Source organism: Notolabrus celidotus, chromosome 23 (assembly GCF_009762535.1).
Source record: "Notolabrus celidotus isolate fNotCel1 chromosome 23, fNotCel1.pri, whole genome shotgun sequence".
Taxonomy (NCBI): domain Eukaryota; kingdom Metazoa; phylum Chordata; class Actinopteri; order Labriformes; family Labridae; genus Notolabrus; species Notolabrus celidotus.
Window position 1 is genome coordinate 8,706,563 of NC_048294.1, and position 103,435 is coordinate 8,809,997.

General features: G+C 41.0%; 5 protein-coding genes and 1 non-coding gene across 8 annotated transcripts; 3 read left to right on the forward strand and 3 right to left on the reverse strand.

Annotated features, from left to right (window-relative positions):
- The first annotated feature begins 261 nt into the window (after positions 1 to 261).
- Positions 262 to 14,842, forward strand: efs (embryonal Fyn-associated substrate). Of its 2 annotated transcripts, none has more exons than XM_034676312.1 (8): positions 262 to 532; positions 997 to 1,176; positions 1,881 to 3,143; positions 3,297 to 3,416; positions 4,760 to 5,692; positions 7,548 to 7,613; positions 10,484 to 10,741; positions 12,669 to 14,842. In XM_034676312.1, the coding sequence occupies exons 2-8, from the start codon at positions 1,165 to 1,167 to the stop codon at positions 12,852 to 12,854; spliced, it is 2,838 nt and encodes a 945-aa protein (XP_034532203.1). In that variant the 5' UTR covers positions 262 to 532; positions 997 to 1,164; the 3' UTR covers positions 12,855 to 14,842. The 2 variants fall into 2 exon arrangements, with proteins under 2 accessions (XP_034532203.1, XP_034532205.1); XM_034676314.1 differs by lacking the exon at positions 262 to 532 and adding an exon at positions 623 to 879.
- Positions 14,843 to 17,175: 2,333 nt separating this feature from the next.
- Positions 17,176 to 44,712, forward strand: acin1b (apoptotic chromatin condensation inducer 1b). Of its 2 annotated transcripts, XM_034676512.1 has the most exons (18): positions 17,176 to 17,347; positions 19,443 to 19,508; positions 19,664 to 19,775; positions 19,995 to 20,065; positions 20,213 to 20,791; positions 20,882 to 21,652; positions 21,797 to 21,879; positions 32,346 to 32,466; positions 39,037 to 39,082; positions 40,174 to 40,319; positions 40,531 to 40,677; positions 40,890 to 41,061; positions 41,186 to 41,331; positions 41,927 to 42,034; positions 42,491 to 42,598; positions 43,024 to 43,432; positions 43,551 to 43,648; positions 43,738 to 44,712. In XM_034676512.1, the coding sequence occupies exons 1-18, from the start codon at positions 17,213 to 17,215 to the stop codon at positions 44,083 to 44,085; spliced, it is 3,666 nt and encodes a 1,221-aa protein (XP_034532403.1). In that variant the 5' UTR covers positions 17,176 to 17,212; the 3' UTR covers positions 44,086 to 44,712. The 2 variants fall into 2 exon arrangements, with proteins under 2 accessions (XP_034532403.1, XP_034532402.1); XM_034676511.1 differs by having other exon boundaries at positions 20,213 to 21,652.
- A 463-nt stretch (positions 44,713 to 45,175) lies between these two features.
- Positions 45,176 to 59,125, reverse strand: ajuba (ajuba LIM protein). The gene is made up of 8 exons (XM_034676513.1): positions 56,483 to 59,125; positions 52,491 to 52,592; positions 50,196 to 50,263; positions 49,930 to 49,992; positions 47,562 to 47,692; positions 47,401 to 47,452; positions 45,855 to 45,923; positions 45,176 to 45,742 (listed from the first exon to the last, which is right to left on the reverse strand). Exons 1-8 carry the CDS (start codon positions 58,047 to 58,049, stop codon positions 45,608 to 45,610), a joined length of 2,187 nt encoding a protein of 728 aa, XP_034532404.1. The 5' UTR covers positions 58,050 to 59,125; the 3' UTR covers positions 45,176 to 45,607.
- Positions 54,635 to 54,753, reverse strand: LOC117807893. Its single transcript, XR_004630057.1, has one exon. It is a non-coding gene; the product is annotated as a small nucleolar RNA SNORA26 (small nucleolar RNA).
- Positions 59,126 to 66,778: 7,653 nt separating the features above from the next.
- mrpl52 (mitochondrial ribosomal protein L52) lies at positions 66,779 to 69,643 on the forward strand. The gene is made up of 5 exons (XM_034676661.1): positions 66,779 to 66,904; positions 67,296 to 67,365; positions 69,095 to 69,162; positions 69,254 to 69,318; positions 69,400 to 69,643. Exons 1-5 carry the CDS (start codon positions 66,871 to 66,873, stop codon positions 69,550 to 69,552), a joined length of 390 nt encoding a protein of 129 aa, XP_034532552.1. The 5' UTR covers positions 66,779 to 66,870; the 3' UTR covers positions 69,553 to 69,643.
- Positions 69,644 to 78,761: 9,118 nt separating this feature from the next.
- On the reverse strand, positions 78,762 to 102,096 carry mmp14a (matrix metallopeptidase 14a (membrane-inserted)). The gene is made up of 10 exons (XM_034676886.1): positions 101,662 to 102,096; positions 89,669 to 89,817; positions 89,420 to 89,542; positions 88,755 to 89,062; positions 88,507 to 88,668; positions 86,646 to 86,785; positions 85,536 to 85,674; positions 85,211 to 85,361; positions 82,739 to 82,854; positions 78,762 to 81,638 (listed from the first exon to the last, which is right to left on the reverse strand). The coding sequence occupies exons 1-10, from the start codon at positions 101,743 to 101,745 to the stop codon at positions 81,319 to 81,321; spliced, it is 1,692 nt and encodes a 563-aa protein (XP_034532777.1). The 5' UTR covers positions 101,746 to 102,096; the 3' UTR covers positions 78,762 to 81,318.
- Positions 102,097 to 103,435: the final 1,339 nt, after the last annotated feature.

A 103,435-nucleotide genomic window follows, 5' to 3' on the forward strand; every position in this document is an offset into this window, starting at 1 on the left:
GCAGGATTGCTACTCTTGGATGCTGTCTCTGATGTATTTATTCACCAAAATTGCTTTCGTTGTAACTTTCTATTTTTTGATGTGTTTTTTTGATATATATTTTTTTATATATATATATATATATATATATATATATATATATATATATATATATATATATGTGTGTGTATATATATATATATATATATATATATATATATATATATATATATATATATGATGTTTCTACGTATCTGTGTGCGCGGATCTTTACAGATTGCCACATTCAACATGGCGGCGACATTGACGTACGACCAGCCAGTCAATGCGGCGTCTACCTTTAAATGCCTATGGCTGTAGCCATGCTGTCAGGCGCCACCTACGCTTACAGATCAGCGTATTGCGCGCGCACACAAGGAGGCGGAGATGATTTTGTTGTCATCGTCGAAGACGATTGAACGGCCATGGCGTCAGATTTTCACGCCTGAAAAGAAGTGATTTTACGTCTCAGAGCCCGTGTTACCCCGACGTGAAGTTTATCTGTGAGAATAAGGTAAGAGAGGACATACTTTTTAAAATGTGGACTTTAGGTCTACTGGCATCTAAATGAGCTGTAACGGTTTATAACCGGCGGTGCCATTGTTGTTTACTGAACTTAAAGCACAAGGCGATGAAGATGACCAGGAGAGCTAGCTTGTATGTAGGCCGCTACGACCCAGCTAATGCGGCTTTAGCTGGGTGTAGCTTGACTGAATCATTACTCGGTGTGTTTAATGGTTAAAGTCTGAACTATTGACGAAAAAAGACACACTTATTTATCTACTGTGCTAAGCTAACGTTAGCCTTTGCTGTACGGGTCGCATTCAACGTAACGTCGCTGGGCGTGGAAAAGACAGACAGGTGTTCCACTCTGCTCAGCTTTCATTTCACATGTGTCCCAGTAAGGCAAGAGTACAGGTCGACTGGTCGTCTGTGTCGTAACAAGAGTCTTTAAAGGCGGGTTTCGATTGATTTCAGGACCCTTATGAACGGACTTTGAGATGTGGACTACCCAAACCCAGCTGTGCTCCTGGACCGAGTCTATCAGGCGACCCCACACATCCACGAGAACCAGAGCTGATTTAGATGGATGAACCAGACTGATGAGGACGCTTGACTTGTAGTTTCTCTGTTACATTAGCAGCAATGTCTGTCTCCGTGAGTACAGTAATTATCTTTGTTTGCATGCTTTTGCTTTCCAACATCATCCCCCTATATCGTTTCATGCAACTGTATTTTATGGGGATTCTCATTTCCTCCATTACTGTCCTAAGAGGGTCCCACATGGCTCAATGGAGCCTCGGCGTCCCCAGGGGGTGGGTTTAGAAAATGAAAGGGGGCCTGACTCCTTGGCTTTGGGTTGGCAATTAAATCCTAAACGGCAAGGGACAGATGTGCCTCTCATCCCCTCCCCCCCTCCCTCTCATCCCGCTCATTACCATTAAGCCTCTGTGTCCATTTGATCATTGATCCTCCCTGACTGTGCCTCTCTTTCTCTCCGCTTCACCATTACTAACACAGCTGTGAATTTTGAGCACATCATGATGCTTTTACATTTTAAATTTATTTTGTGTGTTCCCTTCTTCCTGTTCCTCTGTCTTCCACATGGATGTTTTACGAGATCTTCCCTATTCACTCCTATTCACTCTCCATTCAAAAGCTCCAAACAATCAACCTTTTTGTACCCCTGACTGGACATCCCGATGTCAGTGTTCTTATTTGTTTGTGTCTCACAGACACACGTCTCTATCTTGTGTGACTTAAAGCTTTGAATTAAAACCTACTTATATATAGTGTGTGTGAATCACTGAATTGGAGGGTGTGTTTTAGTGATTTCTCTTCTTGTTTGTCCTCTCTCTCAGACGGTTTTGGCGAAGGCGCTCTTTGACAACACGGCAGAGAGCCCGGAGGAGCTGGCTTTCCGGAAGGGAGACATCCTGATGGTTCTTGAACAGGAGCAGGGCGGCGGGCCGGGCTGGTGGCTCTGCTCCCTTCACGGCAGACAGGGCATCGCCCCTGCCAACCGCCTCAAACTCCTCCAGACCGCCCCTCCGCCTTCTGAGGACTCCGTCTATCTTACCCCCGGACTGGCTCGCACTGCTCTTGGCGGCAGTGCAGAGGACATAGACGGAGTGTATCGCTCCCCGCCTGGCGCGGGTGAGGGACGAGGTCCTGGAGCCGCTTCAAGACCTGCAGAGCTTCTTCGCAGAGTGGAGGGTGGGCGTCCACGCTCGCACTCCAGCTCTGGCACACGGCCCAGACCTGACTGGGATATTGGGGTGGCGGGGAGGCCACGCTCACCCTCTCTGAGAGGACGAGGAACAGACATTACAGGAACACTTTACCAGTCTCCTGTTGGTCCCATGCCACCGAGGCAACCAGGATCTCTTGCAGCTTCAGAATCAGTATACCTTGCCCCCACTGGAGTACCTAGGGCAGCCGACGAGCCAGAAGACACTACATATCTAGTCCCGAGAGAAACAGAACAATCCGATGACTGTTACTTGGTGCCCAAAGGGACACCGCTTGCAGATGAAGAGGTTTATCAATCCCCTACAGGAGGCATCATCTGCTCTAACGGTCCGTCGGTGGTCAACGGATCCCCTGGTACTCTGCAGCCTAAAGTGAGCCAAGACTCACCCGGGATGTACCAAACACCCACCGCTGTCGGAGCAAACCTTCACAGGACTCCAGCCACAGTTTTAGCCCACCAGCACCCATCTTCACTAACCCCCACACAAGCATCTCCCAGACCTCTGCAGAAAGGAGTCGCCCCCAACCCCGTTGCCAGGAGCAAACCCGGCCTGGCTTGTCACCGAGGATCCCCTTTGCTGGTGAGAGCCGGGCAGGTTAGGGTTCCCGGATCGCCGAATTTCGCCCGCAAACCCCCTCCGCCTGCGCCCCCGGTGAGAGGTGTCACCAGGAAAGATGCACAAGTTGCGTCAGCGGATCCAAAGCCCGCTGCTCAGGTCTCGTCTGTGAGCGTGCAGCAGCAAGATGCTGACAAACGGAAAGGAACGCCTCAGAGTAAAGAGGAAAAGACGAACAATGGCGTGGAGAAAAGCAGCAGCGTGCCGAACAAAAGAGGAGAGAGTCAGGATTATTCAGATGCTGGTGACGACCAGGTATGTGCCGGTACACGAGTTGTCAACAACTTAACCAGGATATTTGTAGGTCACGTGTATTTACATGTCTGAGGTTTGCCGAATGTTCTGAAAGAAATGCAAATTCTACTCGACCAGGGCACGCAGTGAGATTTGTTTTTGTGTCTCTGCTAGGTATATGATACTCCTCCCAGTGGCAGGTGGCAGCGTCCGGTCCAGACTTCCCTTGGGGACGATGATGGCATCTATGACACCCCTCGATATGTCCCATCACAAGCCGACTCTGAGAACGAGGTAAAGATAACACTGAGCCACTATCATCTCTCTCTCTCTTCATCTCCCTCTATCCCTCTCTCCAACACGGTCTCATCAGATGTGTGTCTAACATGAGTCTGGACCTGCTGGAGGTTTCTGCCTGTAAAAGGAAGTTTGTCCTTGCTGCTGTAGCTTGCTAAATGCTGCAAAGTGCTCTGCTCATGGTGGATTAAGATGAGATCAGACTGAGTCCTGTCTGTAAGATGGGACTGGATCTGATCCTGTCTTGGTTAATGATATAACATAGAGTACGGACTAGGCCTGCTCTGTTTGTAAAGCGTCTTGAGACAACATTTGTTGTGATTTGCCGCTGTATAAATAAAGACTGGTTGATGGACTGAGCCATGGAAACACTCCTCCTGTCAGCAGCAGGAACTTCATGACTTTTATTCCCCCTGAAGTTTTTTTTTCTTTCTTTAATTTACATTTTTCAAGTTTATAACATACAGTTAGTCACCCGAAGAAAAAAAAAAGAGAAAAAAAAATTCCCAAAACAAGACAGATGGATAAAGTAATATACAACAACTAATGAAAAGGATAATAATAACATTAAATAAAAGTAAAATAATAATAATCAATTTTCAATAAGATTGCAAATTACATTGAAATCAGAATTACATTGAATTTTGTAATTTTGAAATTCTTCCTACACTTGTAAAATATGGGAATTTATTACCATTATGAGTGTGAGTGACATCCAAGGGATCTTAATTTATATAGTTAATTCAGCAAGTTGATACAAAAATAAATAGAGCTTGAAGTTGTTTTTTAGTACCTTTTGATTCAGCTCAAAGTCACAATGTGGAGTTTCCTGACACTGATTGTGATTTATTGAGCAATCCCTGGGAACTGTGGTAAACTGCCGTGTCCACTTCATGTCTGAACAAGCCGAAGAGTTTCCGCAAAAAATGAAGACGATCAAAACGCAGTGTCACCCTTTCTTCCCACATTCTGCCTTCCGTCTGCCCCCCTCCTCCTCCTCCTCCAAGGCGAGGCCACACCTGTCTCTCTCTCTGCTGTGGGAGCCTGTCTATCCAGTCCAAATGCTGCTGCTATTTTCTCTCCGTCACACCCATCTGTCAGGGCCATGCCAAGGCCATACCACCAAACGGCAACCCCCCTCCCCTCCTCCTCACCCAGTGGTCTCCCCTTCTGTGTAACTTGGAAATGCCGGCCAGCTGTTGGATTATTGTTCCCTGTTCAGTTGCTGTTCCTGTTTGTGAGCTCATTGCTTATACACTTGGATGTGTTGGAGGATAAATCCACCTTGAAACAGTTGAATCTTCCAGTTTTAAAGTCTTCCTCTCTATCTCTTTCATCAGGTCTACGATGTCCCCACCATCTCCCTGAACATGTCCACATCTGATGTCCAGCCTGATGAAGTGGATGATGAAGTGTACAGTGTCCCTACGCTTCCCGGTCTGCCCCTGGGACCCGGGGAGTCCATCATCAGCATCTCCGGAGAGGAGGTCTCCCAGGTTGTAAAGCTCTACAGTGTCCCTGGACCCGACAAACGAGCCAGCGGAGGAAGTCATAAAAGAGACTCCTCTGACGCCGACTGTGGAATCTATGATATGCCTGCTTTGACTTCTGAAGTCCTCCCTCACTCTCTGTCGTCCTCCTCCACATCCACCCGCAGACTTTCTGTTTCAAGTAACGGCTCCGGTGATGTGCAGTGGCGGGCGTCCCTTTCCAGCCTTGTCCACGCCGTTCTGAGCGCAGCCTCCTCTCTGTCGTCTCGCGACCTGGCCACCTCGCTGGCTGAAATCCTGTCCACCTGGAAAGCCAGCCATTCGGACGATCCTCCGCCGCCTCTCCAGCAGGCGTGGGCTCGCCTGTCGGACCTCCTGCCGGCGTTATCCGCTGTCGGCAACGCTCTGCCATCCGAAGGGCTGTTTTTGCTCGTCCAGCGCTCCCTCGAGGAGAGCGCCCTCCTCTTGCAGGCTCAGGGACGCCCTCGTCTGCCTTCCCAAGATTCTCTCTCACGCAGGCCACTTCCTGCGCTCCCTGTGCCTGATGGGAAGTCTTCAGGAGGTGGAATGGGCTCCCGTAAAGGCAGCTGGATCCAGGAGAGGCCCTTGCCTCCGACCCCTCAGCCTGCCTTCCCCTTGCCTCCCACTCCATGCACTGTGACACTGACAGTGGGCCCAGTGGATGGAGAAGATGACCCCAGTAATGAGTATGCAGGGATTGGCCTGACCCCCATCCCTGCACCAGTTCCTACAGGAGACAGTGTTGGATATGTGAAGCTGCAGGTCAGTTTTGAGTCTGGAATTTATGGTTTATCATAAAGGATCCAACAATCTGACTTTAAAGGCGCACAAACTGGTGCTTTGCTTCCAAGAACGTATAATCAGAGTGTGTGATTAATAAGATGCAGATCTCACTCTGTGGGGGAGACTGGGATCAATTCTTTATTTGTACGGCAACAGCTAGCTTGATTTAATCATCACAGTCCTATACCTTGTGAATCAATGTCTTCTAACACTCATTACAATTTCCCAGAGGTCGAAGTGACACCTTAAAATTGCTTATTTTATTAAAACTAAAGCTCTTCATTAATGAAACAAGATGGCTGCTGCTCTGAAGTAGCATTGAAATGTGATGTGGCTCCTTTTGTGCAGGGGCGTAGCCATCCTTCCTTTAGACATAACGTTACAGAGGCACACGATAAATATAGAACTGAATGGACAGAAACAGTATCGGTCCCATCATCGCTGATTCAGCTCTTTTAGTCGACTGTTATCTGTATCTGACTGATATCGGTGTGCTCACTGACTTCGGCAGAGTGTTTGTGCTTCTATGCATTTGCTAGTTACTCTTCATACATACAGGATAGCATCACAGTCGCAATCAAATGTTGCATTGTCGGTTAATTTGTTTATTAACATGCTAACTTGCAGCTTTTTTAGTCGGTATCAGGCTAATATCTGCAGTGGTATCAGTACTTGTATCCGTACATCCTTATGGAAATAGTGTTTTTGTGAGGGGTGAAACGATTCTTTTTAACAACGATTCAATTCGTATCACGACTCGTGGTTGCCGATACGATTAAAGAACGATATTGGTTCATTTACAACGATATGTTCCGAAACGATTCAGTGACTTGAAATCGCTTGCCGGCTTCTCCTCTGCCATCTGCCATGCTATGTTTTGTTGTCTGCTGTCGCGTTGTGATGACGTCACAGACAAGCAGCCTGAATTGAGTAACGTTTAACGTCTTTATCATTATAAGTGCAAAAAAAACACATCCATTTAAAGTCTGCCATGCTTAAATCCAATGCGTTATTTCCTATTATTGCTACAATCCATTTATTACCTTTTAAACTATGTTAGATCGATATATGTCGTCCGGAAGGCCAACTTGCCGAGCACGGATCGATGTAGTCGGATCATACGAATATAAATCGGTACTTTGATGTAATAGATGAATCGTTACACCCTTAATTTTTGTAATTCAATGCATTTGCAAAATATGTAACTCCTTACAATTAAGCATTTGCAGTTTGTGTCTTTTAACATGCTAACTTACAGCTTTTTTTAATCCTGTATCGGACTGATATCGGTATCGTTCCAAGTATCGGTATCTGTATCTGTACATCCTTATCCAATACAGTGTTTTTGTACTTCAATGCAATTGCGAGTTACCCTTCATACATATTATATAGCAGTGTGATAGCAAAACAATCAAGCATTGGCAGTTGGTTTGTTTGTTAGCATTTTAACGCACAGCTTTTATATTCGGCATCAGACTGATATCAGTATCAGCATTGGTACATCGCTAAGAACCTACAGTGTTTTTGTGTGTGATGCATTTGCTGCACTCTTTATACATACCACATGATTTTATAGTAACAACACAATCACACATGGGCAGTGAGTGTTGACATGCTAACTTGCAGCTTTAGGCAGCAAAAGACTGATATCGGTATAAATATCAGTTTTTGTACCGATAAATCCTGATGGTGCTTTTCCTTGTTTTTTTGTGCTTCAGTGCATTTGTCATTAACTCTAGATATTTGTCATGTTATTTTATGCTGAGAGTAAATGCAAAAAAAGACTGTGAATGTATCTGCTAGCATGCTAACACTCTAAATGTTTCCACACCAGGGTAAACCCGAACCTCCTCACGATGTCTTGACTGAGAACGGACAAACTATCACTACAGAATCAAGGGTGAGTCTTTTTCCTGCTATGTCCTGTATCCTCAGCTCCTGCAGTCCAAACACTGAAGGTTTTTTTTAGCTGTACAGAAACACACATGGAGGGTCCCCACAGATAAGTCATTGATTCTCTGTGTTGGCTGTGTATTCTGTTTACTAATGAGCGCTGTGACTCATTAATCCAGCTCGCAGCAGCTCTTCCACTCCTGATGCACCACACGTATCATGTTTACCCTACACCACCTGACTTAATCTGACATCAACCCCTGTTGATTTCTGTCTCATTGATCTGCACAGTCACTCATCATGCCTGGAGCTTTCTTTTTATTTAACAGTCTTGGGTTTCTTCCTCAGACATGTCTACAGTCAGGACAAAACATGATTACTTATTGCTTGTGCTTGCTTTTTCAAATCTCTGAGTTATCTCTTAAGTCATTTTTGCCTGCTGGTGCTTCAGATTGAGGTCATGTATTCTTATCACTCAGTCTGCATTTTCTCTGCCCCTTACAAGACTCCTTGGTTACGCCATGGACGGCCAACAAGAGGTCACTTGTAGATCTGAACAATCTTCTCTCACATAGAACGGAGGCTGCAGGACAATAAGAGACAGAAAGCTCAGTCAGTCTTTCAACAGTGCTCTCGCTGACGTACTGTATACATGTGTGTGTCTGACTTTTAAGTTAAATGTCCGACTCCTATGTCTGGATAATCTTCCTTAGACTGTCTTCTTAGGTTTTCAATTTTATTGCTGCAACATGTGAAAAATAAATCCATCTCTTTGATTACTGCGTCTTTAAAGCTGCTGTTGGTAGTCACAGAGTAAACATCTGTTTAAAGAGAAGGACTTTGAATGTCAACACTATCCCTCCCAACCAGATTTCCTCTTAGCCCCCCAACACAGATCGGCGTGTGCAGTCATGATAGTGCCAAACTCATAACCAATCGGGGGACGTAGTAGGGGCCGCCCCTTAACCAATCAGGGCAGAGGATTGGAGATTAGCTATGATTGGTCCGTCATAACGGGAACAAGGGGAATAATAACATTGCTTGATACAGAGGCATTGGAAAAAGCAGAGATTTCGCCATAGTCCCAAATTACTTCACTTACTGATGAGTACCGATGGGTATTATGACCTTTTCTACAAACCCAGCAGAAAAACAACGTTTTTACATCATTCCTACCAACAGCAGATTTAAGTATCGAGTCTTGCTTTGCAAAATAGTAAGAAAATGTCAAAAACAAAGAATTTGTATGTTGCAACTAAAAATGGTTCATGGCAGGAAACAATTGCATTGAAAATATTATTGTAATTCAAAATGAAGTGTCAAACCATCAATGATAATTTTAATATTACTGTATTGTTACTTATTATTAGTGCTGTTAAAGATAATTTTTTAAAACTCATGTTTAATCAGATTTTAATTGCATTTTTGGATCTCCATTATTTCGCATTTCTAAAGTTTTTAAGTCCAAATTAAGAATGTAGAGCAATTATTTCCAGTTTCTTGAATTGGGAATCAAAAGAGTGCAATTACATTTTTATTATGAGAATTGTCTTTCAAATAAAGTGTCATCTGAAACTAGGGATGCACCGAAATGAAAATTCTTGGACGAAACGGAAAACCGAAAAAGAGTAATCACCGAAATAAATGATTATGCCAGTTATTAGTAGGGAGACCGGGAACAGTTTTAACACTTGCACTTGCTCCAATCAGGAACAAGTTAGGAATCACCTGACTCACTCTGCACATGCTCAGTTTAGTTGCAGCTAGTTTGTATAGCAGTTTGAACACACTGGGTTAAAAGAGCTCAAAGTTATAGACAGAAATGTCAAAAATGTTACAACTGTCCCCGGTCTCCCCTACCATTGCATTTATGACTGTGTACTAACCTCTCTAAAATCAAGGATCTCATTGAACATGTCAGACAACAAGGGTGCATGCCCCTCATCTGGTTCAGAGAGACGAGTCCTTTTTTTCTGGAACTAACTCCAGAACAGCTCTCTGCCAGCTTTTGTGATGTGTTTGCCGGTTGACATTAGTCTGATTAGCTGCGCCTGTATGCTTAGCTCTTGGTTGGTTGCTCAAACTCAAAAGCACTCCCTTAGTATTTTAATTCCATTTAACACAAAGTGAATATTACTTTTCACCTGTCAACTGAGCCAAATAGGAGATTTTTAAAAAGTGGAATGTGACATTCAAAAGAGCAGGGGTGTCTTTAATTTCCATCACAGCAGCAGCGGGAAGCAGGAAGACACTGCGGCTGCTTAGCAAAGGTGTACCGGAAGGGACAAAATAGCATGCCATATAAAAAAGTGCAAATTTTTTAGACCTTAATTTGAATACTGTAATAACGCTGACACCCCTACTAATTATATGAAGAGACTGATGTTCTTCTCATTAACATTAAAACAATCTTAAGTAACCCCTTGTAGTTTTCCAAACTACCTACAGGGAACCTTAACCTCAAACCAAATCTTAGTGATCAACTTAAACATTTCAATTATTCACAACCTTAAAAAGACCTTCTTCTATCTGAAGGTTCAAAGGTAAAGTAGCTAACTTATCAATCAGTGACTAAATCAAAGTGACTTACCAATCAATCAGAGGGATCCATAGGTCTCTTGGTGTGTTTACTCAAGGAAGCTCTGTTATTTAGGAGTCAGGAGCTAGATAAGTGGCTGCTGCAACAAGGTTACATGAGTTATCGTTGCAGCTCCACTACAAGAGTGATTCAATGCAATACAGTTACTGATGTGATATGCTTGCAAAGAGCAGTTAACTGCATGAACAAAAATTGTATCAGAGAGGGTTTTCTTTTTATCTTTTTGCATGACTGTCGCTTCAAAAAATATTAAAAATTCATCCTTCTGTTTGACACAGTTGAGCCCATCCCCCGCTCTCCCCATGTCCCTCTCCCTGGAGGACTCGGAGCTGCTCTCCTTCTACTCTTCCCAGAGCCTCGCTCACCTCTCCTGCCTGGCCGACGCCATTGATGTACTCTTCAGCAGCGTGCAGGGGAACCAGCCTCCACGCATATTCGTCGCCAGAGGAAAGAGCCTCATCGTGACAGCACACAAGCTGGTGTTTATCGGGGACACACTGTCCCGTCTTCTGACCTCTGCAGACCTCAGAGCCAAGGTAGAGAAAATCGTCGGGATGGCTGTTTCACGACTTTATATGTGTGAAATCACAAGATGTGCGTGATGAGGAAAACATGCAGAAGATGTAGCCACTCTGCACAAATGTGCTTTTGTTTTAACCCTCAACAGTGTTTTAGTTTCACAACATGTTTAAGGATGTTTCCACAACACAAAAAAGGTAGAAAGGAAATGTATATCACAGACGAGCAGCGAGAGTATAAGGCAGAGGAACTTTGTTTAACGTAAACAACATCACCACTCTGCACACCCGCTTCCAATGAGTGTCCTAGACTGGTACTACTGCATTCACACATCGGGTCACCTCGAGTTTGCAGTGACATTTTAAAACTCAGGGACTGGGAAAAAGTTTGCGTCTACTCCTGCTGAACCGATTCAGTCATTTGTTTTCACACATGCACCTGTCCTAGGACAAGTTTGGACATTTTCAGCGGTGCAGTGCATGTGTGAAAAGGGCCCCATTCTTTCACTTGATGATCCAGACTTTAGAGATAGGACAAATGTCTCAATCTTGAAACCACAAATAGGAGTTTCAAGAAACAAAAAAAGCATGGTCTTTGGACAATTTTATTTATTTTTTAAATAATGTTTTGGGGCATTTTTGCCTTTTAATGATAGGACAGTTGAAGAAAGACAGGAAATGTGGGGAGCTGAGAGTGGGGGTAGACAAGCAGCACATGGTCGACTGGCCGGGAGTTGAACCGGCGACTCGTCTTTGGACATTTATGTTAGAAAAAAACAGCGAATTTTATGTGAAAAAGAGGTAAAATGATCAGTTGTACCTATCAGGGCTACATAACCTGCACAGTTTTAACCGCAATCATGATTTTGGCCATCACATGCTCAAAGAAGCGTGATTCTAAAGTTATATTTTTGGGGCTTTTACACTTTATTTTTAGAGGCGAGGACAGTGGATAGTGTAGGAAACTCGGAGAGAGTAGGGGGAATGACAAGCAGGAGGGAGGGAGGCTGCAGGCTGGATTCGAAACTGGGCCTCCCGCAATATGTGCTCCAAACTTAACCATTACACAGGACTTCCACCAGATCCGTGTCCAGTCTGTCTCTGGTCCGCTGCGGTCCGGCTCTGTGCGCTCTCGTCCATCAACACCCACCTGTTGTGTTCTCAGAACGCAGCACGGAGCAGGACCGCCGGACAGCTAGAGTCATGTGACCGAGGTTTTCCCGCGGCAATCTCTGAGTCAAGGATTCTCCTCCTCCTCTCCTCATCCATTCTGTCTTTATCAGCCTCTGAAAACCTCTGACCTGTTGACTCCAGGCCTGGCTCCGCTCTCAATGACATTTTTTTGTCATAGTTGAGTTAAAAACGATGTACCGATAACACAGAGTTTTATTCTGAAGATTAACCAGGTTTTTTTTGGTTTTGGTTTTGGTGCCTGACTTCCTGTCCCGATCCATCTGATCTGTGCTGAATTGATGTGTTATGCTCCGGCATCCGGCAAAAATAGAAGTCTTCTGTATCTGATCCGTTTCGTTCCGACCTGCTGGATCAGAGATGCAGCTGGAACGCAACGGAGCGGATCCAGTGGGGGTTAACATTGACTAGAATATAAACCTATCAGATCCGGTGCCGTGACGGATCGGAGACAGACCTGGTGGAATTTGGCCTTTAGGCTATGTCCACGCCCCCAGAGAAGCATGATTGATGGAGCTCACTGACATTTAAAAACGATCCAAAACTTAAAAGTGCAGAATAACTCCTGCAGCAAAGCAGGCTGTGAGTAGTGGATCAGGTGTGTGTTAGTAAAGCAGAGGAACAAAGTGAGCAAAGTGAAAGAAGCTGCGACATTCACATGCATTAACGAGCTGAGTATTACCAGTCTTGACATCCAGTGATCTACGTGGACATCTTATTATTTAAAAAGTTAAACTGTCTTCTCTCCCCGCAGATCACGACCTCTGGAGGACGACTCTGCCAGGCTTTGAAGTCAGTCGTTGTTGCAACAAAGGGCGCTGCTCAAAACTATCCATCGGTCTCTGCGACCCAGGAGATGGTAGACCGAGTGGCCGAGCTCTCCCAGCAGGCGGCCGGCTTCTCCACACTGCTGCAGCGCCTGGCGGAAATATCCTCATGATATTTCATATCACTCAACATTAAAAAAAAAAAGAAAGGAACAAACTCTGTTTACACTACACATACTTTCTCTTCTCTTTGAAATGCCTTATTTGTTGTACGACTCTTTCATCACTTTTGGTTGGAGTGGGATTGGAGCGAGTGTTGCTGTTGCGGGGATTTGACTCTTCTGTTCTTAAAGTGTGTGTTGGTTTGCCTTTTGTTTATATACTGACCTCCGTGCTTTAACGCCAAGCACACTTCTCCTTTTGAGTGTTAACTTATTGAACCTTTGAAGCTCCGCCGTGGCTTTCAGTGTCCGCATGGGCTGTTTATATTGGGAGCTTTGCTTTATTATGTTTGCCATATTTTCCTCTCCTCACATGATAGCCATTCTGTCCTTCCTTCCTTCCTTTATTTATTCAGCCATCCCCCCCATGTCCAAAAATAGCACAGACGGAGGAGGCCTTGCATCCTGGTTCTGGCCTACTTTTTTTTCTCGCTGCGATACCTGAAAGGCCTTTTGTTGTTGTCATTCTGAAACTGCTGAAGCAGCATATGAGGAGGTATTTCGGGGCTCAAAATGGAACGAGGTGGAAAAAGAAGTTTGCCTCGACTTCCACTCTTAATCTGTGTAAGTATGTGTCGTGTTGTACGCCATTCCCACTGGAGAGCAACATCATCCCAATCAGAATCTCTCCCTACATTTTCAGTCCTTCCCCGACCTGTGAAGATGAATACACACCCTGACCCCCAGAGGATGCGATTGTGAGAGATTAATGATAGCTGGGTGACAAACTGCCTCAGTCCCCGTTCTTTCCCACAGTCACACGGTGTCTCTCCGATGGATAACAAACCAGTCGGCCGAGCTCACCTGTCTGCACACGTCTTGTTGTGATGTGCATGCTTACATTTCTTTGCTTCTCATCTTCTTCTTTTTTTCCCATGAGATTCTCACTGACGTCAAAAGTGCTTTTACACGTCTGCTTTGATATGTTCACGTTTGTGCTGTGAGGACGCCGCGTACAGTAAAACCCAAAGCTGGGTGAAAACAGAAAACACTAAACGTAAGAGAGCAGTAGAACTAACTGGATTGAACATCTCCTTGACTATGTTACATGGTTTTACACTTTTGCGTCAGGGTACATGTATAAATATTTGATGTTCCCGTGTGCCCAGCCCTAGTTAAAACTGTGAAATGAAGCAGAGCGCTCTTTTTTCCTTTTGAAATGGTTGAAGTTTGCATTTTAAATCCTACTAACTAACCGCCTCTTAAGCATCTCTAGCACTGTCTGATGCGTACCATCTCCCTTTATATCATAGGTCAACCACAGGTGCTCTAAAAAGTTGAATCCTAACACTTTCTGTATCATAAACTTCTTTTTCAGGTTTTTTATATACAAAATTTGTGTCATCAGGAAGTTGCATTCTTATCTTTTCAGTTTTGAGGCTGGGTTTGAATCAGTATGTCTTCTTGTTTTTTTTTACATTTTCTCTGCTGCAGTGCCACTTTGTGGAGATTTGAAGTATTACTTTTGGATCACCTGCCTGCCATAACGGGCCATTTGTTGTTTGTATGGAGAGAGCCTGATGGACGAATAACCTTAAGCGCTATATTTATTAATGTCACTTTTTTGAAGACGTTTGTTTTCCAGTTTGCATGGCTTTAATTTTCTTACATTTTATATATGCACATCCTTCATCAGGGGAGACTTTACTTGGTAACTTGCAATGAACAAAAAAGTTTTTTGTTTTTTTTCCTTTTGAAGAGTCTGTTACAGTTTAAAAAAACTGGCTGTATTTCTTTTGTACAAGAAAGTTTTTTTTACACCATGTGAACTCATTTGGGTTTGGATTTGCTGAGGCTCAGAGGTGAATCTTTGACTTTTCTCCTTCAGTAAGCAGACCGAAACTCCTTTACTTTTAACACTACATTTGATGTCTGTCTTGTATTCATGTTCAGAATGCACAAATACATCTTTTACAATTAAACAAACGTGTTTAGTGTGAGTTTTATGTTGCTGCTACACCAATTGTTGTGTACGGTGGCCCTGAAGGACAAAACTAATTTACAAAATATTAAACACTTACCAAGGCCAAAACAAATTTACATTTAAGAAAACAAATTTACAAAAGATGAAACTCTTTTACAAAGTTGGAGACAATTTTTACAAATGACAGAGCACTTTTACCATTTCTGAAACAAATTAACATTTCATTTTTATGGAAAGGGAATGTACCAAATACCAGAAGTGATCCGGAAGTTATCGAGTGAGGGGTCATTAAGGCTATGTTCACACTGCAGACAAAAGTGTCCCAAATCCAATTTTTGGGGGGTCAAGGGACCAGGTCAGATTTTTCAGAGGCAGTGTGAACACTCAAATCTGGCCCAAATCTGATTTTTTTCAAATCAGATTTAGACCACTTCCATATGTGGTCCTGAATCAGATACAGATCTGATTTTTTTCAATGCGACCTCAGTGTGAACGACCAAGGCGGATTTGATGCACATTTGATACTTTCAGGTCACTTTATAGCGACATCATTTGAATGTAACTGAAAGTTCCCCTCGACACCCAGAAGTTTTGAATAAACTCTGTCTCTGTGAAACGATTAACGTCACAGACCCCCAACTCCTGACTCCGTGTCCGCATCCACATAGACCTTTCAATCGTATTTGCGGCCACAGCTCGGCAAAAAGCCGAAACAAGCAATTTGGCTCTCTTTTTCTTTATACTTGAATTCCTCCGCACCTGGTCATTCATTCTCCGGCTCCCACTGCACAAAAACTTTGTAACAGAGGCAAAAATGCTGACTTCCTCCATGTTTACGTTTGTGAAACAGCTGCATGTGACGTCATTGTTACTGTTCTTTTGAGGAATTGAGCATTAAGCCTCGCAGTGTGAGCGTAGCCATAGTTTGTTTTGATGGAGAGAAACCAAACGGAGATGATGGACATGGTTTACGTATTAGGACATCCTAGGGTCTCAGAGTGAGGTGTCAGACCTCAGATGAAAAAGCATCATGTCTCCAGAAAAGCGCCGTCATTTCTACAATTCTACAATTTCATTTAGCAGACGCTTTTGTCCGAAGCGGTGTACAACACAAGCAAGAATTTAGACTGGAGGGAAAAACCTTAGTAAGTGCGGCAAAGTGCTTCAAGTTGATTGGCCACAGGTTCTGCCATCTAGTGCCAGGTTTTTTTTTAAAGATAATGTAGCCACAGCTCATCACAACAAATAATTCAAGTCAACAATATCATTCAACATTCAACAGCATTCAATATTCAGTCCAAAATATTCAATAAGAGCTGGGTTTTAGACCTTCTTATTCATTCTACCCGTGAGGAAAAAAGAGGAGAAGGGTCAGGTTAAGCGCCTATCTCCGCAAAATCTTCATCATGTGTCAGAATTCAGATAAAACGGCCTCACGCCACATAGCCTCAGACTAAACGGAGTCAGACTAATCGGAGTCAGACTAAAAGGAGTCAGACTAAAAGGAGTCAGACTAAAAGGAGTCAGACTTCAAGGTAAAAGTTTTCCATCGTTTTTAAAATTGTCTCCAACTTTGTAAAAGTGTTTCATCTTTTGTAAATCTGTTTCCTTAAATGTAAATTTGTTTTTGCCTTGGTAAAAAGTGTTTTGCTAATGTAATTTTGTTTTATAAAATATAAAAAAAAAATTCCAAAATATAATTTTGTTTTATAAAATGTAAAACTGTTTTCAATAATGTCAATTTGTCCTTCAGGGCCACCGTAGTTATGTATTTAAAGGACATTTTTTTTCCAGAGACCATCTGTAGATGAGTAAAAACAGAACAAAATGAGTTTAAAGTGAATAAATTGTAATATTTTACTTAATTATTTCTCCTAACTGGCCTGTGAATTGTGAAATCTATGGAAGAGGATTAGGGCCAGTGAAAAAATAAAATAAAATTAAGGTCAACATTTTTTTTTTTTAATTATTATTATGAGAAAAAAGTAAGAATTCTGAGATTAAAGTCAGAATTCTGAGAATAAAGTCAGAATTCTGAGAATAAAGTCAGAATTCTGAGATTAAAGTCAGAAGTCTGACTTTAATCTCAGAGTAATAATTAAAAAAAAAAATTTTGACCTTAATTATTATTTTTTAAATTATTCTGAGAATAAAGTCAAAATTCTGAATTTATTGTCAGAATAATAATTTAAACATTTTTTTTTACCTTAATTATTTTTTTTTCAGTGGCCCTAATCCTCTTCCGTAGAAACCACCACACGGCTGTTATACAAACTGTTTTACGACTCGGAGAAAAAAACGAGTGTTTCCGGAAACAGCCGAGCGGTGACGCCGAGCAGCAGCCGTAGCGACGCTTGTTGGAGTTTCGACAAGCGGAGGGAGCAAAATGGCGGACGAAGATATTACGCTTGATGGAAAACCTCTACAATCGCTCCGAGTTGCGGATTTGAAAGCCGCCTTGGAGCAAAGAAACCTCCCGAAGAGCGGGCAGAAGAACACCCTCATAAAGCGACTGAAAGGGGTAAGCTTTAGCTCGGGTTTGGGCCGCTTGTCGAGTCTGTCTAAGTTCAGCAGGAGGCTGGAGAACGGTTGGAGGGGGGTTCACATTAGAGGCCGTAACGGTGTGGAAGCGGGAATACATAAACCGTCATGCACGCGTTATTACACACAAACAGCAGGTTGTGTTTTCGGTTCTTTGTGACTGACAGTGTAGAGAAACTGTTTACCCACCGAGCTCCGACTTGATTCGGAACTACCCCCGGTGCACCGTGTTGCACACAGTTGAAGTGTGCACCTGTCAAGTCGAGGCCTAAGCGGAGTGGAAGCGAGCAGCCGCACATAGTGTACAGTTCCAGCGTGCACGCGCTCTGTGTGTTTGTATGGGGGGGGATACAGGGGGCGCGCATAGCCATGTAAACACTATTTAACGAGCTGAAACCACATTAATAACACAGTTATAACGTGAGTCTACAGTTAGAATCACTGCTATTCGTTCCCATAATATATTCTTTTTCAACATATGAACTATCACAGCTTTCAGGGCCGTTTAACTTAGACTTTTTAACGTGTTCATATAGAAGTTACATGTTCTTGTACAAAGGAAGAGCTGCTACTCAACATTAGAGATGGGATTTATGGCTCTTTGAAGGGAACCGGATATTGAGGAGCTGTTCAAAAGACTGGCTCTTTGGCTCATTGTTATATTTATTTATTTATTAGAAGTCAACTCGTTTTTATCAAGGGAACAATCACTGGTAGCAGTTATAAGATAAGATTTGGATCAGGATAATTCAAACTTACACATCCCACCAATATATATATAAACTCTACTGGTGGTAATTATTCTGAAATACTGATTATAATTTAATTTGGCATTGTAAACATTCCATAAGATGGTGTCATATCCCCATGCTTCGACAGTGAGATCACTATTTTGAATTTCCCTCACCTGAAAAACTTTGTGGCACTATAAAAACTAACTTCCATGTAAAACAACTTTACTGTAAAATGTTCCACACAAGAACATTTTAACAATACAGAAAACAATATAAAAAGAATAAATATATATGAATATAAAAAATATAAGTACAACTAGAATAAAAATTAGGACATTATAAAAATGTGAATGCAAAATTGTACTACCCCACCTGGTGTTTCTACGCCTGAACTACTTTACAAACAGGAGCTCAGCTCCTTGACTCGACTCCACATCAAAACAATGTAAACAATGTAAACAATGTAAACAATAACAAAGTGTAGACAATAAGTGTGAACAAAAGGCTCATGGTGACATGTGAAGGCAGCGTGGGCAATCTGCATATAAAACGGCTCGCAACTGCGAATCAGTTCTCATCGTTCACTTAAAAGAGCCGTTCAAAAGACCGACTCGTTTGCGAACGTCACATCTCTAATCAAATTATACAAACTAAATTATTCCATCAAATTTGTAGTTTAGCTAATTTCAGAAAAGCTGCATGCTTTACTTTCACAGGGACGTCGAGAAATCTGAAAAGCTATTTTATATAGACTTGATATAAAGACTGTAAATATATTATCTATTGATTGTGTCTATTATCTGCAACTACAGCGTGGAAGCAAGCCCATAAGTGCATGCATGTTTATACTACCATGAAGTCCTGTGAGAGTATGGACCAGTATCTGTGTAATTTGCATACATTCAAAGCATTTGCTTGTGTATTCTCTAGTCTGAACCACCATAGTGTGTGAATGAGGCGGCACTGGTGGAACTTTAAGGTAGTAGTTACATACAGGGTTAAGGATTTGACTCTTTGCACTTACATTTTGAGGGAAATGTTTGGTTAGATCTGTTCAAATTTATGTATATATCATTGCACATTCAGATTTTGAAATATCCTGTCTCTGAAGCCTTGTGCATGGTTTGAAATGCTTCACAACATTTGTACACTCATGTTGATGTTTGAAATATTAGAGATTGACACTGACCAGCTCAAAAGAACTTGCACTTTTACCCCATTGAGTGTCATTATAAATCCATTACACAGTTGTGCGTTGATCAAGGCAAAAACCAGGTCGCTAAATGACACAAAAACAAATGAATGCAGCAACTATAATTCCTCTTCCTTGTTCCCATGCAGGCACTGATGTTGGAGAATCTTCAGAAGTCATCGTCCTCTCACAGCGGGCTGCAGCCCAACTCACAGGTAAGAGGACGGTTCTAAAGAGGGGTTAGTTTCTTTGGTTTGGTTTTATTTCTGTTGTTTAGTTCTGCACGTCTGAGTCATCAAAAAACTACTGCTTTTTACCGTCGTCTTGTGGCGCATGTGTAACAATAATGTGCTGCTTTGTGTACTCCTAGATTGGTGAGGAGATGAGCCAGAACAGCTTCATAAAACAGTACCTGGCCAAGCAGCAGGAGCTCCTTCGACAGCGGCTGGAGAGAGAGGCCCAGCAGGACGAAGAGGCAGAAGGTAAAACATTCAGATAAACACTCTTAAATCAGTGCTTCCTCTGTCTTAAAGGATCCAGTCCTGTGAATGTGTCTGATCAGAATCATTCATGAATGTTTGTCATGGTGAAATTATCAACCTGATCCATTTAAGAGATGGCTTTCATCACAAACTTGTTGTGCTTTTTGAGCATTTATCCTCACATTGGTGCTGACCTTTGACCTGTACTCTGTTCGACAGAGAGTCCAGCAGTGCCTGAGGAAGATGACGACCACTCTGATGACAATGACAGCTCCTTTGTCCCAGACAAGGTCAGTAATCCCTGAACAGGACACACATATTTCTGTTATTATTACACTTTTATGAACAGTCCTGGTGTTTCATTCAGAGATGGCCGATTATTACACCTGTACATTATTTTTCTTGCTTGTGTAAAACAACATGTCTCCTCCCTGCAGCATCGCTCCATACCCTCCCAGCCCACAATGACCCGGGACGATAAAGGAGGAGGGAATGCAATGATGGGTCATGCAATGATGGCGTGTGCTGCCAACATGGACCCCTCTGCTACCCTCCACCCTCAGGAGTCCCTCGAGGCTCCGGGAGCCTGGATGCAGCGAGCCGCCTTTCTTCAGGGGCACAAGGAGCCACCGGCGCCTTCTCCTCCTCGCGCTGTAGCCTCCCTCTCAGTGCGCGTCCTGGGCCAGCCAGACCGCCAGGGGCTGCCCCCGCCTGTCCCCCGAGCCCAGGAGAAGGAGGGCACAGCACCGAGCGAACCGGGATCAGCTCACTCTGTCCTACACCTTAGCAGATCTGCCGGAGTTGCCGCAGGAAGTCGCGCCCATGTGGAGGATGACGACGATGACAGCGGCGATGATGAAAGCGAGGATGACGATGATTGGGGGCCTGGTCCCGGCGGAGTGAGACGGGGGAACAGAGCGCCTCCCCAGCCGCAGCAGATGCCCCCCAGTTTCCCGCCAGCGGCAGCAAGATCCAAACGCAAGCTGCAGCCTCCGCAGCACATCCCACCACCACAGGTACACCACACTCCAATGCAACTGCGTCACCCAACTCCTCCGCCCTCTCCACCTCCTGACCTGTTCCCCCTCCCTGACACTCCCAAGCAGAGCCCGCCAGACGCAGAGGACCAGGAGAGGGGAGGTCCTGATGCTGCACGTGGTCCAAGGGGAGGGTCATTTCCTCCTTCCACCCTGCAGAGGCAGGACTCTGACTCCAGCTCTCGTTCCAGCAGCCCAGAGCCCCTCATGAAGCGCAAGCCGGGCCCGCTCTCTCTGCTCGTTCACAAGATGGAGACAGAAGGAGCTTTCACCTCTGCTGCAGGTGTGTCCGGAGAATCGGCACATTCCACCGCGGGGCCCGCCTGTTCCAGCGAATCACCGCTGCAAAGACTGGACAGAAAGAGGCTTGAAGAGAGCAGGGAGAAGGAGGAAGAGAGACGACTGAAAGAGCAGAAGGAGAGGGAAAGGCAAGAGGAGCAGGACCGAGAAAGGAGGAAGATTCAAGAGCAAGAGAAGGAGAGGAAACGCCTGGAAGAGGAGAAAGAGAAGGAGAAGGAGAAGGAGAGGAAGCGGCTCGAGGAAGAAGAGAAGCAGCGTCAGAAAGAGGAGCAAGAAAAAGAGAGGAAACGCCAGGAGGAGGCGAAACAGCGTCAGAAGGAGGAGCGAGAAAAAGAGAGGAAACGACAGGAAGAGGAGAAAGAGAAAGAGAGGAAGCGCCAGGAAGAGGAGAAGAGAAAAGAGACAGTCCACAAAGGCAAGGTGGCTGTGACTGAAGCCCAGGATTCCTCATCAGATTCAGACTCCAAATCAGACTCCTCCTCTCGTTCATCACACTCCTCCTCTTCGGGGGAAGAAACTCGTCCTTCAAAGCAGCCGAAGGTAAGGGGATCAATCTGGAGTCATTTGATCATGTTGCTCATTTTAGATCTAATTTCACTGATTTTCCTTGATATTATTTTAACTTTTCATACATTTCAGTGCACAATCATCTCCTTAATTTTTGCCTTGTTTCTTATTTGACAGAAGGTAGACCAAGGACGAGCAGGAGAGGATGAGAAAAAGACTGTCCCGGGTACAGAGGCGGAGAAACGACACCTTCCCAAAAGGTCAGTAACTTTTACAACAAGAGGAATTAAATCCAGGATAAATGCTTTACTATTGTATAAATGTACTTGTCTGTTTTATAGAGCTCTGATTTATCATCTTGAATGCATTTATTGACTGAGGGCTTCGAAAAATCACACACGGAAACTTCTGGAACAAGGCAAATGGAAAAAAGAAAGAAACAGGGATTTAGTCATTAGAGTCTAGACAATGTTTATCAGGATATCCTCCTTGTTGTTGTTCCTTTGAGTTTTAGCTATATGGGTTATGTGTGTCATTTATTAGACATTATTTTCCCTCACAACAATCTGTATTCTGTTGCCACAATGATTATTTAATTCATGTTTTATTCTAAGTTAAGCAGCCATATTTTTGAGGCATCCAAACCATAGACTGTATAAAATACAGATGTAGTATCCGTGACATCACCCATCTGTTTCTGAAGCGCTGTTTTGAGGCCAATCGACGGCGGCGGCCATATTGCTGCTGTCGAGCGATTGTGACGTAAAGAGGCGGGCTTTGAGCCTCCTAGCCAACAGCTACAGTGTTCCCGCCTGTCAATCAAGTCAGCTGTGCCTCTCATTGGAAGACTCGTAATCTCAAAGTCTTGGAAATTGCTGCGTTGGAAAAAAATTCACCCTCCTCACAGTGAGAGCCGCTCGAGAAATGAGCTATCCAGACTACACTTGTCTTTTGAATCAGGCTGTAAACATGTTTATTTCTGCTGTAAAGATCGGCTTTTTTGAATTGGTGTGTATGTGGTTTCCGGTACTTACGGAGTCAGCCTCAAGCGGATCCTCGATGAACTGCAGTTTTTAGCACTTCCACATTGGATTCATATTTTTTAGACCGGAGGTTGCTGCTTGATCAAAACCTGATTTCTGACTATGCTGATGGTACTGTTATAAAACATAGTAAATAACAAGAAGCTAACAAGGACTTACTACAACAACAGAAGGGAGTATGTCTTAGCTGAAGTAAAGTGAGCTCTGTTATTGGGGGCACTCATTTTAGAAAATAAGAACTATGGCCCAATCTCTGTGTCCACACTTAAGCACTCACTGACTTTGAGGCATGTTCCCACTAAGGCCATGAGGGTTTAGGGCTGTCCCAATGTCAAATCACCAAGTGTGTGAGGGATCTCTCTCAGACTTTTTGAGCCCTTTTTGCCCCCTTTCTGTAAGTGGGCATTTTTGCAGACTTAGCGTAAGGGAATTACCCATAGTTCATAGCGTTGTGACGTGAAACCAAGCGGCAAACTCCGGTCTCAAACGATGAAGCCAATGCGGAAGTGATATAAACTGCAATACATCGAAAATCCGCTTGAGGCTGGCTGCAGAAACACCGGAAACCACATAGATATGAATGGGAAAAAGACGATCTTTGCAGCATTAATAAACATGTTTACAGCCTGGTTCAAAAAACGGCTTGGCCCTACAACGCTAATCTCTCTAATGGCATACACTGTACGGGGGGTGAATTTTTTTCTAACGTGACGGTTAAGAAGATATTAAGATTATGAGTTTTGCCCAAATAAGGACATGACTGACGTGACTCCCGGTCGGGAACACACAGCCATTGGCTAAGAGACTCACACTACGTCACACTACGTCACACTCTGCCTAGTTGAGTTCCGCATTACCAATATGGCTGCCGCCGTCGATTTGCTTCAAAACAGCTCTCAGGAACAGATGGGTGACGTCACGGATACTACGTCCATATTTTTTACAGTCTATGCGTGAAACATGGGATTCCCAGGGGAAGCCTGCGAGCATGGAAAGGTAAACAAATGCTGTAACATGGAAATAAAAAAAAGTGTGACAGTAAAAAAGAAGCATGAAAGTTGCAATGAAATTTACAGGTAAAAAAAGTTTGCCTGTAAGTATAAATATAGAAAACCGCCTTAATCTTTTTATCTTCACACATATGTGTATACAGTATAATTCATATATTTATAGTTATATAGCCTATTTATATATTCTAAATGTTTTGGCACTGGTTAAGCAGTCTGTACAGTAAGAGCCTGGATCACATGGCAGTCGGTCGTTCCTTAAGTGCCTTGAATTTGAGGAAAGTAAAAATTGTGCAATAAAAAAATCCTAATATCTCTAAGGTGAGCTGGTGACGTTATGCAGGTTACATCAATTATTATATTACATTAAATTACATCAAATTGCCTGTTAAAAGGAAGTTTTTCCTCACCACTGTAACTAGCTAAATACTGCGATGTGCAATGCTCATGATGGATTAAGGTGGGAGTCTTACCCTGTCTTGAAGTTGGGTCTCTGTTCATAATTTGACATAGAGTGGTCTAGACCTCCTATGTTTGTAAAAGCATCCTGAGATAACGTTTGTAGTGATTTGGCGCTATAGAAATAAAGATTGATTGATTGATCAATTAAGTCAAGAAGGACTCAGGGCTTAGGGAGGACATTGAGATTGGGCCTGTATCATGCTGTGTCTGAATTATCTGTTGGGGAATTTGCAAACAGCCTTTGCTCGAGCAAAAAGGAAAGGCCACATATAAGGTCAAATCAAATCAAATCAACTTTATTTATATAGCACTTAACACACAACACAGTTAATCCAAAGTGCTTTACAACAGAAAATGAGGAAAACAAAGAGAAAATGAAATAAAAACACACAAATAGAGGAAGAGAGTAATGACAAGAAATACAATTAACAGTGCAGTGAGTATCTGAGCCAGTGTGGTTAGGAGCAGTTAAAATCTAATGAATAAAAGTGCGTTTTGAGACGACTTTTAAAAGTCTCGACAGAGGAAGGAGAACCGGATGGTGGGGGGAAGAGACTTCCACAGTTTTGGGGCACAGATGGAGATGGCCCTGTCCCCATATCTCTTTGTCCTTGATGTTCGGACAGACAGGAAGTTTTGGGTGTGATGATCTGAGAGCTCTGACTGAGTAATACGGAGACAGGAGAGTGCTTTATATAGGAACAGAAGGATTTTGGAATAAATTCTGTAGCTGACCGGAAGCCAGTGTAGGGAAGCAAGAATTGGTGTTATGTGGTTTCTCTTTTTTGACCTTGTCAGGATCCTGGCTGCTGCATTTTGAACTATTTGAAGGCGGGATAATGAGGATTTAGTGATGTCAAAGTACAAGGAGTTACAGTAATCGGTGCATGATGATATGAAGGTGTGGATGACTTTTTCCAGGTCTGAGGTGCTTAATATTGAGTTGAGTTTGGAGCTGCATGAAACTTATTTTTACTACATGATTTATCTGTTTGTTAAATGGTGTATAAGGTGTATAATGAAGTATTTCATCATATCATATTTAAGCTTAGAAACGCCTGCACAGTGAAAAACATTGACCTGGGAGCTGAAAGCGTCTGTTTTAGGTCTCTAAATCATCCTTGAGCACACCCCACTCCTTTCTCTCTGTCGTTTCTAATTATAGCAGCATGCATTTCTTGTCAGGCATTCATTGCGGCAGCCTCAAAAAAACTGCGTGGCTGCTGCTTTTCTCTGGAGAAAAAAAAAGGAGGGTCCTTTCTCCGCGTTACACCGGCTGTCATTTTCGTGTAATTCCTCCTCACCGTGGGAAGAAGAAACCGTGTATTCAGTCGTTATATTGCCCCGACTGTTAGTTACTGATTAAACGTCGAGTTTCTGTAATTTTTGAGCCTTTTATTTTGGAAGTCTCAGACCGGAACAGAGCTTTTTTTCACACTTGAATGGGCTTGACACTGGTCTCGTTATCCAACATGGCCGCCATGCAGGCATTGCATCCCTGATACCGACGCAGTGAACGAACCCCAAGCCTGTGGAGGAAACCGTTAACGACACCGGGACTACATTTTAACGGTTTTAACCACCGTGTAACCGGGATACACGAACACGGCGGAGTGATATCTGTCATCCCCGGGGGTTCCCTCTTCAAGGCCGGTTTTAGAATGCTCTCCGAAGGCAACAAAAACGGGTAAGAGTGAACCAGAGGGCGACTCAAGGCTTCAGGTGGCCGGTTCTCCATCTGCAGAGAGGGAGAAGCATTAACCCGTGTCGGCCTTTTCGTGCCCTGCCATGTTAATGTAGTTTCAGTACGATGCTGCTCGTCTGGCTGCTCCTTCCCTGTCTGTTGAATATCATCAGATCACATTGGCCTGGTTCAGAGCGTGTTACATGTCCGCCCATGTGAGGGAGACCCGGGGCTGGTACGGTCTTTTGTTGAGTAATGGCTTACAGAAGATTTTCAGGAAGAAGGGGAAAGGTAGGGAGGGGTGGTGGTGGGGTCTCCTTTCTTTTGATCAGTGCTTAAAATAGCTTCACATTGAAGCAGCATTAATAAATAATGTCCTCATGCTAAGATTTCTCCCCTCCCTATGTCTTTCCCCTTGACCTCAACATTTCCTACCATGCCAGGTGGCAAGGTAATACAGCTAATTCATAATTTATATTCTCCATCCTCCTTTATATCACACTGTACATGCAGCATGTTGTCTAGCCCAGGGGTTCTCAAACTTTTTTGGCTTGTGTGCCCCCTTTCAAAAACAATTTCAGCCAAGCACCCCCTAGTATGGCTGAGAAAAAATATCAGGATATGGGAAAATGACAGGAATAAATGTATGCATGTGGTTTTACAGTGTCATAATAACATTTAAATGAAAGATGACACATTCTATGCTTTTGTAGTGCAATATTTTCCAGGAATAATTAAAGATTGAGGCAGCTAGCACCTTTGATGGCCCAAGGAGCACACCGATTTATTTCTGTCAGACAAGAAGCATTTCAACCACCTGTCCATTGTTATCCTCCTTGCCGCGCTTTTATCATAGACTGTATAAAACATGGACGTAGTGTCTGTGACATCACCCATCTGTTCCTGAGCGCTGTTTAGAAGCCAATCGGCGGCGGCAGCGATATTGGAAATGCGGAACTCAACCAGGCAGAGTGTGACGTTAAGAGGCGGAGTTTGAGCCTTCTAGCCAACAGCTATGTGTTCCCGTCCGGGAGTCATGTCATTCATGTCCTTATTTGGGCAAAAACTCGTAATCTTATTATCTTCTGAACCGTTGCGTTAGAAAAAAATTCTCCCCCCCCCCCCGTACAGTGTGTGCCGAAAGAGAGATTAGCTTCGTAGGGCCAAGCCGTTTTTTGAACCAGGCTGTAAACATGTTTATTAATGCTGCAAAGATCGTCTTTTTTGAATTGGTCTGATGTGGTTTCCGATGTTTCTGCAGCCAGCCTCAAGTGGATTCTCGATGAATTGCCGTTCATAACACTTCCGCATGGGCTTCATATTTTGAGACCGGAGGTTGCCGCTTTGCTTTTTGACTTTTTATTTGCAAGCAAATGTACGTGATCGCTCGCTGAACATTGACGTCAACCGATGGAGGCCATCTGGTCCAAGCGGTTTTGCAAATAATATATATTATGAATGAATACGCTCAATTTGGAAATTGTGCCAATCAGTTTTTAATCAGATTTTGATGCAACTTTTATTTTTGGGACATTTGTCACGTACCCCTTGCAGTACTCCCACGTACCCCTAGGAGTACACGTACCCCCATTTGAGAATCACTAGTCTAGCCCACAGAAGGCTATATTTGTATTTTTAGATTTGTGTGGATGTTGCTGTTCATGATCTCAGTGTTGTCAAGGGAGATCATTAAAGCAGACATCTGTTAGCTGTACAGTCAGTGTGAATGGGCCCTTATGGTGTGATATAATTCTCCCAGCTGGCTCCGGCTCTCACACTCTCCTCTCCTGGGAGCTGACTACATGTCTGCATTGATCAGTGACAGTTTTTTTTTGCTGTGTTTTATCAGACCAGTTAGTTGATTAGCACTGCATTTTGATGTATTCTGAACCATGAATGATAATGAGTGCCTGATTATTGTTTAGCTTTGTTTAACCTTTAAAGACATGAAAAAATAAAACCAGTGTATACATGTCGTTGATGTTATACGTGAACAAGGACTGATTAATTTTATATGGTGCAGATTTGTTTGAAACATCTCACACTACTACCAAAAACCACAGGTAAAGGCTGGCACACATTACAGGATTCTTTAAACCTTCACACATTTAGAGACCACACACTTGATGATAACAAAAGACAGATCGCACAAGATCTCTCTCTTCTGATCTTATAGTGTGTGGTGTGCACTACGGAGCACACCACACACTAACCGATTCTTCAGCGGAGTATCAGGTTCTTCACGCTCAATATTCCAAATCTCGCGTAGTAAAACGTGACTTCGGTGTAAACAAACATGGCAGACGAACAACGTTATATAAACATTCATGCTGTTGCCACAAATCAACCAGTTGGTCTTCCATTTTGGAGGTCCAAGAGACTTTTGTTTTCACCGGCGCCATGTTTTTGTTTGTTTTTACTTCCTCTTCCGTCAGTCAGCTGAGTCAGCTTGCGTCTTGATTGGCTTTTGCTCCGGTACACATGACATGTGACACTGTGCGTGCTCGGCTCTTCTCGGAGCATCCCACACACAACAGGATTTCTAGTCGCAAATATTAAACATGTTCATTATTTACAATCTGTCCTTCTGAGGCCTTCCGAGCGGCTCAGAGCGGACAAAATCACTCTGAACACACCTCACACCACAGGAAAATCACACACCATGTCGTTTGCAAACATCAGACAACCGGACCTTTGCTGGCTTTGATCATAAGGGGGAGACCGGGACAAAAATCAGCCTGATTATCCTGTAGTGTGTACCCGCCTTAAGGCTGCTTTATTTAGTGTTTTTGAGTGGGAGTCCTCCTGTGGACATAAACACAAGCAATCCTGACTCAAAAACAAGTAGTCTACAAAGATTCTGATTGGTTGTTTTTTTTAAACGCTCATAATGCATCAGTTTTATGGTGCATTTTACAGATTGCAGCAAAAGATGTCTTTAAAGTCGTTCTATACAACCAAAATCTAAGGAGACTCACAGTTAATCACTCATTCTTTGTTCCAGTGATCATTACATCCACTCTGCCTGGCCCTTCCTCCTCCCTTTGATCCTCAGGGGGTTGTATTTCTAGCTGGCATCTGTCTCCCTTTATAGTCGGTGCAGGTGTGTCTCTGGCCTTGCCTAAAATCCACACACACACACACACACACACACACACACACTGGGGCATTGACATCCACACCTCTGCCGAATGAGAAGAATCAGTGTGGCGTGGAGGAGGGGAGAATGCTGCCCACACTCCTGCCAGGAACTAATCTCCAGAGAAGGAAGCTGAAAAGGCTCTCCCCCAGCAGCAGCACTGTGGGTAGATTTCATTTCCAAGATTAACATTAAAGAACCCTCCAGTGGTCATGTGACATATCAGGGTGAAAGGAAAAAGCAGAGGTTGGCCCTGTGATGCTTGGTGAGTAATTACAAGCAAAGTCAGATATTTTACAGCTCTTGTCATCAGTCTCAAGGAAGTACAGGTTTCCTTTTCTGTTCTAATCCTGAACAAACTGCAAACGCACTTTGTTTTTGTGACACAAGGGGCCACCTTCATCTTGGAAATCTCTTAGGTAATCGCTTGAACAAATGGTTGTTTAATATACAAGGCCATGAGTGGATTGTAAGAAATGACCGTATTGAAACCGTATTTTCACGGTGAAGTGAACTGTTTTGTTGCTTTACTTTGAACAGCAGACAATGTGTTGCAGATGTCTCCTTGTTTTATGGAACAGATCATCGATGAATATTTCCCTGCATCATGAGAGATGAAGGTGCAGTGCTGTAGAGAGAAGGATGCTTGGAGGATGTAATTCTCCCACCCACAAGTGCTGCCTGAGTGCCTGTGGAGGCAGCGGAGGAGACTTTCGAGGCGGGATACTATATATACACATGAAATGATGACATCTGCTTGATTTTGCTCGCTGCCTTACATAACTGAGCTCAAATATAACAATATGTGAAAAAAACAAAAAACGATTGGATGTGTGAGGTCTGACTCACGAAGACCGAGTGTGACTTAGTTAGAGCTTTGGCCCCAGCATGGATCAGATGAAGACCACACACATCACGTCAGCTGCGTTTGTGTGTCTCAGACTGTGAGTTACTTTGAGGTGTGTGTGTGTGTGTGTGTGTGTGTGTGTGTGTGTGTGTGTGTGTGTGTGTGTGTGTGTGTGTGTGTGTGTGTGTGTGTGTGTGTGTGTGTGTGTGTGTGTGTGTGTGTGTGTGTGACCCTGGATGTCTGCTGCCTGGTGAGTTATTTATAGAAGAGGTGACCCAGTTCGCTGCCCCCCCAGCACCAAACCTCAGTGTTTTGACTGTCTTGTCCCACACATCAGTTCGTCTTCATAGTCTTCAATGAGGGCTGAAACTTCTGATTTACCTCCTTACCCATCAATAAGTTTAGTGTTTCTATCACTCATTGTTCATCCTCAACAGATGACTGTACCGGACGGTTCAATATCATATTGAGAATTGTGGCATCCCCATATAGAGACATGATTTCCACATACTGTATAAAATATGGACGTAGGATCCGTGACGTCACCCATCTGTTTCTGAAGCGCTGTTTTGAGGCCAAATCATCGCCGGCGGCCATATTGCTGCTGTCGAGCAATTGTGACGTAAAGAGTCGGGCCTTGAGCCTCCTAGCCAACAGCTACAGTGTTCCCGCCTGTCAATCAAGTCAGCTGTGCCTCTCATTGGAAGACTCGTAATCTCAATATCTTTGAAATTGCCGTGTTAGAAAAAAATTCAACCACCTACAGTGTGTGCCGATCGAGAAATAAGCTATCCAGACTACACTCGTCTCTTGTATCAGGCTGTAAACATGTTTATTTCTGCTGTAAAGATCGGCTTTTTTGAATTGGTGTGCCAGCGGATCCTCGATGAACTGCAGTTTTTAGCACTTCGGCATTGGACTCATATTTTTAGACAAGAAGTTGCTGCTTGGCTTTCCAGTGGGCAGGCTGGCTTTTACGCCCTTATATATAAAGTCATGATATCATTTTGCACAACAGTATCCTCCCCTTTTTGAAAAAAACAGAAGTTTGCCTTTGTTCTTGATTTGGGCCGCTCAGTTCCTGCCATTTTTCTTTCTTTCTCACAGCAGACTCACTTTCTTCCCTGGCAGCTCAAACGTCCTGCACAATGGGGAGTGGGCTTGTACTGAAGTGGATGCTTATGTGCAAGGAAAACCCAGAATGTTGCTATTGCTGCCTGTATAATAGGCTGTTTTATCCTTATGTATCGAGTAAAAATCACCGTTTCCAATATCACTGCCTCATGAACTGGCCTGCCTGCTCACCCGATCTCAACCCGACTGAGAACTTGTGGTCAATAATAAAGAAGATAATTTACAGTAAAACAGCTCAAAGGAACATCTTTGGAAAGCCATACAAGGTACAGCTCACAGTCATCAGAAACTAAATCTGTTTACCAGTGACCTCTGACCCTTACTGAAAGAAAAGGAGGTTATGTTGGACATTTGAGAAACACTTTAGATTTAAAATGTTTCAAAGACTTTAACAGTTTTATTTTGTATACAAATGTAAAGAAAACTGTTGTTTTTGTTGAAGTTTGAATACAGTTGTAGTAAATATTATTATTTTCAATCAATAGAACGTTTAAAATGGTGCCTATTTTTTAATTTTCACAAGCTACTGTATATGCTCTTATCACCACTCATTTCTGCATATTCTGCATTTATTTAAAAATACAGACGAAAAGCATCATTTTAACCACACAGTTGAAGAAATATATTCACTATCTGACTTCCTAACAAATTTGAAAACGACTGTTAACATAGTTTTTAAAATATTCACAAAAATGCAACTTCATAATCATTTGGAACACGGTGCAGGGATGGGAAATGATTTTCAAATATTCATTCACATAGTAAAAACCGAAGAGTTTTGCGAATATTTTCTCATTTTAAAAGTAAGATTTTTCCTCTTTTTTACCAGTGCCTGGTTGTGATACAGTATTCCCACCAGACGGTGGATACAGAGCGTCTTACAGCTGTTTGCTAACTGCATTAAGTAACAGAAGAAGAAGAAACTGCATTAAATAGCAAAAGAAGAAGAAACAATAGCGACAGTTGCAGAGATTCTCTCCGTTTCTGATTCTCACACTACTACACCCGTATTTCCAGAGACTGAGCGTGGCTGTAAAATGTAAACATACACGCCACGCCGCATCACAGAAACACCGACATAAACATCAAGAAAGACGCTTTCAGTACCGCTACTAGCAGCACCTCGTCCTGCTGCTGGTTAACGTGACTACCACACAAACAGGCCGTTAACGGACAGATGTGGGTTCACGTTAACCCCTTTTGAGATTTTGACCCCAAATAAAGGCCTGGGCTCTGTAAACTCCCTGTAGGTAGTTTCATAAATGGATTCATCAAAAGTAACCAAAGCACAGGCAGCAATAACAAGCTTACTGAATCAGTGTCACTGACCAGTGTTGACTTTTAGACAGCCTTGACTGCCAAGCCTCTTTCCTTCCACCTTCTCACCTCCAGTCCTTCTCCTCTCTGCAGGGAGGTGTCGGAGCCCAGCGCAGCCGCTGTCACAGAGGTGGAGCCAGACTCGGAGAGCTCCATGGCCCAGCAGCCGCCCTCTGGGGCCGAGCCGGAAAACAGCGAGGGCCACCTGGAGGAGGTAAGGCCACTGAGAGGGTGGGGGGTGCCCGGATCTTTGCTACATCTCTCACTAACCCGCATCCGCATTCATTAAAAGCATGGGTAGTTGGCGGCACAGGTTTAGAGGGTCACCTAAATCTAACACAACCCCAATGTTTGGAACCTGTGGAGATTTTATCTATTTCATCCTGACTCGATGTGCTTTGTGATTCTTTTTGTTTTTATCTAAATCCTCAAGAAAGTAGTTCTTTTGTTTCTCTAAACTCTCTCAGGGAATAAACAGGGGTTGAGTTGGAGTTGGGTCCTCGGATACAGAACATTGAACTAATCCTTCCACCTGCATTTAACACGACTTACACTTCACGACTGTCTCATTCACATAGATGATCTCTCACACACACAGCTCTTGTCTGTCTGGTCCCTGCAGATGGATGTGTAGTGTCCATGTTTCTGGGATGTGACTAGTAATAATGAAATCATGTTAAACTGAAGTTCTATTGTGCATAAGGTGTCTCATTTTCATGTTTGTGTGTATCTGTGTGTGTTAGGGAGGGAGGGGGGAAGTAGGAAATTAACACACCATGGCAAAATCCCAATTCCCCCCTTAGCCTCACACCTAGTTTTGGAGTGTCCTTGCCATGTTGGGGGTTTGCCTCTCAGACACCCCTTTTCGACCAACACAAACCTGGTTCTCGCACTGGTTCGGAGCTGGTTTAACTTGCGAACCAACTCGGCACCAGTTTGTTCTTCCATTCGCCCAAGCCCATGGAAGAGCCATGTCATGACGTCACTTCTACGTGACCGCTTTTGGCGATGGCGGACAACGTAGCATGCTTACTGGTGTTGCTCCTGGCTTTCCATAATCACATGAGGCCCCGAAGAGAACTTATACTCTTCTCTTCTAATCCCTTAGCTTCGTTTTTGTTATATTTTTACTGGCGGAAACTTGATTGGTTTGTCTTTTTGGTCTCGCCCCTCAACCCTTACCCCCTGCCCCTCGCCTTTTGACATGACTGGTTCGCAGTTCTAGACCAGACCAGCAAAGAGTTGGTGCTGTTCGGGAATCTGTTTTCCTGGCCGGGAGCCGGTTCTCTCGCAGTTGAAAAACTGGTTCTCAATTGGAGCACCGGCTCCGAACCGGCCCTGAAACTGCCTCGGTGGAAAAGGGGTAAGAGTAGAGCTAAAAGAGGAAGGATTGATACACTGCATAATGTGACAACTTAAGCCATGTCATGTTTTTCTTCCTTTCATGGAGAAAATTGTAAACAAGTACTTGTTTACATAAATAAGAAGATATATGAGGAACGTGGTTTATACCGTATTTCCTCGTATAGCACCCCATTATACATTCCTTTGCATCTAACAACATCATAAGTAAGGGGGTAGCGTATTGTGAACTGGTGGTTATTCAGGTAAATTAGAACCCGGACAGGGTGAGCAGGACTCACAGATTGATTTGATATGGCACGTGCAATCAGGTTGTCCCTGTTGTCGCTTTTGAGAACTCATTGCAGTTGTTACGGGCTTTGAACCAATAGGAATCAAGCATCAAACATTGGGCTGGTCAATTCGTAAGAAATCTAACAGAATGGTTATCAATGATGAAGAATTGGATTTAAACGTTCGTGTTATCAACTTTTAGATCAGGGTTTCTTTCGTGACACTACCTCAGCTTGCAGAGAATTCTGGGATTTTGAGTCTTAGTCCAGAAACACTCCACGGCCAGGTGGGTAGGACTAAGTGTGAGGATTGGGATGCAGTCTTAACCCTTGAGCCCTGACTCACTAAGCGGAGTGTTACTCGCTGTTTAAGCACTTTTTGTGGACTAAAGTGTATCTGGGGACGGGGGCACCAATTACCTCTTACCTACTGAAGTTTAAACGACTTAGGATGAAGAAATAGCAGCTTAGGTGGTTGGTGAAAAGGAGCCAATTTCTAACCAACATTTTCTCAATGATTCTAAGCTCAGTGAGAGGTTCAGCGTTTGATGAGTCCTCCTTAGCCTGCTTAAATTAAAATCAACCACATAATGATTTGTCGTTGGAGCTTATTATGAAGCTTCAGAAAAATTGTGAGCATGTATGAAGCTGGCCGGCTGCTGTGTTATCGACGTTATCAGCATGTGCCTTGTTGTTTTTTTAACTGTGAGTGTGTGCGTGTGTGTGTGTGTTTGTCGGCCTTGTCTCCACCTTGGGTTTGCATGAGTAATGGACCCTAACAGTGTGTGTAGAGATGCATCAGGGCTCGTTTCTGCTGTTCCTTCCAGCCTGTGATCATTCTCTCTGCTCTCTGGCCTGCTCCTTTCACACTCTCTCTCTCTTTATTATTCACTCTCTTTCTCTCCCCCTCCCTGTTCCCTTTACTTTCCATCTTTTCGCCTCTGTATCCCATCATGAACGCTTCTCTCTCACTTTATATATTTATGGTGTGATTGCTGTTTAAAACCCCATTGATTGCTTTGTTATGAAGGTGCCCATGCCTCTTCCATTGCCCCTAATGGTACCTGCTGCGTACTACTACTACCACCACCACCAACACCAACACCTCCTCCACTCCTCCTCCTACTCCTCCTACAACTCCTGTCTCGCTACTATGCCCAAGTGCGTCGCTGGCACCTGAGTTAGGCCCAGAGTCTGCAACCGTACGGCACTGAGTAAAGCCCCGGAGCCTGAGCCCGTGAGGCCTCTCGCACTCCCATAGCCCTCGAAGCGGCAAGCTGAGCCAGCAAGAAGCGGCGCTCGCATCGCACAGTCACTGCAGCAGTGCACAGTTGCCATGGTAACCCCGCCTCGGGGGTTGGGAAGCCTGCTTGCTGATCTGAATCAGACTGGACTGTGTTACACTGGTGGTGATGAATGATGGAGTTAAGGAAGAGGAGGGTGTGTTAAAGCTCGATGTATCGCCTCCCCCCCTTCTCTCCTGTTTGCCATTTTCGAGGCGGTTCACAGTCACAAAGTGTTCCCCCTCCGATGTCGCCATCTCCTGCCTTTAAATGCAAGATGCAGCTTAAAGAAAAGACAAAACTCTGCAGCTCTTCTGCTTTATTTTTTACTCTACCTCCAACCCCACAGCGCCCCCTGCTGTCGGAGGGAATGTATGACTTTTGGACTGAGAAACAACCGCAATAAACCCAAGAGTGATCGAAGCTGGAGTGTCTGTTCGATCACTGTTTGGGGTTTTAAAGTGTTGAACACACACTTACTGAGCAACAGAATACAACTGGATATAGAAAGAGAGAGAGGGAGGCTTTTTTGTGGATAAAACCTGGCTACGGCATAAAAATGTGGACTATTACTCTCCTGGAAAAACCGCACCACTGCTGCTATTTCAGCTTGTTAAGCTGCCAGCATAATCTGTCCTGACAAGTTCGCCTTTTTGAAACTATCCCTGTCGTTCAGATGGATTTATAAAATCTACAAATGTGCTCCAAGTTGCTGTCTAAAGGAGAACACATCCCCAGGATTCTGCACAAGTAAAATACTTTTGTGACAAAGGACAAACCGCCAAGGATGAGGAATCCGACACACACCATGCACCAACTTGTGCCCTCTGACTTTGATCGTTCACCCTGAGAGCGGGATTTACTCAACAGACCATCGCCTCCTTTCCTCAGCAGTTGACTGTCACAGTGACTCAGCGGATGTTTGACCTTGAAGTCATGGTTTCCTGCTTCATTGTGGAACCTGCAGATGGACAAGTGCACTTGTTACTAAACTTCTAAGTCGATCTCTCTGCTGCCCAAAAAGTCAGACCCTGCTGGTCGGTGCAGCTGCATGATGTCGACCCTCACATTTTGACACCCTTTTTTTTTGGGATTATTATTTTGCAAACAACATTTCTTTTGGGATGCATCTCTCAATTTTTATCCCAGTGAAAAGAAGTACTGTTAATCTACAAAACGACCTCAAAGAGTTGCAAACCCTGAACTGCCAAAAACTGGATCTAAAATCATGGACATAAAATCTCCTCGGGACACCCTGTTGACATCCTTTGGGTATTTTTGACACGCCTCCACCTTCTTAAAGGCTTTTTGGACTATATTTGACAACATGGACTATTGAACGTTTCACACATGGATTTTTTTTGAACATCAGATGAACTTAACAGATCATGGACTCCCAACAAAACACACGTCAGCCCCCCTCCCCCTGTCCGAATCCATCACACGTCTATTTTTTCGAACTCTTAAAGACTGAGAAGTGACTCTGTGATCAGCAGTCAGCCAAGAAAAGTTCTCCTCAGACCCCAATGCAAGACAAAAAGTCCAATCCAGTGATCAGTTCTTCCCCGGTGGCTAATCTGCACACTCAAATCGAGCCCCGCCCACACTCCTCTGCCATCTCTGATTGGATCCTTGTTGCCTAGATACAGTGCACGCTGTGGTGCGGTTGGGCCATAGTCGAGCCAGTAAGGAATCAGGTGTCAAATGGTACCAGGAAATGACCTGTGATTATTCCTCTGTTTTAAAATGTTTACAATTCTGAAGGAGAAAATGTAGAAAAATCTCTTTCCTCTAGATCTTTTTATGAATAATAGAAATATACAAATTACCTTTTCCAAATTTTAACACATTTTTGGACTGTGAAGTGCATTGCAGTATACATTTAAATTTGTGCAAAAATATCGTAAATTAGACATTCGTAGTTGTGTTTTTTTACATTGTAAATCTTAAAGGTGAATATTAACTGCAGCATTTGCATTTAGTGATGCTGACAGATCTTTGAGTCTTCAACACTCTGTTCTCTACCTCTGCTCAAACTATAGACACCACCAACTCGAGACACTCTGGGCTTATTTGCTACTTATACCACAAAATGTTCAAGACAATAAGAACAGGATTGATAGTGCAAGCGTTCTGGCCTGTTGAAAACCAAAACCGCTGCTCACATTTTCAAGATTTAAAGCTTTTTATTCTCAAGTTCACCGTATACGCGAGGACATACAGGAAAACCGAGATGCTGTCTCTCTCTTCCAACTCTCAAATAGCAAAATTTAAATATAAAATACAGTTAAAAACAGCCTTACCGATACTTTTTTCCGCACACCTAATTGCAGAGATCATCAATTCTCTTCTGTATTGGAATTAGCGTACAGTATTGGCGATACTCTTATCACATTTGTTATGTAATATTCATTTCTTGTGCAAAATAAGAAAAATACTTAAAACTTAAAGCTGCATATTTATTTACGACAATTGCTTTCAAACAAAATTCATACAAAAAGATACATCCTACTGAAAACTTGGATGATGCCCTTCCTGAGACAATCATAACAAAACCCACAACCAGGGCAAATTTGGCCAATTTCACATTTGACACAGTAAGTAAACCTAACCTCTGTTCACAGGGAACATGTGAAAAAGTGTAACTGTACAGCAATTAAACCCAAATTAAATAAAATGGTTTACTCTTTGACAGTAAATGTGCCTCAATTAGTCACCTACATGTACCTTACAGACCGCTGCTTAAATTCCAATTTAACTTAAAACATGAGCCCAACATGTGTGCAGCAGCCCATTAGTATATTTGTTAATTGTAGCGGTGGATATCGGCGTGTTGGCCAATGTCCGATTGTTCATTTTTAAGCCAATATCAGCCGATACCGATAATGTGCCGATAACATCGTGCATCCTTACTATGTACACATTGCAGGTAGTGGTGTCGTGACAACTTAAAAATGGACACATGTAAATGGATGATAATGCAAATGATATTAAGGTGCAAACAGTATTGCAGATAAAGTAGATAGCTTAATGTGCAAAACAGCTGAGGTAGAGTCCTTATATGTAGTGGGTATGTCACAGTTTATCTTAATCTTCCCCCGTTAGAAATGTAACCAACTAGTTCTGGTTTGCCAAGTGAGGCTAGCACCACCACCTGTAATGTAAATCAGAGTTGTAAATGTCTTTTTTTCTGAATGGGACGTTGCTTTTACGATTATGAAGGGAATGTTTGATGCTGGTAGTTACAACACATGGAATAAGTTCAGATATTTTGAGGTAGACCAGTAAGAAATGAGGCTGTAATTTTGGTCGGGAGGAAAAAAATTCAAAGACGTATGCATTCCTGATAATTTAAAATCAACAGTTAGTGCAGGAAAAATTAAAAAAATCTCAATTCCTTTAGAGAAAACACATTTTATAAAGTCAAAAGATCAACTAAAAAACACTGACAGACACTAGACTGGACACATCACACACTAAGACCTAATCCGGTTCTCTCTCTACTCATGTTCTTATACACATCATGGACTTACATTGTGCTCAGACACAAAACAGAAACACACTAACTCATAAAGAAAGTGGATCCTCGTGATGATTTATCTCTTCGGTTTTGAGCAGAGGCGGAGAACTAATGTGTCCGGAGTCTCTCTGTATCGACCAAGCACCCTCTCTTCATAATGTGGTTCAATTGGAGCCTCCGGGCCTCTGTTACTTTAACCCCCTCGTCCCCCAACCCTCCCCCCTTCCACTTTTCCTGTTTCACCTCTTCTCTGTTGTTGCCTGTTTGGGTCTTGACTCGCGGTTCTCATCTCACCCCGCACCCCTGGGGTTTCTGTATGCTCTCTTCCTGTCTCTCTCCCTTTCCAGAGCACCACTCCTAAGGCTTTCGCTGCACGCAAGATCTCCCTGACGAGTGAGTATACCGGTTACATCCGTCATCCTACATGAGGAAACAAGAGTGGGACCATAATGACAAAGAGAAAACCTTCAGAAATGTCAAATCACTGCCCCCCCACCTTCACTAGGAACTATATGATGAGTTTTCAGTGCCCCCACCTTCACTAGGAACTATATGATGAGTTTTCAAATAGTGCCCCCCCTGTCACTGGGAACTATATGACGAGTACTAAGATAGTGGCCCCCCGTCACTGGGAACTATATGACGAGTACTGAAATAGTGGCCCCCCGTCACTGGGAACTATATGAAGAGTATTTAAATAGTGGCCCTTCACTAGGAACTATATGACGAGTATTTAGATAGTGCCCCCCTGTCACTGGGAACTAAATGACGAGTACTGAAATAGTGACCCCCTGTCACTGGGAACTATATGAAGAGTATTCAAATAGTGCCCCCCCTGTCACTGGGAACTATATGACAGGTACTCAAATAGTAGCCCCCCCTCTGCCGCTGGGTACTATATGACATGTACTCATATAGTGGCCTCCCTCTGTCACTGGGAACTATATGACAAGTACTGAAATAGTAGACCCCCTTCTGTCACTGGGAACTATACGACATGTACTCAAATAGTAGCCCCCCCTTCTGTCACTGGGAACTATATGACATGTACTCAAATAGTGGCCTCCCTCTGTCACTGGGAACTATATGACAAGTACTCAAATAGTGGCCCCTTGGTCACTGGGAACTATATGACAAGTACTCAAATAGTGGCCCCTCTGTCACTGGGAACTAAATGACATGTACTCAAATAGTGGCCCCCCCTCTGTCACTGGGAACTATACAACGTACTCAAATAGTGGCCTCCCCCCCATGCACACGTAGACATAAGAAGAAGAGAGAGAGAGACCCATGACTGTAGATATGCTAGCTAGATTTATGGCTATGTTTTGTGTGTCTTCAAGCGCCATCTTCTGGATAAAATACCGTAACACAATAGAGTATCCCTCCTGAAACTCTGTTCCCCACACAGCAACACATCCTCCTCATGGTGCGTTTTTTTCTCTCCTCAATGCTAAACTGCGTTCTCTGACCGTCCTCTGCAGGCACTAAGACGTCACCAGCCACCACAGATGGAGGAGCAGGAGAGTCTGACACTGGAGCTGCAGGAGGCAGGAAGAGGAGGTGGGGCTCCAGCACATCAGTGACTGCAAAGAAACCATCCATCAGCATCACCACAGACTCACTGAAGGTACTAAAGCAGCAGCGGGAACAACACTTATTAGATTGGCTGTGTTATGTTTAGATGATGTAATGCAGTGAAGTAGATAGAAGCTTCTTCGACGATGATGATGAGGATGATGATTGCAGTTTTAAAGATGACTTTGTTTTCAAGGTTATAAGTGAATAATTTAAATGTGTCCCCATGTCTTCTGTCCTCCTGTCTGCTCCTCCACTTTTAGTCTTTGATCCCAGACATCAAAATAAACCAGGAGGCGGTGGTGGAGCTCCACCCGGAGGAGCTGCAGCTGTCAGGGGATGAGGAGAGTCTGGACAACAGTCGGAGCGACCAGGACCAAGGCTTGAAGATCCGGCGCACCGTCACACAGGTCAGGAAAGAAAGTCCATAGTCTGAAAGAGAAAAGTGAAATCAAATAAAAAATGAATGAAAAAGAATGAAATAATGTATATATATATTTTTTTTTAATTAAATAAACAATTAAAAATAAATAGTTTTTCTTTTACAATAATAGAGAAATAATAGAAGTCGGTAGTTTTCAAGTGTTGCGTCACTATTTTTACACCTGTGTTTCTCCCCCAGGTTGTCCCAGATGACAATCAGGAAAATGGACAGACGAATGAAGAAGAGGAGGTGGAGAAAACAGAAAAAGAAATACAGCGCCGCACTTCCAGAGACAAGAGGAAGAACAGCGTTTCTGAGGAAGCCTCGGACTCACAGACGTCAGTGAAGATGGACGGAGAGGCACAGAAAGGTTAGCCTCTTCCTCATCATCCTTCTGGCTGCGCTCTGACTTAAGAGACTTTTTCCTTTTCCTTTTTTTTAAGATTTCTTATCCAACCAGCTCACTCTTCCCATTATCTCTCTCCCTCCCTCAGTCACCCCCAGCGACAGCCTGGTGCGTCGCTCAATCAGCCAGCAGAAGTCCGGCGTGTCGGTCACCATCGATGACCCGGTCCGCGCAAGCAGGCAGCCCTCACCTCCTCACGGCAAAGTCTCAAACATCATCCATGTCACCAACCTGGTGGGTTTTTCTTCCAAGTGTCCGTGACTTAATCAAAAATGATTCATCAAAACTTTATTAGTACAATAATAAAGAAAGGTTGCATACTCCTACAAGTAAATCATGACTGAAGCACATTGAGGTAATCCCAGTGGTAACAGCATCCCCATCATTCCCCTAATTACAGCCAGGAGCCCTTACATACCCAGGTATTATGGCTGCAGTCAAACATCACCCTAAATCAGAGGCGCACTGCATGACTAAACACCGTGTGACGCTGACAGGACTAGACATTACACATTTAATCACTGGCATTTGCAGATTCTTTCAAACTTTTGTCATAGTGGCAGAACTTAAAGTTAGACACGGAGAAAGGACGCAGATTTTTAGTTCCATCCAGCTTTATCTTTAAAAAACAGGATCTCTCAGACAAGAAATATGTGGAATCCAAACAATGACGCACAAGTCACAGGGAAATTAGTTCTACCCCAGAAAGAAACTGACGCATAAAGGGTCAAATTGTTGATTACAGAATGAAATGAGTGTGCTAAAAGAAGTGTCTCAATATAAACGAATGCAACCCTGAAGTCATCCATGCTTGTTGGTCACCCCACAGGTACGACCGTTCACCCTGGGCCAACTCAAAGAGCTGCTGAGCAGGACGGGCAGCGTGCTGGAGGAGGGCTTCTGGATCGACAAGATCAAGTCTCACTGCTTTGTCACCGTGAGTAACAACAACTCAACGTTCTCACTCCGTAATAACCACCAGGGACGGGGGTCAAAGCCCGGCTCCACATGTGTCGAAAAGAGGAATCTGTAACCTTAAACTCTTTGGTGATGTAATGTCACATCTTCAGCTGAGTCACGTGACATAAATCAAATCACTGCAGTACAAACTGATTATTGTCTGGTAAAGTTTCCTGGGAGTTTCTGGTGGTCACTTGCTCACAAAGATGGCTGAACATGAAGAGGCCGAAAGTTTGGCTACATTTTACCAAAAAAAAAAGATTAAGAGGAAGCACAATGCAACTTTTCTAGATCTGCTCTGTTTGTGCTGAGCTGGACCTGTGCTCTAAACACAGTGGAGGTTCCTGCAACAACTTAATTCTTGCAGCGTGTTTCCGCTGAGATGTGATCGCTTTTTAAATATTGTTTGTCTTCCTCTCTTCTGTCCTCGCAGTACGCCACCGCAGAGGAGGCGGTCGCCACCAGAGCCGCCCTGCACGGCGTGAAATGGCCTCAGAGCAATCCCAAAGTCCTGAACGTGGACTTCAGCGAGCAGGATGAGGTAAAGAAACACTTAATGAATTTGTTTTTTTTGTTTCTTTTGTTTTTTTTTAACATTTGTCTGGTTTTTCAAGGGTAGTCAACTTTCACAAAACACCCCGTTACATGCGAGCAGACAGCAACAAGCAGCGGGCGCCTCATAGAAACGACAGGACAGTTAAAGGCATGAGGGATGAAATATTAATGGGTTTATTTCTGGAACCTTTTCAGATGAGCAAACACAAACATAGTCCTCAGCGGTCGAAGTGTAATGTCTCTGTAATGCTTCAGGCTGCATCACATCATCCACCATCATCCACCATCATCCACCATGTTTCTTACAGTTAGACAATTTAATGCAGTAAAACCTGACGGCACAATAATACAGCATGTTTAATCTTCTAGTTCCAATCAGAGACGGTTTCATTCTTTGTCCTTTCCCTGCAGGTGGACTTCCACAAAGGAATCCTGAAACCAGAAAAGGAGTCGGACCACGTCCCCGAGCCTGGCGTCCCTCAGCCCCGCCTGCCTCCTCTGATGCCCGAGCGAGACCGAAACAGAGAGAGGGACCGCGACAGAGACCGGGAGAGGGATCGCGACCGTGAACGGGAGCGAGGCGGCGGCGTTGTCGGAGTAGGAGTAGGAGTAGGACCAGGAGGAGTCAGGGACCTGTGGGCAGAGCGGGAGAGGGAGATGGAGCGGCGGGAACGAGCCCGTGGCGAGAGGGAGTGGGACCGGGATAAGATCCGGGAATTTGCAAGGCCGGGAGAGGAGGGGAATCGATCTCGATCTAGAGAAAGGGAGAGGAGGAGGAGGGAGAGGAACAAGAGCAAAGAGAGGAAAACAGATAAGAAAGGTAACGGAGGACACTGTTGGGAAGGAAAATGGAGGAGAAAAAAACAGAAAGGATGCTCATGGAAAAGTTTTGCACGACTGTTTTAACATTTTTCTGTGTTTTGTTTTGTGAATGACAGAAAAGGGAGACGAGCCTCCGGCCAAACTGCTGGACGACTTGTTCCTGAAGACCAAAGCAGCTCCCTGTATCTACTGGCTCCCCCTCACTGAGGAGCAGGTTCGTCTCATTTCTCTCTCTCAATAACCAGTGGAACTTTATGTCGTCTCTGTATGTTGTGACTAAACTGTCCCGCGTGTGTCCACCAGGTGGCGCAGAGGCTTCTGGACCGCACAGAGCGCCAGAAGGAGCGCGAGCGCCGGCGCAAGGAGCTAGAGGAGGAGGACAAGAAGCGAGAGGAGGAGAAGAAGGAGAGGCTGAAGGTCCGGGAGAAGGACGGCAGCACAACAGCGAGCGGCACTGCAGCAGCAGCAGCAGGAACAGGAGGAGGAGGAGCCGGGCGAGCAGCTGACGGAGACAGAGAGAGGGAGCGTGCCCGAGACAGGGAGGGGGACAAGAAGAGGGACGGCGGCCACCGACCCAGACGGCCGTCGGCAGGCACCGGGAACGGACGACGCTCTCGTAGCCGTAGCAATCAGAGGGACAGACGCCGCTGAGGGGAAGATGAAGAAGTTGAAGAGAGAGAGGAGAGGAAGAGGGGGCCGTGGCTGAAGGGGAGAGGAAACTGCAGATGCATAAATCACATTTCTGGAGACTGAAAATCTCTGAGTCCAGGACTTGTCTGCTTTGTCCCATCGCGCTTTCTTACATCGTCCACTCTGACGCCGGCGTTGTCTTCCACACACTTCTGTCCAGTTCTCAACAGTTCATGTAGCGCCACTCTCTCCTGTCCTCTCTCTGTCTACCAGAAGCTAAAGATGGCCCTCCTCTTCCTCCGTAGTGCCGTTTGGTGTCCTCCGTGTGTCAGAAAAGAAGCAGAGAGCGTCTTCTGGTGGTTTCTTTCGACTCTCAGCGTTTTGTCCCTCCTGAGGTTTTTTGGGAAGCCCGCCTCTTTATTTTAGTTCTGCGGGTTGCAGTTCCTTCCTCCTCTGAGCCCTGTAATAAAAACCAGTTCAAAATAGATCCCTGAACCGTTCGGATATTTTCTAGGATCAGTTTTAGTGTTTAACTTTTTTCAGCACTGACTGTATTTTCTTCTTTCTTTTTTTTTAAACTTTCAGGCTGTGTTTGTCAAAGTGCGGAGAGTCGTTTTTGTTTTGAAGTTTTATAAATCATGAATCATGTTCGTTTGTTTCAGCCTTGGAGGAGTCGTTGTGTGATGTCCCACAAACTTACAACTCAAGTCTCAGCTTTGTAATGTAGAAAACAAAAAAAAAAGGTGCGATCGCCCGATCTTGATCATTTCAGAGAGGAAATGAAATTCTTGAACGGAAAATTATTCTGTAAAAATGTCAAGGAGCTAACCCCTGCACTGACCCTTCAATCAATATATTAAAGAGGGGGATACAAGTAGGACTTTACCTTTAATAGAGTAGTAGTTGCAATTTTAATATTTAATTTTAATAATTTTAGTTGGAAACTGTTATTTTTGCTGCTTTTTTTTCTCCTCCTGCAAGTGCTGAATGTACCGAGAATTTAAAAATGAATAAATCTAAATTGGTTAACAGATTGTCTGCTTCCTTTTCTTTGTTGCTTGGAGAGCTGAAGAAAACGCACCACCCGGAGTTTCACAAAACATTGTTCTGACACAATGAAAATATTTATTACAACATGCAGAAATTACAGTAATGTTTTTCCCCCTAATTGTACAGATTCATGTCACAAACTTCTTACAGTAAAGTCAAATTTAAGTGCAAAATGTTTGCTAGCGATCATATTTACAAAACGGTTTAGCAAAAAAAATCCCTTGTTCTTCTACAGCAAACAGTAGCCTCATGTGGGTCAAAAAAGCAGTAGTTTCTTTCCCCTTCCCTTATAACTATAGTACAGTAATCGTACAGGTCGTACAGCAGGCAGTACATGTGACACAAAGGAATGACCCGAGTCAATCAGTGAAATGTCTTAATTACAGCAGTTTCATCTTGGAACATAAAAACAAAGAGGTGGAGCTAAAGCACACACACGAGAGAGGAATGTCAGCAACCTTGAGACTAGCTTTCTGAAACATCCGCAGCTGCATCAGTGTGAGTTGTTGTGAGAGGGAATGTTGTGCGTGGTGCACACTCTGCTCATGTGACAGGAGTGGCAGAGGAGATGAGAGTCCAGAGGGAAGCACTGCGAGCCGGGCTTATCAGAGAGCTGCTTACCACACTCCTGGAAAAGAAGAAGATAAAGAGAGGAATGCAGTCAGGAAGTGAGGTCACAGCAGGGGGGGACTTCTCTTAAGGAACGTGAGATGGTAAGAGTGGAGGTAGAGATGACTCACCTCACAGTGGTAGCACTCAAAGTGATAATCCTTGTTCATGGACACGACTCTGAGGATCTCTTCACTGTCCTGAGACAAAAATCAGACAAATACACGGGTCAGCAGAGTTAGGCTAATGGATTTCTTTACACAAATATATGTACACCTATATACATACATATATTTATACATATATACACAAAAATATAAATATACAAACACATATACATACATATATACATATATATAAACATATACATACATACACATATACATATATATAAACATACATACATATATATAAACATATACATATATATATATATATAAACATACATGCATATATATACAAACATACATACATATCTATACATATGCAAACATATATACATACATATCTATACATACGCATATATATACATACATATACATACATATACATGCATATATACACATACATATACATACATATATACATTTTTTGTCTTTTCTCTAAATAACAAAACTCAGGCGCTTTTTTTCTTTCTTTAATTCATTTATTATTTCTATATCTTTTTTAAAGTTATATTTTGGGTTTTTACACCTTCATTTAGAGGGGAGAGGACCGTGGATAGAGCAGAAAACTGGGGTGAGAGAATGGGGGAATGACATGAGGGAAAGGGGCCCCAGGCTGGAACTGAAACCAGGCCAACCGCTATAAGGGCGCGCAACTCAACCATTAGGCTGCACCCAATTTATTCGTTTTTTATGTATTTATTTATGCCCTTATTTATCGTCACGGTTATGGGAATTAAGTGTATATAAATATCCTTTATTCTACTTCTTTGTCACAATACATTTATTTGTGTATCGTCAGTACCCCTGGTAACTCAAGTTTCACTCATCTCCCTTTACTTCCTTTAGTTATTCTTCTATAATATGATATGATATATAATAAAATATAATGATATAATATAATATAACATAATATGATATAGTATTATAATATAATATAAAGTTCATACTTTAAGCAGTAATTGATTCTTGGTTGTCTTGATGTTTAATCACTTTTGTAAAATCAAATTATGGTTCAACCCAAAATCTTAAATGAGACCTGAATATATCACTATAATGGATGGAACATAATTACTGACTGATTGAATGTCACCTTTAAGTGATAAAACATCATCATGATGAGACTAAACGTCAGGTTTAAAACATAAATAAGTCATATCTGTGAAATGAGTCAGTGTTATTATGGGATATGAGATAAAGAGTCATAATTATGAGGTAGAGGAACAGATATAATACTGTATGTAATTTTGATTTGAGTTATAAAGTCAAGTCTATTATTTTGTACCGTCATAATTATTAAGATAGATTTTTCTAATATATGAAAAAATCCTAACAGAGAGTCACAAGTGAAGGTTCAAAGTAAAATGTGATGTGTCATAAACAATGACTCCTGAGGTTGTTTTGGTGCATTTTTACTACTGTATCTCCCTAACCTTTTATAGTCTGCTTTTTAATACAAGAGAAAACAAGTTTGTGAGTTCATTGGATAGTTCCCTCAAACAGCTGTACTCACCTCAGCAGGTAGGATGGGTTGTAAACAGGCAGCACACTTTGGGGCAAAGGTCCTGCAGGGCGACAGCAGAAAGTAAAGTCACTGTTGGAGCACTTGGACAGAAACTTACATTCAAAACGCAACATTTCTGAAACGCTGAAAAATATGAGATTTCTACTCACTTGTTGTAGTCTGCCACGCAGTAGATGTTACCGTGATGGTCCACAGTGAAAGGAACTCCATCTAGAGCCTTCGAACACCGGATGCAGCGAAAACACCCGGGATGGTACGAGTTCCCCAGAGCCTGCAGGATCTGAGAAGAGAGCAGAAATAACCAAGTTATTCCATTTGTCTTTAAAAATGTGAGCTCTTTAAATATCTCCAAAGTTAACAGCATGTACTGGATTACGTACAGTTGAGGCCAAAATGATTAGCTCCCCAGGAATTCTGGAACATTTTCCTTAAATTCTGCCCAATGTTTGCATCATTGATAAAACTTGATATAATCAAACATTCATCTGTGCTATTTAGTAGCTTTGGTACATTTAGGAATGTAAAATACATTTTTAGGATAGCTTTATGTCAAATATAGGGAAATATTGGGTGGTCAAAAATATTAGCCCCAATGTGAATTTTTTCAAAACACACGTGTGCAGTCAGCTGGTGTCCTAACAACACCTGAGCAGCCAATCAGCATTGAGATTTACTTCAGGGACTCCAAACAGAGCACTTGAACACGTTATTGAGAGAGACTACTCATACTAACCATGCCAAAGATAAAGGGAATCAGTCTTGAGCTCAGACAGAAGATGATGGAGGATCATAATAAGGGGAGAAGGCTATACAGCCATGTCCAAACATTTTAAAGTGACTATAACAGCTGTACGTTGCATCATTGCAAAGTACAAGGAGTCAAATTCCATAAGAAATAAACCTAGGCGTGGTAGAGACCGCAAGATTTCAAGAACTTATAGTCGAAGATGTTAGCAAGAATCCCCGGACATCTGCCAAGGTTATTGTTGCTGACCTGACCTCTTCTTGAGTTGATGTTTGAAGGAACACAGTTGTGAGGGATCTTCATCATAGTGGTTACTCAAAGAGCGGCACATCAGAGCCAGACTGAGGTTTGCTCATGAACATTTGAAAGGTAAAGATGCATTTTGGAAGTCCATTCTTTGGTCTGATGGAACTGTTTGGGCACATGGATGTTGATTATGTTTGGCCACGAAAGGGAGAGTCCTTCAACCCTTAGAACACTGTTCTCACAGTGAAACATGGTGGAGGGAGCATTGTACTGTGGGGCTGTTTTGCAGCCTCAGGCACAGGGAGCCTTGTTTGGGTGCATGGCATCATGAAAAAAGAAAGTTATGTTGACATTTTGAGGGATAATGTGAAGAACTCTGCTCTTAGTCTAAGCTTAGGTCGGCGCTGGGTCTTCCAACAAGACAAGGACCCAAAGCATACTTTAAAATTGGGCCAACAGTTCTGAAAGGACACCAACACCAAGGTCCTGGAGTGGCCCATACAGAGCCCAGATCTAAATCCTGTGGAGAATCTGTGGCGGGTGCTCAAAGTGTATGTCCATGATCAGAAATCATGTACTTTGGAGCGGCTGGAATAGTTTGCATTGGAGGATTGGGCCAAACTCCCTCTAGAGACGTGCCAACCTAGTAAAGAACTATTTGAAGAGGTTGTTCTCAGTAGTGGCTCAGAAAGGGGGCACTATTGACTACTAATGGCCAGGGGGCTAATCATTTTGGCAGTGTCATTTTTACCTTTTCTTGTTTCTAATTAATTGCATCAATATAATATCCAAATCAAACATAGTAAACATTTTGACTTTGTTATTTTGGAAACAAATAAACTATAAACACTTGTTGTTTATGGTCATTTTCATAGAGAAATCGAGGGTGTTATCAGATTTCACAAGGGTGAATTATCATTTTGGCCTCAACTGTTTCTTTTTCATTCTTTACATTCTGATTTTAAATTTGTGATCACTTTTTTTGTACTATGAATTCCTTTTTTGCCTTGTTTTGGTATCTAAATCTGCTTTGTGTGATTTGTTTCTTGTTTTAGCTTTACTGATTCATGTAGCAATATCTGAAAGTGAGCTTAAAATTGCGATAAAAATGCAACTTGTCCTTAGCACCAACGATCTCAAGCTTCTGAAGTCCCAGAATTTGAATGTTCTGACGTCTTTTCAATCACGCACAGAAAGAAGCCTGTGTATCCCAGGCTCGCTGTGTTTTCTATTTATATTTTGGGTATTACACGGTTCAAATATGGTAAAAAGTTTTAAGCTAATCACTCCCAGCCTTTATTTTTTGTTGATGAAAAATCCCAGAGCAAACATTCCTCTGACGATCTGACGTGGGAAACAGAAGAGGAGCCAACAGAAGAGACGTCACTGAATTTTTTTAATCCTCGAGGGGTTCTCGGGGCATTCTGGGAAGTGGCTGCAAATTACACAAGCGAGGTTGAGAGTCGTTGACTTCACAGCAGGCGCACACACACACACACACACACACACACACACACACTCCTCACCTGTTCGAGTATAAGGTGGCCACACACACTACACTTCTCCGCAGCAGCCTGGAATCCTGAAAACTGTAATTAAAACAAGGAGATTATCATTAGAGGGAAATCAATCCTCTGACTCCGACATGTCTGAATGTGTGTGTGTGTGTGTGTGTGTGTGTGTGTGTGTGTGTGTGTGTGTGTGTGTGTGTGTGTGTGTGTGTGTGTGTGTGTGTGTGTGAGAGAGAGAGAGAGAGGTGGATGACAAAACACACCCTGACCCCAACTCTTACCATGTAATCCTCTTTACAGTACACAGAGCCGTTGACATTGTAGAAGTCCTTGTTTCTCAGGGTGCGTCCTACAGAGAGAGAGAGAGAGAGAGAGAGAGAGAGAGAGAGAGAGAGAGAGAGAGAGATGACTCAGCAGGATCAAAAACAGTGTAAATCACATTAATAAGAATAAAATAAAATCAAAGTTAGCCCTGGTAATAAAAATACCCAAATGTTAAGTCATGACTTTAGGACCTAGTGACATAAGAAACCAAAATTATGAGATAAAAAAAACTCAGAAGAAAAGAATGCTTTGTCATGATTATGAGAATAAACAAAAGTAAAAGTAAAACAAAAAGCAGTGAAAATAAAAGTCAGAGTTGTAACTTAAAGTCATAACTTTGAGACATACCCTTACATTAATTCAACAACAATGATAATTATAGAAAAGAGATCAAATATATGAAAAAATAATCTGAAATATTTGATAAAAAGTATCAATAAAGACACGCAACCTCATAATTATGACTTGTTCAGCTCCATTTTTAAAATGCATTCACATCACTGATTTATGTTTATGACTTTCTATCTCATGTCAGGTCAGATTTATGAGATTAACAACACAAAAATGACAGAATTTCATTATGTTGTGACAAAGTGTTGTGATAATGAGATAAAGAGACAGCTATGAGAAAAAAGGAGAATTGGAATGCAAACTAAGTACTAGGAAAAAAAACGTCAGTTCTGAGGAGAAAAAGGTCAGAATTATGAGAAAAAAGTGTAATGCTTACGAGGAAAATGTCATTGTTGTATGAGAATTATTTTTTTTAACTTATGAGAAAAGAAGTCGGTAATGAGGAAAAAATATTGTTATGACAAAAAATGTCAGTTCTGAGGAAAAAAAGTCAGAATTATGAGAAAAAAATTTGTTTTGAGAAAACTGTCATTGATTTAGGAGAAAATAAATTAACTGATGAGGAAAGAAAGTCATAGTTATGAGAAAAAAATGTGAGTTCTGGGGAAAAGAAAAGTCAGTTTTGAGAAAAAAAGGAATGGTTTTGAGAAAAATGCCATAGCAACGAGGAAAAGATGGCTATGAGAAAAGAAAGTCATAGTAATGAGGGAAAAAATGTAAAAATTATTAGAAAAAAATTTAGTTCTGAGAAAAAAAAGTAATGGTTTTGAGAAAAATGTCAGTTTTATGAGAATAAATGTCAGTAAGGAGGAAAAAATGTCATAGCTATGAGAAAAAAAATCTAATTTATGAGAAAATTGTCAGAGTTGTATGAGAATTTTTTTTTACTTATGAGAAAAAGTCCGTTATGAAAAAAAAGGGAATAATTATCAGAAAAAAATGTCATGTTAATTGTAGTTATGAGAATAAGACAGTCAAATTAAAGAGGTCAAAACTAAAAGAAATAGTGTTAGAGTGGGTTAAAAAGAGAATCAACACTTTGATATAAAAAGGCGTAACTTATTTTAAAAAAGTATTATTAAGGAAAAGTTGTAATTATAACACTTAAGCCAAAATCTCATGCAGATTAAATGTAAAATCCAAGTTTTGGCAAAGAGAATCGAAGTTTTGATATAGACGCATTCAAAGACCTGAGAAAGAGTCGCAGTGTTTAGATAGAAAGTCAGGTAATGAGAGTTAAAAGTTCACAATTATGACAGGAATTAAAAATTCTGAACCATAAAAAATCATTATTATGAGAAAGAAGGTTAAAGTTAGGAAATAGATAGAGATAGAATGTTATATTTATGAGATACATAAGTTACGGATATGAGATGAAAGTCTTAATTATGGCGTAAAATTACAATTAAATAAAAAAGTCACAAAAATGAAGTGAAGTCACAATTATAAAATTAGAGAAAGCCATAAATGTCAAATGAAAAAGTCACAATTTATAGATTAGTAGTTAAAATAATGATTAAATATCAACCATAAGAGACAGGAGGACATGACTGTGAACTGTAAACTGAGAGAACCAAACTGACATATTGTTAAAGTTATAATACTTATAATAATGACATGAAAAATGAAAACTTGGGGATAAAATGTCAGAAATATGCAGCTCAGGATGATAATTATAGGATTTTACGTCATAACGATGAGATGAAAGTTGTAATTATGATAGGTATGTTATAATTATGAGATAAAAGATCAGACTGATGATAGAGAACAACAAAAAAGGAAGGAACAGGACGTCATAGCTTTTGGTAAAAACACATTTTAAGTTGTTTGTCATTTAACAAAAAGGTGTGAGTGATTCTTTGATGAGTGTTGTGTCTGCAGAGCGGGGGCGGGACACTCACCACAGGACACACAGGTGAAGCACCGAGTGTGATAGAGGCTATCCAGAGCCTGGCAGGCATTATCCGCCCCGTACACACCTTTCCCACACTTCACACAGGCTCCTGCCAGACGACAGTGGGGGGTGAATAAAAAAAAAACACACACACAACAGACACAAACATGCATTTAGTGAGGAGTAATCGCTCAGCCGCTCTTAGCACTTCATTTACGACGCATTCCAAGAGGATGTGTCTGAAATCCAACTCCACACAAAGTGTCAACACTTGTAAATCCTCTCGTTCGCACCACCTAGGGGATTTTCACACAGTTAAAAACCCGGTTAGCCATGCCAGCCTGTTTGCTCATCCACACACAAGTGGTGCGCTCAGGCTCTGTTATTAAAAGGGAAACTCCACCGGATCTCAGTCTTTGGCAGTCACTCCTCCAAAAACAGACGACTCTTTCTTCTGGAGTTCTTTAACTTAAGACTTTCCTTTTAAATTTGACTTTAAACCCCACAATTTGAGCAATTTGGAGGTTAAAGAAGACAGTGCTGTTCCCTCTTGATGCTAACCACCTCAGGAAACAACAAAATAGGACAGAACTGCAACTTCTTTCTTTAAACATAATCAAAGTGCAAGAGATTTCCTCCACTCAGTCAATAAAACAAACATAAAGATGCACTATCCTTCCAAAAACAAACATTTTCGGCTACTTCTTCTGTTTCTTTACATGTTTGAGGACTCCACTAGTAAAGGTAAAGTCAACAAACACATCTAGGTAAAAATTAGCATGTCTTCTAGTTCTTCTGCTGCTGTCACTTGGAGTCGATCCACTGTTACAGACTACAGTTCAGAGTAAGTCAGGCCCTCTAAATGTAAGGTGGAAATTTTGGTGTGGTGGTCCGAGCTGCTGCCTTTTCTTTCCTGTGATCTATTTAAAGGGTCTGCCCGCTGCGTATTTTCCTTTCCAATGTGGCCGAGGGGTGTGTGTGCCACACAAATGGAGAATTCTTACACACTCTTGGATGGCTGCTTTCGATATTTAGGGACAGGCATCTCTGCCAAAAGCCAGAAAACCAGAGAGGGATAAACACGAGGCTTTAAATTTAATGTGTGGGAGCTGCTACATATGGGAACAAGTTGGAAAGAGCTCTCTGGGTGTTTTTTAAAAGTAAACTTAAGACTTACCTTTTAATCTAGCTTTTAATTTGTAGTAATTTATTTTTAGCCCTGGACTGCATTATCATTTCTATCATTTTAATTATTATTATTTGAATGTCTGTTCACTGATCTTACCATATCTCAGTTACTGTACTGAGGTTTGGGGAAACACCTATAAAAGCTCACTGTCAGTACTACAGAAAAGAGCCATCAGAATAGTTCACAATGTTGATTTGTTCCTCAAATCCAAAATATTAAAATGATTTGACCTTGTGGATTTTGAAACTGCACAAATTGTGTATAAGGCAAGGAAAAATCTCCTTCCAGGAAATATCCAAAGATTGTTCTTTGCAAGAGAGGGGGGTTATAACTTAAGAGGGAAGTTAAGATTAAAGATGGTGAGTGTTCGGACCACAAGGAGAAGTTTTTGTATTTCAATCTGTGGTGTAAAACTGTGGAACAGACTCAACATGGAGCTACAGCAATGTCAGAATAGGATCCAGTTCAGGAAGAAGTATAAAGAAATGATTTTCATGAGGTACAAGGAGGAAGACAAGTGTTGATAATCATGAGGGGTTTACTTTTGACTGTAGGTGTAAATATGAAGTTTTGACTTGTGGGAGTGCACTAGTATAACACCAGATAATATTGAATAAAGGGGAAGGATTAGATACGTTTTAGCTTCTTCCTACTCCTTTTCGCACATGTAAAGTAAAATGTTTCAGTGTTTGCTAATATTGATTTTGTTTCTTTTTTTTCTACTTGTATGCTTTTTGGGTTTTTTTTTTCTATTTTTACGTTTACATGTTCAAAATAAAGACATCAAATCAAATCAAACATTGCTTTAACATTCATTTATCTTATTTAATTATTTATTTATCTATTTATTTTTTGCATTCATCTGATCTTGTTAATGCTACCTTATTTTTAACTTTTCTTTCCACTATTACTTATTTTATTAATTTTACTGTGTTGAATTTATTTCATTTTTTTATTTTTTTTTATGTTCCTCTCGACAGGTCCAGAGACAGGGTTGAGAACCCTGACCCAGGTTTAGAGAGGATTACAGTCTACCCCTTAATAATGGCCACTAAAGACATTTTAAACCTCAAGTGGGCAAAGCTTACAGGGGATTTTATTTCATTTTTAAGTATTTTATTTATAATCCTGCCTTTTATAATTTTACCATTGCTCTTTTCTGTCTCTGTTATTCTGTGAAGCACTATGGGCTGAATGTTTTTATGTATGAAAGGTGCTTTATAAATAAAGTTGAGTTGGGTTGAACTGGTTTTACGGCATTTGGGGCATTTTTTACTTAAAAGGAATGAGAATACCCCAAAATTTGGCTAAATTTAGGCTGTATTGTGTATTTCAAAGTAATTTAAGAATCTATATTTAGCCTGATTTCTTATTGGACAAAACCATCAAAGAAATCCCTTCTTAAAACATACATTTATCACAGAGCCTTCCCGGATTTTATCTGAATTTTATTTGACTTGATATTTTAAAAGAATTGTATTCCTTTAAAGTTCTTTTAGGGGAATTTTATGTCTTTTAAAATATGTTTTATTTCTTTATCTTGACTTGTGTGTTTTTAATGATCTGTCTGTTTTATTTTGCTGCCCATGTGAAGCACTTTGTTACCTGGTTTTTGAAAAGTGCTCTACAAATAAAATGATTATTAAGAGTCTTCATTTCTTTTTTTGTTTTGATAGATTAGCCTCGTGTCTCGTTCTCGTTTAATTTCATTTTTACTTTCTCTTCATTGATGAGCATTCAGTGTGTGTGTGTGTGTGTGTGTGTGTGTGTGTGTGTGTGTGCGCGCGCCACTTGTTTCAGAGCGTCTACATTCACGCCTCTCAGCCTCTGATCCTTCCCTTAATGGCTGAGAGGAGTACAGTATTGTTTGTCCCCTGCGGGCACACATACCTGAGCAGAAAAACAGGCTGCAGCACACACCACCCCTTGCACACGCCAAGGCAGCATTACACACTCGCTAACACACACACATGACTCACACACGCTGCGTTATTGTGGCCTGAAGTCACTCCGGGGGGGGGAAGAACACACCCTTAATTCAACCAAGGCACTGTTACACACTTCTGCCCTGCTACAATCACACACACATCCTAAGCCCTAATCTTGTGTGACTCACAGTAATAGTCCGAGCTGTGTTTGTATGGAAGTGTGTAATTATTGTCTGAGTGTTGCAGCAGCATTTTGTCATTTAACGGCCATGCAGTTATGCTGCATTAGCCCTTTATGTGCAAACTAGTGTAACAAATATGCATCCGTCTTAGAAACAGCTGACGTCTTCCTTCCTGACGACTCAATATCTACCTGTCTGGATCTGAAGCTGGAGCATAGTTTTTCTTCCTCCTTTATGCTTTGCATGCTACAAAACCTGCATGTCTCTGCAGGTTGTGATGCACCATCCATCCATACACCGCTTTCAAGTATTAATCCGTGCACCCATCCATACAACCCTTTCATTTAGAGAGAAACCTGTGATCTGACACCGGGCGGTCTGGAGGACGGTAATAACACGCTGAGGACAGACGCTCCGATACGGCACATCTAGAGTGACGACATCATCTCAGGTTAAGGTTGTAGAGATGTTCTAATACTCTTCAACCTTCGCCACGACTAACACTGACGACTGAACGTAAGTATGGACGATACAGAGTGCGATACTTGTGTGATTTTGGGGGCTGACATGGCATCTTTGAGTTACACTACACTGTATTGATGTGTGGATACTGATACTGGTTTCCATATTGGCCACCCTTTGCCTCACTTCCCTGGTCTCACTTTATGGTTTGGAACATTTGTCATATAAAGGATCTCACCAAAGAACTCCTGGCGGTTCTCAGTGCCTTCCCTCCCAGTTCCGGCTCCTGGATCGTCCTGGGGTTTCCCTGGACCCCCGGCCGAGCATTGCCCCATTGTTGTTGTGCTTGGTTTGGAAAGAGCCGTCAGCGCCAGACTCTCCTTAAGCATCAGGCCGTCCATGAGGCCCCCACCTTCCTGCGCTGCATCCCTTAGAAGAAGTCGGGTGAGTTCTTCCTGGTACCGGGTACCAGGCAGGTCTGAGTATCTGGCCCTGTCACCCATCACTACCCCATCTTTGGCCCTCACTCCTGCCTGCTGCTCCTCCCACCACTCTGGACCAGCTTGGTAGCACGCCGCTGCAGGACTTCCAACAGCAGGTGGGTAGGAGTGACGGCTGTCCTGTGCACCTTGGCGCATCCCTCCGTCTAGGTACTGAGTCCAGGCCTCCACAGGGGTCACTCCAGCCCTGCCTGGAGCCCCATAACCAGCAACAGAGCCCCCTGTCTGCATGGAGGGGGAGTGCTGCTGTGGAGGGAGGCCTCCAGAGGCGGAGTAGCGGGAATCGTAGCCCAGGCTGATTCCGCTGGTCCGGTTGCTGCTGCAGCGGCTCCCCATGGGGCTCCCACCGCCTCCACCACTGGCTGTGCTGGAGGCGAAGCTGGACCTGGGGCTGACCAGCACCGACTCCTGCAGGCTGAATGAAGAACATGGGCTCAATGTTGGTCCTGGTGGGTAAAAGAAGCTTCCTCCCACACCTCCTCCTCCAGTCATGTCTGATGTTCGATGTGGTGGATGAGAGAGGGATGCAGGTCTGGTGCTCTCCCAGAGTTCACTCCCCGTGCTTAGGCGTTTGTAAAAAATAGCCTCCTGGAGCGAGAGGCGTTTGTGCCTCTCCGGCTCGGAGAGGTAGCCCGGCTCCACCAGACCGCCTCTTGGAGTGGACCCGTAACCCGTGGAAGCGGGGTACGGCGGGGGAACAGAGAGAGGAGGCGGCTGGGAGAGGAGGTGCTGTCGCCTGACCAGCTGCTGGAGCTCCAGAGAGTAGCGGCGTTGATTGAGGGACGCCTTGGAGCCAAATGCCCCCATAGGGTCACACTCAGGACCCAGGCCGGACTCTCGCCTCAGGTGGGAATCCACACCTTCACCCAGGTAACAGGACGCTCTCTGCTGGGGGGAGCGACGCCGAAGCGGAGCCAAGGTGGTGGGATGAAGCTGTTGCTCGCTATCTTGAGATATGGCGCACACATTGGAGGACGGTGGCGGTGGGGTGAGGAGCTGAGAGGGAGTCATTCCCATCCCACCCCCTCCTCCTCCTCCTCCTCTCCCACTCGCTGGAACACATGCATCGCTTGTGGTTGCAGAGGCAAGCGAGAACTGGCCGGGTCTTGAGGGCGAGGCAGCTGCAGAGCTGGGAGCTGGTGGCAGACCGCTGCCCCCACCGCTGCCTCCGGAGATGCCAGCGTTGGCGTTGCTGTTATTAGAGTTGTTGGCAGAGTCATGCTTCTTCTTTGAACTGTTGAATTTCACACTGCCTGAGTCCGTTAGCTTTAACTTCTCCAACAACTTGCTTATCGGCCTGTCCATGATGAAAGCCTTGTCGTGTTTTATACCTCGTCTAAGGCAAAGTTACAGATAAATGCTCTAATACAGTGTGGGTGAGTTTACAGCAGAACAAGGATGTTCAAGTTAATCTACAGCTTTCACTAAAACAACTAAAAATCCTTACAATAATATAAAAAAAGACTGGCCTTAAATCTAGCACAAAGCTACAAAAAGGTACCCTTTATATACAGGCAATAAATACAGAACAGATAAATAAGACATTTAAGACATTTCAGGGTGGTTACATGACTTAAGTCCTCTGAGTCATCTGCTTTGCCCTCATGTGGAAACTCCACAGGAACAGGTAGGCTGTGGTGAGGAAGAACCCATCGGATTACCAGACTATTAGTTCAAGTCAATCCAGCCGAGGAGCAGGAGAAACATACATCCAGGACACTTCGGTGTGACCTATGGTCGGGGAGGGCCTCCTTTGTGGACCCTCATGTGGCTCCACATCTGCATCTCCTCCGTTTTACTGAAACAGTGTGAAGCACACTTTGAGTCGTGTGTGTGTGTGAAGCAGTGTGATCCAGTGAATCTGTGGGATGTCTCTCTGCGTTTGACTTTTCTTTCAGAAACACAAAGCGTTGAGGTTCAGAGGGGTTTCACCGCTTCATGTGGGTCCAGTGTAGACAAGAAAGTAAATCCGCTTCAGCCCAGAAAGTAGACTCACCCGACTTCTGCAAATCATTTCAGGACAAAGTGAGCTCCGAGGACTTTTAAAGAACCTTTAACTTAGACCTTAGACCATCTCTATTCTCCTCAGTGGGTCCGTCCATCCGCCTCAGCTCGAATGCTTTTATGTGTCCCGTTTCCACAGACCAGAATCCAGTCCTGGACTCGGTGGACTAGAAGAGGAAAAGTTTGGTCTTGGAGAGGGAAGTGGGGGAATCCGGTGCGCCGTTACATTTCCACGCAGCAGACCGGTGCTGGCTTAAACGTGTCGCTCGAGATAAATAAAATCCCTCCCCGTGTGCGCTGCACGGTCGACAACTTTGTTTCTTTCTTTCTTCCCCCTAAATAATTACTTTCCTCCCCCCTCGCTCTCACTGCGTCAGGCTGGAGGTGTTACACACAGCTGTTTCCGGTTTGAGCCTTCAAAGTAAAACTTATTTTGGGCAAGTCATACAATTGAATGAAAATCAACCTTAGACAAAACATAGTGTGGCTCTGATTCTGTTTCATATGATAGGCGTTTCTAGACATTGTTGGGGGTGCTAAAGCATCCCTAAATTGAATCCAAGCACCCCTAAAATTTGAGAGATTTTCTTTCTTTTTTTTTTTTCTTTTACTGTATGTTTTTTATAACAAGCTAGAAAAGTTTCAAAACCATACAGCACTGGGTTGAAATGTAATATTTTAAAAACAAAAATACAGCAGTATTAGTATCATTAGTGTTTTTGAATTATAATGTAATTTTTCATCTAGTTGAATACAATCTATTTGTGTATTATTGTCAGTTCAAAGAGGGAGAGATGAAAAAGGGGAAGGAGAGGAGAGAGTGCAAGGTCAGGAAGAGCCAGGTAAGAAAACAAACGTATCAAATTATATATTACAGACAATAAGGAAAAAGGCAGAGAAAAACATTGAAAAAGTCAATTTCTGTTAATGTGTTTTACATGTTGTGCATTGCATTTCAAATGGAAGTCCAAAAAATAACTCCAATGTCAATTTTGGTATTTTTGGTACTCACTATAGGGGGGTGGTTTTTTCCAGAAACATACATATGTTTATTGATATGTTGAGGAGCTTCTGTATCAAAATTAGTCTTTCCCCTGAAATTAGGGTTATCATATGTTTCTTTTATGATTCCAATCCATTTCTCATTTGCCGTGGCTCAGCATTTAAATTACCTTTGTCAGATTTGATGGTTTAATCACAGAATTTCCCCCCAAAAAAGTATTCACAAATGTAAATGTCGTGTCAACAGAAAGAAACTTCGAAATGATCATTAACTAGCTTCCTTTTCCACCGCAGCAGTAAACTCGCTCTTATTTTGAAGGTCCACTCGTCGAACGACCGTTACCTTACGTTCTATCCGTCTGTGGAGCTTCACGCGCACTCTTCCTTTATCAGGCAGCGGCGGCTCGTTTCCTCCACGAGCCGGAACACCTTTCCACCAAAGTCCCACAGAGGATGTGTCCACAACCTTTTCTACAATAAAATAATGAAGTCAAGTTAAACACTGAGAGTAAATGTGTACTTTTAAAATCAGAGATGGAGGTTTGGCGGGATAAAAACACACAATAAATAAAATAGATAAATACATAACTGAATACATATTATAAGTGTCTATAATAATTCAAAGTAAGGCAGTATATACTTTAAAACGTGACTAAAATTTGAACTAGATAAGAAATAAATTAAGTAAGAGTAAAAGTGAGACTATGAATTTGTAAGTGTTGCTGCTCAAGGATATAGATATTTTCACACTGCTGAATACCTTAGTCTATTATGACACATCATATTTAAATATTACTATTATATAGTATGCTAATATGAGGAATAGGTGAATCAGATCAGGCTGACAAATAGGCATATGGATGACAAAGACAATTCTGACATGGAGTGGAGTCGATGTTTAAATATCACAGTGTATAAATGTTTTTTTGTCCACTTTGGCGACAATGTTATTTCCTAACTGCAAATTTTTTTTATAGCTTTTGGTATTTGTCCCACTTTCCTGAAAAACACATAATTAGTTTAGAGATGGTCTATTTGTAGGCTACATGATGCACAATATGACATTTGAATAAGAGTGCTACACTGAAGGATTCCTGTATCAGTTGTTGTTTGTGTTGAGCAAGGCTTGTGAGGAAATCACAGTCCTGTCCTTGGTCTTGTTTCTGGGAATAGTTGCTTTCAAACCTTGAGTTTACATTCCAGCATTACCAATGATGTTTGATTGAAAAGGGGGACATCTGACGTAGTTTTTGATTATAGGGTACTGAAAATATTGATAGTCTTTAACAAGATAGGGCTATTAGGGGTCAAATTACCTCCAGGAGATTTAGACATGAATGAGTTGGTGGTAATTTCATTAATTGCACTTTTTTAATAGGTGAAGTTTCAACTTCTGATCAGCAAGCTTTTGAAAATGATAGCCAAGCACTGGATTGGGTTCTAACTTAGAAATGTAATGATGTGGTTGAGAGTTGGCACAGGCTCAACAAGTGTCAGGAGTAAAAATCAAAAGTGGATCTGCTACTTTCTTTTCAGTGTTTGATTGATGACTGAACGTGACTAAAAGTAATTTATACCCTTGTCTTAAATACATTTACTTAAATACAGGAACTGATATTTGCAACATTAAAGAATCTCTTCAAATCAAGTGGTAGGGTGCTGTTTTGATATGATAGTAGGCATTTGGGAGTCACAACTACTGCAATGCACTTTATTCTGGAATAAGTAAAGGGAACATTCACAAGCTACCACTCATACAAAATGCTTCTGCACGGCTTTTAACTCGCTTTAATAGAAGTGAGCACATAACTCCTGTTCTGCTGACCTTCAGTTAATTTTAGAATTGATTTTAAGATTTTAACAATTGTTTTTAAAGCCCAACAAGGTCAAGCACCTCCATATATTTGTGACCTCTTAACTCCCTATGCTCCCAATAGTTGTTTAAGATCCTCGGGCAGAATCCTTTTTTTTGTTCCTGAATCTTGACTTGTAACCAAAGGGGATCCGGCCTTTGCTGTCCGGGCCCTAAGCTTTGGAACTGTGTACTCTTTTAAATCCTCACTAAAGAGGTTCTTTTCAATGTTACCACATGTGGTGTATTTTTTAGTTTTATTTCTCTATATGTTTTTGGTATTATAGTTACTATTATTATTATATATTTTTTTATACATATTTTTATTGTTATTAGTATTGCTTTTTTTTGTACCTTTTCCATTTATTTATTTTCTAAATATTAACCTATTTATCTTTTTGTAGTTTCACATTTTTATTTATTTATTTATTTATTTATCTTTTATTTTAAATCATTATCATTTATTATTATCGGTTGGCTTTTTGTTCATTCACTTATTGTGTTTCTTATACAAAAATATCACTTGTTTTAATTGTTTACATTGATCTTTTGTATGTAGTGTGTAAAAATTCAAATAAACAGATCTATGAAAAAAAAAAGGAATAAAGATGCTCTTTTTTCGTAAGGCTTTCTCTGAACTGGTGTGCCATTCATTCTTAATTTTCTCATTTTCTTCACTTCATGATAACACTGTTTTATCAGCTTGTTTTAGTCTTGTTTTTTAATGTATGTCTGTACGGCACCTTGTAACTCTAATTTTGAAAGCTGCATCAATAAAGTAAAATCTTATCTTATCTTATTATTATTAATATTATCATTATAATTCACTCAAATATCTGCTGGCTTCTTTCATCTGTTCTTGAAACCCGTGTACTGGTTGTTTTATGCCAACATTAAATACAGCACTTTTTTATTTTTTATTATTACTATTTTATTTATTTATTTATTTATTTACAAATGCATAAAATGTATTTACACTTTGTATTTTTTTACTTGATTTTCTCTGTAAATTGTTAAATATTGTTATTTTGAATCACATTGTGTTGCCAATAAAGTTTGACTTGACTTGACCTGACTGAAAATCTGAAAAAGCAGCTTCCTTTGGGCAATGGCACTACTTAACTGTACCACCAGCCTGTGGAATGCGCGGAGGGACACTGCGCAGTGACGCGGCTGGTGAATTTTTTCGGCGTGTCTGAGTTCTCCAAGGAGGATCCAGAGTAAACATCCCGAGACTATTCCAGGACTCATGGCCTTTAGTCAGTCCTAATTCCGGCCGTTTTGTGGCGGTTTACGGACACACCAAAACACACCAAGCACTGATAAAAGTCCCACAGTGTTTACCCTGGTGTGTTTGGATAGGCTTGTCGGCTTTCTATGTGCCCCGGAGCCCCCCCCTTCATACGGAGCCTTTCATGGCCCCTGCGGTTCACCGGAGTCCCTGCAGCAGACTCTAGCGTTTACTTCACAGGCTGCGAGTGGGAACTTGTCTGAAAAGCTAACAGAGAAATTCTTCAGGGCTTAGTAGTGGAGCAGATCATACAAAAATACTTTGAAGAGCTGCAAGATCACCTCACTGTGTCTGCATCTCTGTTTCAGTGACTTGTCTACATGTGTTATAATCTAAAGAGGGCAGACTCAAATGTTTAGAGGAGGCTATCTTCAGTATAGGTGGTCCATGTGCGTCACCTTAGTAAAAGAGACTCTATGTGAAGACTTCTGTAGGCTAATATTTTAGGAATTAATACATGACAGATTTTAAAATGACTCAAAGGCTTATTAGCTGGGTCTCTGATATGAATGCTTTAAAGGCCAAAGTCTAGCTTCAAAGATCCTGGGTGGGTCATGCTCTAGGATCTTTCATGCATGGGACCAGTGCTTCCAAAGCTAAGCATGAGGATGGGACAGGGAAAGGAACAAACATCTATGTTTTAATAGATATACAGTGTGTGTGTGTGTGTGTGTGTGTGTGTGTGTGTGTGTGTGTTGGCCTTGCGGTCTAAGCGTGCGCCCTAGGTACAGAGCCTATAGTCCTCATCGCAGAGGTCGCTGGTTTGATTCCAGCCTTGACCATTTACTGCATGTCCTCCACATAGACTGTATAAAATACGGACGTAGTATCCGTGACGTCACCCATCTGTTTCTGAAGCGCTGTTTTGAGGCCAATTGTTGGCGGCAGCCATATTGCTGCTGTTGAGCGATTGTGACGTAAAGAGGCGGGCTTTGAGCCTCCTAGCCAACAGCTACAGTGTTCCCGCCTGTCAATCAAGTCAGCTGTGTCTCTTATTGGAAGACTCGTGATCTCAATATCTTTGAAATTACCGCGTTATGAAAAAATTCACCCTCCTCACAGTGTGTGCCGATCGAGAAATGAGCTATCCAGACTACACTCGTCTTTTGTACCAGACTGTAAACATGTTTATTTCTGCTGTAAAGATCGTCTTTTTTGAATTGGTGTGTATGTGGTTTCCGGTACTTCCGGAGCCAGCCTCAAGCGGATCCTCGATGAACTGCAGTTTTTAGCACTTCCACATTGGACTCATATTTTTAGACTGGAGGTTTCCACTTGGTCCTCCCCCACCCTCTGCCCCCCTATGTCTCTCTTCAGCTGTTCTATCCATTAAAGGTGAAAATGCCCAAAAATATAACTTTAAATAATAATAATTCTTTTTATAGAGCACTTTCAATCAAAGTGCTTTATAAAAGCTTAAAAACAGTTGCAGATTTCAAGAACAGTGTGACACAGTATAACAAAGACACAACACTCTATAAGAAGCGGACTGGTGGCTGGAGAGGTGCTGGTTCACTTGCCTGGGCACTGCCGAGGTCCCCTTGAGCAAGGCACTGATCCCCCAACTGCTCGGGGTGCGCTGGTTGATGGCCGCATCCTCACTCTGACATCTCTCCCTAAGTGCATGTCCACTTAATGTGTGTGCATAAAATTGAATGTATATACCAAACTGTGTGTGTAGCATGACCAAAAAATAACACAAGTGGAAAAATTGAATTTCCCCCATGGGGATTAATAAAGTACGTTTCTTTCTTTCTTTCTGAAACATCAGCAGTAAACAGTTGAGTCTTCAGCTTCACTTTGAATACATCCACCAAACATGCTGATCTAATGTCAACAGGAGACTGTTCCACAGAGTGGGTGCACGGAGTGAAAAGGTCTGCTCACCAATAGTCTTCTTTCAGACCTTAGGGACCCTTAAAAGACCAGTCCCCTGAGGTCCACCAGGTCAGTCAGATAGGAGGGTGCAGTGCCATTTACAATTCTAAAAGTCAGCACTTTAAAATCTGCTCTTGCATGAACAGGCAACCAATGAAGAGAGGAGAGCACTGGAGTTCTGGGCTCATACCTGTGTGACCCGGTCAGAAGACGAGCTGCTGCATTATGCACCATCTGCAGACCTCGCAAATGTGTTAAAACAACTTGTCATACTGTCAAGCTCAGCTAAACCTGATGACATCAACATGTCATTATGTGGGGTTATTTTCTTAGACTTGACAAAGCTCGTCCATAGCCTCAGGAAACATTATATAACTGTTTTTACAGGCTACAAAGTACTTCTCATGTCTACTGAGCCAACTATGACATATGAAATCCTTGAAGTGCTTCTCTAGTATTTCAAAAGCACTGCAATACTTATTTCCTCTCCACTGTGGGGTCATTGTAAATAAGCATTTATACAACATGGCTTCTCTTAAACAGCTCACATGCTTGCAACATGGTGTTTACAGGTGTAGTCAGAGCTCTTAACACACAGCATCAGGTAAAAAGTGGGTTACAGAAGGTAAAATAGGCTACTAGACAGCACTACTGCAACAAAAACAACTTATCTTTTTACAAAATATGAATAAAACAGATAACATTGACTGAGGGAAACACAGTTTAAACACACCATTTTAATCAAGGAGGTAAAGTAAGAGTAGTCTGAGCTTGAAACACTATTTTCACTGCCTTGCTCTGTATTATTTTCGAGAAATATTTATTTAATTCACATAAAGACGGATCAAAAGTTGTATTTTTGTTTTTTTAATTGAATATTTAGTAATATACAAAAGAAAAAACGTGCTCCAGAGTTTCTTCAGTCTCATTATTTTTATACAGTCTATGGTCTGATTACAGAGGGTACATAAGTCTACTTCAAATTTGAATATTTTCTTAAGAAGAGCAGCTGTTTGGATAGATCTTGTGCAGTGGCGTACTCAGACTATTTATGGGACCATTTGTAATGGAAATTATGAAAAAGGAAAAAACAAAACTATATTTTATATATAGAATTTATTTATATATTATTGATTATAGTACATATTTAACATAACATAACATAACATAACAAACCACATGGGTGTCCAGTGGGGAATTTTTATGTTTATACATCTGAGGAGCATAGAGGGAACTTTTTTTTATGCATTTTCCAATGAAAGGGTACCAGAGAAGGCCAATTTTTAATGTGTTATCTATACAGTGGAAACCAAGAAAGCACTTTTTCATGTTTTTAAAATTTAAGGGTCATCTGGAGGGCACTTTTTAAAATATATTTACATTTAAGGGGCATGTAGAGGGCACTTTTTTATGTTTATACATTTGAGGGCATCTAGAGAGCACTTTTCCATGCATTTACCATTGAAAGGGCACCAGAGGAGGCCATTTTTAAATGTTTTATATACAACAACGGAAACCAAGAGGTCACTTTATTATGTTTTTTACATTCAAGGGGCATCTAGAGGGCACTTTTTAACGTTCTATACATTTGAGGGGCATCCAGAGGGCACTTTGTTATGTTTATACATCGGAGGGGCATCCAGAGGGCACTTTTTTTATGTTTATACATTGGAAGGGCATCCAGAGGGCACTTTTTAATGTTTATACATTGGAGGGGCATCTAGAGGGCACTTTTTTATGTTTATACATTGGAGGGGCATCCAGAGGGCACTTTCTTATTTTGTATGCATTTAGGGGTATCAAGAGGGTACTTTTTAATGCTTATTTCACTGAAAGGGCACCAGAAAAAGCCAATTTTTTAATATTTTATCTATGCAGTGGAATCCAAGAGGTCACTTATTATTTCGGACATGATGGCACCAGTCACCCTCCCTCCTGAGTACACCACTGATCTTGTGCATTACTTTGAAATGAGTTTCTTTAACTTTTGTTCAAATTGGTCACTTAATGAATTTGAAGGTTCAAAGGTAACCCTCATCAGGTCTCTTTCTAAACATCTTTAACCCCACCTAGTGGTCAACGCAAGTACTGCAGGCAAAATGGCGGCGCCCGTGAGGACACTGTGCTGCTCAGGTGAGGCAGAGGTTATTCACTATACCTGTTTTGTGTGGCCTCATAAACCCAACACTGTGACGTTTAAGTTACACGAACGTCTCCTTTCATCTGTCGCTTTCTTTGATGTTGCTTTTTATTGAATTAACCTGCAAAAATGAAGAAACCACGAGCAACAAAGCTAATGCTAACACTCTTATGGTAACACCCTGTCTGTTTTAGTTGAACACAGTGTAAGACAACTGTTATAAAACACTGAAGGGGTTGTACATCTATAAAATAAGTTCCATGTATAAGTGTAGTGTTGTATCTGCTCATAAAATCTTAATAATCTGGGTTGAGACTTGCCTGTATGTCTAAGGTCCTTGTGGATGTCTCAAAATGTCGTTTTGTTTGTATACTTGTTTTCCAGTTTTGAGGCTCTCCAGTAGACAATTCAGCACAACATGTGGAGTACAAGCTGGAGATAAATGGAGGAAAGAGTAAGTGGACTGTGTTTGTTTCATTTATAGAAGAATTTTGATGTGCAATACACATACCTGCCAACATAGGACTGTGAAAAATAGGGAGATTTTCTGGAGTATCGTAAAATCAGCCTATATATAACCCTGATCTGCAGATTTATACATTTAATAAATGGATATGTAAGTCAAATACTTTAAATGTCTCTTAATTTCAAGGTTTGCAGCAAAATATGGCAATGAAAACATAAATTAAAAAATCCATGTCCTACAAATATGACAAACTTCATCAACATGTTGAAGAGTGAGAGTAGAGTGAGCCACTGCAGTGAGGAGTAACACACATATTCCAGGTAGTATTTGATTTGCATTGACACCATATTTTGATGTTAATACCATCCATACATTATCTTGGCCGCTTATCCCGTTAGGGGTCACGGGGGGCTGGAGCCTATCCCAGCTGGCTTCGGGCGGAAGGCAGGGTACACCCTGGACAGGTCGCCAACCTATCACAGGGCAAACACAGAGAGACAGACAACCATTCACGCACACACTCACAATTTAGAGTGATCAATCAACCTGGTGAGCATGTTTTTGGACTGTGGGAGGAAGCCGGAGTACCCAGAGAACATGCAAACTCCACACAGAACCAGGGGATTCGAACCAGGAACCTTCTAGCTTTGAGGCAACAGCGCAACCCACTGCACCACCGTGCAGCCACAATGATGATGTTCATACCATTATAGTATTATTCCAATACAGTTTTGAATGCAGGAGTCTCTGCAACATGAAACTACATCTCTATGTGCTTTTTAAAGTTATTTTTCTGGGTCCTTTAAATCATATTAATTACCTGCAGCTAAATGTTATCTGACCTACAGTAACCTCTGCATCCTCAGCCTCTGCTGCTTTCTGCTCTTTATTTAAAGAAGGAAGATATTTCCTCTGCATCTTCACCTGAGGTTATCAGGTAGAGTTTAGTGATTTCATAACTTCACCTGTGATATTGTGATAGTGACACTGTCAGCAGTCTGTCATCAGATTCACACAGCTCTAAACTCTCCTTATGAACTTTAAAGAGGATGCTGCGTTATTGCACATCACAAGTAAAGTTAGATAAAAAGAACAGGGCTAAACCACTTTAATGAGGGATGGATCCAGTCTTTTGGATCAAACCATCTACAGGGAGAGGAGGGGTGGATGTGTTTTGGGGTTTGAATAAAAGGCTGAAGTAGAGGACTTCTTGAAAAAGACGAAGTCCTGAGGAAATGCTACATTCAAATTCATGCTAGTTTTCCGTGACAACCAACCCTAGCTATAAGTCAGAATTTTGACTTTAATGTCACAATTAAAAAAAAAAAATTACACCTTAGGTAAACATCTTTTTTTTTTCCTCTTCCATACATAGTTATAATGAGATAATTAGAAAACTACTTTTGGATCTGGAGGAAAACACTTGTTATTACTCGTTATTACAGGATAACCAGTTTTGTTTATTCAAGATAGGACAACGACGTCAATTCAAAAATGTCACTAAACCACTAAAGTGAAAATAAGATAAGAATGACTGAAATCCATCATGAGTGGCTGTTTCCTGTTTGATGAGTACAGTAATTACTGAGTTATACGTTAGCAGCCAGAATACGTGTGCTTATAAGATTGCCAGGTCCTGGCTTTGTAACACTTCCTCCATCATCTCATTAAATCACTGACAGATGTTTGATTGTATCACTTTTGTGTTTGTTTGCAGACATGGACTCTCCCGCACCGGTTCAGAATATGGCCCTCTGACAGATCTACCTGACTGGTCGTATGCAGGTATTGCTTATTTTAACGCCATGATCAGACATTATTTTCCACTCCACGTTGACACCTTCTTACGTGCTTTCTTCTTTTCGTATCTGCACAGATGGAAGACCTGCACCTCCAATGAAAGGACAGATGAGAAGGAAGCAGGAGCGGGAAGTTATAGCTGTGAGTACGACACATTAAAGATCAACTTTGGATTTCTCTTTCTGCGTTTGCTCCATGTTTCTGCAACTTTTTCCCCCGCAGAGGCGTATCGTGATGCTGAGCTCGGAGGTGGACAGAGGGATGGAGGCATGGAGGAAGAAACAGGAAGAGGCCAGACGTGCGGAGGAGTACAAGAAGTCACTTTTACTCAAACCTAAAGGGAAGCTACTAATGGATAAAAAACCTCAGAAATAGACCGGAATCATCGCTGTGATCACGTCAACACGAGGATTATGTTTATGTCAGCTTCCTGTTTTCTATTTCAATAAATGTTTGTTTTGCTTTAGGGTTGTTTTTGTGTTTTCTTTCTCTGAGAATGAGCCGTTAATGTCCCTCTTCTTCCACCAGAATGCAGCATTTCTCCTTCCTCTGAGGCCCTGTGACGGCTCACACGCCATTTTGTCTGGTGTTGGCCCCGGAAAATGAGGTTTTTTTGGGGCATGCAGAGGAAAGGGAGGAGCTGGCAAACATAAAGCTGCTGTGAATCAGGACTTCAGTGTGTGTGTGTATATAAGAGAGAGAGTGAGGGGATCACACCTTGGCATGCTGGATCAAAGTCAGTACTCTGAGTACTTGACAAAGTTTGATCTAAGATGCATTTGAGTGACGAGGACTGAAACGAAAAATGTGTGTGGTGCAAAACAGGAAAGAAAACCTACATGTATTGTTTTTTAAATTTCAAATCAAAGAAGAAAGCCTCGGGTTATACTTATGGATGTTTTAGAAACCATTTGGCTCATTATAGTGAAATGTGACTCATTTAAAGCTTCTTTTTTACACGACAAAGAGGACAGAGTCTGAATTTCGATGCCTGGCATCTGGAAAGATCATCAGCCAGCTGCAGCCAAGTTGGCAGACACTTTCTTCCCACTGAAAGCGATATTTTGTTGGTATTCGATCAGCATTGAGGATTAATCAAGCTGCAGAAACACTTCACTGAAGCAGCGTTTCTTTTAAAAAGCAGGAGAGGTTTAATCGGCTAAATATGTTGCATGATAGCTTTAAAGCACTTCTTTTTCTGGGTGTCATTTTTGAGGTTTGTAGAGCCTCTTGTGACAAGAACAGAATTGAAGTGAAGTTTTTGTGCGATGCATTTCTGGTGAAAAGTTGAGGGACATTTTGCAGCTGTGCCTTTTTGAAGTCAGCACTAATTTCAAGTGACTTTAACTTCTAAACAGACTATTTACAAAATGAGGTAACCCTCTCCTCTCTCCCCCTCATGCTCCTGCTTTTGCTCCCCCTTTTCCTCACGCTTTTCTCTCCCTCCCCTCTCTCTCTCTCTTCGTCTCTTGTTGCAGACTTCAGCAAAGCCTCACTGTAATTAGGGCCGCTAGCCGCTGAGTTGCAGATTCTTTTCTGTGGAGATGGCGACTTTTCTCCTCCTCTCTCTCTCTCTCTCCCCCCTCTTCTTCTTTTCTTAAATTTTCATACAGCTGACCAAAGGAGCTGACTGTTTCGTGGTGTGACGGAAGTGTGTGAGTGCATAAAACAGGCCACAGAGGGTGTGAAAGATAACAAACACAGTTGTAAGAAATGCTGAAGTGGTTCATCGCACACACATCCTCACACCTGCACCTTCAAAGACCTCCAGCTGCACCTCCACCACCAGTGAGAAATGTAACTTCATTCTTTCTCTTCTCACATCCTGCTTTTTTTTTTCTCCTGTGAGTGTCTTTCTCCTCTCCTCAAAGACTCCTCCCATCCTCCCCCATCTCTCCCTTTCCTCTCCTCCCCCCCCTCTCATGTTGTTTTGGTTTTGGGGAAATGAGAACCAGATGTTGCTTATTGTGCAGAAGTCAGCGATGGATGGGGGTGGGAGGTGGGAGGTGGGGGAGTGGTTTTTTTTTTAAGGCGAGTGAGGGGAGCTTCCAGCGAGGTCAGTCTGCGAGCGAGGATGGAGGATAATTAGCTGACACGCATCTGTAGTTTCATCCGCAGACCAAAAACAGGGAGGGGGAGATGAGCAGACCCCCGGTGCAGAGTTGGAGGGATGGGGGGAGTTTGTTGAGGGGTCTGATTCAGCAAGATGTTCCCAAAGACCGCTTCCTGACCTGGGTGTTCCTGGAGAGTGGGGCACCATGGGTAGCATGTTTGAGAAAAATTACCCAGCCTGAACATTGTAATAACTATGCATGAGTGTATTAAACTGGCACTGCCAGTTTAATAAGCATTTTTTGAGGATTAAAAAACCCATGACTGCCTGATACACAGAATATCTGCTGGCGTTTTATGTAATTTTTGCCACAAGGAGTAATTATTTATTGTGTTTTTTTATTCAGCTTTAGTCAAACTTGTGCTGATGTGCTAACAACTCAATGTAGTTTGATGTATGTTAGTAGTACAACAGAAAACACATGATAACTTATATCAGTGTATCTTTATTTACAGAGCGCCAAATCACAACAAATGTTATCCCAAAACTCTATGTTCTATTATTAACAAAGACTCAACATCAAGACGGGTTAAGATCCAGTCCCATCTTACAGACAGGACTCAGTCTGATCTCATCTTAATCCACCATGAGGCAGAAACCTTGAGCAGAACCAGACTCATGTTAGACAGCCATCTGCCTTGGATGCAGATATTAGTTTTTTTCCTTCTATATTTCACCTGATTTGATATCAATCAATCAAACTTTTTTTTATGTAGCGCCAAATCACAACAAACGTTATCTCAAGATGCTTTTACAAACATAGCAGGTCTAGACTACTCTATGTCAAATTATGAACAGAGACCCAACACCAAGACAGGGTAAGACTCAGTCTTAACCCACCTTAATCCATCATGAGCATTGCACATCGCAGTATTTAGCTAGTTACAGTGACGAGGAAAAACTCCCTTTTAACAGGCAGAAACCTCAGGCAGGACCAGACTCATGTTAGACAGCCATCATGCCTCGACTGAGTTGGGTCTGGAAAGAGGGATAGAGGGGAGTAAGAGAGAGAGGTGATAGTGATGAGACGAGTAGTAGAAGCTGTGGCCGCTGGAGTCCAGCACGTCCACAGCAGGAGGATGCCTACGGCAGCTCAGTGGGGCCTACGAGACAAGGGAGCTCAGGGACTCCGGAAAGGTCTATGGTTAGTAACTTTAATGGGACAGGCAGACTTAAAGTAAGTGATGGGGGGTTGGGGGGAAGGGGGTGAGATAGGATCCCAGTGTGTCAGTGCACCAGTTCCCCCGGCAGTCTAAGCCTATAGCAGCATAACTAAGAGATGTGACACATTCAACACCAACCTGAGTCTAAAAACCTATAACTATCTCTTTTTTAATTCAATGGCAAGTTTAAAGTACCATCATTCAAGAAGTGGTTTATTTTGTGCAATTTGGCATCCCTACATTTTCCAAGCGCAGTCCACACTCTCATCTTTACAAGCCATTTGCATGGTAACTATCTTCTACTCTTCCTACATTATTGTCCTCTTAAGTCTCTTTCCCTGCAGTACTAAGCCTGAAGGCGACATGTAATGAGGTGACTTTTAACGAGAGTATTCATGTTTACTCGTCTGAAGAGAAACTTGGAAGAGCTCCCTCTCTAAAACCGTCTATGACAACTCCTGTATTGTGCGAAATTGCAAAAAAAGCCACAAATCTGGAAGCCTTGCGATTTGTATATTTCCCAGTAGCTCTCTCTTACTCAGCACATAACGTTTCCGGTCTTGCCAAAGAAATATGACCTCATAATGTAAAACCCAAATTCCAGATAAGTTGGGATGTGATGTAAAATGTTAGAAAAAAAGGATATTGATCATTTGCTCATTAATCAAACCCTATATTTAGTTGAAAATAGTGAAAAGACAACATATAAAGTGTTGAAACTGAAATTTTTTATTGTTGCATGAAAAATATTTGCTCATTTTGAATTTGATACCAGCAACATTCTTCAATAAAGACAGGGCAGGGACAGCAAAAGAGAAGAAGACACCTGGAGGAACCTGATGAGTTGATTTGCAACAGGTTAATGGGTATAAAAAGATCACTCCAGAGAGGCTGTGACTTGTAGAAGTTAAGAAGTCTCTGTGAGAGACTGCATGAGCAAATACCTCAACAATTTGAACCTGAGGCGGAAGTTAAAAGCTACACCGATGTGGACCTTGCTCTGTGTACTGTTCCGGGTTATTGACTTTCTATCACATCGTGGTAACCCAGAGCAAACTCTTTTCTTAAATGGACGTAAATTCTGCATTCCTGTGGAGGGAAGATTCAACGCTAGATATACCAAGCCGGATTGATCCAAGCCGGATCGATAGCTGACAACCTGAAATCTAAATTGCGGGTATTAGTTTGAGCCATTCTTAATCTTTGGGAGTTGTGCTCACCCTCGCTCTCTTTTTCTCTTCTTTCTTTCTTTTCTATTTGATAACCTGATTGTACTTTTATTGGGGGGAGGACCTGGTACTCAAGCATGAGTTGAGGCACAGAACCATTTCATGTATTTAGTAGTGGTAAAGGCTGCCTCAGAGAGACTCCACATTTTTCCATATGAAGAGTTCAGAACGCTGTTCATTCATTAAGACAATATTTCTTCCCTTTTGGTAAGAAAGAAATCAATCAAAAATAAAGGTTTCAGTTCAGAGCCCTTTCCTCCATTGGTGCCCTGGTTAGTCAGGTCCTGTTTCCCCCCCAGTAGGACCCCCATGACCTTTATCACCTTATTGTATTAAATAAAACCCCATTATGCGTCTTTAATGTAAAACCAGAGTCTCAAAGGAACTTTTAATCCTCTAAAGTGGAATTAAAAGTACAATATTTGCCTCCGAGGCGTGAAGTAAAGCCGCTTAAACGGTACAAGTATGTCACAATTGCACTTGAGCCCGCCAACACAGCACATGATTAATTATTTTCCAGGCTTAGAAGTCGGTCAAAGAGAGAAATGAGGAGAAAAAGGAAAAATAAAAAAGTGCTGTTTGAGTTACAGTAGAAAATAAGTGGTGGCATAATGTAGGTCACCCAAACAAAGTCTCAGGTTGAATTGCAAGCAGCTGGCCAGGCCACTTCCTGCCTGGTGCGGAGACGGGGTGCTGAGCCCAATGGTTGTTCCTGCGCCGCCCAGAATGACTGTACGGGTTCAGCATTAAAATGGCTGACGAGGAAAGAGAGAGCGAAAGAAAGAGAAAAGAGGAGAGACCTGAATGTAAGCCAAGATGCACGCCAAAAGTCTCATCTGTGTTCGTGTCCGTGACCTGCAAGACAAGACTGAGGGCAGTACTCCAAACAGACTCACAGATTACTGCTTCCTACAAAGTGGAAAACTTGTCCTCGACTTAGTCTGCTGAGTTTGATGTATTTTCTCTCCCATCACTGTTTGACTATTAAACTGTCACTGATTCAGAAAATAAGATCTATGACGAGGCTGGGAAAATTTCTGGCAGCATAAAACTTCAGAAGTCTAAAAGTTTCCGATCAGATTCCATGAAAGAAACATTAATTCCTAAGAAAATTCCTTAGAAAGAGCCTTGTAAAATCTCCTCAGGAGAATACAGACATTGCTGAATTGTGACTCTTCAAGTTAATACTTCTAATTTCCGGATAGCCAAGAGCATTCGTGTGAGGAGGGGTTGCTAGCTAACTCAAAAAAATCACACAACAACAAGAAACAATATTTAATGTCTTCTCCTCCTCAATGTGGTGCATGAGAGGGACCAACTGAGACAATGGAAACACCAGGTGATAGAGAGAGAGGGAGAGAGAGACAGTTTGGCCGGTGGGAGAGGAGAGTGGACAAACAGATGTGAGCAGAAAAAAATAGAAACTACGGGGTCAGCCAGGTTTGTGTGCAGTAGACTTTGTCCACCAATCTTCTTCACTGATTCCAGCTACACTGCTCCAGCAACGCCTCAGCTGTCTCTTAAGAAACATCTTAAAGTAGCAAAGTTTCATTTTGACGTTGAGTTTCACATTCACACACACAAGTGAAGGACTAGTTGCCTGAATGTGTTTCAGTACTTTTGTTTTATGCACTTTCCAGTAGAATTCCAATGGAGTATGTACCGACTTGCCTTGTGCGTGTGTGTGTGTTGAAAGTGTTGTGTTATCTTAAATCAAACACAGCCACTTAACTAGAAATGAAAACCAAAACACTTGACAGCCTCTTTGTTCTTCTTTTGAATAGTGAACCGCAACCAGACGAGTATTCTCCAAAGATGGGGATGCAATGTCGTACAGGGTGGCAGTGGCTCAGACTCTGGGGACTTGAGGACTTGATGGTTTTGCTGTTACCAACCATTGACTGTATATAATAAAATGGTACCAACCAAAGTATGGAAGTCGGAACTGGCTGCTTCTTAGGCACTGTTGAAGTGTAGCCCCCTCACTCTGACACCTCTTCATTATTGCATGTTAATAGGATCCTTTTTTTTTAATACATGTTGGTATAAGCTTACTCACTAACATAGGGAAAACAATTGTGGAATAATAACCTATGGACAAAAAAATGTCAGACAAAATATCTGCTAGCTTGTTTGCACATTTGACTCAAGCGGCAACCTCCGGGGTCAAACTATGAAGCTCATGTGGAAGTGATATAAACTGCAATTCATCGAGAATCCTCTTGAGGCTGGCTGCAGAAAAATCGGAAACCACATACACACCAATTCAAAAAAGACGATCTTTGCAGCATTAATAAACATGTTTACAGCCTGGTTCAAAAAACGTCTTGGCTATACTTAGCTAATCTCTCTATCGGCACACACTGTACGGGGGGTGAATTTTTTCTAACGCGACGGTTCAGAAGATATTAAGATTACGAGTTTTTGCCAAAATAAGGACATGACGGATTTGACTCCCGGACGGGAACACATAGCTGTTGGCTAAGAGGCTCAAACTCCGCCCCTTTATGTCACACTATGCCTGGTTGAGTTCCGAATTTCCAATACAGTTTGTGCCGATAGATTAGCTTCGTAGAGCCAAGCCGTTTTTTGTACCAGGCTGTAAACATGTTTATTAATGCTGCAAAGATCGTCTTTTCTGAATTGGTGTCTATGTGGTTTCCGGTGTTTCTGCAGCCAGCCTCAAGTGGAGGTTGCCGCTTGACTTGAACATACTTGGTGCCAGTACATTGACCTCTGACCTCTACCTATTTGATGCACTTTTGCGCAAACATAGGAAATCTTATGCAAAGGTTTGTCTACAGTGAAAACCAATTAAAACATTACTCTTCGTTTGCAAAAGTACCTTCATTCATAAAATGTATTCTGGGAATTGTGAATGAAATGAAGTGTTTTTAAAAGACTTCAGGATACTTAAAACTGTTGAGACATTTTCTTCAACATGCTTATGCGTGTTTGCCCTGATGTTGTTGTTCACTGTTATAGAGATACATTAGAGAGGAGTTAAAACAGAGAGCATGAGGAAAAAAAAGCAAGGAAGGAAAGGGCAGAGAAAGAAAGAGCAAAAACAGACGAGAGATACTTGTGGTGAGATGGAGGAGTGGTTTCAGACTGAAGCCTCATAAAAGGAACAATTTTGCAGCGGGTAAGGAAATAAGAGAGAGGGAGGGAGAGAGGGATGGAGGGAGGAGGCTTGAAAACAGATTTTTTTCTTAAACAGAAATGTGCAGAGGGAAAAATATCCCCAAGCCAGTAAAATAATCCTGTTTTACTTTTTTTTCTTTTCTCACCTTGCTTCTCCTCCCTCCCTTCTCCTTCGTGGGTCACATGGTTTTCCTTCACACGTTGAAACACTTACTTTAAAGTCGAAAGAGTATAAACCAGAACACACTCACATATTGTACAGTACACACACACACACAAGCAGATCACAGCCGGGTTTGGTTGTGCACTTTAAGAATACCAGATGCTCAGCTGGAAAGCTTCTCTCTGCAAAAATGTGACCCTTCCATCATTTTTTCCACCTCGCTCACTCGGCACATGACTGCTGGCTCTACGTCCAAAACAACCAGTGGAGGTGGGGTAACTGTATCCAGACCATCAGCTCCATCTGTGGCCCGCCTACAGGCAAAAACCTGCATATACAAGTTTAAACTTTTGTCATTATCATGCCTTTTCCATCGCATTAGTTCTTATTTATTACTCTTTGATGAGACTAATGATTTTTTTATTTTTGACCCAACAATCATGGTGCATTTTCCTCATATTTCAGCTTCCTTTCTCACTATTATTACTTTTTATCCCATAATTCTGACCTCCTACTTATGTGCAGCTTTTAAAAGAAAAAGTTGAATTTTAAATTTAGCATTTAAAAGTTGCACGTGAGTATTAATATGACCTCTTTCTCCCTTTTTCATAGTCTTGTAACCTTTTTTTTACCATTTACAATTTTGACCTTTATTCTCATTGTTTTGTCTTTTTATCTAAAAAAAAAATTAACTTTTTATCTCACGATCTTAACTCATTCTCTCCTAATTCTTACTTTTTCAATCTCATAATTTTGCCCTTTTTGTTTCAATTTTAAAAAGTCTTAACTTAACTTTTATAAAGTTATTATTATCTAAAATTTAAGCTTCATTATCTAATATTTTTAATTTTTGTCGTTTCAATTTTAAGGTTCCTAAATCAAATTTTTAAAAAACTTTCTGTATCAAATTTTTTACTTTTTTAACTCGTATTTTAACTTCTTATTTCATAATTTTAACATTTCATTTTTCAACTTTGACTCTTTATCCCATAGGTTTATCCGTATGTCAAAACTAACATTTTTGATCTTATTTTATTATTTCTTATCTAATTTATATTAAATTTTTTATCTCATTTATTTTAACTTCATATGTCATAATTTGACTTTTTAATCTCACCATTTTTACTTTTATGTCATTATTATAATTTAACATTATTTGAAAACTTTATGTTTTTTATGTTTAACATCTTTCATGTTATGTTATTTTTACTTATTGGCACTAATGGGCATCCATACATGAGGGTTGAAAGAGGACAAATAAAGTGATAAATGTTGCAGATTTGTATCTGCCTATGTTAGATGAACCACCCAATTTTAGTGAGACTCTTCATTTGATGACTTTCCAATTGTGAATATTTTTAATCAATAAGAGTCTGAACACTGAGTCTTGCTCTTTTTCCCCCTTTGCACATCATTAGCATTCACAATCAACCTGCTATGAATGATCTATGATGGAGATTGCAAAATACACTTTGTGACCACTTCAATAGGAACATCATTACAAAGACCACAAATTCTATTTTAATGAATGTAATCAATGTGTAATGTGTTTGTGACTGTGTTATTGAGGTTGCAGTGTGTGGTAGCGTTGAATCATATCAAAGGGTGTTTCTATTATTGGAGTTTTATGTCTGAGGTCGTGATTCATCAACATAAATCAAGTCGGTCATCAGCATTTCATTTCAATATCTTCGTCAAGAGCGATAAAAAAAATCTGTTTGTATAAAATAGTTTAATTTCAATTGATCTAATGAAATACAAAACAGGCAGAATAAAATCTCATTCCATTTTATTGATATGATCATCATTATAAATATCATTACCATTATCATTGTTATTAATTAAATGAATTCACCTTTGATTTTTGGTTTGTGTAGAAAATAAAAAAAACTAAACAATTGAGCACCATCAAAGTTTATAAATAGCATTGCTTGTTATTCTGTGCCAACAATTCTCCCCTGATCTGATCGAATTCATCTCAAACTGAGTGTAAACCGGGATTTATCTCCATCATTGTCATGTTATGCCTCTGTCCAGCAGGACTCCAAATGACAATGTACAAAAAAAACAAAAACATTATAACTTTAACAGGAGAACAATAATAACAATAACCATACTTATAATAACAACAATTTCCCATAAAAAACGATAATAATTAAAAAAATTGCACCATATTGTTGGAAACTGTACCGCTTACTGACACAAGCAGTAAAGCTCAACAACAAATAAAACTGGAATGTTTTTAAAAGGTTTTTTTTTCCCATCTGACTGCTTGCACTGAAAATGTTTCCCCTGTGAATCACGCTCTTATTGTTGAGTGAGTGCATAAAAACAGCGTTTTGATTCTGTACCATGTGAAGGGCATCTTTGTTGTTAAAAGTCTCCATAACCTCATATGAAGTCTGACTTTAGTGGATATAATCCTGGATTAACAAATCCTAAACCTGCTGGTTCAAACGTCTGGATGAATCACGGCAAACAAATCCATCCAATCTGGTACAAAATCAAGCAGGAGATAAAATCTAAAACAAACTATGTCTTCTTCGTTGTGTGCTAAAGATTTTCCGTTGAAGTACCACATTTTTCAGTACCTTACTTGGCAATATGTGATTTTATTTTCCCCAACATTGTGTTGCTTTCAAACACAGACCACAGTGAAGGAGCTTTGCCTTAATAAGGTATTCTATAATTGTCAACGTTTTGTGTTAAACCTGTCATTTCTTTAAATAGAGGGTATTATACTTTTTTTCCAGGCTTTACCGTCCCTCTGGTACCTCTGTTGTAACGTTACATGATTTACTGCTCAAACAAATCCCTACTTTTCTCACACTGGTGTTTTAGAAAACCCTCATTTCAGCCTCTGTCTGAAACGCTTTGTTTTAGCTGCTGTCTCTTTAAGAAAGCCCCTGTCCTCTGATTGGCTAGATTTCCAGAGGCCTGTCGGGGGGGCGGAGCTATGGGCAGATGTTTTCTTACATGTTGCCGGGGCATGCTGTTGCGCAGATTAACCAATTAGGAGAGCCTTATGCGATGACCTCATCATTTCGTGAAGATCTCGCGGTATTTTAAGAACGGATCGTTTTGAGCAGTTTACACACATATTCAGGGATTACTACGACATCTGCGTACCTAGCAATTTGAAAATTTGCCCACATTTAGAACAGATTTCCAACATTGTTACTTTATATCAATTCTTAAAATATGAGAAAGCAAAATACCCCCTCTTTAAAGACTGTGGCTGGATGACAGTAGAGGAACATTCAAGAATGTGGACCTTAAGGACATCATTGTTTTCATATTCTAAGACAGAGCTGCATCCAAAAATCTATTTAATCATAGTGTGCCAAATCATATCTGCATTTGGGGAAGTACCATTCATGAGGACTGTGCTTTTTAACTACGCTCTGTCACATCCAGCCAAAACTATCATGAGTCTTAGCTAGAAATAGGGCTAAAATGTTCTTTTTGTATGCACCATTTTAAGTACCATACTCTCAGATGTGTTCTTTTTTTAAAACTTGATACTGTATTCAAACAAAGATCAATTCGCAATAACTTCCCCTTAGTGAAAATGTCTAAAATCAGCAAAGTTTAGAATTAAATTTTGAGCAGTTTGATCAAAGAATGAGAAAACAATGTAACAAAGTCAAACAGACATTCAATGCCAACTAGAGTTCAGTTGACACTTTCAGGAAGTACCAACAAAGTGTGCGGTTTGATACCCAACAGAGAGAAATACTGGATAATAATAGATATAATGGATAGCCAAATATCAAAAACTTTGCCAACCGATGGATTCAAGAGTGAATATGTTTACGAAGCAAAACGTCTTCTAAAATTAAAGATGTGTGTCGTAATGTTTTTTCAGAGATGATGAATTTCTGAGGAAAACTCAAATTGAGCCGCAGATTTCTAAATGTGGAAATGAATCAGACAGCAGTTCAGCTGGAGTCGTCCAGTTAAAGAAGAGGGAGGATGGAGGGAGAGAAGTCGCTGATGAACATGAGTGTCTTTGTAGAGATTTTGGGGTATGTTGTTGATCTCTGGACGCAGAACAGTACATGTAAATAGTTAACATACAAATACACATTTTCCTGATTTCAGTTTCTAGGGCCTTTTACTGCCTTTTTCTCTTTTTCGTGGCACGTACAAACCACCCAAAACTTCCAAAACATCCCCCTCCTATCCCTTTTTTCTTCTGTCTTTTCTCCAGTTTCTCTCTCTTCCTCCTCCGTTTCTCTCCTCTTCTCAGTTTCCATCTTTCCCCGGCCCCTCGTTCTCTCTCCCTCTTGCTGCAGTCTGTCTGTCAATCACACCCCGTCACTCTGTCTAAACCTTGTCCAGCAGAGATCTTTGGCAGTAGAGGAGGCGTCGAGGTGTGCCGTACTTCCTGAAGAACAAAAGCGCTCCCAGAGTGACCACGACCAGAACCAGCAGGAGGAGAGGGATCACCACGGCCACCGGCCCCAAGCTGCTCTGTGCTTCGTCCACCTCGATGATGATCACCTCCTCTTCTCGACCCTTTTTGGGATCCTCGCTTTCACAGCCCATCCAGTCGGTGAGCACCGATTTGGGGTAGCCTGACTCCACCTTCATGTACTGGTTGTTGAATTTCCAGTACTTGTTGGCTTTGTAGAAATATGTGTAAGCTGAGGAAAGTGAAAAAAAGGAGTTTAAAAGTTTGTTTTAGGTGTTTTTTCTATCGTATTTATGGGCTACAAAGGCTTTACATGTCAACAACAACACTGAAAATTATTTTTGAATTATGATGCAGAGAAATGTCCAAACATAGGTGGCCAGTCTATACTGATATACAGTATAGCTCTCACTTAAAAATATTTCAGACTTTAATTAAAGTTAATATCACACTTGAGGTTGTGTTATTGTGATCTATCTGATCTATCTGCTGACACACAATTTCAGTTGTGTGTCCAAAAATGACTTAAAACTCACATTAAAACCTTCAAAACTGCTTATTTGTTTGACCAAGAGTTAAAAATCAAGTCATATTCAGTTACTATGATGTTAGGCAAAGAAAAAGGGAACAAAGTTGTCACATTTGATAAGCCGGACTATAAAGTGTTAGGTATTCAAGGTAAATTACTGGGGGCAGATTGTCAAATTAGCATTTTTAATAATAATATCCACATTATCAGTTTAAAGCTCCTGTGGGGAACATTCTGTTTGTGTTGATGTTGGCGCCCCCTGTGGACAAAGTGATATATTTTATACCTCACTGACCCTGTCCTGTATAAGTGAAAGAGGTGTTTTCAGATAAAAAAAATCCTCCTGTTATTTCTTCAGTGTGCTTCAGGGTCCTTTGTCCGACACCTACCCCCTCAAGGTGGTCACAGCATTGAAAATGTAAATGTTGAAATAGTCAGTCTTTTTTTCGAAAGGTCTGGTTTGTTTCTCAAGGTCATAAAGAGGAATCTATATGAGTTGAAGCCTGTTTCATAACTATTTATTTATTTATTTTTATTTATTAGTTTATATGACAGGGGGGACCATGCAAAACAAAAACTGTCAAGCCAGAGTCAGCTATAAGCAACTTTTCATCTGTGGTCCCTGGGCAGGAAGATGTAAAAGAATGTACAATACAAATGATAAAAACATACTAGCATTTAAAACAATACATACTCACAGTCCATCACTAATAACACATTTAAAAGTTCATTTCATTGTCTCTAGTTTGATGCATTCAGACTATTAACTCCTCACAGTAGCTTTAATACAAGGAAAAACTTACATCCGTCTTCGCTCATGATGGCAGCTTTAATATTATCCGGAGCACCGCTCCACATGCTGATGGGTTTAGGATAGCCGTTATCCACAGTGCGTGTCTGTTCGTTGAAACGATAGTACCTAAAAATGACACAAAGACAAACAAAAATATTAAATATAATCACCTTATTTTCAAATTGCAGAAGTAAAGCTATTCCGTACTTCAGCTTTTTGTGCCGGACATCCGGTTTATAATATTTGTAATTGAGTAGACAACCTCTGACGGCACACACACTCTTTTCTGCTCTGTGGGCTAAAGTGTGGGTCGGGACCCCCGGGGGGTCGCGAAACACAAATGGGGGGTCGTGAGATGTCTTCCAGAGTGTTTATTATGTTTAATTATCTAAAAATAGTACATTTTACCCATTATAGTAAAAAATATTGACAAAAATAGTAGCTAACTTTGAAATAAAACCTTGAAATTAGAAAATGTAACGAGTTTTCTACCTTTCTTTTTGTCAGATGACTCCTAAGTTTAAAATTAGTGAACAGTTAATTATCAAAAGTATCAGTAGCAGTAGGTTAATTCATAACAGCACAGGAAACACAGCCACATGCTCATATAGGTAGGCTAATTTTCTGCAGACCAGCTAAATTAATCCACATTAAATCCCTTCAAGGGGCAGGGGGGTCGTGAATCTTTGGCACCTATATTTTGGGGGGTCACAGGCTGAGAACTTAGGCAACCCCTGCTCTAGACGACAAAAAGCACTGCTGTAACACAAAGGTTCATGACCTCAGTGTTGTTTCTGGGAATGTAAGGGTGTAACATCCTGAGGCAGAGTTTCTACAATTATCCAGAAATTACACACGCTAGTTTTTAACGCTGGTTTGGAAATCTTCAAGACTCCCTGTCTTTACAACATCCCATTTAGTCTGAGTCAAGAAAAACAGAAAAGGGGATTACATGACAGACGTAACAGTTTCTCTCTCAAAATAGTTCAACTCGCAGTAGTGTTAGCACTGCTCTTTCTAACATTTTGTGTTGGATTCCAAATTAAACCTAATTTTAATTTCATGGTTTCTTCTTCTTCCTTGTCAAAACACATCGCCATTACTCAAAATGCACCCTGACTGCTGACAGCACAGCACAGTTGGTGATCAGGGTGTGTTATGCTAGCAGTGGCTGGGTATCCTGGAATTGCTAGCCTCAGGACAAGCTACAGAGACCTTATTAACTTTAATCTGTCACACTTACAGACAAGTTACAGACAGTGTACTTTAACATATCCTTTATAAGGAAAAAAAAGACAAACACATTTTTTTTGGGACTAGTCAGAAAATGGGAGGAGTTTGGAGGTATTTTGACACATGCTCTCAGCTTCACAAAAACCCTGGCTCGGGCCTTTGTGTGATTTAGGGGTTTACAAAGTGTACCGTGAAAAAGCAAAGACCAGGGTTCAATCACATTTAACCCTCCTGTTATGTTGCGGGTCAAATTGACCCTTTTTAAAGTCTATTTTAGGCAATATGTGCATTCCAAACCAGCTAAATTCAGCCTAAAAAATCTGAGCAGCATGTGACAGAAGAGGTGTCATGTTAATTTATCAACATCACTTCATGAAAAAAAAAAAAAAAAAAAATGTAAAATGCATTTTTTTATTGTATGTATATTTAGGGCTTTCCAATGTACTTTAAAAAAAGTTTAACATTCATTTTAATGAAAAACGAGTGAGTTATCCTCATTGAACCACGATCTGTGAGAATTAAAGAACACCAATGGACTAAATCTTGATTTAACTGGTTAGTAATGGAGTTAAAAATTGGATTTGAAAAAATGTGTATTTGGATTTTTTGGGGTTCTGACACTTTTGGATAATTTAACATACCCCGGGTCAAATTGACCCAGGAACATTATTGCTGTTCCAGAGAAACGAACATAACAGGAGGGTTAAAGGGCCTTGCTGCACACCATCCCTTCCTCCCTCTCACTCTACTGTGAGCTACAATCTGTTACAGTCCACCTGTTGAATATCTACATACTGCTCAGAAATTTAAAAAAGGATAAAGTTTATACTGCTACTGGTGTTACAGCCAAATTACTCTGAAATTGAAAACAGGAGGGGTTAGTCAGAGGACTGAAATGAGGGATGCTACCCACATAACAACTTCAGAGATAAGCTTAGAAGCTTTAACAAGTTACAACAACTGTACAAAAAAGTATGAACAGCGTTTGTTTTGGCTGAGGGCAAAGGGATTTTATCTTCGCATGACTGCTGCAGGAATTCCACCTCAGCGTTTTGTTGGATGATTCAGAAGAATTTCCATTCATTCTTCTCTAAATTGAGGTTTGCATTGGAAAGATAACGTGTTTTAACCTGCTTAACTTGGATCGAGGTGAATACAAATGTTGTCATCTCTTAAAAAGAGAGCAAAAGAAGCTGGTGCAAAGTGAATGGTTAAAAAATGACAAAACAGATCAGACTGGGTGACTTACTTTGCGCCTCTGAAGAAGTACGTCTGTCCCGTTGGCGTGTAGAAAAGAGCAGCATCAATCTTATCTTTGGGGAGACCGGTCCCAAGGTCTTTCAAGCTCTTAGGAGAGTCCTTCTCCATGGTGGACTCACTGAAAACCCAGTACCTGTCACCTTGAGATGAAAGAAAAACAGAAGATGAAACAAAATGAGATTATCAACAAAGAGGGTGAAAGATCAGAAGAAGAAAAAAAAAGATCAAAAGAGAGCAATCATAATAGTAAACACATGAAAGTCATCAGTGCAGCAGCTGCCAGCGTTCAAAAGCTGATGTCACGAGGAACCTACCTTTGAAGAAAACAAATTTCCCATCATCCCTCTCGTAGGCGGCGTTGATGTTTGAAGGCAGGCCCTTCCAGAAATGACTGATGGTCATAGGGTAGCCTGTTAACACCTTGTTGTTACGAACACGCCAGAACCACTTGTCCTGCAAACACAACAGAAAGGTTTGAAATATAGTAGACTATAATTCAAAATTAGACTATTTTCTGCTTTATTCAGAAAATGTCCAAAAAATGTATGTTTCAGATTAAATCTTGTTGACTTTTCAGATTTGCTGTTTCTCTCTGTTTGGTTTTGTGCACATATTTCTGATATATATATATATATATATATATATATATATATATATATATATATATATATATATATATATGAACAGCTCATATGAAGAAAATTAATTTTGACTATTTTTTAAAAATGTTACAGGCAAATGTTTTTTTAAATTTCTTTTAAAGATATATTTTGGGGCTTTTTTTCGCCTTTATTGGATAGGACAGCTGAAGAGAGACAGGAAATGTGGGGAGTGGAGAGTGGGGGAAGACATGCAGGAAATGATTGACCGGCTTGGAGTCAAACTGGCGTCCTCTGTGACAAGGACTATAGCCTCTATACGTGGGACGCTTGGACCACTAGGCCACCAGCGTTCCAATGTTTATTTTGTTAATCCAAAAAAGTAACCCACATATTTATTTAAGATTAAAATAATCATTAGTTGCCGCCTTGATGCGTATCAAAGTCTTACAACTACCTAAAATAATGTCATTTTTTATTCCTTTGGAAAATGTATGACTCAAACATAATTTTGAAACAATAAGCTAGGGCTAATGGTTGAAGCTTAAAGCAGTTGTAGAAATTTCACTAGTTTTCCACTTTAATTTAAATTGCTTACAGTTATGTAAAATGTTACTTTATTTTGAAGGGGCAATAATATACTTCACGAGATTTAAATAAACTGTCTCCATGAGCCCCAACATGGACAACAGCTCCTTTGATTATGTCATTAGTAACATCTGTGCCTTTTCTACTGTGACAAATCAATCTGTCCACCATACCAACCAAATAAAATTTGGTTTCTGTGAATATTATATTTGAGAAAAGAAAATTGGTGTCCTGTACCTTAAAAACAAACTTTTCCCCTCTGAGGATTGCGATGGTGTCGAAGTGTCCTTCACAGATGTCTGGACCATGGCCAGGGTGGGGAGTCTTTGTGGGTCGAGGCGGAGGAGGAGGAGGAGGTGGAGCCCCAGACTTGGTTCCTGTTAAAAAAAAAAGTGAGACAAAAAAGGGAAATGGTTATTTTGGAGGAAGACAACATAAGATATTTCATCCAAACACTATGTTGACAGGTGTCCATTGTTGTACTCCAGACTAAAAAAACCTCAACAACAATGAAAAGGATTGCAAGGAAATTTGGAAACAGATGTTTATAGTTCTCGGAGTAGATTTGGCAAAGAGCCGCCTAGCTACAAGGAAAATAGCATCTGTACATTGGGGTGCATGATTTAACCGCTAGGCCAAACTCCAGTTCAATTTTACTGAATCTTTTTTCCCATGGACTTTTCTTCTAGCTCCACCATTAAGTTCCCTTTTGGGCGTTTGAGTAAAATGTCCAAACAACTATTAGATGGCACAACTATCACGTCAAATTTAATGTCTGTAATACTTTATATAATAGCAGTCCCATTAGACTCAGTCGTATAGCTTCTTTTTTAGCTTGTTTGCAAATGTTCACATCCTAACATGCTAACTTAAATGAGAAAATTGGTAAATATTATACCAAATTAGCATTGTTACTGTGACAGGTTTGCATGATTAAGTTAGTTTTAAGCTCTAAGAATTGCTGCATTTAATGCCTCTTACAGCATGTTTTTGACAGGAAGTTGAACCCCCTGTTACGTTTGTTTCTCTGGAACAGCTATAATGTTCCTGGGTCAATTTGACCCGGGGCATATTCACTTATCCAAAAGTGTCAGAACCCAAACAAACTTCCAATACACATTTTTTTAAATCTGATTTTTAACTCCATTACTAACCATTTAAATCCAGATTTAGTCCATTGGTGTTCTTTAATTCTCACAGATCATGATTCAATGAGGATAACTCACTATTTTTTCATTAAAATTAATGTTACAACTTTTTTTAATGTACTTGGAAAGTCCTAAATATAAATACAATAGTTTTACATTACATTGTTTTTTGTTTATATTATTTTATATTTAGAATTTTTTTTTTAATGAAGTGATGTTAATAAATTAACACAACACCTCTTCTGTCACATACTGCTCAGATTTCTATGCTGCATTTAGCTGGTTTGGAAGGCATATATTGCCTAAAATAGACTTTTAAAAGGGTCAATTTGACCCGCAACATAACAGGAGGGTTAAGTAAAAAATATATCTAAGGAACTTTGGCAAGATACAGCAGTTAGCCAAAGGGACATTAGTTAGCCAAAGGTGCTGTTATGTATTGAATCTGCTTTTTGTTGTGTATTTCAGATATCAATAATCTGCACAGTTGCCACTGCAGACTGCTCAACCAAACTTCCAAAGGGCAAATGGGTCCATATTGCAAAGTTTCACCAGACAGCTCGACCCAACTATGGAGTTGTAGGTCAAGTTGCGTATTTGTCATCCTCTGTCATACAAGTGTTTTTGGACCAATCATCCGTCTGCAGTGTTTTAGGTCACCTTTGTATTGGCTTAGCTCTCTTGGAAATTTGGCTGAGGGAAACCAATAAAAGTGCCAGCTACCAAAGACTACCCACAACTTTTGCCAATGGAAAACCAATATGAAACAGTTCTAAGAGCGGCTAATGTTACAGACTCTGAAATCCCAGTCCTCTCTATCAGTACAATCAGTGCATTACATCTCAGGATCATTTAAATACTCCTCTTCGTACTAATATCCCTTTAGAGGACGAGAGGGTGGTAAAAAGCAGAGCATTTTTGCAAAGAGTTCCCTTTAAAGAAAAACCCACCGTAGATGGCCTGGATGCCTCTGCGGTCGTCGTCTGGGAGCTGGAAGTTTTCCGTTTCAAACCACTGGTAGAAAGGGGCCATGATGGCGGAGGGGTCGTTGGAGTGTTCCAGACCTAGAGCATGACCCAGCTCATGGACGGCCACCAGGAAAACATCATTACCTACAAGAAAGAGTTTAAAAAAGCAACATTAGGTTCTGTTGTTTTATCAGGATCTTTAATACATCATCAACTCCTCACTGTCTTACCCCCTTGGTCTGCAGTCCCGGTGGTCCATGGCTCAGCAAGGTCAAAATGTGTGTCACCCCCGATACCGTTCCCGGGGAAATAAGCATGAGCCAGGAAGCCGCCCTCGCCATCGAATGGCGTGCTGTCACCATGGAACCCCTCTGAGAATGAGAGCATGATGTCCGCGAACTTGTCGACCTTGTCTCTGATGTGGCTGTAGGGGATCTCTCTGAAGGTGAGCGGGATAGCTCTTTCCCAAACTTTGAAGGCTTTTCGGATGGCTTCATACGTGGCTTGTTCGCCAATCTTTGGGGTGTAGTTCTGTATGCTGTAAGAAAGAACATGAGACAGATAATGAAGGGCCCGGAAGAATGAAGTGGACTTAAACCAATGCACAGAAGAGGAGAAACCAAAAGAGCAAGTCAGAATTTACTGAAGGTGAACTTTACAAAACACAAGTTACGAGTGCTTCACAATAAAAGCCTTAGCCCAAAATATTAAACATAAGAGTTTGAAGATTCGTACGAAATCTTTAGTCTTGGATTGAATGTAGAATGGTAAGGAAATAAGTATTTAACTAGAGAAATGTAGCAAATTATACACAATTAATTAGCACAGTTGAGCTAAAACGATTACATTACGTACTTGGTTGAATTCAACAGGTGAAACTTTGGTAGATGTGTACCTGAATGTCACCTCAGACTTGTCCCACTTCAGACCCTGCACAGCGTATCTCTTCCTTCTCAGGTTGCTTTTCAGTGAAGGGCCAAACTTATCCGGGACACCACATCGGGGCTTGCTCATCGCTCTGACAACAGTCAAAAAAAAATAATTCACAACTATGTTCTTTGCAATGTCACATCAATTTTTCACTCACCAATGAAAATGTGTGCAGTGATGTGAATAAAAATATGACTTTTAAACCAGGACTCACTCTAACGTGTTGGAGTCAATGGAGCCGGTAACAGTCAAACCATAAAACCTCTGCATGGCTGATATGGCATCTTCAATGGACTTTGGTGAGCGGATGGCCTGAGCTCGGACATCACCTGGAGGCAGGTAACCAAACTTCTGCAGCCATGCCTGCAAAAGAGAGCAATAATGACAATTGAGTTGAAGTTAAGAATTGAAACTACAATGGAAACATTTCCTAAACCGTGTGGTAGCAAGGTGAATAATAAATCTTCATTCTTTTGTTGGACCTTGTTTATCCCTCCCCCAGGAAACCCTTCCAGACCACGTTTATAAAGTAGGGGTGAGTATTGGCAAGAACCTCACGATATGATACGCATCACGATACTTGGGTCACGATACGATAGTATCACGATATATCACGATATCACAATATTGTGATATATTGCGATATTCTACACAATTAACTAAGAACAAAATAGAGATGGTGTATATGTAAATCACACAATATTACTCAAAATTACAAGGGTAAATTAAGTCAAAACTATTTGATTGAAAACAACTTTTCCACTTTGTTTTTGAAATACTGAAGTCGTATTTTCACCTCCAACTCGGCTAAAATATGAATTTTTACTTTTACAAAAAATCTATATTAAGTTTTGGAATAGGGGCGCTGGTGGCCTAGCGGTCTAGGCGCCCCACATACAGAGGCTACAGTCCTCGTCGCAGGGGGTCGCCGGCTCGATTCCCGGCCGGTCGACCATTTCCTGCATGTCTTCCCCCCGCGATATATTGCTGTATCAATATTTGTTCACACCTCTAATATAAAGCCATGCCTACATAATGAAAAAAAGTTCTAGAATAAAAATCTAGGATCTAGGATGATCTGCCAATAATTTGATATAAACAATCTCTTCAAATAAATATGTCATAGGAACACAATGTGGACTAGTTAAACTACAACAATACCTGTTTTAAGTTTTCAAATTGTACATTTAAATCCACCAAATCCTGTTTTCCAAACTTTATAGACAGTAAAACTAACAAAAAGACATGTGGAAAATAGTTCAGACAGCATATAATCTGAATGTGAGACTTAGTTTGATGCCTGAAGATTGAACCAGCTGTTTAGCTAGCTAGTTCTTAAAAAAGTAGGCTGTTACATTGAGATCACACTGTTTTGGTTCAGTTTGTATTTCCATAAAATTCTATAACAAGGGTGCAACATAAATATCTTGAAAATCATTAAAGCACAGAAATGTGTCTGCTTAAACACACAGCTGTTGTCAGTACATGAAGATTTCCCCCTTCTAAGCAGCAACCAGGAGCTTTCCAACAAACAATTAACATCTACGCTTTGAGTCTACTCTTTAGTCAGACATGCCAGAAAACACAAAAACACCACCTGAGTACATCTAACAAAATGTCATCGTCAACAAAAAAGAAGGGCTTGGCCTCCTGTGTGAACCTGTGGGTGTTTTTCTGCTCTCAGTCATCTTTCAGAGCTTGTTTGGACCTGCCTCTCTGAACTCGGATGTATCACGCAGATTGTAGAATAAATACGTTGAACAAAGTGTGTGTGTCCTACATACACTCCTCTCTACAGCAGCCAACACACACACACTGATGTAACATGTTGAATTCATTGTGTTTCCTTTATGTGACTGTGACATTACACGGTTTATGAACTCTTAAAAACCAACACCAAATCCTCACATGCCCCTGCAATTTATGCTAAATTTAAATCGAGAGACTTTGTTGTGGGGTCATAAGAAGGGATGAGAGAGGAACTACAAGCCAAATTAAACACACAATCTGAAAACACTGATGTCATTTCAGCCACGATGACCCAAAAGTCTGTCTAGACGATCACAGCCAAAGACAACTGGCGGTCATAAGGCTGGAAAAAAAAGTCACATTTTCAGCAACATTTGAGTTCCTCAAAGCTTGACTTTAAGCGCCCCCTGCTACTGTCTCTGTCTGTCCTCCTCCTCCTCCTCCTCTTTCTGTCAACCGAAACCACCGCTATTTATCTTAACACATGAAAGGACAGTCTAGTCTTTCCACTGCCCGCTGCTGGTGGTCTCTTAAAGGAATACTTTAACGGGATTAGAAATACACTTTCATTTGCTCTCTTCGCAGAGAAGAATGATATCATGGCAACATGTGTCCCTTAGATATAAGGTAGAGCTAGGCGAGACTGTTAGCTTAACATAGAGATTAGTAGGCTAGCAAGGTAAAACAGCTAGCAAAGATTAGCTACAAAGAATGTATGATGTCCTATCAGCAGTTTTGGGGCCTGTTCTGGAAAAAAAACAGAAAGACCCAGTAATGGGGAATGGGTTAAAAATATGGCAACATGCATGTCTATGAAAAAAATAACATACATACTTAGAGAAAAACTGATACTGTATGAAAAGCTGTGGGAACCTTTTGTGCATTTTTTGGGAACGCAGTGATTTGTGCAATGTGCTTGTTCATTAGCTGAAAATTGAACTTGGACTTTGTTTAAATATATGAAATACCTCTTTTTTATATACGTTTGTATGTATGTATGTATGTATGTATGTATGTATGTATGTATGTATGTATGTATGTATGTATGTATGTATGTATGTATGTATGTGTCCATATATGTATATATGTAGGCATGCATGTATATATAGACTTTTCTTACTTTCACATTATTATTATTTTTTTTTTATCTTGTCTTCTTTTCAATTATATCATGAAGTTTACAGGCTGCTTATCCCTCTATAAAATGTTTAAAATGTATAAAATGTTTTTTCTCACTTTATTTATGAAAACTCTGTATTAAACAAAGAGATGTAGGGGTGGGGGGTTAAAGGGAAGCTTAAAGTTTTTTATGAGAGTTTTGCACTCATAAATATGAAAACAATAAAAATAATACTGAAAAAAAAAAAGAATGTATAATGGGAAATGCTTACAGTAGAACAAAAATGGAGTAGTCATGAAAATCAGTTGACTAACTTGGTAATATTTGTGGTGCAACATCTATGCCAAGTTTGCTAAAATTTGCCAACATGAGACTCACAAGCTAGGTACTAGCAAAACCAGAGCAAGCAGCTTGACTCTAGCAACAAAAAAACTCAAAAGTAACAAGAGTTTAAGTTTGTTTAATTGGTTTTTAAGTTTTCTTTGAGTGTGTAACATTTAAAAAGACACATTGTCTTACAATGAATCTAACAAATTAGCATGTTTAAGCTAGTATGACACAGGCTAAATCCTGGAAACAATTCATCATTATTAGATGTCTGGTTTTGTTGTTCTTGTGATTTGGTTGATTGCTAATTTTTGTTCTACAACATAAGATATGTTGTTAAATGCTAAGCTTTCACATGTCTTAAAAAAGGCGGGAACTATAAAGTGGCTAGTAGCGACTCTGGTGGACATTAAATATTGTTATGCTAGACAGGGCAAATTGTAAACCTGGTGGTGGTGGTATTAAAATCACGTTAGTGTAATTTCATTAAAGCATTATAATGTTTGCTTTTTATTTTAAGTGATTTTTCTTTAAAACTAATATGATGGTTTCTTAAGAGATGATTAGCTAGCTAGCTAGTACCAGCAAGTTTTTGGGGGGGAGGTCAAAAAACCAAAGCTAACAGTCAAGCTAATTTCATGTTTGCCTATAAAAAATGTTTTTAAAACTTGAGTCACTCGCAGTGTTTTTAGTTTTTACCACTTGAAAGAGCTATGCTAATCATTTCCTTGTTTCCAATCTTCCTCTAAGCTAACAGGCTAACGGACACATAATAGAGCTGTATATATTTTGTCATCTCCTCTTGCCGAGCCTTTAATCCATTTGCAATGTGTGTTTCCACTTAAGTATCCACATAACACACGTCTTCATCTCCACCACAGATTAAATAAGTGGAATTACCCCAAATTCCTTCGTTAGCCGCGTCATCTAAACCTCAGATATCTTTTATATTCCACTGGTAGTGCTGTTTTTCTCTTAAAATCTTCCTCCAACAAGTAAAAGGAAAAGCATGGGGGGATGGATGGAAATGTAGAAACAGCATGAGCAGGACTACCTGGCCTTCTGCTGCTCGGGTACACACAGCTACTGTTAGTCATGTGGCGGGGCAGAGAGGCCGGAGAACAAGGTTCACTTATGACGACCTGCAGAGGCAACTCTTCCCCCTATTTTACCTTGTCTCTACTTTTACCCCCTTCGCAGTTTCCCCAAGATTTCTTTGGATTATTTAGGCATCTAGTTAATCTAATTTATCCCCTGACTCTCTGTTGGTCAATCAGCGTCTTTACACCAACCAAATTTACTTTCTCCACCTCCCCGCTGACTGCTGCTAGTGTTTCTGCGGCTCCGGTGTGGTGACGCGTCTGCTTCTATAAAAACACTCCTATGAAAAGTCTCCCCCACACAGTGAAGACCTCCACTTCTCTCCCTCCGCTCCACACACCACCACCACCTCCGGTTACGACGCCAAGTATCCCAGCATGCACCCCTCCTCCCTGGAACTCCCAGCAGACGCCATCAAAGCTTCTATTTATTGAGAATCGTACATGGCCGGTATTGTTGGCCTCGGTGAAGCCAGGTAGCTAACTACACGGCCATGTGTGGTCACAGGGCTGGCTGCTGCTCAGTTTGTGTAGTGTGTTTGTGTTTGTGCAGTGACGTGAGGTCTGAATATATAATGCACAGACAGTAAAACCAAACTAACATGATGTAAAGTTGGTGGAAGAGGAGGTCGACCCTACTGTGACCTATTATCTATGGGGCGCCGTTTGTAAAGTTGTGCACACTGAAAATAACAGATACAGTTCTCCACATTTAGCTCCAAAATGTCATACAAATTTAGAGTACATTTTTAAAAGTCACCTTTTTTTTAAATCACATTTAGAGGAATATTTGTAATCTTCTTCACATTTAATTTTGTTGGGAAAAATATATTGAGTTAAAATCACTTTTAAATCTAAATGCTAAATATAAATATAAATGTTAAATCTAAATCTAAATGCTAAATCTAAATCTAAATGTTCAACGTTAAATCTAAATGTTTAATATAAATATAAATGTTCAACGTTAAATATAAATGCTAAATATAAATCTAAATGTTAAATATAGCATTTAGATTCATATTTAAAATTTTGATTTAGATTTAACATTTAAGGTTTAATGTTAAACATTTATATTTATATTTAACATTTATATTAATATTTAACATTTATATTTATATTTAGCATTTATATTTATATTTAACATTTATATGTATATTTAGCATTTATATTTAACATTTATATTTAACATCAAAATTTAACATTTATATTTATATTTAAAATTTAGATTTAACATTTATATTTATATTTAACATTATATTTATCATTTATATTTATATTTAACATTTATATTTATATTTAGCATTTATATGAATATTTAACATTTATATTTAACATTTATATTTAGCATTTAGATTTAACTGTGATTTTAACTCAATATATTTTTCACAACAAAATTAAATGTGAAGAAGATCACAAATATTCCACTGAATGTGATCAAAAAAGTGACTTTAAAAAATGCACTCTAAATTTTTCTGACATTTCGGAGCTAAATGTGGAGAATTGTAAATGTTATTTTCAGTGTGCACAACTTTACAAACGGCGCCCCATAATTATCTGATGAAGATGATGAATAAATCAACTTGGGCATATTTGTTCATAAAGCAAACCTTTGATGTGAAATCAGAAGATATGCTGCTTTTTCTTGTGTTGAATACTAGTGGACTCAAATGTTGGAGAATTGAACTGTTGCCAGGACTTAATAGTGAAACTGAATATGTTAATTTGGGCCTTTGTGAAACTTTTAATGGCAATTTTTGCAACTTTTATCAACATTTATACACAAATTCATTTACAGAGAAAAATATGACAACAAAATCTGTATTTGCAGCTCTGAACTTGAATACAACATGATTAATCTGATTGATATGAGGTAGTTAAGCCAAAATATCCGACACTAGAGGCATATTGTGAGTTTTTTTTGTTTTAAACTAATACTGTTCTGTAAACTGTAAACATCGTCAATACCTATAAACTTAGGTAAGTACACTGCCTTAAAATAGCCAGCTTCTTCCCTGTAGATTTCTTTTTAAATTTGGAACAGCACAGGTAAATCTTGCAACAATTAAACCCGTTTAAATGTGCGTCACCAGGGCTGTATTAACTTTAAAGAGGGCCCTAGGGCGACAACAAGCTCCTGGGCCCCCCATTAACCCCCCCCTCCCTGCATTTCTTCCAAACTCTGTATAATTTGTGTAGTTTTCTTGGATTGAATAACACTCCATGACCTTAGTTTAAAGTCTGGTAATGCAAGAAAACTTTAACAGGAACTCCAGGCTTTTATTTGGATACAGTACCAGGTGTTCTCAATCTGTGTATTATTATTCTTTCTGTGTGGTCAATACTGGTTTACACTTTATCCAACATTTTACACTTAGTTGAGGCTTTTGGTTATTTTTAATCCTGACGTAAGTACTTTGAACAATTTAATTTTCCTCAGAACAGCTTTCGATATTTCGTATCACTTTCAGTTCCTCTCAACGAAAGACAAGGCAAGTCCATTTACAAGCACAAACTGCACAAATACAGGTTTAAATTGAATTTTAACACTGATTTCCTTCGTCAAACGATGGCCCTAAAATTAATCAGAACAGCAGGACTATTTTTTGAAGATACTGGAACCATATTTTCCATTGAATCAGCACAAACAAGCTAATGTAAAGCAAACATGATGCGTTCAGGGCCCCTGCAAAGTTACTTAACACAAAATAAAGTCAATACCAATGATTACATTATGTGACCATCATTATGGGAAGCATATACTGTGCGTAATGTCTCAGGACACTTGGTTGCAACATATTGTCACATATTCTTGCTCACAGTCTTGTGAGTCTGAGCTGTAATTTGTTTTCCGGATGCACTATGACAAAAAAAACACAAAGACAACCACAAGATCCTGCCAGAGTTATACACAAAAGTCCCCTGTGCATTTATAGCTGCTGTGGTAAAAAACAAAAGAATGACAACGCTTTGTTAGGAAGTGAAACTGTCAGTCACGACTGAACATGAATCATGTGGGTGTTTGTGTTAGTCTTCTTTATGGTCCAATAAAAACTAGAATTAAGTATGGATAAGGATGTTTGCGCATAGAGATTTAAGTTCTGCTTTTTTCACCATGTATACACTTCGTCCTGCACTTATGTGTTGCTTCAACGATGCCAGAGGCTGATTTTTGTGTATAGCAATCCTGCCAAGTGTCCAAACACTATTTGTTTCAAGCTGCTTCTTGGAAAAGTTTATTGTGTTTTTCCCCTGCCAGATAATTTAGTTGGCTACCTAAAATCAGACCAGTAAAGAGGGAAAAATGGACAAGAGGAGCGGGTAAATGATCTGAAGTGCAGTTACATTAGCAGAGGAGAGGTAAAGACATTAGGAGGAAGAGCGGTGAAAGAAAAAAGAGGAGAGAGAGAGGTTAGAAATATGGCTGAATATCAAGCCGAGGGACTGAGTCAGTTGTTCCTCTCGCTTGGTGCCAACGGAAAAAAACTGGGAATCGGGCTCATGAGTGGTTGAATCTCACATCGCCTTCATTTCTTGGCGTCTGTGACCCAGTTAGCTCCCAGTCACACCAGTGCCATGCAGTATTTATTACTCCATTTACTGTTATAATGGGTCAAACGGGTCGTATAAAACAGTAACTGGTGCATTAAATGTAGGCGGAGTGTAACTGGAGTGATACATGAACCGCAACACACATCGATAATTCAATAAAAACAAAATGTGGTGGAAAGTTACTAAATATGTGCAAAGTTTCAAAGTACTTGTCCTTCACTCTATCTGAGAAAATACCAAAGTATTTCCATTTCATCATCCTTAAAACTCCTGCTCCACTATTCAAACATTATGCCCGATCTGCTCTGGGTTTGTCAGGTTGAGTTGTTTTGTTGTTTTTGCATGAAAATACACAGAAAGTAATAAGAAACTTCTCAACCATAAGATATGAACTTCACAGGGAACATTTGCAGCATTAAGATGATGGTTGTTCAAGCGACAGCTACACATAGGGACAACTATTGTGCCGACAAGTAGTCAAATATTAATTTTTGTGGTTGTTTTCTGTTGTTCAGGCTTGAAAACCCTTCAAAATAAAAGAATGTGCCTTAATTTGTGGTATTAAAAGATTATGGACAACTTTAGGTTTCGGTCTTACATTTAAGCCATGATGGAGACAGTACTGAAATACTTCCCCTGAGTGAGTAGCACTACTGCTTTTGTAAAAAAAAAGAACAATACACTGGAAAGTAAAGAACAGCACTAGCACTTCCTTCAGTATTACCTCACTACATATAAAAGCACTAATTAGGCAGGATGACTTCAAAATGATAAATGATAAAAAACGTTCATAATGTAGCTGGAGTAACATCAGCGTAGTTAAAACTACACAACTGATACAAATTGAGTCACTTTAGCGACAACTTAGTAAACACCATCAGAAGATAAAGACAGTGAGAAGTGGTATAAGTTCCACTAAAAACAAAGTAGACTGTCTCGGTCAGCAATTCAATATTATAGGAGTATAATCAATGTTCTAAAAGGCTTCCTGGTCCAACAGCAGCTATTTTAAGGGCCTGTGTCCACTAACCACTGATCTCATTTACAGAGTGCAACTCACCAGCGCTCACTGAAACTAGGTTACAAAAGTTGTCTAATGTCACGTCTGCTTCCCTTGATACTGACCTCTACGTCTGTTTTCATTTGAACTGTGTTTCATATTTCCTTGAATTTGAGGAACTCAACATTTTTCACACTCAACAGGGTTCAATTTGAATTCATGAATTCTGCTCACACTGTCGTCTACAGTCTTATTGTGTTCTGCTTACAACATGCAATACATTAGAATTAGGGGTGAATATTGCCAGGAACCTCATGATACGATACGCATCACGATACTTGGGTCACTCACGATACAATAGTATCATGATATATCACGATATCACAATATTGTAATATATTGCAATATTATACACAGTAAACTAAGAAGAAATAGGGATGGTGTGTATGTAAATCACACAATATTACTCAAAATTGAAAAGAAAAATTAGGTCAAAACTATTTGATTGAAAACAAATTTTCCACTCTATTGTTTTTGAAATACTGAAGTTGTATTTTAGTTCCAACTCTGCTAAAATGTGAATTTTTATTATAACAAAAATATCGATATTAAGAATTTAAATATTGATATCATAATGGAGGTCAAAGTATTGCGATATATTGCTGTATCGATATTTTTTCACACCTCTACATTAGAATGTGTAGCTTAGCCTTTTTATCTGAATCATGGAAACCCTTCAAGATGAGGTCAGAAGGGACTAGGTCATCAGTGACTGCCAGGATTAGTTTCTCCTCTGCTATTGTTGTCGACAAAGTCCAATCTCTTCATGGTTTTTAATTGGTTGGTAAAGGAAAAGAGACACTGACAAGAGCAGCAGTGTTCTAAAAGTTTTTCAAGTGAGAGCTCTGAAAATGCAGAGACAAAATCAGCTGAAGCTAAGCTCTGAAAGTGCAGAACTGCATTGGTTTGGGAAAGAAAATAGGCACTGACAGCACAAAAAAAACACAGTTAGTGGACACAGTCCCTAACTCTAACTACAACGGGACTACTCGGCATATTTGTGCGAAAAAAAGTGAAGTAATTGTATGCGGATAAGTGTGAACTGGCTTACATATACTCAGTTACTTTCCACTACAGTATGGAATCTTTTTGAAGATTAGTTTGAAGATTGTTTAGTTCTCTGCCTCTAACAGCTGGTTGGAAAAAAACATCTAGCAACATCTGGCCTTGGGAAGGAAGTCAAATCAACCACCTGTTCAAAAACCGTACATTATGTCGGTATTCTTACATCATGTTGGAAACTTGCTCTCTTTTTTTGTCTTCTGTATTAACAAGGAGGACTTTTCTTTGGGATTAGTACAAAGATAAGCCCCCCTTTTCTCCCTTCAAGTCCATCAGCTTCCCATTAAGGCTGATCCAGCTGATTATTTTGACATTTCTAAAGTGACTACCACTGCCTGTAGGAGCAGCACACAGCAAGACCTTTTCTTTTGATGCTCCCGTCCACAGTCACTCGAGTCGAGATAAAAAGAGAATCGAGGCCAGATGTGTTTTTGACCAGATCTGCATGGGATCAGCAGACATGTGTCTCCAGATGGCAACGGGAAATCTCAAACCAGATACGGAGAGATCCTGTTTTAGACCTCAGTGTTTTCTTTGCTGCCCACTTCCTTTGCTCACAGGGTCCGACTAAGCTTTTTTATTTAAGTGAAGAAAGGTTAGACAAGGCAAAAAAAAAAGGGATGACTGGAAACAGATGCAGGAGGCCGCGAAGGTATCCAGAAGCAGAGGATAAGACTTGGGATTGGTGGATTAAATGGGATTAGTTTGTCAAGACTGAAGTCAAAGATGTTGAGATGTTGAGCAACGTTGATAAACCACAGAAATTCTTCTTCTGTTTTCCCAACCCCCCCTGTAAAGAAGTTTCACCAGCTTTAATTAAACATCTATGTCACCCAGTTGTTGGTCTGTCTTTGCATTCTCCAAACATGTCTGTCTTTAGATCACAGGGTTCACAAACATCCCTTGGTGATGTAATCCTGACCCCATAATTAACTCTTATCCTCTTTCTACATCAGGATTGAATTATGCGTCTGAAAGCATTGTATCGTCAGCGTAGAGTCGAATAAACTTTGCATGGCAGCAGACAGGACATGCACTCACTGTGGGTTATTATATTAGAGGTATTATGGTACATCTGCTTCAGACAAATCTCCTGCAAACAGTTTAATTTGCAGACATTCATCACTGCCCTGGTGTGTCCGCCACAGGAGGGCCTCTTGTAAACCGTCTGTGAGTTATCCCCCATGTCTGGCTTGACTCACGCGCCAGTCGCTTGTGGTCAGTGACTAAGGTCCTTATTTGTGCATCCTGACCACGCAAACTACAGCAGGAGACTCTAGTGCAACTTAACCAATAGTGCGCTTCAAGGTTATTGGACTTCTTTGCTCTGTGAATCAATTTCCTGTGACAGCTGAGGCATCCTGTCGTTTACAGGGAAACTACAGATCCTGAAGCGTCACTGGATATGACTAAACTCTGATGCAGTCACATCAAGCTGCTTTCTTAGCATTGAAGTGACAGAGTCAAAAAAAAAGCACTCATGGCACTTGTACCAGTCATTCACAAGCATCCTCAAGATTTGATAATAAAGTATGTCGTTCAGGGAAGGTTAAACTGCACTTTAGCGTCTCAAGGCCAGAGTTTAACAGCCTGAGGCCTCATGTCTGGGGCGTTTTGAAGCTTCCAGGCCCTGTGCAGTCTACACACCAGCAGATGAAAACCATTAACCCCCTCCCCTCCCCCCGTACCAACACCAACACCACCCCTATTTTCTTTTTTTCTTTTCTTTTTTTTTACCCAGAACAAAGCATCTCAGCTGAGGTTTCTGTCCCCTCCTTCTCAAGCCCACAAGAGTTCAGACTCATGACATTTTTTTCTCTCATCTCTTGTTACAGTTTCAACTCATCTGGACAGCTTTTAGTGCACAAAGGTCAGGAGTGTTTGGAGGATGAGGAATAAACATGAAGGGGAACATAAACAGTCCCTCCCTTGCAGTTTGCAAGATTGCAGAAAAACTTGTAAACATTAGAGACTACAGACAGCTATAAAAAAACAACAAATTCTTACAACATCATTGTCAGATATGGCTAAAAAAATAATCACTATTTTGCTGCAGAACACTAGGACTACACATCCTGGAGGAATATTGAAGACAATCATATTTTGAAACAACAAAGACTTACACATTCTAATTCACAAATATGAGTAATTCAAGTTAATTACACTAAAGTGTGTGACATACATTGACGTGCCAATTTATATTGTTTTGAGTGACTAAGTTATTTTTTGCATTTACTTACCTCTGCTTTAAGCACATTTGCAGATACTGAGGTAAAACCAAAGCAGCAGAGACCACAGACCAGGGTGAGGAGCTGGAGCAGCATTCTTCTCTCTGCAAACTACCTCCCCCCGAAAAAAAACAAGACTTCTAAAAACTAAACTTCGACTCAGATCCCTCCGTCCTAACAAAAAAACAGCAAAACAGAACCAAATAGTTTGGTATTACTCCGCGAAGTGTCACAAACGTGGCAGACAACTTATTTTTTACTCGGATCCTTGTGGACACCCTGAACGCACCAAAGAGCAAAGCGAGCCTTTCAAAGTAAAAGCTGGGATGAAATCAAACCAGCGAAATCATGGAGCAGATGGGACAAATGCTCGGCTGGTGATTGCTATAGCTTCATAGTTTGTCCACTTTTCATGTGCTGGGTTTGTCTGTGGACGTGGTCAGAGAAGAGAGAGAGAGAGAAGGAGAGAGATTTTCCTTTGGGTCCTCCTCCAGATGTGCAGACGTCATTTTCTTTCACGCCTGCAGGGACACAGCTGAGCAGATTTATGTCCTATAACACCCATTAGTAACAGAAAATAAATTTATTCACAAGTGGAATAAATATTATGATCATTTTCTTGACTCAAAGTGGCAAAACAGACCAGTTAAATACTTTAAAAGTCTTCACAATGTCATTCACAACTTTTTGTCCTGCATTATTTCTACTTGGGAAAAAGTGTCAAATAAAATTCCACTTAAATGTTTGGATTAAATGTTTTTCAATATTATTATTCTGGGATTAAAGTCAGAATTCTGACTTTAATCTCAGATTTCTCACTTTAATCTCAGATTTCTCACTTTAATTTCAGAATGTGGCACTAATCCTTTTCCGTCGGTGATCGTTGATCTAATTTTAAACACTTCATATACTGCTTGTTGACTTAATCTTTAAGAATATTTTGAGTTATATTCGTTCACATAATTTGTATAAGGCTTCAAAACGTGAGTCTGTGACGCATGCAGTGGTTAAATGTATGAAATAAGTGTAGTGGCTTAAGATATCACATTTTGTCTTGACATATACTAAAGAGAATCACTAAGTTAACATTATACTAACAGTATAGTAGTCTTCAAATACACAAAAAAAAATCTTGGTATAGAACTACTTAAGTCTTAGTTAGCAGGTGCTAGTCAAGACTTTCTTGCCTGGGGTGGCCCGACTTATGCAGGGGTTGCAATTGCACACATACACATTTAGGAATGATTAACATTACTTACACTTTCTATTCCTGTAACCTGATCCACTTTAATCACTGACATTAAAGTATTACTCAGATCAGATGTTGTATTTATGTGTATGATTTCCACATGTCAACAAGAGTGTAACACAAGAGAGGGGCAACATATTTTAGATTTGAAAAGCAGAGGTATGTCCAAAGTCTCTATTTATAGTACTAACAATAAACAATGAAATAGATTTAAATGCAAATAAAGGTCCCTGGAGTCTGTTACATTACAGCCCTAATAGTTGATTTCTCACCTCTGACAAGGCAAAGAGCCTTGAGTCATTCAACTCTGCCATGCTACCATTACCAAGCGGGATATATCTGTCACTGTCCAGCCTAGTTTGTAGTGTGTAATGAACTGCGGCCTAATGTTTGAGCAAAGTTGTTCTGCTGATGATCCTCCCTTGGAGGCAGTAGCAGAAGCCGAATGGGAGTAAGACAGTGGTGATAAGTAGTATCAAAGCCGGCACGGTGGAACAGCGCTGTTGGTATATCATGCCTCCCGAGCTTTTACAACTT

Bases quoted from the DNA above. Each gene is read 5' to 3' on its own strand.
- ajuba (XM_034676513.1), bottom strand. From the start codon at position 58,049: ATGGACAGGCCGATAAGCAAGTTGTTGGAGAAGTTAAAGCTAACGGAC. The intron at 47,453-47,561 runs GTGAGTAGAAAT...GTCGCCCTGCAG, and splicing joins TGCGTGGCAGACTACAACAA to GACCTTTGCCCCAAAGTGTG. The intron at 45,743-45,854 runs GTGAGTCATCTC...CTTCTTTTCCAG, and splicing joins TTGAGTGCTACCACTGTGAG to GAGTGTGGTAAGCAGCTCTC.
- mmp14a (XM_034676886.1), bottom strand. From the start codon at position 101,745: ATGCTGCTCCAGCTCCTCACCCTGGTCTGTGGTCTCTGCTGCTTTGGT. The intron at 85,362-85,535 runs GTAGGTTCCTCG...TTTCATCTCAAG, and splicing joins GAAATTTGTTTTCTTCAAAG to GTGACAGGTACTGGGTTTTC. The intron at 81,639-82,738 runs GTAAGTTTTTCC...CACTTTCCTCAG, and splicing joins CATCATGAGCGAAGACGGAT to CTTACACATATTTCTACAAA.
- efs (XM_034676312.1), top strand. The intron at 3,144-3,296 runs GTATGTGCCGGT...TGTCTCTGCTAG, and splicing joins CAGATGCTGGTGACGACCAG to GTATATGATACTCCTCCCAG. The intron at 5,693-7,547 runs GTCAGTTTTGAG...TTTCCACACCAG, and splicing joins TTGGATATGTGAAGCTGCAG to GGTAAACCCGAACCTCCTCA.
- mrpl52 (XM_034676661.1), top strand. From the start codon at position 66,871: ATGGCGGCGCCCGTGAGGACACTGTGCTGCTCAG. The intron at 66,905-67,295 runs GTGAGGCAGAGG...CTTGTTTTCCAG, and splicing joins GAGGACACTGTGCTGCTCAG to TTTTGAGGCTCTCCAGTAGA. The intron at 69,163-69,253 runs GTATTGCTTATT...GTATCTGCACAG, and splicing joins ACCTGACTGGTCGTATGCAG to ATGGAAGACCTGCACCTCCA.
- acin1b (XM_034676511.1), top strand. From the start codon at position 17,213: ATGGCGGACGAAGATATTACGCTTGATGGAAAACCTCTACAATCGCTC. The intron at 21,880-32,345 runs GTCAGTAACTTT...TCCTCTCTGCAG, and splicing joins AAACGACACCTTCCCAAAAG to GGAGGTGTCGGAGCCCAGCG. The intron at 42,035-42,490 runs GTGAGTAACAAC...CTGTCCTCGCAG, and splicing joins AGTCTCACTGCTTTGTCACC to TACGCCACCGCAGAGGAGGC.